This window comes from Strix uralensis, chromosome 6 (genome assembly GCF_047716275.1).
Source record: "Strix uralensis isolate ZFMK-TIS-50842 chromosome 6, bStrUra1, whole genome shotgun sequence".
NCBI classification, from domain to species: domain Eukaryota; kingdom Metazoa; phylum Chordata; class Aves; order Strigiformes; family Strigidae; genus Strix; species Strix uralensis.
In genome coordinates, this window is record NC_133977.1 from 8,128,916 (window position 1) to 8,273,094 (window position 144,179).

Sequence of the window (144,179 nt, forward strand, 5' to 3'; positions counted from 1 at the left end):
GCTACATTACAATCAAAATCTTAATTAAAATCAAGACATTTGAACATATCAGATTATAAATAATACAGAATAAAACTCTTCAGTCTTGCATTCGACCTAACCTCTTTATGAACAAACTTATTCGTTATGGTACTAAATTATCAATTTAAAAACAGTTCCATGGTTATAACATAAAATGCGTAATTAGGAAAAATATAGATGTACTGTCTTACTTCCTTAGGACAATTTTATTCCAGTCCTTTTTTCCTCTGGACAGAGGAAGCTATTGTAACTGAGCACACAACAGCTCTTTCATAATAGAAAAAGTTACCAGCACGCACAGAAGTTGCATCAAGAACAGGGGCTCTATACAATGTCCAGAGCCTGTTGAGAAACACATAGCTTTTATATGCTATGGATTAAAGAGCACAACCATCTGGTCAGCTTTCAGGCTAAATGAGCCAATGCTATCCTGCACGCCAATTTGCACCATTGATAAAAAAGGCCTATTATACATCTGTCTCAGTAATGGCTGATGTTACGGTTTTAGCAACACTCTCCTGTTTTATTATTATTTCAAGTTTTATACTTTAACAATACACTTATTTCTATGGGTACAACTGGCATTGCTACATACTATATAAATGCTTTTCTTGCTTTATTATGTAAAATCAAGATTTAAAGGATAATGGCACTAAACTGGCACTTTTTACATTGTTTTTAATTCCTTCTTCCGACTTTTTACAAGATTCACTATTGCAGAAGCCAAAAGGTGAAGGATTAAAAGAAGTCTTCACATAAAAGCTCTAAGGATTGATATTTAATGAACTGTGAGATGTAAATCAATGCACAACAGCACAGTTTAAGCTTAAAATACTAGGATAACATTTATATTAAAAATAATTCACCTACAGATAATACAGTCTAGTGTTTATTGTATGTTATGGAAGGTACACTTGAATTTCAAAAATTTAAAACATATAAAAAGTGGTTAAGGGCTAACATTTTATCAACATGTGATAAATGTGTAAGAATGTTTATTATACAGCAGGGTACAATGGTAGTGTTAATGCCAACAGGGCACCACAGAAGTTAGTTTAAAAAAAATTTCCACTATGCTTTATACAAACAACACCACTTGCTGTTGTTTAGAGTATCAGGAGAGGATCTCCGTCTGAAGGATAAGCAGTCCTATAACATTTTTAATGTTAGATAGTGTCATAGTACGTAGATTCGTGAATGTTTCAAAATAAAACTAGAAATGCTGTAATTACTTCACAGAAATGCACATCCAATATTTGTTTTCAATAAGAACAATAGGTACAAGATTATAACTCTCCCTATATGAAATAATTTACACACAGATGAAAGCTACACTATCTAAAATAATCACTAAATACATTTTTCTTCTGGGAAATAAACAAGCAATTTTTGTTTTGCATGATCAATATCAAAAAACATATAGCAGAAGTAGTATTTTTTAAACATAACTGATGCTCTAAAGTAACAAAAAAAAAAAAAGAAATGAGAAAAAATAGTTTCCATGAATGTGCAACCTAAAATCAACCAAGCTTATATTGTAGTACAACCATATTAAGAAACCACTGATCAGAAATACAACTTTATGGAAAAAGTTTATAATCCACAAAACTGTTCATCAGGCCATAAAGTAAAATAGCTCCACAGTTTACAGATAAAACTGAGGCCACATAGATGCGTGCTATGTCTTATCTCCAGTAAGTAGATAGTTAGGCAGAGGATGTAACACTTTGTTTGTAGACAGCATGGTATGCATTTCTCAGCAAGACGTAAGGGAAACAAGACTCCAAGAGATCCATTGTCAGGAATGGAGACTCCTGCACAATCTGAAAAATACCAGGAACACAAGGTTTTTGCAGAACACTTTCTACTCCCTGCTGCTGATAATCTATTTCATGGAAATACTGCTGGTTTGCACCCACAACACCACTCACACACTTCACAGCAAAAAGAAATAACACAAAGTTTAAATGCTTGGGAGAAACACATTGCTGTAAACACATCACTTCTCAAAGCTAGTCATTTAGTTTTCATATATATATATATTCATATAGTACTCCTGCCACTTCCAAAAGATACAGAACACTGAAAGGAAAACCTCTGAGCAGAGATTTCCTCTCCACACTCTGAACAGTGCTTCTTTAATGTGAAATTTCATTTTATTATTTTATGTACTAAATGATCAATGAAAATGATCTGAACAATGTGATACAATGTTCTAGGAAACAAAGGACAATGGTAAAAATGCGTGTGCGTGTGTTGGGGAAATGAAAAAGATTAATTTCCGACATTAGAATGCCAGGAAGAATGACATAAAAAATTATTGCCACTGGTTGATGAGCTGTTACAACACACGAGGTGACAGCCAAACCCCCCTTGTTGAACGACGCAATGTGGAGCCTATTCCTTAAGTCAGTAACACATAAAATAAACAAAAGCTTACCATGTCTAGTAGTAGGTAAACAGATTCTCTGTTCCTTGTAGTAGTTTTGTCCGTCTCCTGGCCAATCTTCAGTAGACTAGACGATGCAAGCTACATAAAAATGAGTATTTCAAATCAATAAATAACGCACTGATTAACTTTTGCTATTTTGCTATCCAGGCACACACACACAACCTCTCTGAAGAAATCAATGCCCTAGCCAACAGACACTGCAGTGTACTAATAACTACAAAGGAAAGTAAGCAATGCTGAACACACGGACCATCACCAGGCTTTAGTCTCAATGAGCCATTTTTGTTTATTTCTAGCAGTGTTTAATAAGCCATTATGTGCTATTTTAATAAGAAAAGTGAACTAATTTATTGCAGAGAACTTTTGGTTGTAATCAGTAGTTGACCATTATAAAGCTTACTGAAATTAATGACAGAACTTCCATGGGATCAAGACTTCACTTTCTCTGTCCCTCCCAAAATGCATATAAACTTGCTGCACTTTGGTCAGTTTTAAAGTGATTGGAGTTTTCATTGTTTGAAGTTATACCCATTTTGCAATAGAAGGACAAATAAGTTTTACTTCTTAAACTATGTTTTTAATTGAAGAAATCTCATCCTAAATGTAAATGAATAATATTTTATCAGACCATAAGCAACCCTACAATACTAGTTTTAAGAGATATCCTAGAAACTTGTAACACATACTTAAGTATTTACAAGCTCAGGATGACAGAATACAGTAAAATACTGAATTTGCAGATGCATTGATAACCCACGTTTTCATGCTTTACAGAAATTTGAAAAACAACTCTTTTCAGCTTTTTGATATACAATCATTTATGCCCTCGCACCAAGCAATGGCAATGTGCCTAAACCACATGTTTACCAGAAATGGATTTTAACTTAAAATGCTAACTTTAAAATCTAAACTAATTTAAAACTTTAAATCAAGATTCCTCTTGAACAAATTCTGTCATTAATCAATTTGTAATATAGAGTGAACGTGCATACTTCAAAATAACCGTAGCACATACTTATCAGTGTTAAATAACCTAGTAAGTTTTTTCTGTATTTAATTAACTCTGACAGGAAAGCAGATCATCTCCAGCAGTACATTTTCTTCTTAAGAGAAATGTTATTCTTTCAGACTAACATTAAATGATACATAAAAGGTGTTAGAAAAGAAAGATTATCAAAATATCTGAACCGTCAAGTCAGTCCGTGCAGTAAAAGCAGTGGTATGAAACCAGTTCGTAAACACTGAAAAAATGCAAACCTCATACCAGAAGTGGTTTTTATCACATGAAACTATACTGGTTTCCTTCACTTGTCAAATGTATGCAACTTGACACAACCATTTCTCTTTCATCTTTTACAGCCAGCAGTTGCATTAGACAAGGTCAATGGCCAAAGGTTTTTTTTGTTTTACAAAATGAAATGAACTTCCAGAAATGGAAGATCCTTTTAAGAAGGGGGGATGGGAAAGAAAAATTGTTTCTGTGGACTTGTAGTTACAGAAAGTTATCATTATCCCACCTCTATAAGTTTAGATGCTAATAGGCACCTAAAATAAGGGGGGGAGAAGAGGTATTTTTTCATATTTCAAGGCCAAACAGCAAAAATCAAGAATCACTCAAGATCAGTGGTAATTTTTAAAAATGAAAGTGAAGCTGCCGTTTTAGCCTTTAGTTTCCCTTCAAGTATCAGCTAATTAAGAGACACTTTAAAAATTCTACTTCTACTCGAGCAGCACACCAAAATGTATTTAAAATGCATCACCACCACCTAAGGGCTTTCAATTTTTTTCTAAGAATCACTAAGGGTTTCAGAAGCTTTGATCTTCAACCTACTCTGAAGCATAAAAATTCCTCTCCTCAAATATCCGTGTAACATACTGCTATCAGACAGTTACTGCTTAAGAAGGGCAGGCATGTCAAAAGGTACAACTCAAAAGCCACTCTGGAGTTACCTTCTTTGAAAAAGTAAAATAAACTAGAGTCCAACACATCATGGGAAAAGGTCTGCTAGACAGAATCTTGATTTTATATGCATTGTACATTTCTTTTTCCAGTCATAGGCCACACAACGTAAGAGATGGTATGTGCTAACATGCTAACGATTATACTGGAAAAAAAATTATGACACTTGTATTGATTTGCTACTGTTACTTTTCAACATCACATATAGCTGACTATTGCTAAAGGACTACTACTAAATTTAATCTACATATAGACTTGTATTAACAATATGCTTTTCTCTCTTGTGCCCCAAAATCAGATTTTTCTGAAATCAATTGCGTTGCATCCCAAATTAATATTACATTTTCCACCTGAATCTGAAAATACTTCCTGAAGCTAATAGGTATTTTTCCTGTTAAGATGCGAATTTTAACCTATTGCTAGACTTCAAAAAATAACTTACCCACACCTGATTTTCTCCTTATCAAAATCAACACAGTATTATACAATAACTTTAGTTTCTCTGCAATCTATCACTACAGGAAAATAAGTGACATTACAAGCATTATAAAGCAATATTGCTACTGGAATAAATGTTGGTTAATCAATACTCATTCATACGAATCTAAATCTTTATAGTATGCCCTTGTGGTTAAGATTACAGTGACAATCAGCCATGAGTAAAGGTAACACTTGCAATGACAAACACATTGTTAGTTTAATGACAGCACTGTGCAAGCTAGACTGTGTATAAAAATGGACTGAGGGGCATTAGGGGGTTAAAGTCCCCCTCTTTTTAGAGGAGCTAGCTTTAGAAATGAAGTTATACATACGGCCAAAAATTCTTTAAGACGGTCTTCAATGCTTCCCTTGTGGATGGTAAATAAAGCTGCAGCAATCTGGTTGATAGCTTTTGCCAAGCAATGAATGTTGTTGCAATGCCCTAAACAAAAATGTATGTAAGTTACCTCAGCATCCTGTTTGAAGATGACAGTAATTTTTGGAAAATATCACCAAAGAGTTGTCACAACGAAAGATTAACTTTTAGCAGCATCTCACACAAGAGCAAAGTACCGCTGCTTTGAACTTGGTATCAGGAAAGTACAAATCTCCCTTCTGGATGCTGTAATGGTCACAACAAGCTGATGAAAATCCCCGTGGCTTTTAAAAACAAGGAAAAATAATATACTGGAAGTTTATTTGCCTTCTACATAACTTGAGAGTATTACCACTAGACTAGCCTAAAAAGACACGTGCAAGCAGGATTTTTTCAAGCTAACTGGCTATTTTTCGCCCCTCTGTGTAAATGAACAAGTTGTCATTCCCAGACAGCACTGACTCAAGACAGCTACAGGAACTCAAGAACAAACCGACTGTCAAATTGCTAATTGCTGTACATAACAGCATGCCTAAAATCCACCCAGGCTTCAGAGGCCTGGAAGGTGATTAAATGACACCAATTTTCAAAGACAGTGGAAGAACTGCTCCTCAGTAAGCCTGATATCTCTAGGCAAATTAAGTCAAATCAGAACTTTAAAACGAAATTAATAGACACCTTGGCAAATATCTTGGGAAAGTGCCAGCATATGAAAAGGAGGAGGTGTTTGAAGGAGTTAAGAAACATACAAGCACGCAAACACTACTGATTCTTAACAATTCGTTTTGGCCGTTGCCAAGCACTGAGCTCATTTTTTCATTCAGTCATTTAATAACTCCAAGATGATGCCTGAATAGCAAAGTCAGCTAGACCCCATCTCTCCACATGAGAAAAATTAATTTACCCCCACACACACTTTATTACTTACGTAAAATTAATTTTATCTATCATTTTATTGCACAATTTACTAAATGTCATAATATCTATCTGCAGCTCTTTACTCCTCTAATATCAATAACTAACTTCACATGACACAAAAATTTTCTCACCTCATTCTTCACCCTCCTTCTGTGTGGTCTATGAATATGCTGACTAGTAGGTCCCAGCAAAGATCCCTGTGGATCTCCACCAGCAGGCTCCCCCTGAGTGGATACTCCTACCCAGCCTCCTATTTTTTAATGAAATATTGCTGCATGAATATGCTAGTCTGAAAAAAGAACAGATCACCGCTTTCCTTGAACATCAGTCAAGAACATCTGTTCTGCTTAATTCTGCTGACTGAAGTTTATATTTGTTTTTGAGGTGGCTTGATATTTTTGAAGTGACTTCATTTTTATGTCTCAAAGACTGTAGAAAAAGCATAAGCAAGGGAATTCAGCTGATGAATTGTTGTCTTCCAACCTGTGACAGGTTTCAAGTATTTAGAAAAGGCTATGTCTCTTGCAGACTAGTGTTCTATTCTAGCCTCTAGATGACAAATTAGTCCTCTAGCCCGATATTTGACTAGCAGTTCAGATTTTGTACTGGGAACAAAAGTAGAGGTCTGCTAGAGCCTGAGCCTTTATCTGGAGCTAGTGGAAGAAACAGGCTAGATCTGGAAGTAGGCAGAGAGAATGCAGACATTGCTAAAGCTGTCCAAGAACTGTCTGTATTTGGGAGGTATGTCCTGCCAGATTAGCAAGCTGAAACTCCTTCAAATCTGTAACTTGTTGATGGATAAATTCAGGATTTGTCCAGGGAATTTACTTCACAAAAAGCAGCATTTATTAAGTTCTCATTCTGGAAATAGCATCTATATTAAGTGTCTAAAGCCAGATGTTCTACAATAAGGGCAGAACACAGGAAAAAGTAATTACGCAAGGAAGGTAGGACTGACAAGGTCTATTCTGTTTGTTCAGTTATTTTTGTAGAATGAACATATTTTATATACTCCTTTTGCCAGACTCTTTTCCTCTCAATAAAAAAGAGCCCACTCAGTAAAGAATTACATAATACAGAGGCCACATCTCATAAAATCAGTAGCAACTCCTAATATGGGCTTATTTGAGTTCTAGATGTAACTTCTCTCCAGTCACAGTTTTATGAGATCTTATTAACTATACTTACTTTAAGAACCCACTTTGAATCAGGCTTTGTCTGACTTCATATTAAGTTACTGAATGTAAATAAAATCACAGAAATTGGAATATTTAAGCTACATAATATAAAACAGGCAGAAGATAGAATTATCTGTTGTTTCAACCTGCTAAGACCCTGAGGACTGAGTTCTTGGAAGAGAGGGGAGTTTGAGGAAGGCAAACCTGCATGAGCTCTAACCTGCTGGAGAACCTCTAGCTAGCCTGACTCACACTCTTAGAAATAAATTTACAGAGGGGTGAATGTGAAAATATAAACACTGTTAAAAAATTTTAGTAATATGCCCCTGGCAAGTAGTCCAAGTTTTGAGACTCTACAGTAGGTAAGATGCTTTCAAAGGAGAAACTGGTAGCAGAAAGTGCTTCCAGAAGGTTTCTTTTACAAAACTATAAACAAGTAATATTTAAGAGATGTGCTCTTAAACACACATAAGCAAGTTCATTTGGACTGAGTTAACAGTACCAACATAATTGTCCTTTAACAAGCAATTTTCTACCCATGCCCTTCACCTATCACATTTGATATTCCCGGCTCTTGCCTACATTCTGAGATTTTCATTCAGCCATCAGGACTTTAAAAAAGCTTGCAAAAAGCCACAGAAACACTATCAATGGAGATAACAGGAAACAACTCTGCAGGTTACAGATTGTTCTCCCTATCCATCAGAAAAAGTTGTTAACTTGGAAATTCGTAACTTTTCAAATTAATGTTCAAGTTCTACTCATGACGTCACAGATTTATCCAACTTTTTCACAACTGGCAAAAGGCTACACTATCTGTTTAAAATTAAACTAGAGTTAACAAATCCTTCATCTCTCAAAACTGAAGGAAATGTTAATTAACACGGTTTAAAACAACCATCTCTGGTCTCTCAAAAAACGTGATCTGCATACTACAGTGACACAGAAGGCTTTCAGAATTTTTGGTCTTTTCCTAGTACTTGAAATTTTGAGAAGTCAGTTTAGACATTCTTTGTGAGTTAAATTTTGACCAGATTAAAAATAATGCAACTTTAAGAGAAAAAAAACAGAAAACACACGCTGTACCCAGTAAAAGAATGCAGAATAAACATAGTCTTTTATGCGAGTCATGCTGCACATCACAAAGGAAATAGCTTGAACAGCTGAAAGGTGACTTTTGTGTGTGTTGGAACAGTTTGGTCAGTTGTTTGTTTTTTTTTTTCAACTTAATTTTGTCTGAAAGAGAACTATTTTTTTGTGGATTACATGCAAAGAATTTCCTTGAGGCAAAGATTTTTTTTTTTTTTTGAATAAGTTGAACTACTGCGTAGGATATAATTCTGTTCACAGCTTACACCTTTCAGATTCTGTTTTCAAAATTTTACGCTTAGTAATATGAACAGCATGTTAAATATAGGAAAGACACCTTGTATGAGTGGCCCAAAGCCAATGTAAAATTACTAAAATAGCTATATTATTATATAATAAGTCTCACACTAATTAATGTAGAATATATGCTCTAGCAATTCCACATATTAGGACGAGATTGCCCCCTACAGTATCTGGACTGTTCTTAAAAATCTCAAGTAGAAGACTCATTTTTCATAGAAAGTTATCTTAAACAAGAGTTAAAGAAATGCTTTCAGAAGAACTTTCCTGGATTACAGCTGTTTTTAAAATTTTGTTCACTTACAAAATGTAAATAAATATTTAAAGCGAAAGTATTCAAGAAACTACCAGGACTATTATGAAGAAAGCATTCACAGCAAATATTCAGCTGACTCCACATTACCTTCAATAGCGGGACTGTACTGAGACATCACATTACTAGCCAAAGTCGGCAAGGAGACTGCCACGAAGACCATGAGAAGGCAAGCAATTTTATATTCTTCTTCTGGACTAATGTTTTCTAAAAACAAAACCAAAGCTCTTTAATTAAAGAAGTCATCTTCAAATACTTCATTTCAACTGCAGGTAGTTTAGAATATAAAATGTTTGACCAAACTGAAATTTAAACCCAGCAACAACAAACTCAATGTCTTTATTACGAAAGGAGGAATATGTCAGTCTTGCCAAAAGACACAGGGTGGAGCTTCAAAATGTCCAGTTTGTTATCTACAAGAATGAAGGCAAGTCACTGCTACCCTATCACTTCTAACCATTTAGTTACTAAGACTTTAATATGCTGAGCAGAACAGTATTTCTACATGCTGGTGTAAATCCAGTTATTGCTCTGAGGTGAGGAGAGCTTCTCCTGCTCTCTCCCTTTGGTAAAGGAGCACGTGATGTGCACTCACCGCAATTCACACTAAAACCCCGTGTTTCTGAACACAGCACATCACCACACATTAGCATAAGAGTAGTTTAAAAGAAGTCAGCAGTTGGTGAAATACAGTACTTACATCTGTACAAACTGAATTACTACAAACAAAATACTTCAAACTGCAAAGGTAAGAATCAAAATACAAGATCCTAACCAATCATGAAAGAGACAGAAATTTCCTGTCTTGTTCAGCCAGCTTAAACATTTCACAGGTGCACCACAATGAAAATAATCCATTTAAAATGCCACTTCAGATACTACCCATCTTCTAAAGATATACCTACATGTATTATACGTATAATGTGTATAAGACAAATGCACTTTTTTTTTCTGCTTGATACTTAAGTTTGAATATTAAAATGCCCCCTGGAATTAGCTGTCATTTCCCCTCCCAAAATAACTATTATTAAAGCAAGAAAAAACAACTTAGCATTTAAAATATTCACAATCCGATTATAACATTAACTCTCCATTACACACAGGGGAAAAAAGCAATAAAGTGCTCAGTAAGGAAGATAGGGAAAAAAGTTGAAGACTGTCAAAAAGCACTTAAGAGTCTTAATTCATGCCTTCAAACCCGCCAGAGTAAACAGAACTGAGAAGCTTAAGACGGTGGTTCTTTAAAACAAGAGGAAGCACTATACATGTCAGAACATTAAGATGCTTATTTTACAGTGTTTCCCCTTGTAAGCTCCGTGTTAACACTTGTATAACACACCAGTATCACAGTGTTCTGAAATTCCTGAAGTGCATTCAGCTGGCATTTCAGCTCCTAATGCCTGCTTACAAGACACAGATTTGTTACAGATCTGCACCACAGAACTGATCATGCCTGTAATTGTTCACAATCGAGTCCTATTTTCATTGTCCTGGAATTACAGCAGTTTTCACCATTAGCTATTAAACTCTTTCAACATCTACTCGGTATTCTTTTCTAGGTCAACAAGTTCATTCATATGTGGTGGAAAAGATTCTCAAGATAACACATTAGTAGGCAGCAGGCACTAATAATTCATGTTCTTACGCCATTTACAGAGTTCATCGAAGGAATACAAAGGACACAAGATATAAAAGTCTCTTCCTAGCACTTTAAACACTTCCATGCATAGCTGCATTCATTTTTTTGCCCCCCCCCCCCCCCCCTTTTTATTTTAAACACTTACATTTTCTAAGTTGTAACTTCCTACCTGATTTTTGGGAAGACAGTGCTACGACCAAGGCAGGATCAATCTCACAAGGCAATCCAGCAGCTGATGACAGTTCATATACATTCATGGCCACCTGAGGACCAAAAGAAAGATAATGACAAAAAAGACAACATTGATTGCTTTTTGTGTAAACATGATAAAGCACAGTTTTGCTGTCATGTTTAAAATGTTCACATCGGAGTTTGAGCACGAAGGAATTCCAGAGACTTGGCTAAAACAAGATAAAGAGACTCTAGGTTTTTGTTGGTTTCTAACCTACATTGAACAGCTGGTCAGTACTTTGTGTGCTAGATTATAATTACTTTTTGTCAGGTCAAACAAAGCTTGTATATTTTTCTACATTACCTCCAAAGCAAACATCCTGACTTCCAATCAGTTCTTTCTACATCTTTCCTCACTGTTCAAAAGAAATTAACAGATTTTTCTCTACCAAATCTAAAAGTATCAGCTAACAAACATCTGCAAATATAGCATTTTAGACAAAAGCCAAGTTACCATCTAGTGAAACACGAGAGTAAAGCAGAATCTTACAACATTCAAATTTGATACAGATTCAATGTCCAGTGATTCCAAGTGCCAAGAATTAGACTCTAAGTGGCCCTAACACTTGGAGGAACTAAGAGCATCTTGAAATGTATTCCATTTTCCAGCCTGTCCCAGGCTGTATCTTTTATTGCCATCACCAAACCTTCACCACAGTTCTTTTCTTTTTCCCTAGTTTACATTTTGGACAAAGTATCTGAAGCTGTAGTTCAGATAAATCTCTGCAAAAGCAAGTTTATACCAAATGCAAAGGACTCTGGGAAACTCTAGCAACATGTTGCATTGCCATTAGTATTTGAGAAGTTTTACACTTTGCCCATAAATTCTCACATATAGTTGGTCAGCTACACATAGGGGATATTGTGCAGACTACCCTCATTGATGTGCTCCAGCCTGGCTACCCCAGGGCAAGTTCTGATATGAAAAGCATACGATGTTTGCACAGTACTATGCTGTCAGCAGGACATACAATATTAGCTTGAATACAGTCCTGCATTAAAAGAATTACAGAGTATCTGGATGGGAGCTGGTTCACAACAAACTGGCTAAGGAGCAACAGTGGAACAAATGCAAGCCTGTTTCTAAAAGCCTGTATAGACATCCTAACAATTAATATAAAAAAATAACCAAATAAAAGGAGAACAAAGGGGACACCTTATAGCAGCCTTCCAGCACGTAAAGGGAGTCCACAGGAAAGGTGGGGAGGAACTCTATCAGGGAGTGTAGGGATAGGATGAGGGGTAACAGTTTTAAACTGAAAGAGGGCAGATTTGGATTAAATATAAGGAAGAAATTCTTCAGTGTGAGGGTGGTGAGGCACTGGCACAGGTTGCCCAGAGGAGCTGTGGCTGCCCCCTCCCTGGCAGGGTTCAAGGCCAGGTTGGACGGGGCTTTGAGCAACCTGGTCTAGTGGAAGGTGTCCCTGCCCGTGGCAGGGGGGTGGGAACTAGATGATCTTTAAGGTCCCTTTCAACCAAAACCATTCTATGATTCTATAAATCCTCATTTTGCCAGTCACCCCATATCATAAGTTTTAGGGGTACTAAAATAAAAATAACATTGCATAACAACTATTTATTTAATCAACAGCTTTAAAGTTATTTATGCTTTGCTTGGTAAATTCAGTACAAAGGAAATTACTATGTTATTATATCCTAAAATATGCCCAATTGGGCAAATATCCCAATCCATCGTACAAAGCCTTGTAAAGAACTGTCTGTTGGCATGCCTTCATTTAAAAAAAAAAAAAAAGGCTGCCTTATTGTCCTAAAAGAAGCCTTTGTTGCTTAAAATTGCACTGCTGTATGTGACAAGGCCAGGAGAAAGCTCAGACAATGAGCTGCTGATTATCCACAGGACTTAATTGTTAGCAGGCTCACAGCACAGTTCTAGCCCTTCCAACAAGTTGTTTTCAAGACAAAGCTCTGGCAGAGTTACAGGGTAGCACATCAGAGCTCCCAGCATTCCCAGTAGGCACTATAGGGAAGACTACACAGGTTTGGCTCATCCATGCACAGTCCTCCAACATTATATAGGCAAGCTACGTACTCTCAAACAAGCCTACATAGCATCACGCCACACCACCAGATGCGACATCTATGGTTGGTATCATGACAACACCAGCATGGTGGATGGTACAACAGCTTTCAGAATTTATTTCAGACACTTTGAACTAGAAAAAAACCACACACAAATTCGGTATATTTAAGAATCACAGTAGAACTAGAGCAGACCCAAAGAAGGCCAACAGCCAAATATTACATGAAGCAGAGGCAACTATCACAGAATCACAGAATCATCTAGGCTGGAAGAAGCCTTGAAGATCATCTAGTCCAACCGTTAACCTAGCACTGACAGTTCCCAACTACACCATATCCCTCAGCGCTATGTTGACCCTACTCTTAAACACCTCCAGCAATGGGGACTCCACCACCTCCCTGGGCAGCCCATTCCAACGCCCAACAACCCGTTCTGGAAAGAAATGCTTCCTAATATCCAGTCTAAATGTTCCCTGGTGCAACTTGAGGCCATTACCTCTTGTCCTATCGCTTGTTACTTGGTTAAAGAGACTCATCCCCAGCTCTCTGCAGCCTCCTTTCAGGTAGTTGTAGAGGGCGATGAGGTCTCCCCTCAGCCTCCTCTTCTCCAGACTAAACCCCCCCAGTTTCCTCAGCCACTCGTCATAAGACCTGTGCTCCAGACCCTGCACCAGCTTCGTTGCCCTTCAGTACTAGGTGGTACTATGTGGCATGAGCCACAGAACTATACTCAGCATGGTTTTATTTAGCAGTAGACAGCTTTTTTTGCCATCCAATTATACGAGTGACTACAAATTACTCCAGTGACTTCCAGAAGAGAAGGTCAAAAATCAGACTTGTAGCTATTACATGCACAGAGATCCAACCATGTAAGCAGCGTCCTTGAAACATTTAGTTTTACCAGTTACACTGTTCACACTATGAAGCAGCTCAGTATTCTTCCCTTTATCACTTAGTCATATTTTAACACTTGAAAAATCTTGCTCTTAATTCTTTCCATGAGAGTTCTCAAATATGATTACAGGCAGATAGAGACTGGTGCTTATCCTATCAGTTGGTTGTCTTTTTTTTCCGGAACATTAGGAGGCTGCAGATACACAACTACTTAGCTCTTTGGAAAAAAGGGTGTTCTTTTTTCTGGATTTTTCACACTAAGCACGAGAGTCTTTCCCCTTACGTATTTTCAGTAAGCTCCAAAAATTACTCCATCACCCCTTGGGCAAAACATTACCTTCATGTCAGTCTCTCTTGGAATGTGATCTTTAAAGTCCTCGATGGAACTTACAAGGAAAGGAATGTGGTAGGATAAGACCTAAGAGACACAAACACATACAAAATAAGAAAAATATACTTCCGATGTTAATGATCAATTAGACACTACCATTATTTTAACAATCTTATTTTTTTAAATTAAGTTTTTATTTTATGCATATAAATTTGTTTGTAGATTTAAGACATTAAAGCCTAATAATGCAAAATCAAGCTGTTTGCTAACAAAGTGAAATGAAAACTTTTAAAATGTACTAAACACAGGAAACATTGAGGCATGCTCAAAAACCTTTATGTTTTAATGTAACATTTCTCTGAGCAGTACTCAAGAAGTAGATTCCTCCACCCCCAACTTGCAATTCAAAGTTCAGTTATGACTGAGTATTGCCATTTTACCCACATGCCAACCTTTTAAGAGTCAACATTCCTAGTGAAGCGTCAAATACCCTACTGTTCCATTAAATTAAATACAATGAGAATTATTCAGAACATATTCAGTTGTTTCTTACATCTCTAAGTGCTTCCTGTGCCAACGACCGAAAAGACAAGATAACACCAATAATCGTCATTCTCTTCAAAACACTGTCAACAGCTGAAGAGAAACGAGAACAACAGTGAACAAGAACCTGTTGATGCTTGCAAGCTCAACTCTTCAAAAAAGAGAAGAAAACATTTAACGAAATACAGAAAAAACACAAGGGACCAAAACAGTGGCATTCCTTAAAAGAGCCCAAATAAACAGTGCTTAAGCAGGTTTTTATAGCTGAGTTGACAATGGGATTTTCAGAAGACTATCCTGTTAACCACTTCATGGAATGAACCCCCGTTACACACAGCTGACAATACTGGACGCTAACACTACTTCTGCGTTTTCTTGAGGCCAAAAATGTCTCTTTATAATAATTATTTTTAAAAAATAATTATGTTAATTACACGTAAAGATCCGCCCAAGGACTGCAATAATTAACACGGCAATGGAATCAAATCAGAAACATTTGTCAAAAAAGCCTGTGATTTGTAATCTGCAGCTATGCACTCAGTTTGCAGATTACTGCTGTTATAGCTATGTTATCATCCCTGAAAAGATGCTCGAAGCTCATCACTACTATAGTTCCTGTGCACTAATTAACACTAAAATCTCATTTTGTCTGTACATGAGAATACTGGAAAATTTTGAAAAGATGCATCAGTTTATCTGAGCCCACATGCATTTTGCTGCTTCTGTATACTTAATACAGAGAAATTAATTTTTCTCATTTTCTTTAAAAAGACAAAGCTAAAAAACAATTCTGTATCTTTAGTAGGACCTTGTTAGTTACCCACATGATAATCTTTTAAAGAGCGCTGCCATCTGGTCTGGCTTGTCGAAACTGGTCCTCATTTGTGTTAGAACCTCAACATTCTCCACCACAAGTTTCTAAAAAGAAGCAAAGATTCAGGTCACCTATAGATTTCAGTATGTTAACAGGATAAATGCATGGTTTAGGATATTTCAGTCTGGCAGAAAGGCAACTAAACTCATGGAATACAGATGTACCACTGTGTTCTTAATGGGACAACAATACCAGTATCATTGTCAAGCACTACTCTACAACAAAAGCAGGCTCTGAATCAAAAAGCAGAGGATTAGATACCCCTTGGAACACAATTTTTATAGTCAACAATGAGTACAACTTCTTAAAACAAGGGAATGAAACTCAGTAAAACCAGACAATAGCTCCTTGTGCTAGTCAGCTTTTTATAAGAAAAGTATACGTGTATCAATAAAAATGCAGATTCACAAAGTAATCCATTCTTTTGGGTTGCTCCTTTCACTAGTTATGCTGCAAGGATTAGAAATTTAATGTTAGTAAATGGAACGAAGGGTCTAAGAGTCAGATTATTAAATCTTGGTGCAGTTTCCCTGAAATTTTCTTCCATTGTAATATAAAATAAAAACACAGACATTAATTCAAGTCCTGAAACAGTTAAACTCAAGTGCAATATTTTTCATTTCAGTTCGACCAAAAGAAAATGTGTGTCTGTTTCTAACGCGTAACAGCTCTCATACATGCAGTTTGTAGCATTAGGGTAAACATAATAACTTTCCTGAAATCATTCTTCAAATATGTATCCGATTTAAGTTTAAATTACAGAGATTGCATAATCACATCCATAAAATGTCATATCCAAAAAGGGTTTCTTGCTAGCTGAGAAACTTATGTTGTGCCAGGCAGTATTTTTAAACTCTCTTCAAGCAAGAAACAGGTACTTTATTCTTACAAAAAATATTTTTGCAGTTTGAGTGCTAAGTACCCTATTTCAGAAATGTAAAATATGATTATTTCTCTTTAGGTAGAGAACAACCAGCGGCTAAGAAAATTTAGATATCTTGTGTGCTTCTGAACATTAAATGAAGAAAGTGTTTCCTTTCTTTTAAAGATGACTTAATTTAGGGCTTTTTATACACTAAACAATATCGAGATAGAAAAGAAATGAAAGATGGAGGAAGAAAACAATATATTCTGTATTGGGGGCGGTCTTCCAAAGTTGGTTATTAATAGTTTATTTTTCAAGTGGATGCATTCCAATCCATCTTAATTACCAGGCAGCACAACCGAAATGAGCAATGAGGAGGGAGCAGGAAAAACTACTATTCAAACATGTAGGCCACTATAAGCCTGGAACATTATTTAAGATATATAATATAAATTCTAAGAAGAGACATACCTGCAGGAACCTACTGCTAAGGATTCAAGAACATTTGACCTTTGATAGTTCTGCTAACTGCTTTAATAGTTTTATTTTACTTCTCTTCAACCCATGCTGAAAACAGGGCATAACACAGCAACTGGCAAGCAGGGAAATTAAATTTCAGAGTAATTATTCCTGTGACCACAGGAGGAGAAGAAAAACAGCACAACTGAAACTATTTTGCTGCTATGAAATAAACAGCGGTCTGTATTTACTCCCACCTCCTGGACAAGTAGTCTGTACAAAGCAGATCTGTCCAACAGCTTAGACCTCTCAGATTCAATTAGTCTGTGTCATGGTCATGCTATTTCCATAAGCTCAAGTCTACCCATAATCTATCCAGTTCTCCCACTTTCGTTCTTATCTTCAGTGAGAAGGAAGGAAAGAAAAACTATACAAGAAGTAGCAAACTAATCACCTTCAAGAATGTGTGCACGTGTGCACACGCAGACACACAAGATGTACTTCTATGCTGAAAGCCAAAGCAAGACTGGTTTGCACTGAAATGAAGATGGGCATTTTAAACCAAACGATGTATCAGAACTTGGCAGATGTGTGACATTTTAATTTAAATCCTTCAAAGCTCTCCAGAATGCAAGATTGAAGGCAATAGCCCACGCACATTGTTATTGAGTCAAGCTTTCAGCTTTACAAAAAATAACCAGCATATTAGTTTAAGATTTAAAAGGAACAGGCTGGAATACAGTTCAAATAGTTACTTAAATGAGGCAAACTTCCCCTCCTTGCCGCAGTCTTAAACTTCAGATGTAATCCCAACACCTGGTCCCACTGCGGGAAGCAAAGCAAGCGTGTTGAACCCCACTCTTAATAAATTCCCCATTCTATCCTCTTGTTGCTTCCTTTCCCCAAACACAGATGTTTCTCAGTGCTCTCCTGCTAAGCCAACTGCATCCCAGCCAAAGAGATGAACATTTTATTACTTTATTTTTTTCCTCCAAATATGTGGTCATGTGCATGTGGATCTCCATCATGATCTGCTTATCCTTAGTATTAGAAAACAACAAATCTCAGTGACAATTTAAAGTTGCTTTGAAAAAAAAAATACACAGAGATACAGTATCAATTATGCTGATTTTGAGGAAGTCTGACAACTCCCCAGGAAGTGGACAAATACACAGCAGCAACCAACCAACATCTGCCCAATGGCTTCACATTTTACTTGGAATGTGACAAATGTCCCTTTGTCCATAGCCAGGAGTTACAGAATTTAACCTTAAAATCACACCATTCTCACCTGGAAAGTCTCATCCCAAAACTCAAAAATTGGAATGGGCATAAGGAATCTGGCTGGTCAGTCAGATCAGGGTTGCTGCATGCTCTTGCAGCAGCTTGGAAAGCATGAGCAAGCCCTCTCCTTAAGCTGTGACATTGAATGTATTTTTACACTGGATTTAGTAATTTTTTAAAAAACTAGGGTTTTTTATGCATATGAATTTGTAGATTTAAAGCCTAATAAATGTGAAATCAAGCTGTTTGCAAAGTGAAATGAAAACTTCAAATCTTTTAGGGCATCATATATCCTAGCAACAAAGCAGCACTGAAATTCACAATGTTTACAGAGAGAACAAGATCTCTGAAACTGCAACATAGGATATATTGCTTTTAAAGGCCTGGTATGCTAATAATAATAAATTGTTGTTGGAAAAAGAATGAGAAGTTCTTAGATCTCTTAAGTATTAATGTGCGTTTTTAAAAACATAACATGCATGAATAGTTACAAAACACTCCTTATTGTAATTAGTGGTTAAATAAATTGAAAATGATGACATGTAATAACTTGTAATTAAATTTGGAAATGCCACTAAAAGACTATGTCATTGAAAAGCAAATATGTGCCAATTAGTGAAATTTTAATAGTATGACTATCCTGGGAAAGTAATACATGTTATTTAATATATTAAAACCTCTTTCCCCAAAGAATTATTTACACAGGCACCCAGTGCAACTAGCTTCCCTGATATGCCCATATTTCCAATTTTTTTCACCACACCAACTTTATTGTTTGTTTGTGTTGCTGTAGGTATCAGGTTTATTTATCAGAATACAGACATTTATAATAAATCGGTACTATTCAGCCAGAGGGAAAGATATGTCTAAAAATGAGGGAAACTAAGAAAGAAGACAGACCTGAAGTCTCCCATCCGTGTAAACTGAACAATAGATGCTAACACACACAGTAAAGAAAGCAAGTCCTTATAGAAGACTAAGATACATTTGAGATTTTCATGGTAAGTTTTGAGAGTCAACGGACTTGGGTAAGCCCTTTGCAAGCACCTGGAGATCTCAAAAAACATTTCTCTTCTCATTGATGATAAAAATGACTTGACTTGACTCCTATCTTAGGGTATCTAACATAGAAATCAACAAAGCCTACATAAAGTCCTGCCCGTTCAGCTGCTGAAGAATGTGGGATACACACGTACCACATGTGCAAAAGTACTACAAAGTAATATTCACAGCTTTATCAGTTTGTTTGATGCAGTTGTTTCAAAAGATGGCATGCAGAAGCACAGCTATTAAATCCTAAAGGAAGCTTAAACAGAATGCTACCCGCCTTCCCACCCACCAGTTTCCCAAGGTTACCTTAAGCTCAGCAACCTGTGAAGAAATGTGCCACATCAGACTTTCACTTAGGAACTTCATGCCATATGGTCCCAGAAGTTCAGAAAGGGCTCTCATTTCTGAGGAATAAAACAAACTGTTCTACTTCAAACATTCCTTCTTCAGTTATTTGATGCCCATCACGTCTAGCGCAATGGTGTTTTATTTGCAAAAATATTTTATCACAAAGTAGAATTTTAGATATAAGAACTTGTGTCATAATAGAACTGAAGTGGCAGTCACCAACATATCACACAGCTATCTCTGTAGCTTAAATGCATCAATGCTACTTTGACCAAAAAATAGGAAAAGTGAGCTCTCTCAAGACAGAGACAGCACAATAAAAACTACTTACAACACTACTGAAGGTTAACAAATGCTGGCTGTAATAGAACACTCTAAGAGTTGCTGTTTTTCCAACTGCTCAAGCAATAACTATCCCTCACAAACATCCAGTAGGAACATCAAAGTTTACCTGATATGTCAGAGTATTCCTCAGCATTAAATGTCAATTCATTTTCTGTAGGCAAATTCACAAATGCCTTCATGGCTGGAAAATAGGCTATGTGACCATTGCTGACTTGCCGTAGCAAGGTTTCCAAATACCTTATCAGAAAGAGAAAAGGTTTTAGATGAAAAGACACATGTTCATAGATACTCTACGCAAATGAAACATGCTTGTGTGACAAGGGACAGCAAAGCCTATAGACTAAAGTTTTACTTTCATGGTTCAACTGATACCTGTATCTTACTCTACATATTCCCCCCCATAAAAAGTGAATTTCACAATAAGCAAACCTTAAAGTGATTTTAACAGGTACTGGAAGAAGTAAACTTGTGAAGTTGGGAACTTAAGAAAGTTTCAAAACAACTCCACTTCTTCAATTCCAGATTTTTAATTAAATAAAAAAATTGCAAAAAACTTGCAACAAGCGTTCATATAATTACTTACCAATTTGTGTACAGGCTGGTAATGGTTGGCTCACCGTGGCTATCTAAATGCTGGGTTTGCTGAAGCAGAACATTGTTAAATACTCGTGTAATGTCAATCTGTACATAATTTTCTATTGACTGGAGTACTGTCATATAGGCTCTTACGCTGGTTAACAGCTCTGAAGGCTTTGCAATCTCTTGTGTTGCTTGATTATACATAGTCATTCCAACAATTGACCTTTTAGAAACAAAAATAAATAGAAACAAATAAATTGCATTTATTACTAAAATTAAACAGACACAAAGATGCAGCTATAAAAATTGTTTTATATTCAAAGCTTTTACCTGACTGCTTCTCCAATCTGCAAGTATAAAACTAATCAATGCTCATACTACAACCAGCACTTTTAAAAAATAGTTCTAGATGCCAAAGACAACTGTATTCATGGTTCCAGCAAAAATTTCATGAGGCTAAAAATAGTCACCAAGCATTTTTAAAATAAAGATTCCCCAACCCAAATATAAGGGCAATCCACAATGTAGAAAACTTACATTACAACTACTTTGATAAATAAATTAACCTTAAAGTCTTAAAACACAAAACTTCTGGGAAATGCAAGAGCAATGATGTATTAAAGTGTTCAAAGCATATTCACTAAGGCAAAAATTCTTTGACCAAAGTTGCTGCCATAGTTTTAGTATGAAATATCTGTTAAGAAATCATATAGCTATAATTCTGAATTGAAAATATTCAAAGCCAAACTCCTATCTTGTGTTGCTTTGTGTAAGTATTTAAAGGCACATCTGATTACCTTGTGATATTAGCTATGCCTACTGTATGAGTGCATAAATTTTGTAAGACACAGGCCACACCGTTTAATCTCTCTTCTTTCTGCCTCAGCTCATGCAGTATTAAAAAAAACTCAACATTATCTTGAAAGATCTCATCTTGGTTGCAATACATAGGTTTCCTAGAACATACTTTTTTTAAAAAAAAATTGGATTTTAACTGTTTTAAATGACTTTTCAAGTTATTGAAAAAAAAGCTGCTGAAAGCAATTATCGTGCAAGCAGATAAAAGGAAATATTTTTATATCATTTGGTAGGTAAGCTTCAGTTGTATTTATATACACAATTTTAAAAATTTGAGTATATGTTAAGTAAATAAATAAGAATCTTATCAATGAAAAAGAAATCTTCGTTTAGCTGACACAGTGATTTCTATCTTTAATCAAAAAGTCAACAAACTGCAGGACATACTTTGATTTGTTCAAATTCTCACTATAAATAAAACCAGGTTTCTAATAATAGATGTCCTATACATCAGGCTAGCTTTCAAGCTAGATCATAACCACACAAAGAACTGTATACTCCCTTTTAACATAAACGGACACGGACTTTACTCAGTATCTCACTTAAACCAGGCCCTCAAGCAAACTGTCAGGGGGTCCTTAAAGCCAACAAAGTTTTCTTAGTAAATGAATACTTGTAGTATTCAGATTTTCAGAGCTAAGCTTTTGAGTGGTATGTATTTTTCAAAGGCAGAACAGCAACAAAATGAAACAAAAAAGAAATAGGTAGATAACTACCTTCATCAGAGGTGAACGGGATAAATTATTCTGGAGGAAAACATCAGCTTAAGTAACATTTTTGTTGTTGCTTGGAAATGTGTAAATAAGTCTATTTTCACAAGTTTACTTCTGAGGCAGTCTCTTTTTTGCTTTAAAATCAACTCAAAATTGGTATTATTACAAGATTAAGTGGCATAATAATAGTCCAGTCATACATGAAACCAAGCAGGTTAAAACAGTACACAAAAAACTCCTAACGCCGAAACACTAACACTTTATTTAAAGTGGAAGAAATGCCACTTAAGTATCTGAAAAATAATTATAAATTCAACATTTATGCTGTTTGTCTAACAAGTCTCATTTCTTTCATGAGGCAAGAACAAGAAAAGCAGTCTCTGAAAGTCATCTGCCTGTGGCTTCAGCCCCAATCCACAAGCCAAACCCCCCAAAATTAAAAAAATAAGCACAAGTGACCAACACTGGTCTAAGTTCATAAATCTGAAGATAACAGCTGACTCCTTATAAAGTCATGAAGTTATCTTCACTTTTATGCCATCCTGTCTTACTCAAAAGATGGAGCGCTCTAGTGACCTAATATTATGTCTTGATGATTAAAACTTTATTAGAAGTCTTTATACTCTGCTTGAACTATATAACTAGTAAACCCTGTCATGAAATACAACTAGGATAGCTGGCTGTTTTACTATGAAGTCCTCTCCAGAAGCTGCCATTTGCCTGTTTCTGTAAATAATGACAGAAAGATCAAGGTAAGAATAGACAGTAATACCAAGTGGCAACACTTCTTAAGAAAAAAAAAAAAGGTAATTAAAGTATCTTCTCAGTTGCCTTTGTCAGGTTTTGAGTTCTGATTTTTAGATTTCCTTTCAGCAAGCCAGTAAACTCAAACACTTGAAACTTGCAACACTATGCAAAAGAATGGTGGGAAGACAGTCTTTATCAATGCCTAAAAATAGGTGTCACCAACTCCCACAAAATACAGAGAACTAGGAATGCAGGATCAGGCTGTTAAAAGGCGATATGCATTTCAATATGTTTTCTTCTAAAACAGGAACTAACAATTGTGTATGCCTGCACATATAACTTAATTTTCATTTTAGTCAGAATTTGACTCGTGAGTTTCGTGATCCACCTTTAAAAACTGGTTTTATGTAGTAAGTATACAATACTTTCAACATCAAATCAGTAAAGACTTATCTATATATCAATAATTCTAATATTACATTTCTTTCTTACTTGGTAAAGCGGATTTCCAGGTGAGATGTTAAATATTCTCTTGGGGTAAACGTGTGTTCCCAGACCACCATGTTTGGTACGTAGTTGATTGAGAAGCAGAGCTCAGAAAGTGCAGTGTGCAGTTTGTCCAGGCTTTAAGAACAGGCAACAAGAAATAAAAAAAAAATATTTAGCGTAACATGTATTATCATGGAAAGCACACATTGGATGGGAGAACGCCTCAAGAGCAGGTACCGCTCTAACTCTTCCTTTCATTACCCTTTTCTGCTTTGAGACACTTTTCTAGCTTATTTTAAAAACAGTATTTTGGGTAAGAACACATCCTACAACTGCATACTGATCTGCATCACACACAGTGATGAGAAATAGAAATATATTTTTATGTATATGCATATTTTTTCCCCTAGAAAAGAACAGTCTGTTCAGGTGTTTTTTCCTAACTGAACTAAGCAACACAAGTAATGTTTGCTACTAGCCCGTACTAAAAACCTAAAAAATTGAGAGAGTGAATCTTAAGCTACAAGCAAGTTCTTTTCCCTCAACTTCTCTAATCTTTGCAGGTCTCTGATGTTTGGTGGTTGCAGGCGTAGCAAAACCACTTCCCTTTCAGCAGTGTGTTTTCAGGCACTCCCAGCCACAACACTAAACATGTATTGTTTCCTTTTCTTAACTTCCTTCCTCCTCATACTTTTATCACTCTACCATCTTGTCCTCTGATTATCTTCTACCTTTTCCTTCCCTATCATCTCTTACACCCCAAACTGTATTTATTAATCTTTCCTCTTATCTCTTTCAGGTGGGTTTTTTGGTTTTGTTATTGATTTGCTGGTGTTTTCAATTCTTCTATAGCCACTAACAAGGAAACCTTCCCCAGTTGGTACAGGCACTGGAGCCTCAACTCCATCCCAGCAGCTGAAGGCAGCAAACAGCCTTTTGGCAGCAAGAACTTCCAGTCCAGCCTGTACTTTACCTAGTTAATAAAGCAAGGCAGAATCGAAGATGCCATCCACTCCATGGACTCCCACTTCCACAACCATTAATATGACTATATAGGAAACCTAGCTACAGCACAGGGATCCTTTCTGCTCAGGGAAGGAAACAGCTGAGGGGATAAATTCAAGGAGATACACATTCTGTTGCTCTGCATAACCGAATTCAGTCTCTGTAACAGAAGCATCATATGCTCACAAACTACAAAGTTGTTGTATTTACAGTCAATTAAACTTACTCAAATAAACTAAGCAAGAAGCATTCAATATGTAGATCACATATGTTTTGACTTGGGATTCAAGGTGAAAGGAACAGAAGAGGTGGCTTACTTTGTCACAACCAATCTGTTTTTCCTCATGCTTTCTACTCCTGGTTTCTCTCTTTCAGGTTCTCCTTTCTTCCCAGTCTGTTTTTTTGACTTTTTGTTCACTGCTTGACTGATGGTTTTGGCACAATGCTTTGGCAGCAACTAGTAAACAAAAAGAAATAGTCCCTCCAAATGAAAATCCAACTTGGTAGCAGCCATGATACAAAATAAGCTTATGGTCCAGGTGGAGACTTCATCACACAAGTAACACATTCCGCCTTTGACAACTAACTACACAATTCTAACATTAAAGTCTTCCTCAAACCACCTGCCATTTTATAAACAGAAAACTTCCCAAAAGAGAGAAAAAAGTGAACGGGAAATAGAACCATAAAAATTCAGAAAGTTGAACAGAGAAAAATCTCTAAGGAGAATTAAAATAGACACAACCACACTCACCTGATCACTCAGCGTACATTGTTCTGTGCAAATATCTGTGATAAGATTTCGAGCTTGCTTAGCCATTTCATCCAAGAACATGTTACACAAGGAAAGACTACGATCTCCAATATGATGTCGCTGTTAAAGAAGAAAAAAAAGGAAGTGTGATTTTCAGTTTCCCTTTAGTCCTACAATATTCACACAAGACACACTGTACTGCAGATAACAGTTCACTAGATTATGTAACTAGAGTATGAGAAATAATAAATTAATTAGTCCTCAAATAATCTCAGCTCCTAGATTTATTTTTTTTTTTTGAAAGCAACTTCAATCATGAAATCTTGAAAGTCATTGACATGGCACACTATCATTAAAAATATTTTGCTTATTATATTTTGTAAAACATTTTCTGTAAAAGGGGGCAAAATAGATTTTAAAAGTAGATTTTCATGTTTAATTTTGGACCGAATCTACTTTAATGTGTCCAATACTCAAGGTTTCTGTCAATCTCCTCTGCATTAATTTGTACCAGTACTAAATCCAGGAGAAAGAGAGCATGCAACTCAAGCTATAGGGAAAGCACAGTGTCCTTCATACCACTGAAAACGTCAATAATGAAGCCCTCCTGCATTAATTTCTGAATTCAGTTCCTTTGTCACTGGATCTGCACAAGCATAGCCTCTGTCTCACTGAAATCCTTCTTTCACCACTAATGTTTACTTACTAACAGCCACACTACCACACATTCTACACAGTACAATGAAGATTATTTTTCCAAAATGATAATAGTTACCATGTCACACAATTCAGATATTGAATTTAAAGTTCTGCTGGCTGTGGCAAAATGTGCTTGCTGCAGCTGAATTCACAGTAACTAGCATACAGTGGACTTTGGCTACTGATTCCTTACTGTTACTATAATGGTTCTGAAAGACATCTCTTGTCCTGGAGGGAAGCTTTTCTGGAAACTTTTTAGTGGTTGTCTAGTATAAATAGAGTCTGCAGCTGTTTAAAGCTAAGTATACAGGGAAAATAATGATAGAGACATATATTGAGATGAAGTTTAGCAGAAGAGGATTTAATGTTTAAATAAGAAAAACCCACATCGTGCATAGTACAATAGATTTTATTCATCCAACTGGTTCAGACGAACACTGTTAAGAATGAAAACACACTTTCATGAGCACTACACAAAACTGGCCAAGTTAACCCCCACAGTAATTCCAAAGTGAATGGACATACAGGAAATGTACTAAAGGATCTATTTCATTACAACAAAAATAGAAGGAATTTCCTCAGAATCAAACTACTGCCCTTCACAAAGCGTCCACTTCTTTAAGCAACACTCTGCATTTTTTCATTTCTAATTCTAACCAAAAAGGGATTGCATTACCCAGTTCTTAACAAAACAAATGCTTGCATTATACTGTATATCACTTAGGATTATTTTTTTTAATCATATTGAGGAAACACTATTTATAACAAGTCATACAGAACTCCCAACTCCCTATTTCCTTTTTCTAACTATGAGTTTATAAACCATTTGAAAGAAAAACTGTTGCTTGTAAGTTTTATTAGGCATATGGGATTTATTAGCATCTAAGCCTGAATGATCCCAGAAGAGTAATCTAACCTTTGTACCTTATTTGAATCTCTAAAGCAAAGATAACAATGCTTACTCACTTCAGAAAAAGATTTTGAGATCTATGGGTGAAGAATCACATACGGAGGTTATCTACCTGTTTTATGTCCCTTTTTACCACTCTCCTCCCTTGAATCTTATACTGCCATAACGAACACCTTCTTGCACTGTTCAGCTCTAATCCTCTCTACTTTAAACAAGAGATGAAAATAACGAAGACAATATATTTTAAAATTACCTCTTCTGGGCATAGTTCATGGGTACAGCTCATAAAATGAGTACAAAGCAGTGGGAATGCAATTGAGTATCTTGATTGAGAGGGAAGCTCCAAACACTGCTGAAACATCTTCTCAAAAGCACGACTATAAAAACTGATAAGAAAGAGACATTAAATGGATTATATACATAGTTTTGCCGCAAATGAAGTTTACTTCACACAAATCAAACATGCTATTAATGTCATATTTTTAGTTATAACTTATACCAAAAACTACACCACGCTTTCAAAGAAGTTTGTGTTCTGCATTCACTTCTTCAGCATTTTATTTGCATCTCTCTGTTACCATATTTTTCATTCTGACGTTTGCCACATAGGCATCACAAAAACTTGCACCTTTTACAAAAATGTATTAAGGAAGAATCTGCAAATGACCCCAGATCAATTATGTGACTGCTTGAAGAATCTCTCTGACAGATCTTCAGAAATACCTTTATCAAACTAATTCCAATGGAAACCAGAAATTCTAATTCATTCTCCCCCTGGCCTATCTTCTTATGAAGTTTACTATTTAAAAATTACACTTACAAGGACAAACAAAAAGCTTCTACAGTCAGGTTAGTAACATACCAAAATATAGAAAGATCTGAGGTTTCAACCAACATCTCCACCAAAGAATCTACCATTTTTGTGTGGAAAATGATTGTGTTCATCATTTTTCCTAGCTCTCTATGGTCTGCAAGACTAAGTGAAGCTTTAGAAACACTGGTGTAGGCCTGGAAAGACACAAGAAAAAAATTTATGTTACATTCACAGCTGCTTTTTTGCAAATTCCATTGCTATTGCCCAGTACAAATGTTAAATACTGATTATGCTATGCACAGGACACCTGTGTACTTAAAGACCATGGATAGACTACTTTATCTTTCCACTATAGCTTAAGAAAAGCAAACTGCCTTTTGATCAAGTCTCCAAAAGTCATTTGAATACACCACTAATTCACAGATAAACTGTAGAAAAAAAAAAATGTATTGACAAAACAAATGTGCATTTGTGAGTCTCCACTTCAACAATCGAGTTCTGCAAAGCAAGAAAAAGAATGTGTATTTTGAAAATACAAAAATAATGTGCCTGACTAATCTTGAGACAATTGATTTACAGTCTAAACAGTACTCCCTCCTTTATTAATTGAAATGAAGATACCGCTATCGCAGTGCACAGGAGTGATCTCTCCGAGCATTATTTTCTCACTGCACAGTCTCTACCTTCCCTTGGCTGGGCGGCTGAATCACACTCCAATGCAGTGCACAGCTGCCAAACTGCTCATCCTCAACACATTCTATTTCCGAACTGTTATAAACACCCCAAAGAATGATTTGGAAAAAGTATGCAATGCAAAGTTACATCAAAATGTAGCAAATTATCTGCTTACGTATTTGTTTAAGAGTAGGTTATTCTCAGATAGCCTGTCATCCACTTGCAGTGTGAGAATAATCTAGAAGAGCAGTAATTTATGAAACATTTTGGTTTTAAGTTAGTAAAGTGTCACACATATTTACAAAGTCTTACCTGCAATCTAAACCAATCTAATCTCATTCCTCTGAAGTCAAATACCTCTCCATCCTCAACTGTATCAGGGAAAAACACAGAACATAAAACCTTTAGGAAAACAACTACAAATTCAGATATACTATATAATAGACCTTCTACAAAACCCCAAAGTACTCAAGAATTACTTGGGTACTGAACCTCATGTTTTTTACGTAAGAATTTCAATCCAGCACGGCTACGCTAATGGGAATTAAAATAACTAAACGAAAACATGTGTCATATGCTTTCTAAATTAAAAGGTAGTAGGATTACTTCCCAATAGCAACCTTCAAAAGCTCGATCTGTATAGAACTGCCCTGGAAAAGGGACACACAACAAGAAGCAGATACCATAATGAAAGAGAAACAAGGCAGCAAGTTCAGTTTATGCAACTTATCTGCTTCTACTGCTGGCATGAAACAAAAAGCGATAAAGCTTTCCAGAGGAATCTGCCATTCTGTTACTGTCTTCCCAAGTTCAGTTAAACTTACCTTGTTTCACACTTAGTGAAGTCATTGTGTTTACAAAAGAAGACATGATGATTGATTCATCCTCTGGGCATACTGAAAGATTCTAAAATAAACATTGCTGCTATTATTATTTCGAACTTGGTTTATGAAACATTGTCAATACCCATGCCCAATTTATCAGCTATACTCTGAAATGAACAAAAATTTACACAAGGTAACTTAATCAATGGAGTATTTCAAATGGAGTTATAACAGCTTTCACTTTTTAATTCATTGGTTGATGACAAATACCTAGAAAAGCTTGCTTCCAAACCAACGTCTGCTCAAAGCAGAAAAATCTGTCAGTAAACGTGCCCATGCATTTTCAGGCTGCAGACATTTACAAAATGGACACCAAATATTTTCCTGTTATATAGCAGACACCAAACATTTTCTGACCTCTAGAAGCACCTGATCTGTCTGCAAATAAAATGTGGCCATGGCAGGATATAACAGAGACCACATCAGCATCTCTTTGCTTCCCACAAACCCTCTCTCAACAGTTTTTAACTAACATTGACTTCAATGATTGATACCACCTGAAAGATGGGCTATCAAGTTTTCAAATTTTTAAAAATGCAACACTTCATGAAAAAGCAGTTTCAATAACTGATAAGATCGTATTTCTATTAAATAATACAATACAGAAGTTTCTCATAATTCCAGTTATGACTAACATTTTAACGTAAAGGCTGAAAAAATCCAAATTATCACTCAATCATTTGTCTAGTCTTGTGCTTGACACCTGTTATTAATGACAACTAAAATTCAAGACAATTCTTCTCCTCATTTCAGTTTGATCCTAAGGATTACCCTATTTAAATACAGAACACTTGTGCCACTTGTACAACATTTAGAAGTAATCTCCTAAATCCAGGAAATAATTTTCCAGGAATTGATGACAAGTATCAAAAATATTTAATTCTGTCACTCTAAAAAAAAAAGCTGTTAACAAATAAGTATATAGAGTTATAAGCAAAAAAGCCCCAAATACAGCTATTTTGGTATTGAAAGTAAACCCAAGGATTCAGCTACATTTAGTAATTTAAACAGTGATACAAACTGGTATTCAAACTGCTTAAATAGTTCTTTTAAATAAACAGTAGAATATGTAAGTTGCACCTTCTGGTAACTGATGTAATGCTTGAAGTGTGAAATTAATTTTTGAACACAAGAAAACTTACAGTACAAACTTGTCAAGTTTGAGTAGCTGACCTAGTCACAAAATTTGGGCTCCATCTAGTGGTCTCTAGGGAATAAAACCACAACAGTTCAGCAAGGCTCTAATTTCTCTGTCAGGCTAAATAAGGAAGTTTCCACAACGCTCCTTCAGTGGCAGTACCTGTTTCATTGTCTCTAAACATAACATTGCTTAGTAACATTTAAGTATTAATATAGCAACCAAAAGTACAACTCTAAATCTCAAAATTAAACAGTAAGTTAATTTGCCTTATACTGTAATGTTCATCAAAATCTACAAACCAGGATACATTTCATAAAGCCATTTTGGACAAAAAGCCCTTTTTAAAGTTTGCATTTGAGAATCCAAAACTAGAGTTTTGCCATACCTGAACAAGCTCATTTAAGACCACTGCATCAAAGCCAGAGAGATACTGTACGTAGTATCTCTGCATCACCGGCCCGTATTTTCGCACATGTGCTCTGAGCTCCTCCATGTAGAATATTAGCTCGGCTATGTGTCTAGGCAAGAAGACAAGGAAAAGCTTACAAATACAAAACACTCAAAATATTAAAACCAATTTTTATCAGTGGAATGCTTCTCAAGGGAATTTCCCCCCACACCTTGCTTTTAAAACTACTATTAACAGGTAATTTCTCTATGAAAATATCTGTTCACATTGTAAAATGAGTTCACATAGGTAATTTTCTCTGCAAGGTAAAACCCACTCAACAGGAGGTAAGTTAGCAGGATACCATCGCAGTAATCCTCAAAGGTTTGTACAACTATTCGCTTATTTTTTTTTAACAAGAAGCCCTTCTATAATGTTAAAGTTGAAAAAACGTTTTTTCTCAAAAACTGGTTAAATCTGAAAGATATTATTGTAGTAACTGCTTTTCTCTATTTTTTTTAAACCATGAGGACTATTAAATACTTCAACAAGTTGTTTCAGAGAGACTCTGGGACCTTCACCCTCCCTAGCACCTAAATCCAGTGAAGAAAATCCAGTATTACCCTACTCCACCTCTAGAAATGACCTTGCGATTATCACTTGTTTAAACTCTCGCAGTCAATACACAGACTTTCAGTTCAATCTTGTGTTCAACAATCTTGAGAATGACTCAAAGACAACTAGTGGCCTTCGGCCTACCCACACTCATAGGATCCCATAATCTCATTTCTACTTTCTGTCTATGACACTAATGCTGTATTACATAAATAAATCTTACCCGACTTAAAAGACAGTTTTGCTACAATACATGAGACATTCAACAAATCAAGCTTCCCAGCACCACTGATTTGCTCAATACAAAATCAGTAACACTGAAGACACATGATAAAGCTTTATTTTTGCTTATTCAAAGGGAAAGGCTTAAATCTTTTATAAAATATTTTTATTTTATAAATAAATTTTCTGCAGAAAATTAATTTTCACTGATGTGCTTCAGTTTCTAATACAATACTTCTAGTTTTCTGTTTTGATGGGAAGCTTAATATTCCCAAGTAAATATTTTCTGAACGGTCTCAACTCTTCCCTACAGCCATCCTTTTCTGAGATTCCTTTGCCTTCAAATGCATTTTGCTTGTGAAACTCTCATAAATATTTAATGTATCACACTAAAAATTAACATACTTATCTATGAAATCATCTGCACTCTTCTTTGGCATATTATCTGCATGACGAAGAAGCCAAATAATTTCATCACGAGCAAAGGATAATGCCATAAATACAAAAAGTGCCTGAAAAAGAAAAATTGTTCACAAGCTTATACATACATAAAACAGTTGGACAGCCTGTGCACACTAAGAGGCAACTAGTCTCTAAAACCAAAGAATCTTAAAACCTAAGTAGGTTTTCTCTCAAAGTATGGGGTTTTTCTCTCCCCGAATAAGCCTAATGTGATACTATTTCTGAGAAACCCACTGTAAGATCGCATAAATGCAAACTAAGAACCATAATTACCTTGGGACCCAACAGGCCTGGCTGATCAGATAGGACAGTAGCCAGTTCTTTCAGTGCAGAACGTAAAAACTTGCGTCTCTCTCTATGCATTGAACCGCTGCATCAAAAGAAACCGAGACATCATCCACTGTGCCAACCACAGAACATTTGGTTTTTCCAAACATTTAAGCCCAAGCATAGGCAGCTGATATCATACCACCTTCAAAAGTTCAGTATTTCGAAGGATGTAGTTCAACTAAAATTAGCATCCCCACCACCATACATTCCTGAAGTATGGTTAAATTTAAACCCGAAGTTCTCTGCCCCTGCTCTGTGATGAGCATTTGACTCCAGTAAATGTTTCTATTTAATTGGCATTCACATTAAGTAATTAGACAAAAAGAAACTGCAGAATAAACTAAATGCTTCCATCCTGATAATCTGAAAAATAATCTAAAACTTGGGAAGTTACATCGATAATGGCATTAAGCAAAACCAGATTTAAAAAACTGATCAGTACATGAACTCATTTGAAAATGGACAACTAATTCAGCATTCAACAAATCCTGTTCAAACATTCTTTATAACTTTGCCAAGAAAACCAACATTAAAATCTGTCAGGAAAGCTCTGTAAGACACTTACGCATGTGAAACAGCAGCTTCTTTGCACTCTCTGATGTCATTAATACGCTTGTTGTAGCTGCAAGCAAAAAACAATCCAATACAGTAATAAGCATCAGCAGCACAATTTAGGAAGAGCTGAGTGGGACCTGAGAGGAGCTGCAATGCCATAGCAAGCAGGATACAGCAAAAACATCACACAAGACTTACTTCCCTGACCAGAGCTAAATGCCAAAACTGGATACCCAAACCAAAAATACTCTCTATTGAAGTGCTCCTGGTGTTCACTGGCAGAGGTCTCAACTTTGTTTCTGAGTTTTCGTAAGATATATTGCACAAACAGTGGCAGACAGATGCAATTTATCAAGCAAACTCTACATTCATGACATCATTTCACTAGATTAACATTTGTGGGCGAAATCATTAATTTTCACTTTTGCCATTTTAGATACTGATTCACCTGACTTTTTCAGAACTGAGATAAAAAAAGTACGATGGTTATGAAATCAGGCTCCTGAAAGTTATGCATTAATGAAACAGTCAAGATACTAAGCAAAAATGTTTGTGTACTGACTATCCTTAAGCAGAACTCACATGAAGTAGAAGTAACATTTTCAAAGAAATTATACGTTTTTAACACAGGTTCTGAAAGAAGAAAAAGAGAACTAAAACTTACCCTCGTATGTTCACAAATAAGTCTTCTGCAGCTTTGTGGATATGGAATACTTCATCTCGAAACAGGGCCAAGCAAGAGCTGCTTTGAAGTGCAAGTTTCCAAAGGTTCAAAGCTGTAGCATCACTATTTAGGATTCCATGGCACAAAATAAATCCAACTTCAAAAGTTCACATTGATGTATGTCACAAACCAGATGCACAAAGACAGTAAGAGAACAGTGAGATTATTACACATTTTCTCTTAAATAGTTCAAACAGTTCATTAATAAACTGTTTAATGAATAACTGTTTTACATACAAAAAATACCTCACACTGTCCTAGTGGAGGTATTTTTGTACTGTTTTTGTAACATGTAACTTAATGTTGATACTACTTGGCTATTTTCATCAGAATTACTAAAGCCCTCAACTTTTAGTCAGTCTGGAATAAACTGATAACAAACTCCATTCCAGCAGCATATGCTGAATTCTAACTTCACTGCATGTAAAAGCAGGACACATACAAATAAGATTTAATCAAGTTCTCTAGAATCTAATTTGAATACAACAGCTTTTGTACAGTACAGAAAGGCAAGTAGTCTTTTAAATGTTAACTCATTTTTTTAATACAACCATGAGCTGTTTCAGAATATTTTACTCACAAATGATCCATTTTTCCATTGCATCCAGAGAGAGGTATTCACATGGCATCTGTTGAAAAAACAGTAATCTGTGGCAAACTGATTGTATAAAAGACATTACACTTAATGAGAAGTACTTTTCAGAAAAAAGGGACAAATAAAGCCTTAAATGCTGATGAATCATGGAAGACTGCTGCTGATTACTAACAGGGCAATGGTTCATCCCTTCAGAAACTGGGGGTTTGAACATTAAATGAGCTTCCATACTGTCCAACACCTTGAACAAAACAGTGAACAAATTGTGACAGATTTCAGCAAACATCGTATTTAAGAATACTTAAGAACAAAAGGTTTTTGATGTATACCAATCACAACCTGACAGCTTGAATTTTTTCACAAAGATGACCATTCATCACAACTGAGGCAGCAAATGCAAACAGTAAAAATTTTAAAGGAAGTATCAGTTCTGATTTTCAGTCTGTTGGCCCACATACATCTGAGACAGTAAACAGGATTCCTTCCTTCTACACTGCAGAAGTTAACATTGCTTCCCTTCATCTTTTGATTATCAAATACTGAAAATGAAGGCATGCGCTAATGCAACAGAAGCTTTAATTAATGCGAGAAAACTTTTCCCCCATACTAAAGCATTCATGCTTCCCAACCAGACTATTTACTTCTCTGATTAAAAGCCACATAAAGGTAATCAAACAGAAAATAAAACACCCCCACATTATTTTATGGAAAACCTTGCTTAACTTTATCATATAATGCAAACTAAAAGGCCATACTGTGTCAGACTGTGCAGGATTAAGCATTGTACTGGGGGCACTGATGAGGCTCAGTAGTTGTGCATTTCTCCACTGGTCAGCTGAAAGATTTCTTCGAGGATAGACCATCTGGAGTGAAATCAGAGCATCTGAAAGGGACTAAAAAAGGAGTCCAATTATTAGTTTGAAGATGTCCTAAAGGCTCAGTCTTGGGTAAATAGTCAAGTTCTTCACCCCATTTTGTGAACTGTGTACTGACACTGCCATACTCCAAGCACAAGACAACTAAGTACTATTTTGTCAGTCGTGCTGTTTTCTCAGCATTACTACTAACAGTAATGAAAACATTTTACTGAACTAGTTCTGAGATTAAAAACTCACTGCATCTTGTTTATATCACATATAAGACTATTCCAGGATAAGGGAAGGATGAAGAGAAGCACAAGGACTTGATTTTATTTATTTTTTTTTTAGAGTTATAAAATTCTGAGTTCAGAATTAGAGGACATAAAAAGAAAAATCAACAGGGGACAACAAATCTGTCATGTACAACTGAAAGTTGTTCATTATTTATTCGAGCAACCCAATTAGTGTTATTCCCTTCTCTGTCATTTCATTTAGTATGTCCTTCCCTCTTCGCTAGCAAATTATAATTATTGTGAGTAGATACTGTTTACAGGAGCATCTTGATAGCAGAATAAGCTTATCTGAGTAAGTGTGGTCCTAAGACTTTTCCCTGTCTTTTGGATCAATACTGATGCTTGTATGAGTCCTCAGGGAGCCAGGTCTAAGTATTATAGCAGCAGAGAAGGTCACTCAGGGGAAAAAAAAAAAAAGTCATCTGCTGAAGGTAATTTAAAGGACTAAACAACTGTCAGGTTTACTGCAAAGCAGTGACATGATGAAAGGACAACTGAAGTGTGCAGTTCCATGAAAGTGCAGCCTATGTATGTGTTTCTATAGCATGGTGCCTGAAGGGACCCCTGACCCCAATTTATACCTCCAGCACAGAATAAGTAGAAGAGCAAAAATTGGACTGAAAAATGGCTTTACAAAGTATTTCAAGGGAAAGGATTGGTCCACTATTAAATACAAGAGCATAAACAAAGATAATACTGAAAAGTGAAGCATCTTTGCTAAAATGTGCACAAGAAAAGATCAATTGCAAATTAGATCCTTAGCTAAATAAGTCTTAATAGAAAGGAATTGTGAAGAGGAAAGTATAACAAAAATAAGATTACAGATTATTTAGACAAATGAGAAGTATTCAAAACTATTTCACTTCAGAGCACTTAGAGAACTAGCTGGAAAGCTCTCTGAATTTCTAGAGACTATCTTAAAAAGTTTAAGGAAATGAAGAAAAATCTCAAGAGGACTAGAGAAGGAAAACACGACCAGTACCTAGACTTCAAAACAGGAAAAACAACGCCAAACCTTAAAAACTTTAAACAATAACTTAGTATTTAACTTAAACTCCTGCCAAAGATTCCAAAATAAGTTGTTAAGCAATCAATTTGTAAGCACCTCGAAAGTAATGCCTTTATAAATAACAGTCTGTCAGTATTAATCAGACAAATGTAGTTTCCTTTGACAGAATAGCAAGCCTAGTGGACAAATGTGAAGTGATAAACAGGATATACATTGACTTTGGCGAGGCTTCTGTCACTTTTCCAAGGTATTCTCATATGAAAATACAGCCTAGATAAATTATCACAGGACTGCAGCATGACCAGCTGTATAAGAGTGCAAACTTAAAACCATTTGTACAGAAAAGGCTAAAGGAATTGGGTTCATTTAACTCTGTGAAGTCAGCTGAGCAGGGTAGACAGTGTCAGCTTTTGAGTGTAAAAGCTATTGTTAAAGAGGCAGTGGTGATCTCCAGGATCCCCAGTTTAAGGACAATCCAAAGCAAAACCCCTCAGGTTACAAAATAGAAAACCACATTCATCTAGGATAGTAAACTAGCAAAAACCTGGTTTCACAGAAACATTAGGCATCTCTTTAATTTTACTCTACAAACCAAAACAGATCACAGATGTAGCTATTCTCAGGTGATCCACAACTTAATCACCTTCTAATCCTTAGTGAATAAAATGGAACCTTACCAACGGATCTTAGCATTCCTGTATTTCTACAGGATCTGTTATTTAACAGAATATCAATCCCCACCCCCAGACATCAAGTAAAATCTCCTGTAAAATTTATTCCTAATGGCCTTTGACAAAAGAAACTCTTGCATATTTACTTTATCTCTGCTTCTCTCAATTAAGGTTACTGTGTGCCTGTGAAAAGTAGTTACATACTTTACTGTGAGGTACAAATTCCTCCATCATTTTCTTTAAAGGATTTTCATAATCCACAATCATCTGGCCAAGGCGTGGATATTCTCTGTCACTAAAAGCAACAACAAATAATTCACTCAGGTGTAGCTGTTACTATTATTATTATACATATTTCTTATGCAACAGATTTTTACCTTGCTCCATGTGTCATTTCATGGGCATAATTATACAATCCAATGATAGCCTTCCTTTCTTCAATTCGAGACAGCAATATCATTAGAGTTGTGTAGGTTATGATCAAATCTAGGTAGTTCTTTGTTAAATCAAAGTTTACAGTCTAGAGATAAAAAAAAGTAAATTATCATTCCAAAACACTTAGAAACAAGCATAAAACTTTTTCCTTACCTTTCCACCATTTTTCAGCATTTTTTAAAATACAATGGACTGTCTTGAACAAAGTTTTTGTTCTGGTTGCATACAGACTTTGTAAAAATCTTAATTTATTCACTCAAATCCCCAGAACTGTTTGAATTCATGAAAGCAAGCATGCAAATAAATCTTTCCAGGCTTAAGGGTCACAGGTTAGCTGACAGATAGGAAAACTTTCCTTGGATGTTACTAAGCAGGCAGCAAGTGCCTTGCCTATGAATTACATTTTAATAAGACTCTGTAATATAAAAAGCTAGCACATACCCACTGGCCTGGTAACATCATTCCATAGGATATATACCTGCTTCTCTTTCATACTGTGAACTTAAGTCAGGCAAATTCAGAATGACAACAAAAACTAGCAAGGTGACATTATGAACATTAAGAAAGCAAGCTGAAAGCAAGATGAAAAGGTGTTTGAAGTTTTGTTTTGGGGTTTTTCAGTGTTTGGTTGTGGTGGTTTTGGGTTTAGTTGTGCGGACTTGTTTTTTAAAACGTAACGCCTTTAGCTACTTTAGTACTTGTTTTAGCCAACACCAGAAGTGACCTCCTCATATAGCTTAGGTGGACACCAGTAACACTGCTGTCTTGGGAGTCTCACATGGTTTAAGCATACAGATGACAGTAAACCCTAAGAACTTGCAGATGCAATAAAGCAAAAATTACAGAAAGATTTGTATGTCTGGTAACAGACAGTGCTGTTACAACTGTCCATAAGTAGCCTGTTTAAAATGGTCTATCTCCTTGATTACAAGCTATAAGTGAGAGATCTGAGGATTACAGTGTCTTTATTTCTCTTGCATTTATAACTAGAGATGCCATGTCTCTTGGGCTAACATAAACAAGTCCTTCTAATTCTCCACACAGGACTGATTAGAATAATTTTTAAGTGGCATTTGAAATCTTAAATCAAGAAACTTACAATATCAAAGAAGACTTGGCAAACATCAATAGTGTTCAGCAGCTCACAAACATGGTCCTTGAAAAACAAAGGATTAACTTTAGTTTAAAAAGATCTAAGTAAATCACTTTACTATGCTTAGCGATTGAGACTGGGTTTTTTTTAAGAAGAGCTACAAGTTCAGCTATTTCATTATATAGTGTTATTTCATAAATAGAAAACCAGAAACCTAATGTGACAGAACTGACGTATTTGTAATTCCTTACCTTAAATTCCATAACATCAACAAACGTGAAGTAGTATAGTGCCAGGTTCTTCAGAATCTCCGATTTTTCTTTCTGGAGCTGAGCAAGCTGTTGCTAAAAGAGAAACATAAGCATGCACACTGTTCTTAGAAGATACTGAGAAGACTCCTGAAAAATAATACCTGTGAAGCACAGAGTAACCACCAGGCTATGCAAAGAAGCCTTAACACGATTTTTCTAAGACTGAGGTTCTGTGTGTCTCAAATACACACAGTTCTCAGAAGAGATCATTTTAACAGCTGCCAACTATACTTTGAAGATAAAAGTCAAATTAGTACACATTAGTACCAACGTCATATTGTTTAGCTCTGCTAGAGATGAAAATGGGTAGTTAGGAAAACAGTGTTATCATATGTATAATTAGCAAAAGCAAAACAGTACAGTAGCACAAATCAGTAAGACAAAAAAAAAATGACGTTACTTGAAGTGGAAGAAAAGAAGGTGGCAGGTTACAAACTTTACTACAGAAAAACATTATGCTTGTAAATTCTGAACTTACCAAAAAGAATATCCAGGCAAAGCCACGTTAAGCATGCAAAATAAAATGTAGATACAAACATAAAATACAGTAACGGTTCTTTGACCAGTTCCATATAAACACAATAATACATTCAAACAAAAGCAACAAAATAAAGAAACAGAAAAGAAGCAAAACACTAGCATTAGACACTGGTGGATAAAATGGAAGAGGCAAATGTGAATACAAAGGCATAAAATATTCACATGGATTTTTTTAACAGACAATGAAATATAATTTCATTTCCATATTTTTCAAAGTTTTCTGGAGGAACCAGACCGATCACTTAATTACAAGTAAGAACACAAAAAAAGCAGCTGTTACTGAACAGCCTTTCTGTTTATCTGTGTATTAGTCTCACAGCTCTGCAAGAATCCAATTATTTAACTTGCAATATCCAGCTATGAATTAAGTCTCCTTCCTGATACATTAATTGAATTAAAGCAGTCATAACATTCAATATGAAAAAGTACCCTCCAAAAAGCTGCAAGGTTTTAAATTAAAGACTGATCAAGTTAAACAGGATTTTCTTCTCAGCAAGAGCAATCTATTATAAGAAAGATTAAACAAATTGTTTCAAATTGGTTAAGCTTATTTTCATGAGAGGTTAGAACTTAATACACTTCTTCATCTCCCTCTCTTTATAAAGCTGTGCTCTGTGTTCTCAGTTTTATGAGAAGCACTAAAATTCCTCTAAATTAAAAAAATAAGACTGCCTGGACCACTACTGCATATCATATATAATTTTTGCTTCTTTCGTCTGAATTTTTAGAGGCAATTATGATTTTTAGAAGCCTTGAGCCATAAGACTTCCATTATAGCCAAGGAAGACAGGCATATATAGAGATATGAGCAAACTGGAATGGCTGTATTATAAAATACTCCTGCCTACTCTTAAATCAGTGCAAAAGATTTAACTTTGAAGGCCTGGGTTTGAATGACTGCCCTATATAATACTCAAGATTCTTTCACACAGTCATCAGCTTGGACTTAAGTGAAAAATGGGTGCAACTACATGTGTTTATTTTATAACTTCTGACAATCTCATGCACTAGGAAATAAGTTACTTCCATTTAAACTGGTGCTGTATAAAAATCTGCCTTCAAACATAAATCCTATGAATTGCATTTTGATCCTTGTATGAATTTGCTACTACCTTGCCCAGCACGCAACTTTAACTGCCTTGTGCTGGGAGGACGAAGCATCCAGCACCATCACGCGCAGAGCTTGGAGCTCCTGCAGGTCTGCACAGCTCCAGAATACCTTTGGGCCAAGCTGCAACTATCCTTGGGACCTCCCCAGAGGAAAGAGCACTTTGTGTTTTCAGGGCTGCTTTGACAGTCAACCGTTCTTACACAATGAACATTCATCACTTAAGATGCTTGGTTTTAATGTTCATCCTGACTCTGTTGTTTAAACTATTTCTTACCAGTTGTTTTTAAAACACCAAGCAGAAATAGGGTTTGTTTCTGTGCAACTAACACAAGCGTGAATTGGATGAATTTGAAGAGCTGTTTCGTGATTTTTCAAGAACGGACCACATTCTATTGTTCAGAAATAAGAATAACTAATGCAGAAAGACTACAAAACCAAAACTTGCATTACAGCTGCACATATGCCTTAACAACTTTTCCCTACTGCAATCCTAACTCACTCCAAACAAGGTACAATGCTAAGGGAGACTATCAAGATTATAGGTTGTTGTACACGACATGTGTTTGGTGTAACAAATAGCAACTGAGCATCCACTTCTGGGGATGTGACAATTTCAAAGCCACAATGCATTTGTGTGACAACACACAAAGCGGAGAGATATGGCAAAAAGGGAGAGGGTGCTGGGAACTGTGCTTGTAAAAGAAATAATCTTTTTTCAGAAATTCTATGAAGCCGTACATTGAATAAGAGAGTATAGGCAGGTATTCATTACACTCAACCAAGAACTAAGGAATCACTGCTGTGCACTGTTAACTAGTTACCTGTACTCCCAGAAGTATTTATACTTAAATGATGCCAAACTGTTGTACAGAGCTAAGGTGATCATTTTTTGAGCTCGAGTGTTGAAGGTGTCAGCAAACTTTTATTTAAAATATTAATATCAAAGTAAAACAAAATCTCAACTGAAATCGCTGTTAAATCAGTCTGGTGCAAACAGTTCAATTCGTACAGCACAGTCTGATCAGTGATGTTTGAAGTACAGCTTACAGCATGTAGGGTCTTGGATGTTTATTTGCATTTTTATCACTCAGGAATGTGGGTGTAGCTCTTTCCATACCCACTGCAACAAAACTTTCCATTACCAATTTCCTAACAGCTGTTTAGAAATAACTGGTGCTATATCATTTTGTATTTGGTTTGAGGCTTTTTTCCTTAGCCTGCAACTCCATTTATCAGCAAACATTTCTGTTTCCAATATTCAACAAAAGATTTAAAATAGGATAAGCTGAAGAAATAACTCTTAAAACATTACTAGCATAAAAAGATTATTGTCACTACAGCTAACCATGCCTTGTTGATTGTTTAAACATGTGTTTTATTTATTCTTAAAGAATTTGAAGTACAAATTATACTAACAAGGACAACAGTATTTTTGTTGAACAAGACGAATTAAGATATATGAAAAGCTGTAGAAATTTTAACATAATATAGCCAGATCAAAAAAAATGAAATAACTTATCTGAAATAATTTATTTTGTCTATTAACAAAATACTGTATCGGCAATCATATATGAATTATTATTTATAAATTGGGATTTTAAATACCAGAAAGTGAAGCTGACACTTTGTCAAGTATGTTACCTATAAGAGAAGGAACTGATCTTTACCAAGTTGCCTTGCGCCTTTCTGTCTTCGTATTAAACCCCCAAAAATCTTTACACAACTGATGATGTACACAGAGAAAGTACATGAAAAGTGCATTAAAAGAAGCAAAAAACAAATCCGAAAGCGTAAGACATCCTCACTTAAAGCTTAAATGAGCACAATGGCTGAGAGACAAGAGAGTGATGACACAGATAGTGACACATTAACAATGTGAATAAATACAAATTTAATATGAAGACACAGGAAAAATACGAGACAACTAGCAAAGGTTGTTCAGAGAGTTTTATGTGTGGAAAACCAGAGGATAACTGTAGTTCTGTAACTATTTTACCACATTCATTTCACTGGTAGCAGTAGTATGTGAATAAATATCTTATTTCATCATCCAGGAATAGACAGTAGGTAGGGGAATTTTCTCCTGATATGAGTGTGGTATTTTTTCTGCAAGTATGATCATCAAGCACTTGTATTTGCTTTCTACAAACCAGCACCATAGATATTACAATATCCTCAAAGAAAACACCCTCAATTTCATCTTTCTAGCTGGAATACAGGCCCCAGAAAAGTTGTATTACCCAATCCTGACACTTCAAATTCAGGAGATAGGGGTAAATAATCACTGTCAGTATTCTTACTGTCATTTATTATGCTCAGTATGCTTGCCACGTGTAGAGTCTTTAGATGAAGATTTTAAAAATTCAACTCATTTGAACAAATTTCTGCATCTACAAAATTCATAGCAGAATGGTGGGGACAGCGAGAGAATGATCAATCAAATGAATAAAATTAGTTTTAAATTCTGTAAACTAACTGTAGAATGATGGATGTATCCTCAGTTTTCTTATTTCCAATTAAAAGAAGCCTCTGAAGTGACATGCTGCATATAAAAAGATGTAATAGAATATTTAATATGTTTACTAACTAATGTATTTCTATTGCAAGATCTATTTTTGGTTTGTTTTCAAGTTACTAGCACTCTTTTGAAATAGCCACCCATGACCCTCCACGACTGTAACTGTCCCTGGGGTTGACCACATTATGAATAATGGCAGAGCAGTGAGGCTTCTCTTTAAAAACTTATCTACCTGTCAGTCATAAGGAACAGTTTTCCTAGTCTCTTATTTTCTTTTACATAAATTCATGCAGTAATTCCTACATTGGGTTCATTACATATTATCGTATCATACAAGCTTTGGGCCACAGGTCTTGACATCTCTGAGGCAACCACTTACAGAATAAAAGTCTCGTCTGTGCTATTCTGTACATAAAAATATTTTGGACATATGTCTCTAACTGCCCTCATATTTACATTTAAGTCATGAAATTATGAAAGAACTATTCATTTAAAATGCATGAAAACTAATTTTGGAATGCTATCTCAGTAAAACTGCCTAACTAAAGTACTGCTTAGGTATTAATGACATTTTTTTGTTTCTTTGGTTTTTAATGGCCAAACTCTTAAGCTGTCAATCATCAAATTAAAAGAGAGTTTTAATAGATGAAGCAAACAGGTTCAAGTATTATACACATGCACTCCTCTGCAGGTATTGCATACACTATTAAGCAACAAGAGCGAGCACATGACTGGTTTACCTTGGCAAGTGACTCATGGACTGATGTGACTTACAGCAGTGTACTACAATGATTTATTACAAATAATGATAAAAATTAAATTGTATTTGGATGCTACTCCATCTCAAATTCATGCACAATCAAGGGTTAAGCCATGAATATAAATGTCACTTCTGACTGCTTACAATTTTGAAAAAATGTAAATTACATTATGACAGTTCTGTTTGGTGAAACATTTTAGAGATTTCAGGATTTCACATTACCTTTTGTAATTGCTGTGAAAAAATGCTCACTTGCAAGTGACTGTTAGGCTGAAAAATTTTACATACTATTTGATTATATTATAGCATAAGTAATTTTAAGCTGTGAGGTCAGTCTTATGCAGGCAACAACTGAAGACATCAGACATGCTACTGAGTACAAAATCAGAACAGTAGGTACGGTTGTATCAGAGCAAGGCATTAGTGGAGCAATTTTAATTCTGAATGATTTTTTAGTAACAATGTAGATAAGAATTTTATTATTTGCAGATATTTTGCAGAAATAAACTATCATTAGTATACCCTATTCTCAAGCATAAGAAATCCCAACTGCTCATACAAAGCTGAACAGAAACTAGTTACTCATCAGGCTGACTTTACTCATGCAGTGGGAACTCCCATAAACTGAACTACTGCCTCAGCAAGTTCTAGAAAATCAGTCTCATTTGTGGTCCTTTCAGCACTCTAAGTTCCTTGAGCAGTAGCAGAGTTGAACAGGCAGCTGTGCAAGAAAAGTACGCATCCTCTCACTTGGAAAGGATTTTAGTCTTCATGTCCAGGAGGCCAGTTAGCTTTATGGTGGAATATGGGGAGCTGAGTTTTTATTGCTTAAGAAATCAATAAGTTACTTGAAAAACCAAATCTCCTGTACAAGAGATACAGCATTCCAGAAAGCTGGAAAATAATATTAAAGTTTATGGAATTTGGGAATTTAAGTTACTCTTAAGAAACCAGCTGCCATACGTGTTAATTACCATATAATTTCCTCAAAAATAAATGACTGTTTCTTAGTGAAAAAGGATTACCAACACATAAGGCAGCATGGCTGTCTCCCCAAAGTTATTTTTCCTCAGAAGCAAATTCCTACATTATCTTCACTAGCACTGTGAAAATTACAATATTAAAAGGTTCATTAGAAACAGACAAACAAATTACATTTTCCTTTAGGCACTGTACCCCTTGCAGGGGCTGAAAGAAGTACTTTGAAAAGCAAATAATTATTTGTATTTAGTTAAGTACTTTGAAAAAGACTAATAATTGGAAGCACCTATGATAAATTAAAAATCAAGATTGGTTATAAAGTGCATATTTCTATAACTTTATTATAGAAGCAAGCATTTAATAAAAGCATGCATTAATGTCTCCTAATAAGCTCTGGCCAAGGAGGTCCAGCCACTATCTGCCCACACCACCTCTCCCACATCCAGCTAACTTGCTATGCAACCAGCTCACTATGAAGTGAAACTCTGAAAGGCACAGTAGGCAGACCAAACATACATACTGGGATCTAAAAGGAAAAAGCCAACACAGCTATGAAGAAAAACTAAATAAAATGTAACAAATTAAATAAAATGAAAAGTGAACAAATTTATATCTATAGGTCCTAACCCAGGCAGGCTGGAAATGCTCACACTGCTCGTACTCTACTCTCATATGAACTTATTTCCAGTCCCCGCTGACACAATACAGCAGAAGATTATTACAGTTAAAACAGGTAAATAAATGCTCAAAATACTATCTCCCAAGAAATTGAATGTGTAGTCAATACAAAACACCATGGAATTGATATGAACAATACTGGGAAGACAGCTACTGAAAGATGAAGATTAGCAGTATCTGGAAAACACGGACCTCTCTCCCACTAACCATACACTTACAAACTTCCGAGTGATGTTTCGCTGGTCTGCTCACCACTAAGCAATGACTAAGCCTCAACTCCTCCAGGAGACATTTAAAAATATAGGAAGTTTTTCTACAGGGAAATTGTTGAGGAGCAATCTGAGTAAAAGAAAAACATATGTTCAAGAAGGAAGGCAGATATTCTCACTACTTCCCATATGTGGTGTTTTGGAAAGCAGAAAGAAGGCTAGCTCCATCACACACAGAGCTTTACCTATCAGGCAGCAGATTTTTCAGATCCTACCCACAATCTACACAAAACCTACGTATTTTCTTCCTGCATGTCCAGTTCCCCATCATGAAGTATTTTATACTAGTTTTACAATGGCATTAAATGTCAGTATTGACTGAGAAGAGAGTAATTTTTAGGTCCCGATACATTTTTCTGAAGTTCAGTATGTTCTCTTTTGATTTCTCTGGCGAGAGCCTTGCCGGTACACCTTATAAGAGGATGAGGTCTAAAAGACCTTAGGAAAAATCAGGCTGCTTCTGCATCCCTTACTTTGGAACTTTTCTTCTGAAGCTAGGCAAGGAAATTCAGTAAAAATTAATGTTATCCTGAGTCAATCCTAGCATAATCAGATCACAGACCTGACCAAGAATGACAATGCTATAAAGCTTCTGGGAAGGCTTCTCCAGCTTAGAAGCCTTTTTCAAAACAAAGCTCTAGTCAATTTAAAGTAAATATAAATACTAACATTTCCCAAACATGGAAAATAGGTACTTTTTATCATTATATAGTTTCTTTTTCAAATAGGACTAAAATGTTTGTTTCTCACTTTGTCAGTACTTCAATTTTTTTTGTTTACATACATTCCCCGCTTTGCAGGTATTTCATACATTATTAAGCAATACAACACTTCTGGCCAACATCATTCACAATTGATTTAAGAGCCGAGTCTTCAAACTGCACATTTTCAAGGTTATATGGTTCACGATGGTATTGGAGAAGAAAGGGCAAGTGTGGGAGATCACAGGGACTGCCCTCAGACAACAGGAGAGAGTGAGTTGTGAACTGATGAGGTCCAGAGTTATTTATCATCGATCCTTTGGAAGATGAACTACTCCATTTTATTTTTCAGCCTGGTCAGCAAGGATTCATCAAGCACTTAATTGTTTGAACTGCTCATAAACTTTCACTCTTGGTACAATATTGAAAATCAGCAATTGTCAGACATGGCTCTAGTCTGACTCAGCGTATCAAACACTGAACCAGGAACAAAACCAGGAGCTGTATTTTTTGTGAATAAAGATGTAAAAGCTATCGACAGCAAACCTAACAGAGTCACTTATTTCAAAAGAATAAAAATGGAGGCTTTTCAAGATCATCTGATTACAGGAGACACTGCTCATACTCTCCAATAAAATGTGTTGTTCACCTGAGACACAAAACTGTAAATGATGGTACCTGAGAAAAAACAAATTAACAGCTAAAAATAGATCAAAAAAAAAAATTCAAACAAGCAGACAAAGCAGGCACTACCTATTCTCTAAGTGAATGCAAGCTTGCTTGGCAACATCATCTACTGACGTGTCAATAGGTACTAACTGTACAGATGCACAGTGCTAAGCAATGGCAGGTGTTGCAGTTGAACATACAAAATCCAAAACCCCTCCACGAAAGGCTGTCCTGGAATATTCACTGCAAGGAAGAAGCACGGGTTATGATTTCTCAACTATTTCCCCTGCAATGTGTCCCTGTTCCAACAAGCTTCTTGCCCTTTCAAATCTCTGATCACCCATTTCCCTACTGAAGGAACTTACTGGTGTGCCCTCCTAATATATGGCGAGCTGGCTGTTGGCCAGCAGGAGGAGGGAGACAAAGAAAGAACAAGGAGCAGAACATCCTCCTGACCAGGAGCTAGACACTTATGCCTTTTTGAAGTTAAGGTTTACAAACAAAAACTTACATCAAACTAGAACTTTCTCTGCACATGGCTTTTGCCTCATTAGTTACCTTTTATGGGTAAAATTTTCTTTTGGGAGATACAACACCACAGGAAAACATCTGTAAAACTAAGACAAGCAAACTGCTGCCAGCTCTGACCTCAGGGAGGGAAACCCCAGCTGTCTATTGCTATAACTTACAATCCCTACTTTAAACTGTGCTCATACATAAGGAGGGTAGGCTTTTGATAACTGTGCTTAATAAACACAGGTCTGGCTAGCACATGGTAAATAAACACAAGGCAGTGACAAAACATTATGAGCACGTCCTAGTTTAGAAACTGTGATTGTCAAAATATATCAAGTTAGCTTTGATCTCTTTCCATAAACTTCACAGCACCAAATCCTTAAATATCTATCATTAGTTAAGTTTCAAATTCAGTCAACTACGGGAAGACATACAGAGCATACATGCAAGCGCATTAAACAAAATCTATGTACGTAATCTTTTAATAGTAGATCTGTCACTGAAGTTTAGCAAATATAGAAGCATTTACCAAACACGGTTTAAAGGGTTTACTATTTTTACATATATTTAATAAAGAATTTGCCATATTTGTTACTAACACAATCAATACAAAGATAAGCAGTATTCAACAGTACAAAACATTTACAAGTTTTAAAGTGAGAAAGTACATTGTTACTGAAATTATTTCCTCCATAAGGGAAAGTTTTCCACATTTTTTTTTTTTCATTGGCATTATGGGAGACATTACATAGAAATTCTAGACAGCACTGTAAAAGAAACTAATTATTCCCACTGCTATTACCACTACCATTCTGCAGAAACCTGAATGCTTAAAGCAAGCCTAAACCTCTGAAGCACACATGCAAGTAGTTGCATGCAGGGAACATGCAAACCCAACACCTACCTCCACCTTTAGAAAGGAATATAAGCAGGTAAAACAAAAATCTTTCCCTTGACTTTCAAACTGAAACAGAGACACAAGTGTACATCACCTGCCAAAACACCTACCTGTAATCCAATAATCGTAATTATCTCTAAAAGGCCACAAAGTCAAATTTAGCAATACTGGATCACTCAGGAGAAAAATAATTTCCTACTGCAACTGAACTCACTATATCTGAAGAGGAAACATTTATATTTCCATATTTTTGTACTTCATAAGGTTTCTCATTACATACTAAAGCATTCTTTATTCCCACAGTGACTGACCCCATAGGCAAGGGCACCTGTAAGGTACAAGCACCTATAAAGTACAAACGTATTTTCCCACTTTGCAGTCATGTGCCTTTTACTGATCTGCTGGTCGGGTCTCAAAACAAATCAAGTTATGCAACTTCCATTTTCTGCAATCAGTCTGGTAACAAAAAATTTCTCCTATCAAAGGCATGACTTTTTCGAGAATTACCTCCCATTGACAATTCTTGGAAACAGAACAGAAGAGAGTAGGCAAAGAGAAAACCAGAAAGTGTCTACCCTAAGAAGACGAAGCCAGAAACAAAAGTATAATATTCTCTGTTTGGAGACAGTTCTTTTTAAAGTATCCTGTCAGACATATGAATCAACAACTATATTCCAACTGCAACTGTCAGCATCAGATGCTTTATAAGAACACATAAAACCTCACAGATTTGAGCAACAAGTGCTGAAGGGTATTGAGAAAAATACTTATAGAGCCATTTCATTACTTACATTGTTGTTGCGTGTTTCTACTGCTGGAAATTTCCTGACTATGAATTTGACAGCAGATTCCAGGTTTTTGTCAATAAGATAGGATGGTTTGGCTTTGGGGTCACCGCATGCCTATAAAAAAATACAATAAATAATGAAGTAAAAACACAATCATCCATCTAAAGCTAAGTGATAGTTGCAAATCTGAAGACAAACTAGGAGGATTCTTTTTTTGTTTGTTTTGGTTTTAGTGAGCAGGTGATAAAATGAAAGGCAAAGTGCAGGGACTGTCACAGCTGAAATATGCAATGGGAAACAGTACAGAGATGCTCTTCTACTGGAAAAGATGCATGGAAGTATCAAAGCAGTTAGTGCAGAACAGCAGTGAGGAAAAAAACTCAATCCTAAAAGAAGGAGAAAAAAAAAGTTTCCTTTTAATGCTATTCCTGGTTTGAGGTAGTGTTGTATTCATCTGGAGTTAATAAACTGTTAGAAAACTCAATCATGTCATCATCTGTGGAGGACAGTGCTGGGCATATTAAATCATTAAACTACGCTTTGTGAAACAAAACTAAAAGCCCCACCACCAATCTGCATTTAATTTTTCTTCAAATTGTTAACTGCAAGACAATTTTCCATCCCACAATAAAGCCACCAGTACTTGCCTAAAGTATCCTATTTCCTTAGATTAAGAACTCAAGTTTTGCTCATTTTCTTTACTCCTACAGTAGCATAGGCTGCGCTTTAAAAGCGGCAATCAAGAAATTTCATTAAATTTTGATGTGAACAGAAGTTGCAACTAAGCGTTAGGTCTCTTAAATAACTTACACAGACATATCAGAACAGCTTCTGTGGACAAACGACTGCCGAAGCACCTACTTTTGCCAGCTACAGTGCATGCTGGCAGACACACTACTACTTCTCAACTACTCTGAGTAGCGAGCCATGCTATGCCATTTAGTTTGGAGAAACATACTAAAAGCGGCATTACTTACATGACATAGTTTGTGCTCAAATTGTATTTTCTCTCAAGTGTTCGTTTAGTTTTATAGTCCTCATAGGGATTTGCAAAGCAGTTTCGCGTCTCATGCAAAACTAAATTACATGCTAAGCGTTTGTACGCAACATAGTGAACTCGAATGACAGCTCATTTAAAAACTTTTCCACATTGATTTCTATGACCGAGTTGTGGACTGTAGAGACAGAAGTCATGGAGTATGAGACCGATTCTGAAAGCGGGCAAGCGGGCAAAGGGAAGGTGAAAAGCTTTGCAAACCTTCCAAACTTGTCCTTGCTGGGAAAGCAGTGTAATAAAAAGAGAGAAAAATTACATATAAACAAATTACTCTTAAATTCTAAAATATGTTACATTTAAGTGAACTAATACACTATTACCTACATCCAAGAGAACATTACGACCACCTGTTACTCTAGGCAGCATACCTTCTACTAGATGGTGAATATTCTAGTAACTCACAAACAACTTTACATGTACTTACTAGATATTACTATTGTGCAAAGTGCTGCATATATCATGAGACATGTAACTTCTAATAGTATTTCCAAACTAAGTTCAGGTAGGGAGAGAAAAAAGGAGTTAACAAACATCACATGCAACTACAGGGGAAAAAAGGAGAGAAACTCAGTGAAGTTTTACATACCTGAAAAAGAAACGGTAGCCAAGAAAAAAAACAAAAGAGTCATTATTGTAAGTTTCTAAAACTCCTACCAGCAGTACATGACCATCATGACGTATGCTAACATACTACTCTAATACCAAAAGTCTCACATTTGCTATTTTTTCCACAAAAATACTAGATTATTAAAATATAACTATAATACTACAAGAGAAATTTATAACGAAAATAAATTCAGCAACATCCACAGTATCAGTTCGATATTAAAGTTGCTTTGATATTCTTACAGCAGCAAACAACATGTGCCACAGAAGATCTATTCTGTACACATTTTAAAGTCTTTACACAATTTCAGAGGTCATCATTGTACTGTAAATACGTGTCAAAAGATTAAACAATGCACGCTTCAAATTTACCAAGTTTTAATTAACTATATGTCATGGGTTTGTCAGAATCTGTGTCAGATTATTTAAATTTGCTGTCCTTGCCACACATTATACAACTTTCACTACTAAAAGAAGGATTACAAACTAAGAAAACAGCTTAATAGACAACATATATTTGTGGCCCGTTAAATTCCAATGTGGTTGCTGTTATACAGGAGACAAGAAACCTGCCACGGTTGACTTCCTAAATTTGTCATCTGAATTCCAACACTACTTCCACATACACTCCTGAGTTTTTCTAGCAACAGATGTTTTTCCTCCTATAAATCAGTTCTCTGAAATGTTTGCTAAAAATTATGTTCTACTCAAGCCCTTACACATAGATCATTCACATGGAAACAGACATCTGAAAACAGTAACATGCACATCCTCACTCAGCTTCAGGAACTCTGTTCCCAGAGATGACAAATATTAACCCTCAGTCTAACTGGCTTTGCTTCTTCCCATTGTTTGCTAACATCACACTTAAAGCAACTGTAATTCTTCCTACTAATAAACTACACGAGATTGATCCATAGATAAGAAAGAAATTTGCTGCAAGATATAAAAGGTTAAAGGTATCCTTCATATATTTATTTTAAAATTCCAGCTTCTAAAAAGCTGTACAAGCCTACCTACGCGGACTGAATAGAAAGAGGACAACAGACACCACCGAACGAGTGGGTCAATGCCTTTTCCTTCTCTCTCTCTCATTCCCCAGCAGCTCAGCTCCTTTAAGAACTGCTATTATTTGATTACTAGCTGTTGTTGCATCAATACAGTTTTCAGCCATCCTGTTACCTGCATTCAGCATCACATGTAAAACAGTCTACATAGGCTAAATCTCTCCTAAAACTGCGAGCAGACCTATGAAGCTCAAGCTCACTACAGTTTACTCTAGAGAGCATAAAAGAATGAGAATACAAACCCCAATCCTAGCACTTCTGCACAAGTGTGAAAGTGTCATAAGGCACATAACCACAATTTCGCATTGTAGAAAGAACAAAGACATTGAGGGCAATGGTCTTAGAATATAGATTAAAAAGGTAGCTTTTGCTTTTGATAGCTGTGTTAGTCAATACAAAATCCTTTGTCAGCACTGTAACAGCCAGGAACATCGTGGTACAACAAAGATCACTTCGCCATATACAGTGCTCTAGCACTCAGAATTTTGAGAATTAGCCAAATGCAGTAGCCCTTTCTCAATCAGCCCCAGTCATCACTTTTTCCCCTAAGTGAGCTACAATAACCTTTCTTCATTTCTTATCTTTTTTTAAAAAACCCCAAACCACAGAAAGGCTACATTTTTTGAGCATTAAAAAGAAATTCAAGAATTAAAAATGTTCTTGCTAGTGCAGCATTCATGGAATACAGCTCTGAAGCTATGGGATTCCAGCTGCTTCAGCCCGAAATATTATACTGGAAGAATCTCCCAGCAGTCATCTCTAAATTCCTTTGTACATTACTAAACAGCTGTCAAGCAGCTATGCTGAAAAAAGATGATGCCAACCTACCGTTAGAGACTAATCTAAGCAATTAAAAAATAAATAAATAAAAAGGACTCGAGCACTGGATTTCTATCAAGTTACACAGCATTCCTTTCCACAGCACTTCAGAATGGCACCCTATGATAAGCTCTCAACTAAGTGAAGATATTTTCCTGATTTGATTCTGTTCATCCAACTCTTACCAAGAACAATATGATTTCTATAGCTAGGAGATTCATTCTTCAGAATACTCATTTGCTAACACATGCACAGGTCATCAAACTTCAGAGAGATCAGACTACACGTACTGTTTAGAGATGCTTCACTATGCCACACATTTTGAATTAAAGCAGTATCTTCCTACCTACCCTAATAATCTAGATAACTAGATTATTATTAAACAAAATTCAGACTCTATTCTTCGATGCCATTAGGTTCTCCTATACTGTTTTCACTTGAAAATGAAGAATGCTGTAGAGCTTCACTTTCTAGGTTGTACTCATTCAGAAGCAGCCAACAAGAAAACATTCAACAACAAAAACACGCGTAAGGTCTACATTTAAGATAAGTAGCCTCTAAAGAACACAGAATCCAGTACGACTGCCTTTGGCCCAGAATACATCAACATTAAGAGATACAGCAAAAAGACCTTTTGCCCCAATACAGTTACAGCTATCATGGCAAAAATCAAAGCCTAACATTTTACTTCCTACTTAGAGGGCAGAGGATGTTGAAGGAGAACAAAACCCCATCTATCAACAGAATTACTACATATATCCAGCTGATGTGACATGAACGAAGGGAAGTTTATGTTCAGGTACAATCATTGTCAAAAGTCAGCGCCACGGCACAGTATACAGGGTGCAAATTTGCATTTAGAACACCTGAACTTCACTCTTGCCTTTTACATAAACCTCTCACATGTCCTTGAGTAAGAACATTGGGAAATATTACCTGACTTGCATGGTATAGGATAATTTAAAAAAAAGCCTAAATATGCTACTGTATTATCGAAATACCTTTTATATCCTTTTTGTTGCTAAACCCAACCTATTCCAAAATATTAGCAGAGCTGTTTCCCAATAAAAGAGAAACAGTGCCACTTGAATCAATGTTCCTATTTTCATCCCCCAAACCTCCTACATCAGTAGATGATCATAAAACAAAGTTGTATTTTGCAGCAATTTAACATTTTATTACTTCAAGAGATCTTGATTTACTGTAACGGCAGACTTGAGATAAAACACTGCTGAGCACAGTTCCACTGGACTGTGACAACATACTGAAATAATCTTAGTCAACAAATCACCTCACCTTTAAGTTTCATTTACAAATGAATCTGCACTAAAAAACTCTGTGAATTTAACCAGCAAATTGATGGAATTTCAACAACAGCAAAACATATGCCATCCCCTGAGTTAGTAACTTTTATTAGTAAACGGAAATACACTAAGATTTCTTGTATTAAAAAAATGGGAAAAGCTCCTGTACATACCATTTACAGTTTACTACAGCACATTCTCCTGACATGCAAGAAAGGCATTCACAGTAAAACTAGTCTTCCTTTATAATAGCTGCTACCATTGAAGACTTCACCCTAAAATCTATCTATAAGTTTGAACGCCTGGTTTGCAGCTATGCATCCTATACATTATCCTAAATAATATGTGGCAAAGAAACAGGTTCATCATTAACTCCAGATTTCTGTAGGATAAAACATATTATTTATTCTTTGTTTCTGTCATGTGTTTAAAACGATGAGATTACCAAGCGACAGTCTCTAATTTTGAAAAAGCAGAACTACTGGGAGAGGTGAATACTCATTAAAGAGCTGCTTTGAATGGTGAATACATAAGGAAACAGTTCACACTACGTTTGCCTTAAGATCTCTGATCAAGCCTACCACAACTGCTTTGCTGTATTTCAGGTTTTGTGGAAGCCTAAGTTCGTTACTAAGCAGGCTGGTCCCAGCTAAGCTTTGGGAATGAAGCCTTGCCCATCAACAGCTGTGCAAGCAGGTGAAAGAATCAGTTGGTCACACATGCGCAAATTATTAGAGTTTAATACATTTGATGACTAAAATTTAACTGTCCTACACCAGTATCACTTGGGTAATCTTGTACTGAGTAAATTACATTACTGATGTTTCCAGTTACATAAATGATACTTGTACAAAAGGTATGCCTGTATTTTGATATATAAACTACGCTAACAGACTCAACCAGAACTGTATTGTTCCCATGATCCAACCAGGATCTGGCATCAGAAGAAAGTCTCCAATTAAGTAACTTCTGGACAGTCTCTATAGGCTTTGGACACATCCAGAACATGGCTCAAAATTATTATAAATTTAGCAGCTATTGCACTTACCATGCACTAAAGTTCAGAAGTTTGAAAGATAATGCACTTTCATATTAATTCAAAATTACAATTAAAAGTGTTAAAAGTCAGTCCAATGTTTCCTAAAGCTAAGACAGATGTCTTCTCCACCATTATGCGTTATTTGGTGTGTCTTGAACACCAAAGTATATACTTTATTTTAAATCCTAGTGTATCTCTACCCAGAGATCCAACCCATTTAAAATGTAAACTCACTCAAAATCCAAAGAAATGGATGTCGAGAAACTGCCTACCCTAGTTTCCTGTTCTAAAGCAGGATCAACTGCATGTTGCTCCTGGGAGATGCCTGCCAAGTCTTTACTTACAGGTTTCTGACAGGCTACATTCAAAAACCTTCTCAGTCTTTTGCAATATTTAATGATCTTTTTCATTAGAAGGTTCTAAGATCTAAATGGAACATTTCTTGCTACAATTTAATCCATCATTTCTTGATCTGTGGCCACACTGAATTGCACAAACTGTTCCCCTTCTCTCTACAGCAGTCCTATGTACTTAAAAACATGTATCACTTCTTCATTTACTTCAAAACAATCTTCCCATTTTCTTAATGGGTGAAATTTTCTGCACCACTGGTCTTTATTATTCTGGTCTGGACCTTCTCCATTTTGTCCACATCTTTCCTGAAAACTATGTCAAATCAGGCACATTTCAGATGAGTCTCAAAGCATGCCATATAGAACAAAAAGATTACTTTGTCTTCAGACTATCTTGCTCACCTACTTATAAAACCATGTCATCTCTGATTTTTTGCAGCAAAGCTTAGTTGTCTCATGTTTGTCCCGGCATGTCCCTAACCTTTCCTGGCTATTTTCTGCAGAGTTGCTATCTCATTACTTTTCTTTCTGTACTTTAAATTTCACTAAGCACAAAATAGCTTACAACCATACTTGCTCGGCGACCCCCAAGTTTGTCAGACCATACCTACAATTTGTTAAGCTCAAACTGACTTCCAATTAGGTTCTTCATTGTTTCTGTCGCTTTTTCCAGTTTCCAACCTGCAAATTTATTAAGCACACCGTAGTCATCCTCTAGCTCGTTAATGCAGAGAGTGACTGGAACCAGAGGTAAGACACACCCCAACGAGACCCTGCTGAACTGCAGTCAGACAATGAGATCTTCATAACCGTTCCCTAATATGGTTATGCCTCTGCTTTCATCATCACAATTTCATCCAGACTGCATTTCCTTAGACTGTTCACAAGAACAATCAGATGAGGTCATGTCAACAGCCTTTCTAAGGTCAACGTGTAAAATATCTACTAAGTCGTCCATGCTAGAGTGACCTGTCACCTTGCCGATGAAAGAAATACTCTTGGTTTGACACTATCTGTACAGTAATAAATTCACGTTGTCCTCTTGTCTTTGTAGCACTTAAGTAAGCACTTGGTTCTATTAATCAAATATGGGGCAGGTGAAACACAAAGAAACATGAAGTTTCACTGCCACAAAACTTTCCCTAAATGTAATTTATAAAGTAACATCTTAATAAAAGAAAGCAAGGCAATGGGAATGCCCTGTCCTTTCTGAATCTAAAGTGGGAACTGTTAAGCCTTTATAGCTGTATCTCCTTTGCACATGATCTTAAAAATCTCTTGCAACTAAAACTGGATTTGGTTTTGTGTCAACACATGGCAGGGCAAACACACACTAATTGGGGGGGGGCAGGTAATTCGTATTTGTAAACAAAGAAACGATGCAAGATAATTCTGGGGGTCTACACTTGATGCAAAAGGGTACATCCACCTGGCTTTCTGTATATTTTAGAAGGTATCATGGGATATTTTTATGTTGTATTAGAAAGCTGCATTGTTTCTTTACAAAATTAGCTGCTTTTCTGAGTTAAAAAAAATAATGTGACATGGTATCACCAGTTTGTGTTTACTTCCGAGCAAAGGAATTTTACTCTTTTTTTTTTCTTCCCCTCTTTTAATATTGCCAGTACTGACTGCGAGTTTGTTTGGGGCTTCCTCTCCTTATCAGCGGGACGATGTTCTGAGCCATTCCTCCAAGATCACAGACACAAACAGAAGGACGTATACCGTCATCTGTCAAGCTCTAGAAGCAATACTGCCCCACCCTAAGACACTTCCTGATGACCTGAAGACATTATCTGTTCTTTCCAATACCAACCTTACACTTCAGAACTAGATTATTCGTGAGCTTTCCGCTCAGCTCAAAGCTCTGTGTTCCAGCACAGAGCTCAGTGTCAAAAGGGTGATCTAATCCTAAACTCTTCCCAACTTAGAGCTCTGCAGATTGGAAACTTCTCTGTGTTCTGCCAGTCACCTAAACCTCTCCTACTTTTTCCTGAAGAACCACTCTGGTGCCTGAGCAAAACAGTACACTTTATCAACTGGTTCTATGAATCAGTCGACTGGCTTTTACAACTGCCCCCTGCAATGTTTAGAATTTGTCAAGTCCTCTCCAGTCTAGTTTTGAAGCTTTGGGAATCTTTTTCTTCACCCCAATCTCACAAGCAGCGTAAAAGGCTGGTGAAGTAAGATTTGACCTCTAGTCAGCCTTGGCTGATGTGGTCAACTTGTCATCATTTTACCACAGGAGATTTGATGCAGTCCTCTTTCCCTCACAGCATACGCCTTCTCTTGTTCTTTTGGAAAGAGTATGTACTTTAACTGCTGCAGAAGAGAAAATAAATAGGGAAAACAAAAAGTACCAACTCTTTAAAAGGGCTAAAAAGTAACAACCTCAATACAGGTAAAAATCCAATATTCTCACTACTGTATCTTTAAAGAACTAACCGGCAATTAATCACCCGCTCGATGATTTTAAATCTGGCTTCATACTAAGCCAGGTGGTGTTCACAATAGGATTGGGACCACATTTTTAGTTTGGAACAGTAAAGACAAAAGTCAGCTAAAGCCCCTGCAAATATTTATTCTGCTCCTTATCTATAACTTCAGTTTGGTTATGCAGTTCATATCTAAGAATTGGTTTAAGATTCTCATTTTTCAGATACTACGTAATTAGTGATGCTAAAGTCAAAAGATTTTGTTTTGTTAATGACATTTTAAGAAAAAATTTTGCACACAAACATAAAACCTGTACCATGAAGAACAACAGAACACTGCTAGCAAAGCAATTAAGGCTAAATAACAGACTCATCACATTTGAACAACATATAGTCTAAATAATTCAAAACCTTAACTTTATCCCTAGCAGTTCTGTTGACAGTAGCACTGCTTTGACATTCATCAAAATCACACTCTCTTGATTTGCTCTGGCTAAATCTATACTTTGGGTATTTTAAGATTAAATCTCTTACTGCAAATAATTCCCGGAATCCAAGGGCTTTATAAACAAACAAGAGACAGGCCCACAGAAAACAAGATTATTTCTCTGCCACCACTCTTGAACAATACACTTATTTGACAGTACTGGCAGCATTACACTAAGCTTACCAACACAGCCTTGGTCTGCTCTGAACAGTAACCACAAAATCCAAGCTTTACCTGAGCCAGGATGGCATGAAAAAACCCCTACTGTCTTTGATTTATAGAGGTTTAGTTGTAGGCCAGTAATGACAAAAGAGTTAAATGGAAAACAACAATACAATTGCTAGCCTGGAGAATTGAGGATAAATTCTTAAAAAGTAGGAGGAACAAACCAGGAGAGAAACCACAGTGGCGAGATTTCCAAGTTCAGGACTAATACTGGTCCCAGTACAAATGACAGCTGAAAGCAGCGAGCAAAGAGTAATCCTTCAAAATAACAGCAGCAAGAAGAAAACCACCTCCAACAGATCAAATGTGAATTTTTGTCTCATCATCCACTATTAGCTTAGTAACTCCACTTTTCATATTTTCCATGTCGCTCTCAGAGGCAAAACCCCATACATTCAGATACTCTATCTTAAAAACAAATTTTAAGCTTTTTCAGAAGACAACAGCAGCACAGAAGGTCAGTAAACAATTAACACCTATAAGCACAATGACATCAAAACTGAAATTTATATACAGGAAGATGAAGTATAAATACCAAGTTTCTAACTGCTTTTAACAACTTCTGTAATTCCTTGGGAAGTAAAATTTTCCTGCTTTGTTTCTAACAGTTGAGAAATTTCTTAATCCTTTAAAATCCCTACTCCCTAGACAGCATCTAGAGCAATCTGTAAGGCAGCTACGAATACTTCAGCTCTCACTTCCTCTTATTAAAAAAAGTCTTAACCATTTCCTTTAACCGCAATACCACATATTGTGTGCTTATCTCTAGTAATTGCAGTTTCGATACCATCTTCAATGGAGGAAGCTATGAGAATCTGAAACAGCAGTTTTAGAATCGACTGCTTTCAGAGAGGCAGAAAGCATTAAAAAGAAAAAGAAATAAAGAAAAACAGTGTTCCAAGCAGTCAGCTATGCTGCAGCTGGGCTGAAGAGAGATCACAATAAAATACAGTAATCAATCCCGAGACTTCTGGGGCTAACCATCAGAGCTAGCCAGCTACCACTGTCAAGCAGTACTGACCACAGCTGAAGAAAACAACTATTTGAATCACAAATAGCTATATGAATACACAGAGCTGTGTCTGGGAGATCTCCAGATTTGCAAAACTATACGTCACACAATAATCAAGCTGTCTGGTCATGCCTCCTCTCTCTCTCTGTACGCAAGACCTACAAAATTTTGGTCTCAGTTCATGGCATTTGCAGGAAGAACTGCTGTCACCTCCAGTGCTGATGCTCCCCTGCTGAGAACCTATCCACTTGCATCACTTCACTAACAGGAGTAACGGCAGAAGCTACCACCATATGGGCAAACGTGCTCAGGACTCTGCCATCAAAACGTGCCAGCAGAAACGTGTCTGTAGGCACTGTACCGCTTCGCATGAGTAAGCGTCCCCACATCACAACCCTGGTAATGAAAACAGAGTCCGCGCTCACAGCGGTTAAGACATAGCTGTATGTCAAGACAAGGTTTTTTTCCTGTCTTGTTTCCTGCCTTCTCCCCCCAAAGCATGGCTATCTATGCTCAGGTGAAATTCCCCTAGCCTGTTTTTCCCCTGGTATATTCCTCTCAAAGCTTAACAACCACACACACAAATGACTTCTGCATTTTGACGCTTTTCCCCGTAAGCAGGGAATTTCTGTTTTGTGTCAAAAGTGTGATGATATTGTTACAATCATTAAGCTGAAGCAATTTTCCAACGTACAAAACTGCAAGCTGAAAGGAACCTCACTTCTGTTTCGGAAAGATAAGAATTTGCAATAATGTAATTAGAACGCTTGCTTTATGTTTGTGAAGATTTGCAGAAACACTCAAGTGCACATCAACTACTGATGCTGCTTTGGATCAACACAGACTTCTGAATACTTCAATCATTTGTTGTTTTTTTTCCTAGAAAGAAGACCTTAACTAAAATCAGCATTGCACGTGGTTAGCCAAGTAGCCCTTACTACTTCTAGAGTACAGGTCTCCCACATGAGCAAAACAACTTTATAAAACACATTGTTTAGCTCAGATTGTTAGGCAGGATCACTCCTGACAGAAACCTGGGTTCAGAAGTTTAAGGCGATCAAGTAAGCATCTAAATTCTCAAACTGCCTCTGCTACTGCTGCAGCGCAGGCCACCTGAACCCTCCATGGGAACAGCACAGAAATTTTAACATGATAAACCTGCAAAGACATGCTTGTTTCTTGAACGTGATAACTAACATTTTCTTTGAAATAAGAAAAACCTCTCAGAAATAACTATGTTCAAGGCAAAGCAATACAATCGTAACTAATATTCATTACTGGAAGTGGACTGAGCAGCTGTACCCGTTCAGATGACGTATGGCACGTTAGGAAAATGAAGCTTATAAGGATACATGAAGCACCCGGGGCAGGGGATGGCCACGAACTAGGTTCTTCCATATAGGAAAGCACAACGATTTCCTCCCGAAGAGAAATTAACTCCGCACGGAGGCGTAACCCATCCTCTCAGTCAACACCGAGACCTGCAGCTTCCTGCACCGCCGAAGCACCTCACCTATGCAAACACCGATTTATCTCGTTTCGGGAGGACGGGGAGCAGTTCCACCACCCACGACAGCTTCAAACATCTGCTCCATCTCACGCCGGGAGCTGCTAAGCAACGGCGCGCCTCGAACTTATTGAAATTAAACTTACTAATTTTACCCCAAACCCTTCCCTTCGGTAGCGGCAGGTTTCGCAACTCGGCGTGGGAAAGCCCGGGCTGAGCGGCCCACTCCCGGCTCCCGTGACTCACGCGCGGCGGGGCGGGAGCGGCTCCGGGCGGCACCGGCTGCCGCGGGAGCCGCGCCGGGCCTAGGCCCCGCGGCGAGGGGCGCCGGGCCTGCGGGCGCCGCGCAGCACCGGGCCTCCCTCCCTCTTGCCAGGGAGCGAGGCGACGGCCGCCCGGGAAGTCCCAGCCCCCCCGCCGCCGCCACCGCCCCCGGGCCCGCAGGCCGCGCAGCGGCGGGCCGGGCCGGAGCGCCTGAGCGCAGCGGCGCGGCTCCCGCCGCCTCCCCGCCCTGCTCTCCCGGGCCCCGCAGCTAGGCCGCAGCGCGGCCGGGTGAGCCGCAAGCCGCGCGCCGGAGCGCCGGGCCGGCCGGGGCCCGGTCGGGCAGCGGCGGGGATCGCGCCAGGGCGGTTTCCCGCCCCCCCCCGCCTCCCCGCCGGGGCCCCCGCACCTTCTTGATGTTGTAGAGCCGGGTGAGCATGCCGACGCCCCGGTCGTTGAGGATGGTGAGTTTCTCCGCCAGCTTCTGCTGGCTCGGCTGCAGCACCGACCGCGACATCCTGCCCCGCTGCGCTCCGCGCCCCCGGCCCGGGCCCCGCCGCTCGCAGCCCCGCCGTGGCGCGGCCGCCGGCCCGGCGCTGCTGCCGCCGCCGCCTCCCCCCCGGCCGCCGCCGCCGCCGCCGCCGCCGGCCTCGCTCGCTGCTGCCTCCGCGGGGCGTGGCCACGGCGGCGCGGCGCGCGTCACGTGGGCCGGCTCTGGGGCGCCCCCTGCGGGCGGGCGGCGGCGCGGGCGGGCTCGGGCCGAGCCCCCGCTCCCCAGGGCGGGGCGGGGGTCCGGTGTGAGGGCGGCAATCAGCCGCAGGGGTGCGAACGCTAGGTTCGCTTACAGGTGGCGGTGGGGCTTGGGGGCTGGTTTCTTTTGCTGCTGTTCTTAACAGCAGACCCCCGAGGCTGTATATTGGGTAGAATCCCAGGGTGTGCTTCCAAACCATCAAGAACATTCCTTTTTCGCCAAGGTTTATAACAAAACCCGATTTTTTTGCTTGATGGACTGAAATCAAGACCTGAAGCTCAGCCAAGCATTGCCCGGCGTACACGGACACAGTTACCTAACTTTCTGAGGGCGCTTCTGTGGGCCCCCAGGAGCCCGCCTGCGATGGGATCTGGGAGGCCGACGGGGGGACCCCGGGACCCCACGCAGCGGGGCCGTGAGGGACCCAGCGACCCCCTGCCGCTCACGAGGCTCTCCCCAGCCCCCTCAGCTCTCGACCCACGTACAGCAAGCTCAGAGAAATACCAGTTCGCCAATTAGATGAGTCACATCACTGCTATTTTCTTATCTTGAAGCCCCGGGAACTAAAAGCGTGTATTTTTAAGGAATAGTGAGATTTCCAAGTCGTGAATGTCAACGAGAGGCTTCCACGAGAGCTCTCCCTTAGCGCAACCTCTTACTGAGCCGTGGCACTGCTGAGTGGCCAGCACGACCACCTGGGACGCAGGGCTCCCCGGTCTAGTTAAAGGGAGATCAGGAATTAACCTTCTAATCTCAGGGTTTTTATAATGGCAACACCATCTGTGCCTTTCTTTGCATATTAATACTTCGGTTTAATTTTCAGTTGGCATTTTCACATTAGAAATCAGAATCAGACAATCTTGGTCTTTTAGCGGTTTTAAACTAATAGATTCTAGAAAGCATATAAATGAACATGAGAAGCCTAAACGTAATTAAATTGTTACTGACCTCCTTCTTTACTTTAGCAGTTACAAGATAATTTATGATTCAGAATCAAACCGGAAAGCAAGAACTTGGAGTTCCAATCTTAAGTCTGCTACTGACTCATTCTTTGGCCTTTATCAGATTATTTTCTGCCTCAGTTTTGTGTCCAAGAGTGGGGAAGACCTAGCAACAATGTTGTAATGATTAATTAGTCTAGACCCGACCTTTCACTTCTGGAGTCTATGAAAACCATCAGAAACATTCAAATTGCTATTTAAATTTTTGAAGCATAAAATGCTATGCAATTTCAAAATATTTAATGAATAATATCTGTAGTAATATTTTTACAGAAGGCATCTTCCTTCTGGTATTATTTTTTTTAAATAACAAATATAATATTTCTAGTTGCAACAAAGATGTTTCCCATGATGTTTCCCTGAGAGCAATTTTTTTTGCTTCTTACCTATAGCTAAAACAACAGCAGCCACTTTTTAATTCCATATTCAATTATTTTTCAGCCATATTGAGACTTCTGGAAGTTTCCAACATTAATAATCACAGAATTTGTAATTTATATATGGCCAAGCAAGTAGCATGATATCAACATTGTGACAGTCCATTGGGAGTTTTTTAGCATCATATTGAATCATCTATCATGTAATATCCCAGCCTTTCTTCCTCTGGAATTAGTAGGAAAACTATGGATTACAATGGAGTCAAAGTCACTTTGTTTTGATAAAGTTTGCGCTTACAGAGCTCACTGGAGAACTTTCAAGCTCTCTGTAACTACTAAAGTAGTTTTCAACATGAAAGCAATCACAGTCGCTCTCCACGCTGCACAGATAACAGGTTGAGGCACAGAAGGGAAAAATGACTGACTCTCTCCTTTGTAGTAGTGGCAGAACAGCCTGTTTTTAAACTCCCACACTATTCATGTGGCTGTTTACAAGATCCTATTATACGGAGCACCTCTGGTTGCTATAATTTTTTTTAATGCAAATGGTGCTGAGTTAGCTGCATTTCCTGAAAACATACTGAATATTGGAATAGGGAAAGGATCAATATCAGTAAACAAGAATTTCTGATAAAAGGAATTTTTAACACCATACAGCCATACAGACCTAATACTAAATAGATTATTGGAATTATTACTGTAACTACTGGGTTAGTCCCAGACTTTTAACAATACTCTTCTAACATGCAAGCAGATACATTAAAATGAAAAATAATCTCCTCTTTAAGTAGAGCCCGACAAAGTAGACCAGATATTTTCAAGTACAGCATGTCCCTTACCACCCTCCACAAAATGAGGGTTTTTCAGCAAAGGTATCAGCAAGGTGCCAAGACCTGATTAGGAAAAGAAGGTGTACCATATCACAACTCAGAGAGAGACATGAAAGGCGAGTTCAAAACTCAGTGACAGAAGATGTCACTGCCCACGCAGACACAAGATGCCGCTGATCACATAATTGGCAGCATCTTGCTAATCAGAGTGTCAGGGTCGGTGTCAAGCTTGGAACTATAAAGCATGCATTTTTTTCTCTTGCTTTTAAACACTTACTGCTTATTAGAAGTATTGAGGGAAGATATGGTATAGACGAAAAGTTAGGTTTCATAGAAAGCACATCCAAAAAACTTGGAAAACTTTGCTGTATGTGAGTGGAGATATCACAAAACCAGAAAGTATAGTCACTGAGATCAAACTTGGTTAATGTGAATGCATGTACTTAAGCAGTCAACAGCTTTGTCATCGCTTTTAATGGCGGCAGGGTAAAGCCCATGTTGTCATACTACTTTTGCTGCAACTTTATGTAGAAACTGCAGGAATATCTATAGGTTTTCAGCAGGAAGATTTATTGCATATTAGATTATAAAAATGTCTGCATTGTACAATCTGGGTTCACCAGTCTAGCAGCAAGCGTAACAATAAAGTGGAAATACAAGCTTTGTCAGTAACAGCATAGCTCTTACAGGTGTGGCAAAATTAAATGAAGGGAAGAATAAGGCTAACAATTATTTTTAAAACACACAACTACTATTTACTTAATGATTTATTAATTATTAACATTTAAACAGCTTTCTATATTTATTCCAAAAGTATGAGTTTAGGGCAAGTTTCAAACAGCTCTTCAGATTTGGCTTGAGCTCAGATCTGGTCCTTTTAAAGTCAATTTTCTGTTCAGTTCGGGGTTTAATTCACTATGGGGCTTTCAGACAGTAATGAAAATGTTGTTTGAGAAGCTTCAAAAGAATAATCACGGAGTAGCTCCATATATACCAACTCCACCCGGTGGCCAGTGGAGCATATGAATGGTGTGTATGCTTTTCTAGCATTGCTACTTTAAACCATGTAATGGACAATTTACTATTGCAGAGTAGACTGTATTGCCACCTAAGTCTTTGCTACACTTCTAACTTACATTTCTGTGGAAGTATTTCTATATATGTATTTCCTTTCCTGTCTGCATTATTTTTCTTGCTTTAACTTCCTCTGACTTGGGGACTACTGAAAACTCCATGACTAGGAGTTTCAGTGAAATGGCTGCCATCAGGAGCTGCACTCTCCACGAGTCATCTAGCACGGTCCATTGCATGACTTCTGCACATATGACCAACAGAAGCCAAGAAACAATTTTTTCAGACTTGCTTTGTTCAATATTTCCTGTCCAATTCAAAACACAAAGCCAAACTTTTATTTGAACTGACCAGGATTTTTCAGTCATCATCATCATAATCCAAATTACTTGGGTCATGCCATAGTATTTATTTGCTGGTAATACATAAATATTTATTACATTGTTAAACTTGCATGTAAAGGCACACAAGCTGAAAACTTTACCATACAAAGGGTATACCATTGTTTAGATCACCTATAAAAATAGTAAATAGAATTGAACAAACACAGTTGACTTTATCAGACACACTTCTAATCTCATCTGAAGGAGCAACAGGTTCAAAGGACACATATTCCTCACTGAATCAAACTGACAGATTAATTATATTTTAATCTATAATTTTCTTGACGAATCCAAACCTTTTTCATTATTTAATCTGTCATAAAGCCAACATGTCTGCAATTTCCCATGTTCTCTTTTTTCCCTCTCTTTAAAGGTATTTGGGCATTATTTTAATCTATTCTCTCACTAACATGCACGCTCATACGTGTTCCAGCTCCCTGTTCAATTTTGTGTGTGTCTCTAAGTCCTTCTAGCCAAGGTGGTATATGACGTACAGCTGTTACTCAGAGATAGTAGGCCTTTGAACTAAAAAGAAAAGAACATAAACATTGGATAGGGAGGACATAAAAGAGGTGTGCAAAGCCAGTTTGAAACAGATAATGAATACTATAGCAGCTCTTCTCTCATGCACTGCAGAAACCTGCCAGTTTGAGAATGCACAAGCTTTTCTGCTCATACCGGAGGGACAAGCATGACGAGCCTGCTCCAGAACTTCTAGTCCCACATTATGCGAACGAGCCTTCATCAGTAGAGAAGCAGGCTGTTATCATTTGAGAGCTAGCTTTCTCAGCGCGCCCCAGGTCCATGACTAACCAGTAATGCTTAACTGGCAAACCAAATGTCAGCCTGGTGGCTATGGATTGCGTGTGAGTTATGAGCATGGCTAAACAGAGTGAGCTTGGAAAGTACTGGTGGGCTAAGATTTGGCTTGTTTCAGCCTAAATACTGATTACTTTTAGAACAGAGGTGGAATCAAGATGGTAGGTTAGATCCAATTGTATAGTTTCAGAGTTAGGATTACAGTTAACTCCTGCAGAAACCATTGAGCAAAGGGATTAAAGAGTTTTCTCGCTGGCTATCAAACAAACCTTAGGAGGGCTGTCAGAATGAGTCAGCCAACTAAATTAAGGTCTTGAACTGATATGGGTGTAGACCTTAAATTAGGTTTCTTGGCAGGGGTTACATCACCAGCTTTAAAAACATCCTGGTAAATACTGAAATCAGAAAGGGCACTGAATTAGGAGTCCACCTAGATTAGAAAGGGCATTTTATTTGCAGTTTCCTTACAGGCAGAAGAGTCAAGAAGTACCAACAGTGATCCCTGAGATGTCTGTGAGGCCACTAAATAGAGACAGAATGCCTAATGGGCTTGCAAATCTTTATCATAAAGATGAGTTAGCCTATGCTAACTGCCCACTGACCAGAATAAATCACAAGTGATCAGTTTGCAAAGAATGATCTCTGCCCTCTTTGAAACTGGGATATGGTCAGAAAGTTGTGTGTCAGTGTGCTGGAATACAGATGCTAGCTAGTCAAACAGGACCTATCAAAGTGGTCCTGCACACAGAGAAACTGTGGGGCTTCTGTTGGCCCCACATTTTTCAGTATCTTCATCTCTACAGAGCCTTCTTTGGCAGGCACATACAAGCTCATGTGCTCTGACCTACTTTCTTTAGCCTCTGTTACGCCTCTCCTTCTGTCCTAGATAAATGGGGTAGCACCAGGGACTAATGTGTGGCTACAGTTCTAAATGTACAAAAATAACCTATTAGAGGTTTCTCTGTCTCCTCCCTTCCTCTCCCTTTCTCTCATGAGAATCCAGAGGAATAGCACGTACCTCTTTAAATACAATAGCCTTTACGGTCCATTCAGCAAAGACTACGAAAGAAGCCCTCTGCCTTAAACTTACCATACATTTAGGGAAGAGAAATTTTATTCAAGGAACACCCAAAGAATAAAGGGTTTTCCCCCACTGTTTCTAGGAATCACATCTACCAGTCAGTGGGGATTTCGAATACTGATTGTAGTAAAAATTAAGCTAAAATGTTCCCTTTAAAAGCATGTTTACATATGACAGAACAGTCCAGCTGTAGATTTTTATAGATAAAATGCGTGGAGAAAGATGACACAAGCATCACCCAAACTGTCACACCCATGAGCTGTGATCAAACTGGGAAACAAATTTTTAAAAACTACTACAGTTATCTTCCACATTTCCATCTGTAATGTTTTCTCCATTTGACAAAGAAATATGAATCATTTGAGGGTATAAAAAACCACAACAGTTGTTTCACACAGCACAGAAATATACAACTTAAAACAGAAATGGAAACAATACTGTGATAGATATGACAAAAGTCTGTCGCTGGTATGCAGTGTGAATCCCTATGTGTGGAGAAGGGTAGCAGGACAGGATAAGGCTGTGAACACTGAGGAGTGCTCAAACTTCAAATAATCGTAGCTCAGAACTCAAGTTCAGTGGTTACTAAGATTGCCACAATAAAAATGGTATGTGGTCATCACTTCAAATTTACATTACTTAAAAAAGCAGATGGGATAATTCTGCATCTTAACATTTGCATTCAAATAGCCTAGTTCGTTCAGCTCTTCTTTGACATAAGATACAGAAAATTTTGCTTATGGGGAAATCAGGTGTGGTAATTTTACTGCAGGGAGAAGTACTTTGAAAGCACTTATTTCCTAATGATTTGTTCTCTAGGGAAACAGTGCATGATTGCCTTCACTGAAGTAGATGACTAGATATCAAAGAATTTGCTTATATAGATTAGTTGAACAACTAATATTTTGTGTATTTTAATTTTTTTTTCAATTTATGTCATACTTTTAAGAGTCATAAAGCAGAATGTGAAATAATACAAACATAATTTTAAGGATGCCTAAAAGTGATAAAATCATTAATTATAAGATCTATACCAATTATTCCTAGTGGATCTCCTTAGATAGATTAGTTCTACTACATTTAGGGCTTTTCACACACATTTCTTTGGTGATAAAATTTTCAGGTTTTTTGTTGTAATGTTTGAGTTTTTTAATTATTTTTTTTAAAGGATGTTCCTCTAGATACCTTTTAACATGTTTGATTGGTTTATATGTATAAGTCATTACATATATATCTTCCAGGGTTGGGTTCTGGTTTTGTTTTACCTGCAATATTTTGAGATGTTGATAGTGAAACTGTTAATAATCTAGCACATGCTACTCACAAAAAATAATTATCTCTCATTCAGGAAAATCTTTTCCCTTCATAGATAGTGCTCATGTCAGAAATAGTCTCTCATTCAACTTGCTGAATTATGTTTCTGTAACAAGGGATGCCATTAACAAAGCAGCATCAGAGATTTCATCTGCTTGAATTAATGAAGCTCATTGTTTAGGGTTGGACAGAAAACAGCTATTCCATCTTCTGAAAAATTGTGAAGTTTTAAAATTAAGGTGAAGCCAAGAACTCTTAGTGCTGCTCACAAAAAGTCATTGACTGGCACTCTAAATACTAAACAGTCTTTCACATTCAAGGACAGTGTTATTCAGAAAGCTTTTGGTGATTTTGAAAGTGTGGTTAAAGCACATAGGGGAAAAAGGAAGAAAGGGAGATGCTGGTTATGACTTGTTTTGACAAGATAGTCCCAAAGGTAAGAAATCTTCCTGATTAAGATGTTATCAAAGTAGTAAATTAATTACATCAAGTGCATTCATTTTGACATCCAAATTTGTAATTTTCTACCATTAGTCTAAGTCTAAATGAATTACATGTTTTTTCTAAAGTAAATCAGAAAACATTATCATTGCTACATCATCTTGAATTCATTTATGGTCTACATGTCAAAATTAATTCCACAAAAATAATCAAATAATCGATTATTTTAATAAGCAAACAGAATGGAAGCTTTTGGCTACTTTAAAGTAATGATTAAATAAGATAAAGCTAGGAGTAACTCTTGAGTTGAAGCAGAATGATTCTGTACTTTCTCTTTACTGAAATACTCAAAGAGAAGACATAGTTAAAAACCCCTGACCTTTCAGTCTGTCTGCTTATTGAAGAATAAAAGAAAAATAGTGAACGCTAACAGACAGTTTAGATCAATCTGGGTCATTCTTTGACTCTGCAGTATACCAAAACTGATCATTTTTTTTCTTAGTGTGTGTGTGCGTATGCACTTATCAAGGATGACACCTCTTTTTCTAGAAATCTCTTTCCTTTAAGTTATCAGTTTTCTCCTTGTTTTTGAAGCCCTGGGTTTCAAATACTTTCAACTATCCCCCAAATATTGATAGATGCATCTATCTCAGTCCTCACAGCAAAAATAAATCCCAGTAGTATTGCTTTCTTTGCTGACACGTGCAATACCACATTCCAAATTTATCCCATCAACAGTATTGACTAGTAAGGCTTGACTCTGTCATCTGCAATTTGTATCCTCTTACAGTTCACAGATATAGCCTCTGGGGTCAGGGATTTTGTGTAATTAAAATATGAAGTGATTTTATGGAATCTTTAAGCTTTATAATTCTAAGCTTACTGATTTTTTATTATTCACTTGACCAGGAAGAAAATAAAAACATAAGAACTTGGTCAGCCCATCCAGCTCAGTATCCTGTCCTTATCCCGGGGCCAAAGAATGGAGCCCTAAGGACGAGCGTGAGAACAGACAAGCACGTACTGCTGCTTCTGCAGAATATACTCCCAGGCTCCAGCAGCTTGTGGCTCTGGGACTTTGTGCCTTGCATTTAATATGTGTTGATCCACTTCTCTTCTATGAATGCACCCATCACCTTCTGAACCCATGCAAACGTTTAGGATTCTGTAGCAAAGGCTCACTTAGCTTAACTGTGTTCTGTAGGACAGGACAGGAATTTGATGAAGTAACATAGGCTAGCAGCTGCCTGAGTGTATTTGTATTTTTAAAGGGAAAGGAAAATTACATCTCTCCTTGCTAGTGGGATGGAAGTTATTAGGAAACTCTGGGCTGGCTGGATCAAGATATAGATGTACAATGAGCTAGGGTACAGAGAGCTTCATTTTCCTTCCCTGCCTGCAGGGAACTTCTTCCCACACACAAGCATGCAAGTGCAATGCAACATTAGCAATATGCTAAGGCAAGAAAAGGGCATGCAGAGGAACCATATTCTCCAGCAGGTTTTTTTTTTTTCAGGAAGTGAGATGCTATGCTTATGGATGTTCCACTTTACCTTAACCCCTACTTACAGAAGGCATCTCTTCATGGTAAACAGTAAGAATAGGTCCTACTTCCATGTCTGACTAAGCTAACCTAAAAAATAATCCTCCTACTGCATTGGGTTTATGATCCTGACTAGAAGCTATAATGGTTTCCTTCCTGAACTCTGTGAAGCTAGAAAAACCTGCTATGCATCCTGGTACAAATCGTAACATAAATATTTTATTATGCCTGTGGAAGCTACACACAAGCAAAAGTTACACATAAGGTGCTACGAGAACTCTGAAATAAATTTTGATTTTACCTTCTTTAATTTTAACTTTCCAAGCTGTAGGCTTGGTCTTTGCTGCGAGAGAAACTTTTGGGGACTTTTGTTCTAAAGTAGCTCTCATGTCTTTGAATGACCGCTGAAATAAACCTGTAGAGAAACAGGAAGGTTGGGAGATGGATTAATTGCCTTTATGCAGAAGTAGGCTGCTAGAAGCTGAAGTGCAGAATGGAAATTGCTCTTTTGAGTGTTCTGATAAAAAATTGTGAGTAGCTATAATGGTCAGCATTGAAAAATCATAAGTTTACCATTTACTTCACCCCAGCCCCCTAAAATGAGGAAAGAAAACCATGCTTTGGGTTTCAAAGGACTTGAAAATATTACATCAGCTCACCTATGTTAAGAAAATTTCTCTTGAAAAGCTCTGATTTCCTCTTCTCTTTTCCAAGGTCCTGATCCTTACAGGCTCCTTTCGGGCCTTACTGCAAAGTTAACTTCTTCTAAGTTGGTTTTCCTGAAGTGAAGGTATTCTTAAAAAGAAATAACACACAAATAGTGTAGAACAACTGCCTTGGTGACTGATGGTCTGTGCTAAGTGTATAATTAACCATCATCCCTTTGCAGAGCAGCTAGCCTGAATGGAAGGTGTTTTGTACACGTATATTTTTGTTAAAATGGGTCACATTTTTGTAGTCTCTTAACAGACTGTTCCTTTCCGTGATTAACTTTGCCTGTATCTCTACTACTGAGCTGACATACCCAGTTTTACACCAAGGTTCATGAACATTTCATATCTATCATCTATCTATCTGTCTATCTATCTATCTATCTATCTATCTGTCGCCTATCTATGGCCTATCTATTGCCTATCATCTGTCTATCATCTATCTATCATCTATCTGTCTATCTATCTATCATCTATCTATATCATCTATCTAACAGCTATCTAACATCTAACATCTATCTATCTATCTATCTATCTATCTATCTATCTATCGCCTATCTATCATTTATCTATCATCTATCTATCTATCATCTATCTATCTATCTATCTATCTTTGCTCACACAGGACTGCACTGAAGCAAGTCAAAGTGCTGCTGGAGAAGAGAAACCTGAGCACAAATGGGAGTGGAATCAGATCCTACTTAGGCAACACAGACGTAAGTTGGGCCAGATCTTCCTCACACCAACAAGTACCCAGGGATACTCCCTATGGCTATTAAACATTTCAGCTTTTCATTCTACACTGTTCTTCAGTGCTCATTATTCAGCATAATCTGTGACACACCATAATATACATCTTTAGATCAGTGAATCAGCCTGCTCATTTGCATGGATTGCTCACAAAGTGTGGTGAGAGCAGAGAGAAATGCCCTGATAAGTGTTTGTAGGGCCATGCCTTTGGTTATGGGCATGGCTTTGCTTCTGGGGAAATTTCCCTGCAGCGATACGAGCAGATTTGCCAGTGGAAACACCACTGGTTCAGGCTACCTTTATAAGAACCAGCAAACAATGCTGCTTGAAATAAATAAATGAAATCAAGAGAAGCTGCCTACCCTTCAGGCCAGGGACAGAAGGCAGTGTTTGGAGGAGGTCTGCAGACTTACCAATGTTATTAGGAGCAACTGCTGGGCCTCTGATGGTTCACTGTCTTGTGCAGCGTGGACTGGGCTTTCACATGCACATTGTCAGAGTCAGATCACCAGCTCAGTCTCCCAGGCTACAGACCCAAAGACTTGAGAAACTAGCTCTATTTCCAGGCTGGACCAAGATGCATCCTCTGCTCTCACCTGAAAAAGCACAACATAGGTAAAGTTGGTCAAGAATGATGTAGCATACATTAGAAGCATAGCTTTAATGGATGTTTTGATTTGCATGTTAAAGGGGTAGAGGAAGAGAGGGCATGTAAATGTGTGCTTAGGGTATATACTATCCCTTACAATGGGAAACCCTCTGCAGCAGTAAATCAGCACCACAATTATGTAGAGCCAAAGCACAACAAAATTTCCAGACGACTCCCACCGCCTCCGGTCTTACCCTGTTCCCTCTCACAAGTAACTGCACATTGTTTAGCCAATAAGGTCTAGGGCTTCTAAGGTGTTACAGACTGCCAGAGCCAGAGATCCAGAAACAAACTAACACCTTACACTGAAGCTTGGCTCACTAACCACCAGGTCACAGTAAGTGCAACTGCAGCAATACGCATAGAAATGCCCTGTCAACTTTTTGTTCTGATGCCTTCCTGTACACAGCCTTCAGCATGGTCCTGCTTCCCATCACTTTCCTCATTTGGTCCGACTACTACGGCAACACTTTTAAAATGCCGTATACTTAACAATCTGCCCCTGCCTTCACCCCTTCTTCCTGCCATCCTGGAAGAAAAAACCCCTACAATAACTGGCAAACTTACAGTTTCTTAGGCCTATATGGCTCACCTCAGTGATGTAGTGACCTCAGTACACAAAACTGAGAAACCTTGTGGACTTCTCACTCTTCACCATATTCTGTTCCAGAAGAGGCTTTGCTACAAAATCATTCTTCCCCATAAAATGACATTTCAAGATTTTGTCTACACTGTTTAAAGTCATATGTTTCACTTCCCAGGCAGGATCTCACTTAAGATAGATTTTCCAGGCATGTTACCAGGTACCAGGTAGTACCTGCATCCTCATTCAGGATATAGGACAAAGGTACACAACCAGTCTGTCTCCATTAACCCCACTCTCACTTTGCTGGGACTCTAGTTTTCTTTCAGAATATTCTTTTAATGCCTGCTAGATGTAGACAAGTCCAAAGGATGGAAAAATAAATGGATGAGAACAAATCAGTGGTTGTGTCTCAGCCAAAACCTCTCTGCATGAGGGAGATGGCATGAAGCACAAACATGTGCCAAAGCAAATACCTTGGAAGGGAAATGTGATTTTTCCCTCTAGTATGTCATGCTCCAGCCATCCTCCCATGTACCACCTTGCCCTGTCGCTTATGCTGTGAATGATCCTGAGCTTGTGCCTCCAAACTGCTCACTTCTTCAGAAACAGGAAAGACAGCAGGAGGAGGCATCATGGCTCGACAAGAGACATCAGGCAAGGGCCCCCACGCTGTGTGGGGCACACCATGCTGCAGTGTCTGAGGCTGGCAAGTCATGGCTAGGAGTGATTATATGTGATTTGGCACAAATGGTGGTGAAATAGTTACTATGTCAGGGGGCTACTCCCGCTCAAGTCAGTATGGAGAAGAGCTGCCTGCCCCAAGGGGTCCGAGTAGCACAGAGGGATCTGGTGAGAGTCTAACATATATAGTGCAATTTAAGCTTTTAGGCTATTCTTTGCATTTGTTCCAAATACAAGTACAGTACCCAGAAATAGCACAATGCACTTCAGGAAAGGCTTATTAGAACTTTATACAATAGCATTATTATTTCCTTCTCCCTATTTTAAATACCTCCTGATGCATTCTATGGTCACGCTTGCCTTTCTCATCACCACACTATATTCATGATTCACAGTCATCCTGTGACCAACTGGGTACACAGTTATTTTCAACTTCTCAGTTGTTTTCAACTAATGAATGTACAGTCTGCAGCAGAGGCTTGTATTATTAGTTAGATATTAGCTGATTTTGATTTTTGCCCCATTTCTCTTACTCCTCAAAGTCATCTGGTTATTTCAGTTTGAAATGTAATTAGTTTACTAATTAGGGTTTGATTCTCCGCTTCAGTTAAATTACTACCATGAGCAATCAACTCTCAATTTTTGGTACATTTTACAGTCAAGTTCAGCCCTCTAACATATGCATTCTTCAGAGCGCAAGGCTGGTTTCTCAAAGTCAGCTATCTAGAATGTTTGGGTATCGTTTCTCTGATAGAAGCTAGTTTGCACTGATAACTACGGGCAGTATCTAGACCAAAATGAATACTGGAATACAACAGAGGGATGATGTACTGTCATATGAGCTTTCTGAGTATGTACAAGCTGCTTTCTGTAATAAGTAGTATCTAAGTCACATATTTCTTAGTTTATACCCACTAGAACAGGTTCTACTGAATTTCTTGACAGACAAAACAGAAGAACCATGAACTTAAAAATGACTTTAAGCTACTGCATTTGCATGGTAGGTAGCTTATTCAAAACCTGAAGATCCAGCAATACCATAAATGCATTCAACCAATGAAGTGGAGACAGCATCCAGCTCCTGACATATCTTTTGAGAAGACAGCAAAGCACGCAAGAGGAAGTGTTCATCTGTGAACTGAGATCCCAATTTAAAACTCTAATCTCACAATGATCTTCTATCTTGTAATGGAAAGTATGAACAACTTGACAACAGCATGTAAATGCCTGCATCACAAAAAATAGCATCTATGAATAGTCAGGATAGAGCTAATGCTTATGATATGGACACACTAATGAAATAATAATATACTAATTCTGCATGTAAACATCTGCAGAATATTTGGATTTCAGAGAGATAACAGTAGTACAGATTTTATGTCCAGTAGTGACCCCTGGTGTTTAATGTAGTTATAACAATGATAAACTTTCCTAGCAGCAAATGACTCAATTATACTTTGGAGTCAGTTGCCTTTCTGCGACCACACATATTGCAGGCTCTTCTCAGAGGTTAAGAAGCAACACGTAGTTGTATTATTAAGTTTAATTGTAAGTATCTTACAGATCTGTCACAGCTTATTCTTGCAAAGGCTTACACAGCATGCCCCATACTTGTATGGGGCAGAAGTTGGTTACAAAGCACGTCCTACAGCCTTGCTACTCTAATGGCAGGCTTCTGGGTCTGGACTGCAGGCAAATTTTGTTCAGTTTTTTGGCGCGTGAGACTCTCCTGCATTCCTGCAGGATACCCTACTGTTCTTGGTCTTCCACAGGGGCAAGCCAATGCAGCTTGAAAAACAGCCATGAAATACTATGCAATTGCTGGCTTAACCCACAGACCTAAAGCTCTCCATTGCTTTCTTCTGATCAATTGCATCAAAGTTATTGATTAGACCTTAACAAAAATGAATCAATCAACTTCTACATCATTATTGTTTGAAGTTAACTGCAATGAGCCCCAGTCCACTTCCAGAGAGGCTACTGAATACACACGTACCATGCAGAATGTTACAAAACCTCCCGCTTCTATTTAAAATTTAATTTTTGTTGGACAATGCAATTGCTAAGAATTATGTTTTGTCCTAGAGCCTCCTGTTTGGCACCTTTGTTACCTTGATCTCTGATCCAGCCCAGATCTCCGTCCTGCTCCTCTCCCTGCCCTAAGCATCTTCCTTGATTTTACCTCTTGGTTTAGACTTTTGCTTTTCCAGACAGTGTGTGGGGTACTCTGCCTTCTTCAGATGAACCTGATTTTATGTCTAATTCCTGTCAGAAGATTGCCTCTGGCATTCCTATAAATAACTTATGCTCTTGCAGTTCCTAACACCATTCTCTGCTTCTTGAATTGACAAGGCATTTGTAGGCCTCTTTACACGGAGCTAATTTGCCTTGCTAAGTACTGCATTCTAGGGAACTATCAGAAGGACATTTTTCAGTCATCATATTCCGCCAGCATAGGTTTGAGGAATATTGTAACATCGGGGGGGAGTACTGTAGTAATACATCCTTATTCTACAAACCAGCATAGAGGATTGTTAAAAAACTGTATTTCTAGCACAATTTAACAGTATAACCATTTAACTTCAAAAATTTCACATACATATGTACTAGCTGTATACTACAAATAGTACTCCATAGAGAATACATGAAAACACGGGCATTAAGTGGTTTGGGAATAAGGGAAAACCAGCCTCACCTTGCCTCACTCTTCCTCCTATATTGCCTCTTTAGTAAAAAGAAGCAGCTGGGTTTGCTTCGCCTTTGGTCACTAGCTCGGTGACTCTGGGGAGGGCGGGGGGGGGGGGGGAAGTATTTAATTCTAGTACTTTCAATTTACAGTAGTTTCCCACAAAGCAAGTGCCAATTACAGTCCGACAGGCATTGCTGCACAATTTGTTTTTTGGAACAGCAGCACTTATTTTAAAAATGGGCATTTTCAACTGGAAGGCTGCTTTAATTACACTTGCTGCATTCTTTCACTGGCCGACCAAAACCTCACAAGTAACAAAAATTTAATTAAGAAGGCAAAGTTTTAGGTGAACCCAAAGCTTTCTCCCAGGCTTGTAAGAACTAAGGAAAAAGCGCTGACAAATCTGTGCCTGATGCCACCCAAAGCCCTCACTCGCAGCTCTCTTAGGGCGACCTGAGCGCCTCGCAGGGAGCTACTTCCCACACCTGCCGTTCCGAGGGCCCGACGCAGCGGACGGAGAAAGGCCACGGCGCCCCCCGTTTCCCGCAGCGAAACCAGGCGGCACAACCACCTCCACACCCCCCGCGTCCGCCACCGCGCCGCTGAGCGCAGCCTCTGCCGCCCGCCCCGCGCCTGCGCGCCGAGGCACCGCCCCCGAGGGACGGGCACCCAGTGGGGCCAATCGCGGACGGGGCGGGGCGGGCCGGGCGGGGGAGGCGGGTCCGGGCGGCGGGAGGCGGGCCGGGTGGCGGGAGGCGGGGCCTGGAGGCGGGAGGCGGGCGGTGGGAGGCGGGGCCGGGCGGCGGGGCGGGCGGCGGAAGGCGGGGCCGGGCGGCGGGGCGGGCGGCGGAAGGCGGGGCCGGGCGGCGGGAGGCGGGCCGGGCGGCCCGGCCGTCAGTCGCGGGGCGAGCGGCGCGGCCCGCGCCATGCACTCCCTCACCCAGGAGATCCGCAGCTTCTCCAGAGCCAACCTGCGGAAGCAGCGCACCCGCGTGACGACGCTGACGGGCAGGAGGATCATCGAGACGTGGCGCGGCGCCTGCCTGCAGGTGGAGGAGGAGGCGGAGGCGGCGCCCGGCGGCGGCTACGTGCGGGACCTCAGCGCCGACCTCCAGGTCGGCGTCGTGAAGCCCTGGCTGCTGCTGGGTGAGTGGGGCCGGGCGGCGGCGGCTGCGCTCCTTCTCCCGCCTCGCCGGGGCCCGGGCGGGGGGCGGCAGGCGCCCCGCGAAAGGCCGCGGTTCACCCGGCCGGGCAAGCGCTTGGTGGGGTGGCGGGCCCGGGAGCTCCCCGGTGGGGCGGAGGGCGCGGGGCTGCCTGCCGGGAGGGGGTTTAGTCCGGCAACCGGCTCGCTTTCTCTTCAGGGTCGCAGGATGCTGCTCACGACCTGGAGACGATGAAAAAGTATAAGGTAACGTTACACGGAAATGCACCTCGCATAGTGCTTGCTAGCGGATTTCTTAAGTTAAAAAGTCTAAAATATTCTCAAATAACTTTAAGAGAAATTGCGGTGTATTTGCACTTTTAAGAGGCTGCTCCATTTGCAGATGGGTGGATGCCTGTGAGCTTCTCAAGAAGCAGAAATACTTTGCTGCAGGGTGGATGATTGTTTAGAGCCGTTTTTCTGGAACGGATTCCCGCATTGCCATATGTGGTTCAGTTTCAGACGCTCAGCAACATCAGGCCCCCTTGCCTCATGGGGATTGATGAAACAAAAAAGAACCCAAAGCAGCAGCTCTAAGTCTGTCCCGAACTTTGGTCTTTTTACTCTTCTCTGTTACAGTAATGGGGTGATAAGGCCTTCGGACAGTGGTGCTTCTGCAGGACAGGGAGTGCACAGTCTGGCATCTGGTGCCATCTAAATGTCACTTCACTGTAAGTTAAAATAACCCACAACCTGGCCGTAGCCTGAACAGAGCAAAGATGGCAGGAGGCCAGAGGTGGTCTCGCCTGCCTGGTGCAGGTATAGTTTACTCTGAAATCCTTCTGCTCCAGCAAATGGTGCTGACAACTCAGTAGAAGAAACATTAAGCTGATGGGTTAGGGCAGGCTTGAAATTTGGGGGATAGTTGGGTGGTGTGTGCTCTCATTCCTATTGCTTTCTGTTTTACTTTCCATCTATGTACTGACAATTCTCTTTTTTGTTGAAAATCCTTACTTTAGCCTGTGTTTGGTTGAGCACAGATCTTTTCATTTCCTCTTAAAAAAACAAGAAGAAAACTGATTTTTATCACAATATATTTTAACACGGCAGTAAAACTTTGCTTGGAGAAAAGCACACCATAGACAGCATATGTATATAAAACTGAACAATGCAGTTGTGTAAGTTACAATTTGTGTATGCCTAAAGAATAACCCACTTTTGCTACTGCTCATTTTGCTTGCTGTCTTCAGAACATACCTTTTTTCTTTTCCCTTTTTTTTTTTGGACTTAGGTTACTCATGTTCTAAACGTGGCATATGGAGTCCAAAATGCCTTCCTCGATGACTTTATATACAAGACCATTTCTATTTTGGACCTCCCAGAAACTGATATTATCTCCTATTTCCCAGAATGTTTTGAATTTATTGAGAAAGCCAAGATCCAGGTACAGTATATCAATAATTAATGCTACGGGTTATCCTGTTTAGCTTATTTACTACCCTATTTAAAATCTGAAGCAGCATCTTTTGTCAAAAGAAAGTATGGTACCAAATGAATAGTTTTGCCATTGTCTTTTTGAATTTTAAATAGAGAATCCAACCAATTTCTAAGCATTCCTAGAGATGTGACACTGCTATCAATCCAGATTCCCTCCAGTATTGCTTTTTTAGAATAACTGTCTTTGGATGTTTTAGAGAAATGCTTCTTTAATACCGTTGGAACAGTGGTTGACTTCACATAAAGAAATCCCATTGTAACACCAAGTAACTACATCTGACAGAGGGAAACTTTTTTACTTTCTATAATTTATCCATCAGGAATGTTGTTTCGGATTAGAAAAAAGCCTAACAGGGCTTTTACAGATCTGTGTGGTTTGTCAGCAGCTGTCCACCATCCTGGTGTTTTTCCTTGATCATCCATTGAGGGTGCAACACTTTGAGCTATGAATCCACATACAATTATGTAACAAGGCTGTCAGAGAATGTGTTAGTAGTCTTGGAGCCAACCAGTGATTTAACTGCTAACAAAATCCTGAAGACGACATGACATAGGAAATAGGGTGATGGGACTCCTTCCGGGGTTGCTTGGCAGACTAGTCTGTAACCGAGACCATCCCTGACTCATATTTGTTAAATTCAAGCTTACTGTGTAATTCATGACAACGTTGCTTTGGTATCAAAACTACGACTTGACAACCAAACCTTATTGCACATTATTCCACCATATCTACCGTATTCATTATTTACATAGATTGGGATAAAAGAAGATAATCTTGCCCCAGCTTTCTTTGTGCCGTGCAATGTTCTTTCCTTCTCTCATTTATCATTTACGAGCTATGTGATCCGCATTGTCACTTAATGACCTTATCAAGGTTTCTAGTTACGGTTTCCACTTCGTTTCTAGATGAGACTTGCCATTCATAACTGCATAGTGTTGCTTTCTGCCTTTGGTGTTTATGTGCCAGTTACTATTTTGTAAGATAAGGTGTTTTCCTGAAAACTTTTACGGCATATTAATAGTTTTCCAATGGGAGAGTTGGGTGAAAGAGCAAGTAATTGGTGGAATAGATGTTCTCCAGGGTCAGTTCACGAAGCATGTGATAGTAGTATGCAGAGAGAGATCTCTGGATGGTTTGAATCACTTCATTTACTTTGTCAAAATAGTGCTAAAAGAGCTTATGACAAATTGTATCATGAAGTGCTTTTCTGTTTAAGTAATCACAAAGAGATACTACTGCTTCATCTCCTAACATGGGGGAGGGAGAGATGCTCATTGGTGATATATTATTACTAGAACGTGGTTAACTTAGTGAAGGAGTATGAGAGCACTTGAATTTGAGAATGCACGTAAAGCCTGCACTTTTCAGTAAGTTACTGCCAGCTGGTACTTGTAACAGGACTGACTTTTCTAAAACTGTAACTGCTCAAGTCTGTAGACACCATGGTACAAATTCTGATACTGATCAGAGCTCAGCTTTTCTTCTAGGCTCCAAACTGGCAGGCAGATTTTCCATGACATGTTAGGTGACCCATGTCAGATCGTAGTGCTATGAATGAGGGATATTATTTTATCTTTCTGTTTAATATCTAATTATAAAACCTCTAAATTCTTGTCTTTCCAGGGATGAAATCTTAGCTCATTCATGAAAATCTCTCCTTATTGCTCCCTCTGTCCCTCCTAAAGAAAAAGCCCTGGCACTACTGCAAAGTAAAGTGGATCCCTAAGGAACTACATTAACCTATGGCTCTTCACCAAAAGCTTTATGCTTCTTTTTAATTTCTTTCCTTGGTGAGGCTTTTTGCCCACTGTGTATAAGCACTGAATAATCACCTTTTGTCTTGGTGGAAAGTGATTTTGCTTCCCTGTATATAAAAATCTTAGAAAAACAACTTGGTCTTGAATCTTAAGAGGTTCTTGCAAGGCCGTGGACCATTTCTGGGTAGGTGAAGGTTAGGCTATCAGGATCAGAGCAAGGAGTTCTTGGTAAATAGAGATTAATTTCATATTTGCAATCTGTTTCTCACTTTTATTCTGTATTCATATCTAACACAAAATTAGTTAAGAATTACATGCTAAATTCATCTTTGTATAAAGAAACATTTATCTGTATAAAGATAAATGTTCTCAGTATTGAATTTGGTTTAATGTTATTGACCATGTTCGGTAATTTTCAGGTCCATTCTAGGGATATCACTATATAATTTTTGGCAATGTACAACAGAACAGTCATTAAAAAAAAAAAAAATTGTGAAAAAGGAAAATAAAGCATGGCCTGTGCAAAGAAAAAAAAAAAAAAGGATTACTTCCCATGCTGGTTTTTTTACCCTCAGTGCCACTGTTAGATGTTGATCTCAATTATGGTGTGTTATATCTAAAATAACTCCAATTAAATCAGTAAAAACTACTCCAGATCTACAGTGGATAAGCTTCAGCAACTGCTTCATTAACAGTGGCATAAATTTAATTTTTAATGTCATAATTTTAATGTCATTATTATAAAGGAGATAGTGGATTTACGGGTCACCACTGGCACTTCCTCAGGTAGTTGAAATACATGTACAAGTCTGCTTTGCACTCTGCTGTAGTCTGTGTGGTCAGGAAGCGTGCTCCTGTGAATGTGAGAAAGGGAATGAAGATGGCAATTTCCACCAGACAAAGGGGTAGTGATTTCTCTCAAAAAAGGGTGGTATTGTGATTCATGGTGCTGGGATGCAGGAGCTTAGATTCAGTTCCTAGCTCTGCCATAATCTTGTTGTGTTACCTTGAGCAAGTCGTTCTTCTAGTCTCAGCTTGGCATTTCTTCAACAAGGATAATGCTCAATTTCATACCTCTTTGTCTTATTATTTAAACTGGAAGATTTTGGGAGAGGGAACCATTTTCTGCTCCGTGCATTTATTAATATACCAGGTAATTGCAACTCCCAAGTCTGTAACGTAAGTCATAAAGTTCCTGGAGCAGAACCCTATTGGTTAAAAGGTCTTTTTTTTTTTTTACTGTGGGTAAAATGGCCATTGAGTAACCTGTGCCTGTTAAGGGCAGACAGAGCAGGCTGTTTATATCTAGAATGTATTTGTTTAGCTCAAATACCTGAGCACACTGTGTTGTGTTTCAGTATCTTTATTCAGAATATGGAGATGCTAAGGTCTTTTTTTGTGAAAGTGGCGTTTGGCAGTTTGGACTGAGCCTTTTCCAGGTCATAGTCTGACGTACAAACATGACAACAGCACAAAACCCCGGTGTTGCAAACATCGCCTAAGCCACACTAGATTGTCTAGTTGTCTTTGTGCTAACTCATGTCGTTACTTTGTAACAAAACTTGCAGTGTATTTTCAAAGAGTCATTCAGGTGTCTCAGAGGTTGTGTGGGAAATGTTTAAGTAGGATAAAAATATTAATTTTATAGGTAATTCAGGATAAGCCTGAATTTAACCACCAGGAGAAACATTTGTGAATTTATGGGAGGTTTAGTAGTGTTCCGTTTGCACCTTAGTCCCCCATTAAGGGACCTTTGTTGTACCAGCTGAACCAGCCGCTACAGTTGTACCACTGGTGTGATGGGGAGGTAGAGATTTGTTGCAAGTCACACGATATCTTTTCTGATTTTTCTGTTCCTATGCATGATCCTGCTTACCCATAATCTTCACTGAAGAACTCCAGAGTGCGACTGAAACTACAAGATGTTCTAAAATCTGCCTCTGTGCCTAGCTGTTTGCTGCCTTGCTATGTTTTTAACCTGGTAACAAGATACAGTCAAGTTCCTTTCCATATTGCAAATAAAATGTATTTTAAAATTGGCACCCAATTAGATCAGGCATCTTAGTATCTCAGAGGCAGTGATTTGGTTTTTACATGAGGGGGCTGCTGCACGGTCGTGGGGAAAGGGACAGAGGAATGTTTTTTAGTTCTAAGGTATGAATTAGGTAGAAGTATTTGATAAAGTGGCTTTGGTTAGAAAAATATTTAATATGGGGTTTATATATCAGTGTTTGGAGTTACTTACATGTATAAATATCTGCTTTGAGCTCAGCAGGGAGCTTTTAATAAGTCTTGATAGATTTTTATATAAAGCTTCTGAGACTTGTTGCTATCTACTTAATGAATATCCCAACTTATGTCTCATTTGTTTCTTGAAGGATGGTGTGGTACTGGTCCACTGTAATGCAGGAGTCTCCCGTGCAGCCGCAGTAGTCATTGGTTTTCTAATGAATTCAGAAAGACTGAGTTTTGCTAGAGCCTTTTCCTTGGTGAAAAATGCAAGGCCTGTGGCTTGTCCAAATCCTGGCTTCATGGAGCAGCTTCACAAGTACCAAGAAGAGAATATAAAGGCAAATGGAAGCATAAATGATCACGACTGATCAAAAGGGAGAAGTGAAACATCGTGTTTCAAGTATACAGTAACAGATGTTGGATGTACTCTGTAATTTTGCAGTCTCCTTTCACATGTGCATTTTAAAGTATTCACTTTTTTTTTCTTTTTCTTATTTCTTCTTGACCCCTCCCTCTTTTTTTGGCACATAATCTAAAGACCAAATGGGATTTCACTGCCTTCGGAGATGATTTTGCCCAAGAAGAAGCTCTTCCTAGAGTACTAAGAAAAAGATAAAGTTCAGTTTTCCTTGTAGTGTTAGAAAAAAAACATAGTGATGTTTTTTTATTGAACCATCAGAAAAGGCAGGCAACAGAGAAAGGAAACAACTAAGTTGCCTGCCCTGTTTAATAGTAAACCAAATCTGTGCGTTCTAGTTGGTTGTAAAATCTAGCTAATGAAATGTTCATATAATAAAGTACCTTGATACTGGATTTGAAATGTACGTTGCAACTAGAGAGGATTTTACTGAATTTTGTGGGCTAGCCAGCCATTAAATGTATTTGGAAATTAAAACAGATGGTCTTTTGAGGCTGTTCAGAATGTGTCAGGGTGCTTTAATGCTTCATGTCTTTGTACTGTTTCTCATCAGGTAGTGATATGAAATGCACTAACGTGTGATGTTTCCTAAGTGCTGGAACCAGGCTATTGGGGTTTTTTTAATTAGATGATTTTGGTGGAAATACGAAAAATGTTTATAACGACCTGTCTGTGACTTGTTGCTCCTGCCTTTTCTGTGCATTGGGGCATCGTTTGCTGTCCCCTCACCCAACTCCACATCATGTATAAAGAACAGACATCAAAGGACAGGTAACTTTGACACTCCTGCCTGATTTCAGGCTGGAATTCCCATCTGAGAATGGCATGTTTAAAAAAACCACCAATTGTAAAAGATTTTAATAGTATTTTTGTGGCCTTCATGCCCGTTCTAAAGGGTTTGCTATATTAATATCCAATAAAATGAAAAGAACACTGTGTTTGGATAAATTCTGCGCTGAAGTGATTTGAAGGGTTTGGTGTGAAGAACTGATAGATACTCTCTCCCAGTACTGCCAGTTCGAGATGTAGCACGTCATTCCGTACGAACTACCCTGAGCCTTGTTCTCAGCATTAATGACTCGTGCCGGCACACGGTTTAGGTCACCCCCCGCATCTGAGGGCAATTCTGTGGTCATCGTTTCCCCATTTCCATTTCGGCTGCGGATGGCTGGGTGTGCTGTCAGCCTTGGAAGCGGCTTTTTCCCTGGTGAGTGAGATTTCCCGCCTCATCTCAGCGGCAGGTTTAGGAGCGCTGAGCCCACAGAAATAATCCAGGACAAGCATTTGTAGCGATAACCGCGGTTCTTTTAAATCCCGCGTGTAACGATCGCGGCGGGGGCCGCCGGTGTTCGTTACCCGGAGGCCGCCGGTGTTCGTTACCGTGGCGGCCGTTGTTAGTTACCGGGGCGGCCGGTGTTCGTTAGCCGGGGCCGGCGTGTTCGTTACCGGGGCCGCCGTTGTTAGTTAGCCGGGGGCCGCCGGTGTTCGTTACCCAGGGCCGCCGGTGTTAGTTAGCCGGGGGAGGCCGGTGTTCGTTACCCGCGGCCGCCGTGAAGCGCCGAGCCGATGGAGAGCCGTGCAGCCGCCGCGGCGGTGGGCGGTGCGGGGGAAGGGCCGAGCCGCGCGGGGCCGTCGCAGCCGGCGGGGGCGGCTCACACGAGAGCGGGGCGGAAGTGACGGCGGGAGGAAGTGGCCGTCCCGTTCGAAAGCGCCCGGCGGAGCTGCCCGCGGCTTCTCCCGCCGCCCGCGCCGACATGGCCGCCTTCGCCGTGGAGCCGCCGGCCGCAGGTGAGCCGGGCCGTGGGGCCGCTCCCGCCGCCTTCCCCGGGCCGGGCCCCCCTCGGCTCTACCGGCCGCCGCCCCCCTCGCCCCGCGCGCGGCGAGGCGCCGGCGAGGTCGCTGCTGCGCGGCTCTTGTCGCCGGCGCTGCCCGCGCTCCGCCGGGCCGGTGAGGGGCCCGCGGCCGGGGCTGGCTCCCCGCTCCGTGCGGGGGGACGCGCTGGGGGGGTGGGTGCTGGGAGGCCGCGGCAGGATGAGCGCCTTCCCCTGGGGGAAAGCAGGGGAAAGGGGGCCGTGGGCTTACGCCCAGCAGCCGGTGCTCCGTCGGGTGCGGAGCCGTAGCGGAAGCTCCCCGAAACTCCGGGAGGGCTCCGGGGTGCGGTGAGGCCGGCTGTGGCGGCAAGGCGGCGGGGGAGCCGCGGTGTGGCAGGCGGGAGCCCGCGGGGCTCTGCCCGAGCGTGTTGGAAGCGGCCGGCGGGGGAGAGTCCAGCCTTGGCCTGGTGGCTTTGCCAGAGGAAACACCTTTAGAGCAACCCCCAGACCGTAATTGCCCTCAAAGCCAGAAATGCGGCCGTGACCAAAGTAGTCTCTTGTGACTGCGAAGTATGAGCGTGGCCGTTCTTGTCGCTGCAAAACCCACAAGACTGTGGGGAACTTTGCTTCCTCGGAAAACAAGCGACTAGAACCGCCTTAGGCACAGGCTGTATGCTGTTGTTTCCCTGGTCGAGCCGCTCTCCAAGCAATGGAAAAGCCGAGACCATTTGGCTTCTTCCGTGGTTTTCAGTTTTGATTTCATTCTCACAGGAGCCGAGCCGATGACTCTGGGCTCCCCGACATCTCCAAAACCGGGAGCTAGTGCTCAATTTCTTCCTGGGTTCCTGATGGGAGATCTACCTGCTCCAGTGACTCCCCAACCTCGTGCTTTAAGCGGCCCTTCAGTTGCTGTAATGGAAATGAGGTCTCCGCTACTTCCAGGTCAGAATTGGTTAAATGCTGACAAATTGTTGTACCGGGTCTGGCTGAGCCAGAATTGGTTTTCCCCTGTAGCAGCCCTCATGGTGCTGTGTTTTATGCTGGGAGCTGGCAGGGTGTTGATAGCACACTGGTGTTGTGGCTACTGCTGAGTAGTGCTTACGCAGCACCAAGGCTCTTTCTGACATTTCCCCCCACCACAGTGGGACGGGGTGGGCAAGATCTTGGGAGGGGACACAACCAGGACAGCTGACCCCAACTGACCAAAGGGATATTCCAGACCATATGACGTCTGCTCAGTATAAAGCTGGGAGAAAGGAGGAAGGGGGTGGGGTCACCCTTGGTCCTCCGAGGCAACCACTACGCGTATCGGAGCCCTGCTTCCTGAGAAGGCCCGACATCGCCTGTTCATGGGAAGTAGAGAATAAATCTGTTTTCTTTTTTTTGCTTCCGTGCGCGGACCTTTGCTTCGCTTTGCTTATATTAAAACTGCTGTTGTTTTACCCACAAGGGTTGTTTTGTTTTCCTATCTTATTTTCTTTCCCTTCTTTGCCCTATTGAGAAAAAAAGGGGAAAGGGGGGGAAGTGATAGAGCGACTTGGTGGGTACCTGGCATTTAGCCAAGGTCAAACCACCACATTTGTCCTGCAAGTAAAAATGGGGTTTGTCTTACTGTTCTACGTGGCTGTTGCAGACTTGAATTCTTACAGTTTTATAACTTGCTGTAAATGAACTCAATTCATTGAAAAAATGGTGGACTCGAGTGTATTCAGTGGAGTTTGGCTAAATATTTCAAAGTAAACTTAAGTTTAATGAATGTTTTAAACACGGCAGTTTTGGTACCAGCAAAGGTTGCTTTTACAGGGAAGGTAATATGAACCTCTGCTAGTATAAAATCAATTTTTACAGCTCTTTACGAGTCAGTTGCACATACAGCCATCGGTGTTGTCTCTTTGTTTCAAACAGAGATGTCTGCTGGCAAGCGAAATGCAGCTTGTGCAAGCTGCTGATTTCTTTGCCATGAGTCCTAAAAGGTCACGTACGGATGGTCAGGCTTCTAAAAACTGGATGGAGGAAAACCTGAAAAATACTTCTTAGTTAGTATCTAGTGGTTGTGTTTACAGTCTCGATGCCTGCTGTAATTGGGCTGGAGTAGTGACTTTTCCTAGCTGTAGATGCTCATTTCTATCCACCCACCTAACTGATGTGACTAGAGAAAGTCCTTCCCCACGTTTCTAAGGTGGTGGTTTTCTATGTCTGCTTTCTTCTCTGAGAAGTATGAGTAGTTAACAGCTTCACTGATTTATTTCATGTCATGGGTGATCTTGGTATGTATATTAAATCAGTTGGCATAATCTAAATATCTGGTGGTGTTAGTGTGCTGGTCGTTTTGAAGGGGAAAGGGAGGATTAAAGAACTGCAAGATAATTTTGCATTTTCTTTTCTTTCCATTTCAAGCAGAATTGGCCTCAGTGATCCTTATGGGTCCCTTCCAACTTGAGATATTCTGTGATTGGTGGTCCGTTGGTTTCCTGCTTCTTGCTCTTGTCAGTCCCCCCCCCCGTGTCGTCGTCCCCCCCCCCCCCCCCCCCCCCCCAGAAGCCTCTTAGGAGAGTATTTATGAAATTGAAAGGAGTCATGTGAATTTCACCTAACTGGTTTGGAAAGGGTTTATTACAGCCTCAGAGTATCAAATCTAGAAAAGGGGGAGCACCAGTAAGATACTAACACAGGCCTCCCAAAGTGAATGATGAAGTATTAAACCGAAAAGCTTGATGGGAGAGTGCTTTATATAATACCCTCTAACGGTTCTTGGATGTGTTAAACAGTTCAGAGAGAAGCCTCGAAGCTCAGAATTTAGGATGGAAAAGTCCTTTGGAAAAGCTTAATTTCCAACTGTTTTGCAAGTGAAAACTGTTAAGTCAAGCTCCTACTTTTGTTTTTTTCCTGGGGTGAAGCCAACAAAGTGTTGAAGGTCTTTCAGTCAGTTTAATTCTCTGTTATATTGGCAGTCCCGAAGTTTACAGAATGGGAGAGCAGGTGGCTTAAGTTCATCCTGTCTAAATGCAAGCTAGTCCCTGCTTTCAAGAGCTTCTGTTTTTACTGCATATGAAATTCCATGGGAAGGAAGGGAATTGGGACAGTGGGCATGTGACAGCATGTGCAATGTCTGTGTGCATTTTGGTATGGTTCTTTAGCATGTAGAATGTCTCCGGTCTTAAAACCCTTGCTTTTGCATCTCTGCTACAGGGGAGTTAGTCTCTGAAACAATTAAAATACGCTACAAACCTGCCTTAAAATGGGAAGGTGTAGCTATGTTCTTCATCAAAAGAACTAGTGTGTGTAAGAGGTGAATATATGGGGTTAATAAGAGGCCTGAAGGTTTTAGGTGATGCTTGTGTAAGGAGGCAGTTTCTGACACGTAGGTGACGTTCTTGTGTAGAACATTGAAACCTGAAGAGTTTGGTAGGCCAGATGGTTTTGCAAACCTCCAGTGAAACAATTTAAACAGTCTGTCCCGGCTGAATTTATGCTGGTGTTTCAAGAACAAGTAGCAGTGAAGTAAAACTAGAAGTTTCTCACGCTCTTCATTTGTTCCCTTTAATTGCAGGAGGATCTCCCCCACAACCAGTAGTCCCTACACCTAAAGATAAAAGCGGTGCTCCACCAGTTAGAAGCCTGTACGATGAATTATCTAGTCCCGGACTTGGATCAACACCTCTGACCTCAAGAAGACCAGTAAGTGGCTTAGGCGCTGGCCTGTTCTTAGCAGAAGATGGGAGGTAGCTTACTGCTTCAGTGAATTCTTTAACTCTGTTGTATACACTGCTGTAGCAAAATGACTGGCGAGTCTTCAGATCCTGCTGTTGCTTAGCCTGGGTGTTTGGTGTGCCTGTTCCTGCGTAGCCTAACTGGGAGCTGCAGTCATGGAGTTATCTCCTCCTGTTGCTGCTTTCTGATGCTGTAGAGAATGAAGAATGCAGATGATGCCTCTACTCTGCTTTGTAGGTGACAAACGCAGACTCGTTGCAGCTTTTCACCTTCTTGTAAATTTACTGGGCTGCTGATTGCCCGAAGGGTCCACATAGGAGTTATCTTTTCTTCTAGTTGGCCATAGAGGCACTTACTGAAATAGAAGGAATTTTGTGCTGAGCCCAGTAATCAAAATTTGGGCAGGGAGGTGGGGTTAATTTTGAAAGAGAAAGAGTACCATTTCCAGAAGGGCATTCGAATAATAAGCTCCGCTACTCACCTCAGCTGAGCAGTCAAGCATTAGTAGGTTCTTTTTCAGTGAACATGAGTCTTTTGATGCAAGAAGGCCTTTCACTGAATGAGCAGTCTGTTGCCTTCTGAAGGGTTTATTCTGAAAGTTCAGGTTCTCTGTGAAAGACAGAATCCAATACTGTCTTAAAGGACTGGATATTTAAAAATAAACAGAGCAGCTATCAGAACGCATGTTGCAAGGTATATAGGTGCTCCAGTTTGATCTTGTATCTAAGAAATGCTATGATGCAGGCTAAAAATACACTAAGATTGTTTTGGATGTCGAAATCCTCCTATGGTAAAAAGAAAATATGTACTAGCAGCTAAAACTCAAAGTATACTTTAGTGCAATTGCACCAAGTAGTTGAGAGGGAAAGTGAGCCTAGTGGTGAGGAATACAAGTGGGGGTTATGCTCCTGTGATGTCTAAGCCCTTTAGACGGTGTAAATCAGGTGCTGGTAACTTACGATACTGGCATCCTTTCCATCAGGATGCACGTGAATTTGTGAATTACTATCTATCTACAGCAATGGTGCGATGCCCATTTTGAAAAAGTTGAACTCAAAGGTTTCTGGGTGTCGATACCTAAAGCTACTTGGTTTCAGAAAGCATTTGTGATTGGTGTTAGGTAATGGATTTTTCAGTTCCTGTTACCTAAAGCTCACCCTAAGCCTAAATGAGTTCTATTCTTGTATACTAGTAGCTCTTTCTTGTTAGATGATAAAATATTGTAGACAGACCCTGAATCCTGTTGCTTGTGGTGCTTCCCTTCTGTAGCTTGATCTACAGTCCCATGCTGTCTCTGATACTTGCATTTAAGCCTCTGATCGGGAAAGTTAACTGCATTCTCTTCTGAGGCATAGTAACCAGCTGGGCATTCCGGAATGTAGTAGTTGGGGCCTCCTGGATGTCCAAGCTATGGCTAGGCTGTGTGCTAGAATGTAAAAACATTGTCAAATAACTTCTAGTAATCCGGTGTGATTAAATATACACGTAAATGTCTGTTCTTACTCTTAAAACTTAGGAGTACCTGAAGGCAACCAGTTAATATTCTTGCCTGACGCTTAAGTTACCTGGAAATGATCTCTTCTGATCTGAGAAGTGCACCTGTAAGAATGATTTGTTACTTTCTGTGTTTTAACGCAGGCCAGCTTTTCGCTAACACAGAGCCCGTTGGCTGGAGCGATGCCATCAACTCCTGGAACAGGTAGCTGTCCTGTCAAAATATATATGTATTTATTATACATAGATATGCTTTCTTACTGCTTTCCTAGATACGCAAAAAGCACTGTTCAAGCTACGTCAACTCCTGCTAATTTGTGGAGGAGTTGCGTCTTTATTTACTAGCCTTTCCAAAGGTACGTGGATGTGAATAGGAGATACTTTCTACTCTGAGACTGAGTGAATATCAATCGGCTTCACTTATTCGTTATTGAAAATTTGTTGTTGAACTGAGCACGGAAATTGTACTTGAGGGAAGCAGCTGAGATTGATGGGTCGCCTTCCATCTTCATAAGGTTTCCTATCTTGTGCATGAACATGTGGTTTCCTGCTAAGCTTAATTCTGCTGTCTTGTTCCTATTTGGTTTCTGTATTAAGATGTTGGTGTTTAGAGGCCAAGGAGATAGCTAGGTTGCTACTCATAAAACTTAATAGCATGCTTGCAGATGTGAAGTTGGGGTTGACTTACTCTTTGTGTCTGCAAATAAATCTCCATCAAACTCTTCCACGTACAAGTGAAATGCTTGATACTGAATTTGTTCTTTTACTGTAGGCTCTTAAGCTTATCTGTCGTGCAAAAGTAATCTGTTACACAATGCTGTTTCAATTAAACAGCCTCGAGTATGTTCAGTCCTGCAAGTATTGGGCAGCCTAGGAAGACTACTCTCTCTCCTGCTCAGCTAGACCCTTTTTATACTCAGGGTGATTCCCTGACTTCAGATGATCAACTTGATGACACCTGGGTAACTGTATTTGGGTAAGTTGGTTTTCAAAGTATTGGAAAAGCCATGGGTGAAGTCTTTGCAACGTATGGAAAGCAGTACTTGGACATTGCTGTTGTGTGGCAGTCCTAGGTCCTGCAGGAAGTACAGCTGTGGTCAAAGCCAGCAAATGCATATATTTTAGTGAAGCACCTTAACTTAAGCTACGTGTTAATTTTTTTGGGTTTCAATTCTACCATTGAGGTGTGTGGTGAAGTAAAAATGCCTGGAAGATAATATTCCTCAAGTCACTGCTTCTAAAATGGCATTAACACGCTGGTCTCTTGGATGTTTAGAAACCCTTCATAGGGTTGTATTTTAGCACCAGAATCCTTAAACTACTCCTTATACTTTTCTGAGGTTGTTTTTCTGTCTTTCAGGTTTCCTCAAGCATCAGCTTCATACATTCTTCTACAGTTTGCTCAGTATGGAAATATATTAAAGCATGTGGTATGTCTTAGTTTGAGACTTATTCCTGAAAACATCCTGTCTCATTCTTTAAAAGGCTGAATTTCACAGTTTTCCCTTAATCTCATACAGATGTCCAACACGGGAAACTGGATGCATATTCGATACCAGTCTAAGCTTCAAGCCCGGAAAGCCTTAAGCAAAGATGGAAGAATTTTTGGTGAATCTCTGATGATTGGTGTCAAGCCGTGTATAGATAAAGTAAGTTAACAGCTGCTTTTACTTAAATATAAGGCACTCTGCTTTTGGGCTTCCTCTATTTCCCCTGACCCCTTTAACTTTTTTTCTTTTTGAATTGCAAAGCAGTGGTAGTGCAGTTAAAACACCTTACACGAGATTTTCTTGAGTATTTGACAAAATTTCCTGCTGAGAAGGATCATTATGGGAAACCTCTGTGCTCCTTGAAAGTTCCAATGCACGGAATTACATTGCTGTACAAGATGTGAAATGAATCCGTAACATAAAAGTCAGTTGGGATAAAAGAGTTTCCCAGACTGGAACTTGTGGCATTTAGGGGCTGAAATAGATGTGTGGTGGCAGTTTAAGACTGTTACTGCTCCCAATTGTCCCTTTTTTTTCTGTGACTATTTATCTGCTTCTGGCTTTTCAGTTTGTCTTAGTACACCAGACCGAAAATGTGTTACCAAGACAGTCCCAATCCTGTTCTCCCACCTGCCCCCACAAAAACATGTTCCCTTCTTGTAAGCAGTGGCTGGGGTAGACGTGGCTGTATGTCAGTCTAATTTTGTCACGAGCTATTAGTTTCTGGGCATTGACTATGCCCTGACTGTTAATTCTTGCAGCACTTTGCGTTGGGTACTGCACATCAGCTTAAGCAAGTGACAGTCATTCTTCTGTAGTTCACAGATTGTTTTCTTGGTCTCCTCTAAGGATAAGCGATGCTAAGGGGTAATGCAAGCTTTCAAATGTAAACCATTCTGAGAAGGCAGCCCTAGAAATTGAGCTGTGGCAACTGAGCCACGGACTCTCCATTGAAGTGCAGATGGAAAATCCTTTATTATTAAAATGATACATACTTACGCTCTCGCTATGCTCTCACTACCCTTAGCTCTTACTTCATAATTAGCAAATCAGCAGCTAGACGGTCATCAACAGTCTTATCCCACCAACAGTTCCATAATCACTCCGAGCTGACTTATCTTTCTTCCAAGGCCTGTGTCTCCTCCAAACCTTGCTGCTTGTCCAGGCCTGCACAGAGTAGAGCTGGCGCTTCTCCAAGCCAGTGCAGGACAGAGCTCCTGCCTGACTCGCCGAGCAGAGCTCTCCACCTACCCTGAGCTCCCCAAACTGAGCTCTCTGGCTGAGCTGAGCTGACCAGCTGATGTCAATTTGGCTCTTAAGTATTGAATCTCCCACAGCTCTGCAGGGCTGACACGCCCACATTGAGCTTGCAAATTACTTTAGTTTTTATCAGTTTGAAATGTTTCTTATTCTGATTAAAATTCAGAAAGAAATTTACATCCGTGCCCTTTCCTCTGTGGGTTTCTGATGGTGGGGCTTCCAGTTTCTTCTTAGCTTATTTACTGTTTTGGTGTCCAGTTAGTATCAATGACTGAATTGCCTATAAGCTGAAACTCTAGAAGTAATGTTCGCAGATGGTGGTTCTCAACCTGTGGTCCGCGGACCCCTGGGGGGGCCGCGATGTCGTCACAGGGGGTCTGTGAAGGCTTAAAGCAGGGGTGGGGAACGTCCAGCCCGGAAACATTTGGTCTGGCCCGCGGCAAGCGCTGCGCCTCCGTTTCCCACAGCCCCCTCCCTCAATGCTCCTCTCATACTCAAGCCCCCACCCCACACCTGCCCTGACACATCAGTGCTGGTAGGGGTGGTGGGACCCACTTTTTTAACTAGGTGGGTTCTTAACCCAGTGGCCCTCTTTAGGGCCCCACCGGGGCTGAAGTCTGTTCCTCCAAGTGGTGGCCCTGGAGCCGTAAACAAAAATATATGGTGACTGAACACAGACCAACAAGGGGGGAGGTGAAAAGAATTGTAAAAGCTTTTCATCAAATTTTAATGTAAAAATTGGCATCAAGTTTGGAATTAGCACATTAAAATACCATGAAATGAGCCATTTGAGAAGGGTGGTGATGGTATTATTTCAAATCCATACGGAATCATTGCAATAAAGATATTGTAATAGGAGTGCGTGCATTAACAGATTACCTTATTTCCCCTTCTCTCCAAATTTGAAGACCCTTCGTGAGAAAATTGAACTAAATATTTGATGCAGTCTAGTGCTTTAAATCTTGAATTAAGTCTTGGTGGTCCGCAGCCACAAAAGGTATTTAAAGGGGGTCTGTGGTGAAGGAAAGGTTGAGAACCCCAATCTAAGACACTGAATTGTCAGGTGTCTGATCTTTGTTGCTTTTGAGTTCTCTGTGTCTTTTGTGGGTAGTGTCCACTTCCAAATATCACTAGACAAACCCATAATCATTAACCTGTGTTTTTGGAGGCAAGAGAGATTTGTGGAGACCAATCCCTTGAGGGCTTGGCATTAGGCTGTGAAACTCCTCCTTGCAACTGAAAACTGGATGTGATGGATTTGACACCAGTACTCAGGCTTCTGATTGTCAAGTGGCAGTTAGTTCTGTGGGTTCCCCTTGAGCTGAGCAGAGTCAGCTGCCACCCACACCGGACAGCAATCCTGTCCTGTGTTTTGGATAGCTGTTCCCTGCCAGATGTCCTTTGTAATTTCTGCTGCCTTCAGGCTGGTTGAATGCTGTGCTCCACTGAGTCTAAATGAAGCAAATTGGATCTTCCCAGGCTGGTTGTCATTTCCCATCTTGTTTTCTCTGGGTTCCTGTGGAACTCGTGTTTCCTGTCAAGTCACTTGCTGCCTCTTCCATTCTACATGCGTTTCTTTCTAAACATAAGCTTGCAAAATGGAGCATTCTGACTCCTTTTCTAGCATTTGCTAAGGGGACCGAGTGAAATTCCTTGGCAAGTTGAATCTGAGCAAAAAGCTGCAAGTTGGTAAAGGCTTGGAGACTGTCCTCTATGGATCAGGTGAAATATTTTGGAAGCATTTAGAAAGATGATGTTATGCTACTTAGTTCAACTGGGCCTGAGAATTTACCGCCCGGAGTTTGCCGCAAGGCTTACAATTGGGTTTCTCTACGCTGTTTCAAACTTGGCTGACGTTCGGTACATCCAGTGAAGAGGTTACAGGCTTCCACTACTCTGCAATGGCATAACCCGCCATGTAAATGGTTGCAGTGAGGAAAAGGCTTGGTGGTGGTGTGTGCTTGTGTGCTCTGTACTGACAGGCCCTTTACCTGTGGTCTTTGCTTACTTGGAGATGTGAACATATTTTATCAAATAGATCTAGATAATAATGCTAGATAATGCTGGATAATAAAGGTTGAAGTACTGCTTTTTTAGTATTTATTTACATTGTATTAACCCTCTTTTTAAGAGTGTGATGGAAAACTTTGAAAGAAGCTCTACGCCCTCAACGTCTTCAGTTTTCACTCCACCTACAAAATCTGTCAGCACACCAGTACAACCTGCAAATAATAGTGCAAGAATTTCTACAATGAGACCTCTTGCAACAGCGTATAAAGCTTCCAGTAGTGACTATCAGGTATTTTAAGGGGAACAGCAGCATGTGTTTCTTTGTGCTACCTCCCTGTAGTGTTCTGAGGCTGTACACATGTTAACGTCAATGTGACCTTAGCCAGCCTTTATCTTCTGTCATTTCTTTAAAGATGCGGTTCAAGTACAAACTCAGTCTGTTCAGTCTCTAAAATAATAATAATAATAATAATAAATTAATGACCTGTCACTTTTCCAGAGGTTAAGAGCTTGATTTGAAAAGCTTGCAAACATATTTTGTCAAAAGATAGTAGCGCTTAAGAAAATAAACAGCCTGGTTAGTACAAAAAGAATCAACTCTACGTTGACTGATTCTCTTTATTTTCTCTCTTCCTCTTTCCCCCCGCCTTCTAGGTGGTTTCTGACAGACAAACTCCGCGGAAAGATGAAAGCATTGTGTCTAAAGCAATGGAATATGTGTTCGGCTGGTAATATACGATAGGAAGTAGCACACTAAGTTGGTCAGGGTTTGAAATATGCTGCTGGCATCTGTGGTTAGTTGTATAACTACTGGTGGCAGTATTTTAACTTACATCTTGCCTGTTATGCCTTCGGTTAATTCAGCAAACATGTAGCTTGCACTTTAAATGATGGCAGTGTACACACAGTTTTAAAAACTAAGTGTAAAGAGAAGTGCTTTTTCCCATTTGTGCTCCGATCGCATGATTGTATTAAAAATATGAGCACTGACTTTTCCTCTGTAATTACTTTCTGTGAATTACTTCCCAGTAAGTTGGAAATGTTTAAAATGTCAGCTTTATTTACTGATGCCTTTTAATTTTATAGGTTTTTCTCTTTTCTGAAAAGATGATGGGCCTCTTGCAGGAAGAACACTGGCTCCCAGGCACAGGGACTGCTCTTAGTATATGTATTTTTTATTAGGATTCATTTATTATTCTTTATTAATTTTTATTAGGATTTGTTGCTGTTTTATAATTCTCTGGTGTCATGTTCTAAATGTCGTAGCAATCTTTTAATTCTTCATTTTATTAATAAAGCTAAATAAAGTTAAGTTTTTCTTAGGTTGTTTTTTAAACTTGTATGAGTTTCGTTAGGAAAAACTATGTGCAGTACTCTTAACTGTGAAGCATGATTGTGGTGGTGCAATTCTTTGCCCTCCCCTCCCCTCCCCTCCCCTCCCCTCCCCTCCCCTCCCCTCCCCTCCCCTCCCCTCCCCTCCCCTCCCCATTGGGCTGCTTGGTGCTAGGTGTGATTCCACCCACATCCACCCGGGCTATACACCAGTCTGTTAGGAGCCTGGCTCCTGCCCCTCGGGATTGCTCGGAAACGGTTATAACAGCCCATCATCTCCCAAGGGCCTGGGATGGGGTCAAATGGGAACAATAACAGAGCTGCGCATTCATCAAGTTCTTGTGCAACTGCTGGAAGGCACCAGAATACTTCGTTGTTCGAGCTGGGTGTGAGCAAAAGGTATCTGACAAAAGTCCATTATCTTGGACCCTGTAAATTGCGACCACAGGGGAGACCCTTTGAGCTCTCCTGGATCGCAGCGGCCTGTGACCAGCATCTCCCCTGAGCTGGGACGCCTCTCGGGTACCAAAACCCTTCAGGTGTCGTCTGCTGCCTGAGCTGAGGGAAGGCCAGGGCGAAGTCCACCCGCTCGAGTCTCAGTGATCGCCCGTTGAGGAATGCCAAGGCATTGGGAGTATTTAAACTCAAGAGGAGGGAAATCTTTCTTTGAGCTAGCTTCTCTTTCACCAGCTCTTTCTCTGCTCACTGGTGTGTGGGTACATACCTCATTCTACTGGATCCGAATGCTTTTATCTCTGTGTGTTTGTACGTTTTGTGTTCATTCTACTGGATCCAAACACTGTTGTTCCTGTGTGTGTGTTTGTACGTTTTGTGTTTGTGTCTGCGCATGTGCATATGTATAAATTAAGACACCATGAAGTGAGTGTGAATCTTGTCATCCTAGAATCTGTAAATAAGTTGCTATTTTTATAATATCTTCTAAATTATTTTGTAAATGATCGATTGCTGTTATTTATTAATAAATCTGAAATTCCTGTCAAACCATTACCGTGTTAATACTTTCATCTGTGACAATGACGCTGCCTAATGTTTATTAAAGTGCTATCAGTAGAGCAAATTCTGCTGACTTTTACTGAAGTAGTACCAGCCAGTGTTAAAACTAGCTAATGTTTAAGTGTTGTCTCCGTGGGTATTTTACAGCAGTGTGCACTTAACGTGTAACAGACTGTAGCACTGTATGCTATAAAATGTCGAGCTGGAATAGCTGAATAGAAAAATGCAATGCGTCGGTGACCAGAGCTGCTTTCATTTCAAACCTCTTCTAAGAAATTTTCTCTAAGGTATTGGATGAATGATGAGAATTTTTTTAAAAAAAATTTGGACTTCACCCCTTGAAGTTTTCTTTTGGAGGTAAGCCTCTCAAGTAGTTGTGTGCGTCATGTAGGTTCATGGTCTTTGAGATAAAGGTCTCTCATCTGGGAAGAGAGCAAATTTTTCTTCAATACTTGGGAAACTACCTGCAACTATTGCTCTTTTGATTTTGTGGCTGTGTTAGTGTGGGTCAACATTAGCATTTTAGTTTGGGTCAATAGTGCGTTGGTCAGGTGAATGTCCAGTCATACCCATTTCCATGCTTGGCTTCACGCTGCAGTGTGGTCTCAAAGTTCTTCGGCTGCACTCCTCTGATGAAATTAGATTGAAAGACTAGTCCAGGAGCATGCCTAATGTCCCTCAGATGGTAACGGGCATCCGGTTTACAGGATTAAGCTAGAGATAGTCCTGAGTAAAATCCCCAAAGCTCTTAGTGAGAAGTCAGTTTTCTACCTCAGGGCACTTTGTGCTTCACTGTCTGCTTTAGAAGTAACCCCCACGCAGGCAGATGCAGAGATTTTGGAGATGCGTTTTAGCGTATTTGCCGGGTGATGCTTTTGGAATATTGGTTGCTGCTCATCCACTTGGTTTTGCTCAAAGGGAGCTGCTCCAAACTAACTAATATCTGAGCTTGTTTTCTCAGAATGGTCTGGCTTGGGGAAACAATTGTCATGCAGATGACTTCAGAAAGAAAAGAGGTAGTTCAGCTAAATTCTTGTTTTGCTAGTTGCTTTGCAAAGTATACCTCTGGTGCGCTTCGGTCTTGGAACGCTGTATATAGGATTTCGTTTAGTGATGAGTAAGATTGAACTCTGATCAAGGAAGTCTGAACCTAAATACATAAGGAAGGGTTTGGAGCCAAAGTCAGTAGTTTGGCTGACCTATTTTACCATTAAGTACCATATTTAAAACTGTATGAAGTTGTGGGGTTTTGGTGTGGTGGGTTTTTTGTTTTTTGTTTTTTTTTTCCTCTCAGTTGTTTCCCTTAGTCTCTTGTTTCTGATGGCTTTAAGAATGGTTTTACTAATAGGTCACTGCAGCTTCCTGTAGAGTAAAAGCACTTGGGAGTAGCTGATGTTGTTACTTTGCTCTGGAGGTAGTAAATAGGAGGAGAGGAAATTTAGAACATAGAAATCTGTGTGCTTCTGGACAGGTTGTCATTAAGAAATTATCTTCATACGGCTTCTGCTGGTAAAGACTGCTGGTAAGACTTAATATGTTGTCTTAGTGTCGAGCACTAGTTGAACCCTGGTATCAATGATTTGGGCTTACAAAGTATGAGAACATTGCAGTTCCACACTGCACAAACCACTGCACAGCTTTGTTGCAATGTGTTCCTGGTAATATCGTTATTAATTCTGCGAGTGTACAGGGGCCACGTGTGAAAGGGCGGGGGATATTGAGAAGTACACGGGTGAAGAATCTTTGAAAGGTCTGCAAGTAAACCTTTTTAAGGCTAGCTGCTGTTGTTAGGTAGCATTGCATTTAAAAGTCCAGTTCTTCCCTTTTAACTATGCACCTGCTGCTTTGCAGTAAGGAAGGATTCTCTTCTAGCTGTAGCTAGATGTGATTTACATTAAAACCAAAGTTATGGACTTCAGCTGGTGATGTGTAACATGCAAAACTCAGTTCTGGTTTCAGTTGCATGGGGTTTCTTGTAAGACTGTGGACTTTACTGAATTTTGTGGGCTAGCCAGCCATTAAATGTATTTGGAAATTAAAACAGATGGTCTTTTGAGGCTGTTCAGAATGTGTCAGGGTGCTTTAATGCTTCATGTCTTTGTACTGTTTCTCATCAGGTAGTGATATGAAATGCACTAACGTGTGATGTTTCCTAAGTGCTGGAACCAGGCTATTGGGGTTTTTTTAATTAGATGATTTTGGTGGAAATACGAAAAATGTTTATAACGACCTGTCTGTGACTTGTTGCTCCTGCCTTTTCTGTGCATTGGGGCATCGTTTGCTGTCCCCTCACCCAACTCCACATCATGTATAAAGAACAGACATCAAAGGACAGGTAACTTTGACACTCCTGCCCGATTTCAGGCTGGAATTCCCATCTTAGAATGGCATGTTTAAAAAAACCACCAATTGTAAAAGATTTTAATAGTATTTTTGTGGCCTTCATGCCCGTTCTAAAGGGTTTGCTATATTAATATCCAATAAAATGAAAAGAACACTGTGTTTGGATAAATTCTGCGCTGAAGTGATTTGAAGGGTTTGGTGTGAAGAACTGATAGATACTCTCTCCCAGTACTGCCAGTTCGAGATGTAGCACGTCATTCCGTACGAACTACCCTGAGCCTTGTTCTCAGCATTAATGACTCGTGCCGGCACACGGTTTAGGTCACCCCCCGCATCTGAGGGCAATTCTGTGGTCATCGTTTCCCCATTTCCATTTCGGCTGCGGATGGCTGGGTGTGCTGTCAGCCTTGGAAGCGGCTTTTTCCCTGGTGAGTGAGATTTCCCGCCTCATCTCAGCGGCAGGTTTAGGAGCGCTGAGCCCACAGAAATAATCCAGGACAAGCATTTGTAGCGATAACCGCGGTTCTTTTAAATCCCGCGTGTAACGATCGCGGCGGGGGCCGCCGGTGTTCGTTACCGTGGCGGCCGTTGTTAGTTACCGGGGCGGCCGGTGTTCGTTAGCCGGGGCCGGCGTGTTCGTTACCGGGGCCGCCGTTGTTAGTTAGCCGGGGGCCGCCGGTGTTCGTTACCCAGGGCCGCCGGTGTTAGTTAGCCGGGGGAGGCCGGTGTTCGTTACCCGCGGCCGCCGTGAAGCGCCGAGCCGATGGAGAGCCGTGCAGCCGCCGCGGCGGTGGGCGGTGCGGGGGAAGGGCCGAGCCGCGCGGGGCCGTGGCAGCCGGCGGGGGCGGCTCACACGAGAGCGGGGCGGAAGTGACGGCGGGAGGAAGTGGCCGTCCCGTTCGAAAGCGCCCGGCGGAGCTGCCCGCGGCTTCTCCCGCCGCCCGCGCCGACATGGCCGCCTTCGCCGTGGAGCCGCCGGCCGCAGGTGAGCCGGGCCGTGGGGCCGCTCCCGCCGCCTTCCCCGGGCCGGGCCCCCCTCGGCTCTACCGGCCGCCGCCCCCCTCGCCCCGCGCGCGGCGAGGCGCCGGCGAGGTCGCTGCTGCGCGGCTCTTGTCGCCGGCGCTGCCCGCGCTCCGCCGGGCCGGTGAGGGGCCCGCGGCCGGGGCTGGCTCCCCGCTCCGTGCGGGGGGACGCGCTGGGGGGGTGGGTGCTGGGAGGCCGCGGCAGGATGAGCGCCTTCCCCTGGGGGAAAGCAGGGGAAAGGGGGCCGTGGGCTTACGCCCAGCAGCCGGTGCTCCGTCGGGTGCGGAGCCGTAGCGGAAGCTCCCCGAAACTCCGGGAGGGCTCCGGGGTGCGGTGAGGCCGGCTGTGGCGGCAAGGCGGCGGGGGAGCCGCGGTGTGGCAGGCGGGAGCCCGCGGGGCTCTGCCCGAGCGTGTTGGAAGCGGCCGGCGGGGGAGAGTCCAGCCTTGGCCTGGTGGCTTTGCCAGAGGAAACACCTTTAGAGCAACCCCCAGACCGTAATTGCCCTCAAAGCCAGAAATGCGGCCGTGACCAAAGTAGTCTCTTGTGACTGCGAAGTATGAGCGTGGCCGTTCTTGTCGCTGCAAAACCCACAAGACTGTGGGGAACTTTGCTTCCTCGGAAAACAAGCGACTAGAACCGCCTTAGGCACAGGCTGTATGCTGTTGTTTCCCTGGTCGAGCCGCTCTCCAAGCAATGGAAAAGCCGAGACCATTTGGCTTCTTCCGTGGTTTTCAGTTTTGATTTCATTCTCACAGGAGCCGAGCCGATGACTCTGGGCTCCCCGACATCTCCAAAACCGGGAGCTAGTGCTCAATTTCTTCCTGGGTTCCTGATGGGAGATCTACCTGCTCCAGTGACTCCCCAACCTCGTGCTTTAAGCGGCCCTTCAGTTGCTGTAATGGAAATGAGGTCTCCGCTACTTCCAGGTCAGAATTGGTTAAATGCTGACAAATTGTTGTACCGGGTCTGGCTGAGCCAGAATTGGTTTTCCCCTGTAGCAGCCCTCATGGTGCTGTGTTTTATGCTGGGAGCTGGCAGGGTGTTGATAGCACACTGGTGTTGTGGCTACTGCTGAGTAGTGCTTACGCAGCACCAAGGCTCTTTCTGACATTTCCCCCCACCACAGTGGGACGGGGTGGGCAAGATCTTGGGAGGGGACACAACCAGGACAGCTGACCCCAACTGACCAAAGGGATATTCCAGACCATATGACGTCTGCTCAGTATAAAGCTGGGAGAAAGGAGGAAGGGGGTGGGGTCACCCTTGGTCCTCCGAGGCAACCACTACGCGTATTGGAGCCCTGCTTCCTGAGAAGGCCCGACATCGCCTGTTAATGGGAAGTAGAGAATAAATCTGTTTTCTTTTTTTTGCTTCTGTGCGCGGACCTTTGCTTCGCTTTGCTTATATTAAAACTGCTGTTGTTTTACCCACAAGGGTTGTTTTGTTTTCCTATCTTATTTTCTTTCCCTTCTTTGCCCTATTGAGAAAAAAAGGGGAAAGGGGGGGAAGTGATAGAGCGACTTGGTGGGTACCTGGCATTTAGCCAAGGTCAAACCACCACAATTGTCCTGCAAGTAAAAATGGGGTTTGTCTTACTGTTCTACGTGGCTGTTGCAGACTTGAATTCTTACAGTTTTATAACTTGCTGTAAATGAACTCAATTCATTGAAAAAATGGTGGACTCGAGTGTATTCAGTGGAGTTTGGCTAAATATTTCAAAGTAAACTTAAGTTTAATGAATGTTTTAAACACGGCAGTTTTGGTACCAGCAAAGGTTGCTTTTACAGGGAAGGTAATATGAACCTCTGCTAGTATAAAATCAATTTTTACAGCTCTTTACGAGTCAGTTGCACATACAGCCATCGGTGTTGTCTCTTTGTTTCAAACAGAGATGTCTGCTGGCAAGCGAAATGCAGCTTGTGCAAGCTGCTGATTTCTTTGCCATGAGTCCTAAAAGGTCACGTACGGATGGTCAGGCTTCTAAAAACTGGATGGAGGAAAACCTGAAAAATACTTCTTAGTTAGTATCTAGTGGTTGTGTTTACAGTCTCGATGCCTGCTGTAATTGGGCTGGAGTAGTGACTTTTCCTAGCTGTAGATGCTCATTTCTATCCACCCACCTAACTGATGTGACTAGAGAAAGTCCTTCCCCACGTTTCTAAGGTGGTGGTTTTCTATGTCTGCTTTCTTCTCTGAGAAGTATGAGTAGTTAACAGCTTCACTGATTTATTTCATGTCATGGGTGATCTTGGTATGTATATTAAATCAGTTGGCATAATCTAAATATCTGGTGGTGTTAGTGTGCTGGTCGTTTTGAAGGGGAAAGGGAGGATTAAAGAACTGCAAGATAATTTTGCATTTTCTTTTCTTTCCATTTCAAGCAGAATTGGCCTCAGTGATCCTTATGGGTCCCTTCCAACTTGAGATATTCTGTGATTGGTGGTCCGTTGGTTTCCTGCTTCTTGCTCTTGTCAGTCCCCCCTGTGTCCGTCCCCCCCCCCCCGGAAGGCTCTTAGGAGAGTATTTATGAAATTGAAAGGAGTCATGTGAATTTCACCTAACTGGTTTGGAAAGGGTTTATTACAGCCTCAGAGTATCAAATCTAGAAAAGGGGGAGCACCAGTAAGATACTAACACAGGCCTCCCAAAGTGAATGATGAAGTATTAAACCGAAAAGCTTGATGGGAGAGTGCTTTATATAATACCCTCTAACGGTTCTTGGATGTGTTAAACAGTTCAGAGAGAAGCCTCGAAGCTCAGAATTTAGGATGGAAAAGTCCTTTGGAAAAGCTTAATTTCCAACTGTTTTGCAAGTGAAAACTGTTAAGTCAAGCTCCTACTTTTGTTTTTTTCCTGGGGTGAAGCCAACAAAGTGTTGAAGGTCTTTCAGTCAGTTTAATTCTCTGTTATATTGGCAGTCCCGAAGTTTACAGAATGGGAGAGCAGGTGGCTTAAGTTCATCCTGTCTAAATGCAAGCTAGTCCCTGCTTTCAAGAGCTTCTGTTTTTACTGCATATGAAATTCCATGGGAAGGAAGGGAATTGGGACAGTGGGCATGTGACAGCATGTGCAATGTCTGTGTGCATTTTGGTATGGTTCTTTAGCATGTAGAATGTCTCCGGTCTTAAAACCCTTGCTTTTGCATCTCTGCTACAGGGGAGTTAGTCTCTGAAACAATTAAAATACGCTACAAACCTGCCTTAAAATGGGAAGGTGTAGCTATGTTCTTCATCAAAAGAACTAGTGTGTGTAAGAGGTGAATATATGGGGTTAATAAGAGGCCTGAAGGTTTTAGGTGATGCTTGTGTAAGGAGGCAGTTTCTGACACGTAGGTGACGTTCTTGTGTAGAACATTGAAACCTGAAGAGTTTGGTAGGCCAGATGGTTTTGCAAACCTCCAGTGAAACAATTTAAACAGTCTGTCCCGGCTGAATTTATGCTGGTGTTTCAAGAACAAGTAGCAGTGAAGTAAAACTAGAAGTTTCTCACGCTCTTCATTTGTTCCCTTTAATTGCAGGAGGATCTCCCCCACAACCAGTAGTCCCTACACCTAAAGATAAAAGCGGTGCTCCACCAGTTAGAAGCCTGTACGATGAATTATCTAGTCCCGGACTTGGATCAACACCTCTGACCTCAAGAAGACCAGTAAGTGGCTTAGGCGCTGGCCTGTTCTTAGCAGAAGATGGGAGGTAGCTTACTGCTTCAGTGAATTCTTTAACTCTGTTGTATACACTGCTGTAGCAAAATGACTGGCGAGTCTTCAGATCCTGCTGTTGCTTAGCCTGGGTGTTTGGTGTGCCTGTTCCTGCGTAGCCTAACTGGGAGCTGCAGTCATGGAGTTATCTCCTCCTGTTGCTGCTTTCTGATGCTGTAGAGAATGAAGAATGCAGATGATGCCTCTACTCTGCTTTGTAGGTGACAAACGCAGACTCGTTGCAGCTTTTCACCTTCTTGTAAATTTACTGGGCTGCTGATTGCCCGAAGGGTCCACATAGGAGTTATCTTTTCTTCTAGTTGGCCATAGAGGCACTTACTGAAATAGAAGGAATTTTGTGCTGAGCCCAGTAATCAAAATTTGGGCAGGGAGGTGGGGTTAATTTTGAAAGAGAAAGAGTACCATTTCCAGAAGGGCATTCGAATAATAAGCTCCGCTACTCACCTCAGCTGAGCAGTCAAGCATTAGTAGGTTCTTTTTCAGTGAACATGAGTCTTTTGATGCAAGAAGGCCTTTCACTGAATGAGCAGTCTGTTGCCTTCTGAAGGGTTTATTCTGAAAGTTCAGGTTCTCTGTGAAAGACAGAATCCAATACTGTCTTAAAGGACTGGATATTTAAAAATAAACAGAGCAGCTATCAGAACGCATGTTGCAAGGTATATAGGTGCTCCAGTTTGATCTTGTATCTAAGAAATGCTATGATGCAGGCTAAAAATACACTAAGATTGTTTTGGATGTCGAAATCCTCCTATGGTAAAAAGAAAATATGTACTAGCAGCTAAAACTCAAAGTATACTTTAGTGCAATTGCACCAAGTAGTTGAGAGGGAAAGTGAGCCTAGTGGTGAGGAATACAAGTGGGGGTTATGCTCCTGTGATGTCTAAGCCCTTTAGACGGTGTAAATCAGGTGCTGGTAACTTACGATACTGGCATCCTTTCCATCAGGATGCACGTGAATTTGTGAATTACTATCTATCTACAGCAATGGTGCGATGCCCATTTTGAAAAAGTTGAACTCAAAGGTTTCTGGGTGTCGATACCTAAAGCTACTTGGTTTCAGAAAGCATTTGTGATTGGTGTTAGGTAATGGATTTTTCAGTTCCTGTTACCTAAAGCTCACCCTAAGCCTAAATGAGTTCTATTCTTGTATACTAGTAGCTCTTTCTTGTTAGATGATAAAATATTGTAGACAGACCCTGAATCCTGTTGCTTGTGGTGCTTCCCTTCTGTAGCTTGATCTACAGTCCCATGCTGTCTCTGATACTTGCATTTAAGCCTCTGATCGGGAAAGTTAACTGCATTCTCTTCTGAGGCATAGTAACCAGCTGGGCATTCCGGAATGTAGTAGTTGGGGCCTCCTGGATGTCCAAGCTATGGCTAGGCTGTGTGCTAGAATGTAAAAACATTGTCAAATAACTTCTAGTAATCCGGTGTGATTAAATATACACGTAAATGTCTGTTCTTACTCTTAAAACTTAGGAGTACCTGAAGGCAACCAGTTAATATTCTTGCCTGACGCTTAAGTTACCTGGAAATGATCTCTTCTGATCTGAGAAGTGCACCTGTAAGAATGATTTGTTACTTTCTGTGTTTTAACGCAGGCCAGCTTTTCGCTAACACAGAGCCCGTTGGCTGGAGCGATGCCATCAACTCCTGGAACAGGTAGCTGTCCTGTCAAAATATATATGTATTTATTATACATAGATATGCTTTCTTACTGCTTTCCTAGATACGCAAAAAGCACTGTTCAAGCTACGTCAACTCCTGCTAATTTGTGGAGGAGTTGCGTCTTTATTTACTAGCCTTTCCAAAGGTACGTGGATGTGAATAGGAGATACTTTCTACTCTGAGACTGAGTGAATATCAATCGGCTTCACTTATTCGTTATTGAAAATTTGTTGTTGAACTGAGCACGGAAATTGTACTTGAGGGAAGCAGCTGAGATTGATGGGTCGCCTTCCATCTTCATAAGGTTTCCTATCTTGTGCATGAACATGTGGTTTCCTGCTAAGCTTAATTCTGCTGTCTTGTTCCTATTTGGTTTCTGTATTAAGATGTTGGTGTTTAGAGGCCAAGGAGATAGCTAGGTTGCTACTCATAAAACTTAATAGCATGCTTGCAGATGTGAAGTTGGGGTTGACTTACTCTTTGTGTCTGCAAATAAATCTCCATCAAACTCTTCCACGTACAAGTGAAATGCTTGATACTGAATTTGTTCTTTTACTGTAGGCTCTTAAGCTTATCTGTCGTGCAAAAGTAATCTGTTACACAATGCTGTTTCAATTAAACAGCCTCGAGTATGTTCAGTCCTGCAAGTATTGGGCAGCCTAGGAAGACTACTCTCTCTCCTGCTCAGCTAGACCCTTTTTATACTCAGGGTGATTCCCTGACTTCAGATGATCAACTTGATGACACCTGGGTAACTGTATTTGGGTAAGTTGGTTTTCAAAGTATTGGAAAAGCCATGGGTGAAGTCTTTGCAACGTATGGAAAGCAGTACTTGGACATTGCTGTTGTGTGGCAGTCCTAGGTCCTGCAGGAAGTACAGCTGTGGTCAAAGCCAGCAAATGCATATATTTTAGTGAAGCACCTTAACTTAAGCTACGTGTTAATTTTTTTGGGTTTCAATTCTACCATTGAGGTGTGTGGTGAAGTAAAAATGCCTGGAAGATAATATTCCTCAAGTCACTGCTTCTAAAATGGCATTAACACGCTGGTCTCTTGGATGTTTAGAAACCCTTCATAGGGTTGTATTTTAGCACCAGAATCCTTAAACTACTCCTTATACTTTTCTGAGGTTGTTTTTCTGTCTTTCAGGTTTCCTCAAGCATCAGCTTCATACATTCTTCTACAGTTTGCTCAGTATGGAAATATATTAAAGCATGTGGTATGTCTTAGTTTGAGACTTATTCCTGAAAACATCCTGTCTCATTCTTTAAAAGGCTGAATTTCACAGTTTTCCCTTAATCTCATACAGATGTCCAACACGGGAAACTGGATGCATATTCGATACCAGTCTAAGCTTCAAGCCCGGAAAGCCTTAAGCAAAGATGGAAGAATTTTTGGTGAATCTCTGATGATTGGTGTCAAGCCGTGTATAGATAAAGTAAGTTAACAGCTGCTTTTACTTAAATATAAGGCACTCTGCTTTTGGGCTTCCTCTATTTCCCCTGACCCCTTTAACTTTTTTTCTTTTTGAATTGCAAAGCAGTGGTAGTGCAGTTAAAACACCTTACACGAGATTTTCTTGAGTATTTGACAAAATTTCCTGCTGAGAAGGATCATTATGGGAAACCTCTGTGCTCCTTGGAAGTTCCAATGCACGGAATTACATTGCTGTACAAGATGTGAAATGAATCCGTAACATAAAAGTCAGTTGGGATAAAAGAGTTTCCCAGACTGGAACTTGTGGCATTTAGGGGCTGAAATAGATGTGTGGTGGCAGTTTAAGACTGTTACTGCTCCCAATTGTCCCTTTTTTTTCTGTGACTATTTATCTGCTTCTGGCTTTTCAGTTTGTCTTAGTACACCAGACCGAAAATGTGTTACCAAGACAGTCCCAATCCTGTTCTCCCACCTGCCCCCACAAAAACATGTTCCCTTCTTGTAAGCAGTGGCTGGGGTAGACGTGGCTGTATGTCAGTCTAATTTTGTCACGAGCTATTAGTTTCTGGGCATTGACTATGCCCTGACTGTTAATTCTTGCAGCACTTTGCGTTGGGTACTGCACATCAGCTTAAGCAAGTGACAGTCATTCTTCTGTAGTTCACAGATTGTTTTCTTGGTCTCCTCTAAGGATAAGCGATGCTAAGGGGTAATGCAAGCTTTCAAATGTAAACCATTCTGAGAAGGCAGCCCTAGGAATTGAGCTGTGGCAACTGAGCCACGGACTCTCCATTGAAGTGCAGATGGAAAATCCTTTATTATTAAAATGATACATACTTACGCTCTCGCTATGCTCTCACTACCCTTAGCTCTTACTTCATAATTAGCAAATCAGCAGCTAGACGGTCATCAACAGTCTTATCCCACCAACAGTTCCATAATCACTCCGAGCTGACTTATCTTTCTTCCAAGGCCTGTGTCTCCTCCAAACCTTGCTGCTTGTCCAGGCCTGCACAGAGTAGAGCTGGCGCTTCTCCAAGCCAGTGCAGGACAGAGCTCCTGCCTGACTCGCCGAGCAGAGCTCTCCACCTACCCTGAGCTCCCCAAACTGAGCTCTCTGGCTGAGCTGAGCTGACCAGCTGATGTCAGTTTGGCTCTTAAGTATTGAATCTCCCACAGCTCTGCAGGGCTGACACGCCCACATTGAGCTTGCAAATTACTTTAGTTTTTATCAGTTTGAAATGTTTCTTATTCTGATTAAAATTCAGAAAGAAATTTACATCCGTGCCCTTTCCTCTGTGGGTTTCTGATGGTGGGGCTTCCAGTTTCTTCTTAGCTTATTTACTGTTTTGGTGTCCAGTTAGTATCAATGACTGAATTGCCTATAAGCTGAAACTCTAGAAGTAATGTTCGCAGATGGTGGTTCTCAACCTGTGGTCCGCGGACCCCTGGGGGGGCCGCGATGTCGTCACAGGGGGTCTGTGAAGGCTTAAAGCAGGGGTGGGGAACGTCCAGCCCGGAAACATTTGGTCTGGCCCGCGGCAAGCGCTGCGCCTCCGTTTCCCACAGCCCCCTCCCTCAATGCTCCTCTCATACTCAAGCCCCCACCCCACACCTGCCCTGACACATCAGTGCTGGTAGGGGTGGTGGGACCCACTTTTTTAACTAGGTGGGTTCTTAACCCAGTGGCCCTCTTTAGGGCCCCACCGGGGCTGAAGTCTGTTCCTCCAAGTGGTGGCCCTGGAGCCGTAAACAAAAATATATGGTGACTGAACACAGACCAACAAGGGGGGAGGTGAAAAGGATTGTAAAAGCTTTTCATCAAATTTTAATGTAAAAATTGGCATCAAGTTTGGAATTAGCACATTAAAATACCATGAAATGAGCCATTTGAGAAGGGTGGTGATGGTATTATTTCAAATCCATACGGAATCATTGCAATAAAGATATTGTAATAGGAGTGCGTGCATTAACAGATTACCTTATTTCCCCTTCTCTCCAAATTTGAAGACCCTTCGTGAGAAAATTGAACTAAATATTTGATGCAGTCTAGTGCTTTAAATCTTGAATTAAGTCTTGGTGGTCCGCAGCCACAAAAGGTATTTAAAGGGGGTCTGTGGTGAAGGAAAGGTTGAGAACCCCAATCTAAGACACTGAATTGTCAGGTGTCTGATCTTTGTTGCTTTTGAGTTCTCTATGTCTTTTGTGGGTAGTGTCCACTTCCAAATATCACTAGACAAACCCATAATCATTAACCTGTGTTTTTGGAGGCAAGAGAGATTTGTGGAGACCAATCCCTTGAGGGCTTGGCATTAGGCTGTGAAACTCCTCCTTGCAACTGAAAACTGGATGTGATGGATTTGACACCAGTACTCAGGCTTCTGATTGTCAAGTGGCAGTTAGTTCTGTGGGTTCCCCTTGAGCTGAGCAGAGTCAGCTGCCACCCACACCGGACAGCAATCCTGTCCTGTGTTTTGGATAGCTGTTCCCTGCCAGATGTCCTTTGTAATTTCTGCTGCCTTCAGGCTGGTTGAATGCTGTGCTCCACTGAGTCTAAATGAAGCAAATTGGATCTTCCCAGGCTGGTTGTCATTTCCCATCTTGTTTTCTCTGGGTTCCTGTGGAACTCGTGTTTCCTGTCAAGTCACTTGCTGCCTCTTCCATTCTACATGCGTTTCTTTCTAAACATAAGCTTGCAAAATGGAGCATTCTGACTCCTTTTCTAGCATTTGCTAAGGGGACCGAGTGAAATTCCTTGGCAAGTTGAATCTGAGCAAAAAGCTGCAAGTTGGTAAAGGCTTGGAGACTGTCCTCTATGGATCAGGTGAAATATTTTGGAAGCATTTAGAAAGATGATGTTATGCTACTTAGTTCAACTGGGCCTGAGAATTTACCGCCCGGAGTTTGCCGCAAGGCTTACAATTGGGTTTCTCTACGCTGTTTCAAACTTGGCTGACGTTCGGTACATCCAGTGAAGAGGTTACAGGCTTCCACTACTCTGCAATGGCATAACCCGCCATGTAAATGGTTGCAGTGAGGAAAAGGCTTGGTGGTGGTGTGTGCTTGTGTGCTCTGTACTGACAGGCCCTTTACCTGTGGTCTTTGCTTACTTGGAGATGTGAACATATTTTATCAAATAGATCTAGATAATAATGCTAGATAATGCTGGATAATAAAGGTTGAAGTACTGCTTTTTTAGTATTTATTTACATTGTATTAACCCTCTTCTTAAGAGTGTGATGGAAAACTTTGAAAGAAGCTCTACGCCCTCAACGTCTTCAGTTTTCACTCCACCTACAAAATCTGTCAGCACACCAGTACAACCTGCAAATAATAGTGCAAGAATTTCTACAATGAGACCTCTTGCAACAGCGTATAAAGCTTCCAGTAGTGACTATCAGGTATTTTAAGGGGAACAGCAGCATGTGTTTCTTTGTGCTACCTCCCTGTAGTGTTCTGAGGCTGTACACATGTTAACGTCAATGTGACCTTAGCCAGCCTTTATCTTCTGTCATTTCTTTAAAGATGCGGTTCAAGTACAAACTCAGTCTGTTCAGTCTCTAAAATAATAATAATAATAATAATAAATTAATGACCTGTCACTTTTCCAGAGGTTAAGAGCTTGATTTGAAAAGCTTGCAAACATATTTTGTCAAAAGATAGTAGCGCTTAAGAAAATAAACAGCCTGGTTAGTACAAAAAGAATCAACTCTACGTTGACTGATTCTCTTTATTTTCTCTCTTCCTCTTTCCCCCCGCCTTCTAGGTGGTTTCTGACAGACAAACTCCGCGGAAAGATGAAAGCATTGTGTCTAAAGCAATGGAATATGTGTTCGGCTGGTAATATACGATAGGAAGTAGCACACTAAGTTGGTCAGGGTTTGAAATATGCTGCTGGCATCTGTGGTTAGTTGTATAACTACTGGTGGCAGTATTTTAACTTACATCTTGCCTGTTATGCCTTCGGTTAATTCAGCAAACATGTAGCTTGCACTTTAAATGATGGCAGTGTACACACAGTTTTAAAAACTAAGTGTAAAGAGAAGTGCTTTTTCCCATTTGTGCTCCGATCGCATGATTGTATTAAAAATATGAGCACTGACTTTTCCTCTGTAATTACTTTCTGTGAATTACTTCCCAGTAAGTTGGAAATGTTTAAAATGTCAGCTTTATTTACTGATGCCTTTTAATTTTATAGGTTTTTCTCTTTTCTGAAAAGATGATGGGCCTCTTGCAGGAAGAACACTGGCTCCCAGGCACAGGGACTGCTCTTAGTATATGTATTTTTTATTAGGATTCATTTATTATTCTTTATTAATTTTTATTAGGATTTGTTGCTGTTTTATAATTCTCTGGTGTCATGTTCTAAATGTCGTAGCAATCTTTTAATTCTTCATTTTATTAATAAAGCTAAATAAAGTTAAGTTTTTCTTAGGTTGTTTTTTAAACTTGTATGAGTTTCGTTAGGAAAAACTATGTGCAGTACTCTTAACTGTGAAGCATGATTGTGGTGGTGCAATTCTTTGCCCTCCCCTCCCCTCCCCTCCCCTCCCCTCCCCTCCCCTCCCCTCCCCTCCCCTCCCCTCCCCTCCCCTCCCCTCCCCTCCCCATTGGGCTGCTTGGTGCTAGGTGTGATTCCACCCACATCCACCCGGGCTATACACCAGTCTGTTAGGAGCCTGGCTCCTGCCCCTCGGGATTGCTCGGAAACGGTTATAACAGCCCATCATCTCCCAAGGGCCTGGGATGGGGTCAAATGGGAACAATAACAGAGCTGCGCATTCATCAAGTTCTTGTGCAACTGCTGGAAGGCACCAGAATACTTTGTTGTTCGAGCTGGGTGTGAGCAAAAGGTATCTGACAAAAGTCCATTATCTTGGACCCTGTAAATTGCGACCACAGGGGAGACCCTTTGAGCTCTCCTGGATCGCAGCGGCCTGTGACCAGCATCTCCCCTGAGCTGGGACGCCTCTCGGGTACCAAAACCCTTCAGGTGTCGTCTGCTGCCTGAGCTGAGGGAAGGCCAGGGCGAAGTCCACCTGCTCGAGTCTCAGTGATCACCCGTTGAGGAATGCCAAGGCATTGGGAGTATTTAAACTCGAGAGGAGGGAAATCTTTCTTTGAGCTAGCTTCTCTTTCACCAGCTCTTTCTCTGCTCACTGGTGTGTGGGTACATACCTCATTCTACTGGATCCGAATGCTTTTATCTCTGTGTGTTTGTACGTTTTGTGTTCATTCTACTGGATCCAAACACTGTTGTTCCTGTGTGTGTGTTTGTACGTTTTGTGTTTGTGTCTGCGCATGTACATATGTATAAATTAAGACACCATGAAGTGAGTGTGAATCTTGTCATCCTAGAATCTGTAAATAAGTTGCTATTTTTATAATATCTTCTAAATTATTTTGTAAATGATCGATTGCTGTTATTTATTAATAAATCTGAAATTCCTGTCAAACCATTACCGTGTTAATACTTTCATCTGTGACAATGACGCTGCCTAATGTTTATTAAAGTGCTATCAGTAGAGCAAATTCTGCTGACTTTTACTGAAGTAGTACCAGCCAGTGTTAAAACTAGCTAATGTTTAAGTGTTGTCTCCGTGGGTATTTTACAGCAGTGTGCACTTAACGTGTAACAGACTGTAGCACTGTATGCTATAAAATGTCGAGCTGGAATAGCTGAATAGAAAAATGCAATGCGTCGGTGACCAGAGCTGCTTTCATTTCAAACCTCTTCTAAGAAATTTTCTCTAAGGTATTGGATGAATGATGAGAATTTTTTTAAAAAAAATTTGGACTTCACCCCTTGAAGTTTTCTTTTGGAGGTAAGCCTCTCAAGTAGTTGTGTGCGTCATGTAGGTTCATGGTCTTTGAGATAAAGGTCTCTCATCTGGGAAGAGAGCAAATTTTTCTTCAATACTTGGGAAACTACCTGCAACTATTGCTCTTTTGATTTTGTGGCTGTGTTAGTGTGGGTCAACATTAGCATTTTAGTTTGGGTCAATAGTGCGTTGGTCAGGTGAATGTCCAGTCATACCCATTTCCATGCTTGGCTTCACGCTGCAGTGTGGTCTCAAAGTTCTTCGGCTGCACTCCTCTGATGAAATTAGATTGAAAGACTAGTCCAGGAGCATGCCTAATGTCCCTCAGATGGTAACGGGCATCCGGTTTACAGGATTAAGCTAGAGATAGTCCTGAGTAAAATCCCCAAAGCTCTTAGTGAGAAGTCAGTTTTCTACCTCAGGGCACTTTGTGCTTCACTGTCTGCTTTAGAAGTAACCCCCACGCAGGCAGATGCAGAGATTTTGGAGATGCGTTTTAGCGTATTTGCCGGGTGATGCTTTTGGAATATTGGTTGCTGCTCATCCACTTGGTTTTGCTCAAAGGGAGCTGCTCCAAACTAACTAATATCTGAGCTTGTTTTCTCAGAATGGTCTGGCTTGGGGAAACAATTGTCATGCAGATGACTTCAGAAAGAAAAGAGGTAGTTCAGCTAAATTCTTGTTTTGCTAGTTGCTTTGCAAAGTATACCTCTGGTGCGCTTCGGTCTTGGAACGCTGTATATAGGATTTCGTTTAGTGATGAGTAAGATTGAACTCTGATCAAGGAAGTCTGAACCTAAATACATAAGGAAGGGTTTGGAGCCAAAGTCAGTAGTTTGGCTGACCTATTTTACCATTAAGTACCATATTTAAAACTGTATGAAGTTGTGGGGTTTTGGTGTGGTGGGTTTTTTGTTTTTTGTTTTTTTTTCCTCCCAGTTGTTTCCCTTAGTCTCTTGTTTCTGATGGCTTTAAGAATGGTTTTACTAATAGGTCACTGCAGCTTCCTGTAGAGTAAAAGCACTTGGGAGTAGCTGATGTTGTTACTTTGCTCTGGAGGTAGTAAATAGGAGGAGAGGAAATTTAGAACATAGAAATCTGTGTGCTTCTGGACAGGTTGTCATTAAGAAATTATCTTCATACGGCTTCTGCTGGTAAAGACTGCTGGTAAGACTTAATATGTTGTCTTAGTGTCGAGCACTAGTTGAACCCTGGTATCAATGATTTGGGCTTACAAAGTATGAGAACATTGCAGTTCCACACTGCACAAACCACTGCACAGCTTTGTTGCAATGTGTTCCTGATAATATCGTTATTAATTCTGCGAGTGTACAGGGGCCACGTGTGAAAGGGCGGGGGATATTGAGAAGTACACGGGTGAAGAATCTTTGAAAGGTCTGCAAGTAAACCTTTTTAAGGCTAGCTGCTGTTGTTAGGTAGCATTGCATTTAAAAGTCCAGTTCTTCCCTTTTAACTATGCACCTGCTGCTTTGCAGTAAGGAAGGATTCTCTTCTAGCTGTAGCTAGATGTGATTTACATTAAAACCAAAGTTATGGACTTCAGCTGGTGATGTGTAACATGCAAAACTCAGTTCTGGTTTCAGTTGCATGGGGTTTCTTGTAAGACTGTGGACTACATTTTTTTCATACAATTATGCCTTTAGTTTAAAATAAAACTCATGAATACTTATTTTCTGTTTTCTGTCTCCTACACAAGCATGTTACTTGGATCTAATTCACTTCTCTTTGTATACAGTTCTGCACAGTTTTAGATTGTAGAAGGACTTGTTGTATTGTTTCAGTGGTACTTTCACTACAATTTTAACAGTTATTTTTTTGGTTATGACTTTTATAACTTGGAGATAGTGTTTATTTTTGTCCTCCTTTTTCTCTTCCACCCCTCCTCAATTTAGCTTTCTAGTAACTTTCAAAGCGAGTGATGTTTATTTGGGTAATCCATGTACAGAAACAGAAAATGAATATCAAATGTTAGAGTACATCATGTCTGCCTCTTAATTGTAGGCATCTACCTCCACCATGTGGCAGTTCTTCAGAACTGTCATTAAAGATTTAATTTAGTGAGATATTTAACTCATATTGAATCGAATATGGTGTCTTAATTATACTTCAGTTAGAAAGTGCATAAACAGTACTGTGAGAAAATAGCAGTGCTCAAATGTCTCTTACTTGAAGTGTTTTCGTAATAAAAGGACAAAGATGAGTGTACTGAATATCTTAATTCAGTAGTAATTAAGACTTATAAATACTGCTTCAATGAAGTTGTTCTTAAACTTTGTTTAAAAGCTTACCAGTATTCACTCATCTCTATTTTGGGATGGATAAATTGGCCAAATGATAATTTAGCAGAATATACCACAATATCCATTTTGTATGAACATAATTTCCTTTTTTCTGATAGTCTGAGTACGTGTATAAAAATACAAGACTTGCATCAGTTTTCTTTAATTTGACTTTAGATGACTAGACAACAGAAGACTCTGGAAAAATGTACTGCTTAAATATGTTTAGAAATAGTGAGCTCTTCAGTTAAGTGAGGGAAAACAAAATTAACTGGCTTACAAGCAACTTGGAATCAGCAGTTGGTTTGCTGAATTTCAGACTGCAGGTGAGAAGGCTCTGGAATAACGTGTTCTAGATCTCTAGTAAAAACATCAGTCCTCGGCAACTTCATGGCTTTGTGGTAATGCCTTGTTTTAATTGTTTGGACAAGAGTAAAAGGTGTTCTGCAATAAGTGTCAAAGTACAAACAAAGGGTCAAACTTCTTTTAGTGGTTATAAATGGGAGTTTAGTTGGCGAAGCTACCTTTAAAAATGAATGTATAATTAATAACTTTGTAAAATGTTTTTGGCCTTCTCAAGGGATCCTTTGTCTTAAGTATGTTTTTCTGTGATGCATATAAACTGTGCTTCCATCAGCAAAGTCATATTTTCCACTTTTCTGCAAGTAAAGCTCGTGTTGGAAATCAAGACCACGTCTGAGAAGCTGTAAATTCTTATGTCCCATATAATGTCATCAAATATCTTGATTCTTCTTCAAGTTCTTAGGTTTTGTAAACAAACTCTTAGCTTAAAGAGTTTATTGCTGATGTAAGCAGATGCAGTTAGTGACCCCAAAAATCTGGTCTCTGGAGGGGAAGTGCTGTTTTTTGTTCATTATAGTGCTTTTGTGTGTGAAGCTGGAGACTCTCCTGATTGGAAACATCATGAAAGTAAAGAATTGCTCTCTGAATAGGCATTGTTTTATTTTGCTCAATTGTTTGTCGCACCAAATTTTGGTGTATTTTACTGCAGAAATCCATTTATGAACGTATCTTTCATTGTAGGGATTAGAGGCCTTTTCACTGATTTTTTTTGTTTTTTTTCCCTTTCTATTGTGTGTCAGCCACCTAATTAGCATCTTGTTTAGCTGCCTTTGGAGCCGTGTGCGTTCTTGTGAGAATCTGTCCCTTGTTGCAGAATTAAGTTTCAAAAACCGCTGTTTTCTTTTTCAAGGACCTTTCCAATCCCCTGGTGTTAAGAAGGTAACCTTGAATAGATGAAGCAAGGATAACCTGACAAATGGATGTCTGTGGAGATCTTGGAAATTGTGGTTCTGTAATGTGGGTTATCCAGATATTAATAATAGACTATTTGTTTTGAAACCTGCAGACAGTCCAAAATTGGTTATCAGATGAAGTGTTGCAGCTGAATATTTTAGTTGGAACCCAGACTGGAGGAGTTCTTTTGAGTGCTAATATGCTAACTGGTGGTTGTTTTTTTGTCAAAACTCCTGTTTCCTCTTGGCAACTAAACATATAGCTGGCTTGAAAGAACCATGGTTGCAACACTGGCTGTCATGACATAAAGCACTGTAAAATGAATTTATTAAGCTCTTTAGATATTTTAATATATTAATAACATACATTATTAATTAAACTAGTGTCAGTTTCCAGTATCCTGCTCAAAAATGCTCAGCAATCCAGACTACAACAGAAGTTAGGCCTTGCTTCCATAAAATCATAAAAATGTAATGAAACTTCCTCTTTATTTAAAAAAAAAAAAAAGTCTTTGCTGCAAAGTAACCAGCTTCTCTTGCCCAACATGCTTTCTCAGCTGGCAAGTACTTTGACTTACTGGGCTTTGTCACCGAGTGCCTTAGCTCTCTTTTTATAGTTTGCAAATTTGATTTGTTTACTGTGTAGAATTGCACTGGTGCTGACTTCAGTGAGATTGAGCAAAGGCCTGCAGTATTTTCCAAGCATGCAATATGATAGCTTGTAGTATCACATTTCAGTAGATGAAAGACAGTTAAAATTGCCCATCACAGGATACTGTAATGGGCTATTGATTTTTAGGTGCCACAGTTTCTTTGTAATTCAGTTGTGCTCGTGAACATATGAAAATGTTCGTTTGCAGATTGAAGGTCATAAAGTGAAAATTGCACAGAGGTCAACCTTATATACAGGCTAGAGAACAGTCTAATATTAATTACATGATTTTTTTCCAGATGACTGCTTTAACAGTGGAGCTTGCATATATATTGAATAATATAGATTTTGATCTCGCTAATGATAAATTAAAAAAGAAACACATTAATTGTTATTCCTATGCACTTATTTAGACTTAGTCTAAATTAGTCAGCTTTCCAGTTTCTAGTGTCTGTGGTGGCTCTTCAGAATGAGAAGTATCAAGCGGCTTTCACTCTGGGTAAATTGTTGGAATGGGATAGGATGAATGTATATCTTGACTTAAAGCCTGAAAGCATCTTTCTAAAAATTAATCTAATGTTCACAGGCACTTGCATAATTTAGAACTTAAAACATACTTTTAGTTATTTTGTTATGGAGACAACTAGCCTGGCAGATACACAGTGATTAACTGCAATATTTGTATTCTAATGGGGTAGGTGGTGGTAATGACTGTCTTTTCAGCTTTGAACATTTAGTCTGTGCTGAGCATCTTACTAGTTGAGTCTTGAAATGTTTTTTTCCAGCTCTATGTAGAGTTGCCACTGCAAAAGGTACTGAAAGATATGGAATCATAGAATACATTGAGTTGGAAGGGACCCATAAGGACTGTTGAGTCCAACTCCCGGCACTACAACTATGGCACTAGTATATGTTATTACTAGTTGTAGTACAGTGGTGGCAGCTGGCATTCTGTGCCCCAGGAGATGAAAACAAGTTTATTTGGATGAACTAAAGCTGTAATAGCATATCACAGTGTGATGCAGGAGCAGCTGCGTAGCTTCTTTAATTCTAGAAGACTTTTGTGGCATCTGACTCTAGATGGGCCTATAATGAACCTTGAGAAAAGTTATGTGTGTACATGACCTAATCAGGGTATCATCGATGCAATACATAATGTGACAATGGCCAGGTCAAGAATAATTATTCAAAAACAAGTAACAAAATTTGTAAGGCATGATGAATAGCATGAAAAAGTGATTGGGGAACTTTCCTAGTGTACAAACACTTATCACCAAACTACTGTTAAATGCAACGAGTATTGGAAGCTTGTGTTCTGATATCTTCTGCCACTTCAGGTGTGTTTGAAAAGTTTCAACCTCCGGCTTAACTTTGACACACAACTATAACAATGGTGTGCTTATCTCTGAACCTTAACACCTTGCATGAAAAAAACGAGGTTACATACATTTGTCACTTGCTTTCAGACCTATCACAGCATGGAGAGTAAGAAATGGTTTAGTAGCATTTTCTCAGTATTCCTCTGACCTTTTTTTTTTGGTGCAAATTAGTGTGATAAGAATTGCCACTTCTGTTTCTGGAAAAAACCTGCTATCTCTGCACTGTGTGAAGTGGAAGTGCATGAAATACGGTCGACATAGCAATGCTGTAAATGCTTGTAGTGAAAGAAATGCAGTGTTTTCTCCACCTGGCATGTTTTTGATTGGCATTCTGTGCCAGGTCTTTCTTTGCTGGATGAAGGGTTTCTTTTTAACAACTAGAAGTCGTTTTGTGGGTATCATTCTCTGACCATCTGGAATTGCTGACATTTGAGTCCCTGTAGGATGGACTGGGAATGATTACGCATGCAGTTTGTATGAAGTCTTCAGGCTGGAAAAAATTCTGATTTGATTCCACAATCTCTGTGTTAGACATCTTTCTGTCTCCTCTTTCAAAAGTTCTGCATTGTCTCATAGAATCACAGAATGGTTTAGGTTGGAAGGGACCTTAAAGATCATCTAGTTCCAACCCCCCTGCCATGGGCAGGGACACCTTCCACTAGCCCAGGTTGCTCAAAGCCCCGTCCAACCTGGCCTTGAACACTGCCAGGGAGGGGGCAGCCACAGCTGCTCTGGGCAACCTGTGCCAGTGCCTCACCACCCTCACAGGAAAGAACTTCTTCATATCTAATCTAAATTTACCCTTTTTCAGTTTAAAACCATTACCCCTCATCCTATCCCTACCCTCCCTGATGCAGAGTCCCTCCCCTTCTTTCCTGTAGCCCCTTTCAGTACTGGAAGGCTGCTATAAGGTCTCCCTGGAGCCTTCTCTTCTCCATCTGAACCCCCCCCAAACTGTCTCAGCCTGTTCTCACAGGGGAGGTGCTTCAGCCCCTGATCATCTTCGTGGCCTCCTCTGGACCTGCTCAAGCAGGTCCATGTCCTTCTTGTGTTGGGGGCCCCAGAGCTGGAGAAATCACTGCAAGTGAGAGTGGAGTAGAGGGGGAGAATCCCCTCCCTCGGTCTGCTGGCCACACTTCTCTTGATGCAGCCCAGGACACGGTTGGCTTTCTGGGCTGTGAGTGCACACTGCTGGCTCATAGGCAGTTTTCCATCCACCAATACCCTGAAGTCCTTCTCCTTGGGGCTGCTCTCAATCCACTCATCTCTCAGCCTGTATCTGTGCTTGGGATCGCCCTGACCCCCGTGCAGGACCTTGCACTTGGCCTTGTTGAACTCCATGAGGTTCACCTGGGCCCACCTCTCCAGCCTGTCCAGGTCCCTCTGGATGGCACATCCCTTCCCTCCAGTGTGTTGACCGCACCACACAGCTTGGGGTCGTTGGAGAACTTGCTGAGGGTGCCTCAATCCCGCTGTCCATGTCGCCCGCAAAGATGTTAAACAGCACCAGTCCCAACACCGACCCCTGAGGAACATCACTCATCACTGCTCTCCACTTGGACATCGAGCCATTGAATTGGGAGAGGTCAGTTATAGAACTGAAAGAAATGAGATAATGCTAGCTGTTGTTCACACACAAAACCACGATTTCTCTCCTAAAGAGAAAGAGATATACCAAAGCTCTACAAGCTTCCTTGCAGCAGTATTGTTGTACCAGTATTTTAGCCTACTGAAATCTGAGCTACCAGTGTAGATAACATCTGCCAGTCACTGGATTATCTTCAGGTCAAACCTTATTACTGAACATGAATGATGCTCCCCGTAAGATTATGTGGTTTTCCTCTAATGATACATGTATATATATAAAAATACTGTATTGTAAACTTCTACGGTAATTTATGGGTGTAATTTAAAAGAAATTTTTTCATAATGCAAGTAAGGCAGAAAAAACTGAAGATGTGGTGTAATGGTAGGAAGGAGTTCTTGAAGATATATTATTAAAAACGTGAGGAACACTACCACAGAAGTTATTCTTAAGTTTTGGGATTTGGGTGGTGGTTTTTTGTATTTATTGCCCAGTGTATATAGACTTTGAGTTTTGGGTTGGACTGATCATTGACCAGATCATTTACTGTTAACTGCATTTGAAATTCCAGCTACAGAGTATATTGTAATTGTTCTCTGAAGCCACTAAGAGCCAAAAAACCATTACTTCAACTGTAAATCTAATGATTTTTTTCTCAGTTCTTACAATAGTATATTTCATATTCTGTGATTTTAATCATAAGAATGTTTTCTCAAACTTTTGTCTCCTAAAGTCAGTGGGATTCTTAAAATTGCTATCTCCAGCTGTGTAATGACAAGACTTAAATAGTTGGTGAGTTTGACAGTGTGTTAAATGAATTGTGGGTATATTTTATTAATAACTTCATACAAACAAATGTACTAATGACATCAAAGAAAATTCAGTAGAAGCAGGGTAAAGTTCTGTGCAGCTCAAGCTATTGGAAGAAGGCCTCAAGTTTTCTACACTACCTCTTAAGTTGTCTTAACATTCACATGAAATGGGTTTTTTTGGGTTTAGTTTGGGGTTTTTTTGATGGTGTTTTTTTTTGTTTTTTGCAACAGCAGCCCAGCACTATTAGAGCTAATGTAGACTTTCTTTCTGTTCAGTAATACAAGGAGAATATAAAACTTGCCAAATTCAAGCAGTAACCTGATCTGGCATATTAGCCTAGAAAGGATCACATATATTGGGATTAAATATGAATGTTTTTGCTAGTTGCAAAACAGAAGATCTGTTATTAACCTGCATGCTATTATTGTTGAGTGGTTGATTATGATTCCCTCTCAATCACAATTTTCTACCTTGTCCTTTTTTTTTATCTAACAGTTTTCTTCCAAATTTATTGCATGCTCAAGTTCAAAAGAAACATTTTTGCTTTCTGTGGAATACAAAGAAATGTTCTACAGTGGAAAATGTAGCCCACCATTGCCACTGCCTTTATCTCCTTCTTAAAGGTACTTCAGTGGGCGTATGAAGCCTTTTTCTTTTGTGTTGCATGAGTGTTCAGAGATTCACTGATTACATCTGTTCTCATTATATCTCAGGTTGACCTTGGCACAGCAGAAAAAGCCTTCCTCAATATAAGCAGACACCAATCCCTTGGCAATTCATATGATAAACCAGTGAATTCTTTTCATACATTTTAAATGTCAAGATTCTAGGCAGGAAAAAAAGTCGCACGATCTTTAACATGCAGGGAGAAAAATTATGGGAATAGCAAATCATATAAAACACGATGGACTAGAAGCTTTAGGTTACCATAAAAGCATATGTTTCCAGAGTTTCACTATTATGTGGAAAGGATCTGGCTCTTGCAGGAGAATCTGTCTGGACCCCAGGGATCTCCCCTCTTATTTGCCAAAGATTGTCCTCAGCAGAAATACCCAGAATCTTCTGGTAACTTAAATGCCTCAAATCCTGCATGGATGTCTGGGGCCTTCTAGAACACAGAACTATTTGTTCTGGTGCCTGTGGTCTTGTACTGGTTTTAGACTCCCGTTCTTGTCATGGTGCCTTTTGTAAGCACTGTACAGACGCTTTGGAAGAAGTAGGTATTACCCTGCAGAACTTAAAATCTGGAAATGTGAGGTTGATGGAAATTGGGGTCTTCATTTTATAGATAAGGATAGCGATGAACTGAAAGATTAAATGACTGATTCCAGGTTTACATGGTAGATCTGGAGCAGCAGAACATCTGCAGACCAGAGTCTGGTTTAGCACTGTAATAGAAAGGTTTCTTCACTACCTGTTAATGTTGCTATGGAACTAGAAATTGGTTTTTTTTGAAGAGAACTCAGTGTTAGTAACTTCTGCTAGAAAACTGTGGTTAGTAGGTAGCTTCTAGAAAACTGTGGTTAAGTCTGTGTTGGTGCACCCTTTCTTTTGCTGCATAGACCTACAGAGATGGAAATGCCTGCTCCCCTCTTCTCCTCTGCTTTTTTGCTTGCTCTGTATTTCATAGAATCATAGAATACCAGGTTGGAAGGGACTTCAAGGATCATCTGGTTCAGACTTTCTTGGCAAAAGCACAGTCTAAACAAGATGGTCCACCTGTCTAGCTGAATCTTAAAAGTGTCCAGTGTTGGGGAAAAACAATTATTTGAGAACAGGAAGCTGTTTGTTGAGAGGGGTAGAAATAATACCCTCATGCTACGTTTTTATCTTGTCATCTTAAAATGCTATAGCACCTCTTACCGGCTAAAAACTGGGAGCTCTACACAAGTGTTGTCACTGCAATGCAGCTGTTTTTGTGGAATAATAACAAAGGAAAGACAGAAATAGCAAAGGAGGGCTGGTGCGTCACAGAGCAGTAGCAAATATGTACGTGAAGGTTAAGGCCTACTCTCATGCAAAAACAACAGAAATATCTCAATAAAAGAGAACTAAGAAATCTTGTGGTACACAAAGGAGAGGGGAAAAATACTCCCATATCTGAAGTATTAACTGCATAGTACAGCTATTGTAAGTGAGGGGGAGGTAAGCTTACTTTTCTCCCTCCCAACAGAGGCCTTGTCAGATTGAGATTTAAATGCCCAAGCTACCCAACAGAACTGATATATATCCCAGTATTTGCATAGAAGATTTATTAATTTTTTTGAAGCATGAGTTTGGTAGGAATGCTTTGGTGGATTGAGATTTCAGTGACAAATAGAGGTAATACATCAAACTTTCCATTTTTTTCCCCCCTCAGTTTTTAATAATCTGTATGAATTACTGTATATATTCTCTTCCCAAGGATAAAGAGTATAAGCTTAACATTAGCATCCTGGCAGCAGGAAAGAATGTATCTCCTGTATAGCCTGTACAAAAGCAAAGTGTGTATGTGTATCACAGGCTCTGCAGGCCTTGACCTCTGGAGAGGCCACGTGGGTTTGAAAGCTGGCAGAGCTGATTGCAAAAAGTAATGAGCTCATGACCTGGCGTTTACCAGCAGTGCAAGACACTGTCTCAGGTATTGATCCAAATGTGTCTAATTAGGATCTCAAAAGTGGCTGCTGCAGCTAAGGTTTTCGCTAGGTTTCACGTGGTCTCTCTAGTGGCAGCTTGGTTTCGAAAGATGCCCAGGATGAGAAAGAACTTTGTGAAATGTAAAAAGGGCACTAGGGCTTGAGTGACCAGTGCTGTTTGGGGTAGTCCTACCAACTGAGTGCCTACACTTGCACATTTTCCTCTTGGCATTTTCTGGTCAGACACATTAGTCTTGCTTCTACCCACTAGAAATGTGAGGGAGAAAAGGATGTTACTTTGTGTCTGGTAGTGACTTCAAAAAAAGTCTAATTTGCTGTCCTCTAAAATTGCTGTATTGACTTCAAGATTTAGGTCCTATTAATAGCGGTGATACTAGATCGATTTTTGGACTGCAGGTCCTATATCACTTAGAAGAGATAGAGAATCGAATCAAACTGAAACTCTCACATTGTGTTTAAAGAAAGAAAAACCCACATTGGAAACATTGGAAATAGATCGATATGGGAGTGATAATTATGATATCACTGTTGTGTTGAAACAAACTAACTTTTTACAAAATTGAGCTAAGTAATTAAACCGTGTGTACATCTAACCCCCTTTGGGGGGGTGTGATCGGCTTAGTCATGTCATTTAGATTTATATTGTCTTTCATTAGATGTTGGCAGTGTAAGCTCTTGCTTTGCTTCTGCATCACCATGAGGGCACACAGAACCTAGTCCTTCAATGGACTGAGTGTTTTCACAGGATCACTCCTTGGGTAAGGGTGTTACAGTAAATAAAAACAAATAAAAAACCCTAAAGCAGAGCAACAGATGGGTTATCTGATGTTCGTTTACAAATTCTGTGTCAAGCTGATTTACAAGAAAGGAACAGTCAGTTTGTTTTGGTGGTCTTATTTTATGATGATAGTCTAACTCTGTTTTTATATTAGCAAAGTCAAGAGAACTTTCACAGTGTTACTAGTGTTTGAAACACAAAATTTATTATGTTGTTTTAAAATGGGAAATCTGCTTTTGGCCCAAATCAGAAGTCAGGTATTTGATTAATTCCTAACTGGTTGTAATTTCCACTTGTAAATACTTACCTACCAGAGACCAGAGTCTTACTGGAGAAAAGTATAAAGTGGCCTTTGCCTAACTAGTCTGTCAGGTTGTCCCATGTCACGTAATGCAGTTGAAGAGCTCATTCCTTAACTGGCCATCTTCTAGTGCTGGAAAGAGAATCCTTCTATTCATGGAAATACAAGGTAAGTTTATCAAAACAAAGTATTAATTTATTACATTTTAAAATATTCTTATATTCAAGAAAATAGAAAACCTATAATTCAAAATATGATTTATGTTCTGCTATCTCATGTCTGGTTTAACCGATTTGCAAATACTGTATAAGGCTGGTTTTGTGGGGGTACCTTTGTCCAACCAGGGGTGACTTGGTCTCGTGCCACATTGTGTTAATGCAGTTCAGCTACGGAGCTGGCTTCAAAAGTTCCTGCTGTGCTGAAACTAGAAAGTTGTCCCAGCACTGGGTTTGCAGGGGAGCAAGGCACAGAGGCACCCAGTCCTGTGGGGGCAGTGAAGTAACTAGATTTGATTTATTCCAGTTGCCTACGACCTTATGTAATGGAAAAATAATCGTATAGGTAAGGTAAGTAATCTTTTAGGTCTTCTATAATATATAAAAATATATCTAATCCATATCTATCTATAGTACAAAATTGTCATTCATCCCCACACAGGTGTTTATGCCCTGCTTTATGTCTGAAGAAAACTTAAAGCAAAAGAACCAAAGCAAACGGAAGAGAAAAAGGTTAAGAAAAAAGAGGAGGAAGGTGGCACTGGGACCATTATGATTCACAAGGAGGGCTGTCATGGGGAGACAGTAAACTGACCACCAGCACTCTCAGTTATCTCCACTGAAAGTTTTCAATTATTAAAATGCAGTGTTGTCATGTCTTGCTATGTCATTTCATTGAGGGTTTTCGGTGAATATATTCTCGTATTAATAAATAAAATCTTTGGGGTATTTTATACCTTAATACTACTGAAATGAACTGTTGAGTAACTGCTCAACTATATCTTTATTTCTTGTTTAAACATATACTGTAGAACAGCCTGACAATAGTCCTGGATAATACTGTTTCTTGGCAATGATCAGTTCAGGTTTGTGTTCAGCCAGTCTGAGGATGAGGGTCCCAATTCAAGGAAGGAATATGTAAGTTCTTACAATATCCCCATTTAGAAAATTATTCTGGGGCATGTTCCATCTAGAAGACATGTTTAAATAGTGTTGACTTTGCAGGAAGCCTAGCCTAGAGCTTACCTTATACATCAGTGCCTTGCTGAATAGGGAAAAACCCAATGAATACTGGTAATATGTTAAACTGAAATAACTTTTTGATTAAAAAAATCTAAAAATATTTTTCATCATTTGTGCTTACTGTACTAGTAATACAATGCAACACTTGCATATGACTACATGCATTCATGTGCAAAATTGACTTGTAGTTTTAAGATGTGAAAATATGTTTGCGAAATAATGTACAAAAGTGGAGATTTGGTTGTGGTTAGTGGAAGATTAGCGAAAAGATAGTGGTTTATGCTGAAATTCAAGTAGTTTTTTTGTTTTGTTTTGTTTTGGTTTTTTTTTTTTGTTTGTTTTTTTATTTTATTTTTGCAATCTGAATGCAAGGTGAGAAAGACTGCTTAAGCAAAATTATGACAAGGCCTAACCAGTGTGGAACAGGGTATGTTCTCAAGGTAATACTTTAAAAAATCATCCAACAACAGTTTAAACTAAGCAAGGTTATAATGTAGAAGCAAACTCTATTCTATCATTAGCTTTTTATGGTTCATTAGTTTTAACATTTTGGAATTGGAATGCCACCTGGGTAAGAATGCATTGGATTATTTTCTGCAGTGCTGTCTATCTTGATATAGTGCTGACTCTGTTATTCTTCCATCTAATGTATTCAAGTTGGCATGAATGTGAAAGACATAATTCTCATTACATGTGCTAAGCCAGGCAGCGAGGGAAACAAGCTTGACTAAATGCTTGGATTTCAACCAATGGTGCAGCAAACTAATGTTGGTTCTGAAAATGAAAACTGTTACTGTATATTCATCAGCTGAAAACACTGTGAGCTTTAAGAATCAAAATTTTAAAAAAAGAAACTGAGGACACTCTTTGGCAAATTAATCCTCTTCAGTTTAAAAGCATCAGAGTGAAAATTCCTGTGAATAATAAAGGTACTTGTCACTAATAACAATTACTGATTTTATACTGAAGGACATATGGTGCGGCACTTTTATTTTGAGTTGATGCACTCCTTGGCAGCAGCAGAAAATAAAAATGGATAGAAATTTTCACTACCAGTAGCTGCTTCAAGAACTCTTGTAGGTCAGTTTTTCAGAATGTGCTTTAAACCTAAGAAAGTTGCATCAGCAGAGTTCCAGTTGTCCTTGAGAGCTTGATACCAACTTTGAACTCCTCGCTTTCACCGCAGTATGTAATTGTCCCACTGTGTTTGTGGGCTGGCAGTACTCTCATTTAGAGCACTGCCCTGCTCTTGGAAACAAGCTATTCCCTTTTACGCAGCTCAGATTCTTCTATAGCTTAAAAGCATTTTCAGCTTTTTTTTTTTTTTTTTCCAAATGCCTGCAGAGTGCATGGCTATTTATTAGCATGTTTGACAGCTTAAATGGCTCTTGTCAACAATTACCTATTTAGAAAAGTGGCAGTCTTCATTTGTGATGTTGTAACGAAAATGATCTTTAAACAAAAGTCTCGTGTTTCTTAAAATATGAAGTGTTATCTCTAAAATGTATTCTGTGAGGTTGAAAACAATTCAAAGTATAATTTGTGGTCTATAACAGATCAATATGGAATAAAATGTTAAGATTTTTTCAACTTATCTTTGGCAGATCAACTTTTTTTTTGTGCTTACCAGCAAAGTCAGAGCCCCGCATAAATCCTAGTCGTTATAACAAGTACTGTTTGACAAAAGTAGTCATGATATAGGGCAAAGGGGGTAGTATTATAAAAGGTAAAATGTGTCAAATGTAAAATGGAGAGAAAAATGGGTTTTCATTTCCAGCAGTTCCAGCAATATTTATTTCCTGGAGTATTGGCTTTGCTCAAGCCTTTACAGTGTTTTTTAAACAGACCAAGAAATTCTGCCACTACTGAAACTAAATCATTAATAAAACACTGACTCTGGTGTGATCAGGGTTTGACCCCTAGAATCCTTGTACACTGCTGACGCTGCTTTATGGGGAATTTGGCTCTGCAAACTCGAAAAGTAAAAATTTGCCATTGGTCTTGCTAAATAGCTTTGTGGATAACTACCGAAATCCAGGGTGGATTCAAGATCACAAAGTGTGCAGTAGGGTGGGGAGGAAGTGAAGGGATCTGTTATCAGAATATTTGATATGAATCTTTAGTTGGGAAATGTATAGAGAAAATCATGCTGTGTGACAACCATACTTCCACAGTCCTAAAGCATATAAAATAAGTAGCTATGACCCAAAGTAGGTTAACAGGCAGCCTTTTCATGAAGCCCATACATGTCTCCCTCTCTCTGTGACAGGAGCCACCTCTGTCACGTATGTGTGACTGCTAGGAGCTCAGTAGTATTTCCCAGATGTAAATAACTTTTTTGGAAAAGTTTAAGCATGAAAAAGGATTACTTGAACAAATTTTTATCCACCTACTTTAATGTAAGCCTGTCTGCTATGTGTAGGTGAAATCAGCCCTCAAACCTATTAAATTTTTCTCACACTCTTACCATTCTCTCACTAGACAATACAGCTTCAAGCTGTTTGTAGCTAATTCCAGAGCAGAGAAATACTTTGCTTACATGGAGAGAGAGCATGCATACTGCATACTTAATAGAGTATCTGTCTTTTTGAAGCAGATAGAGCAATTAAAATTATTTAATCATTATAATTTATGTGCATAATTACACACATAATATGTGTATAATTTATGTGTAGACAAGGGGGGAGAAAGTCCATTTACTGGGGAAGTAAGACTTAGAAAATTGAGAGGTAAGCTATGAGGATGTGAGAGATGACTGTAAATTTTAATTTCATGCTTTCCCTTTTCATATTAATTGTTGCTATTTTATGAGCCTATTTCTTGTGGAAGGGTTAGTCCTAACCCAAAACACTTTCATGAGTGGAAGTGTGATGGACTATGTAGGGAAAGAATTTGAAATGTTTTGTGTCTACGGTACATCTTACTGTATATTATATCTTCCTAGCACAATGGGGTTTACTTGATTTTCTTTCTCCTGGTTTATTTTTCAAAATTTGGTGATGTCATTCCTGGTTGCTATAATAGTAGTTTAAAGGTAACAGTTTGACAACCAAATACATAAATCCACGAGATCAGAAGGTCTTATCATGGCTCCATAAGGGTGTCCCTATCCTGGAAGCTTCTGGACACAGCTAGAAACACTGCTGATATAAAGGTTTCATGGAAGTTCATAAATTGTCCTGTAAGCCTTTATTAAACTGGAGGGAAAGGTGACCTACTTCATGAATAAAGAATGGACCACACTGAGCAGCCTGGAAACAGGTCAAAGAAAGCTATAGCTGTCATTTTTAACTATTTTAAAATACTGCCCTTCAGCATCTCTTTATGCTAGCATGTAGCCCGGAATTAGAGCAGTGTAACATAAACTTTTATCCTATACCATGCCTCTTTTTCTTTATTAGGTTTGGTTTCTTTTTTGGAAACAACTATTTCATTTTCCAGGGTCTTTCAAACAGTACAAAAATGTATTGTAGGTAAACTGAGAATCCATACATTATGGACAAAGTCTCTGATTTAGGAAAAAATTTAAGAGGTAAATGTCTTTAATTTCCAAACTTGTGTTTATGTGGAGATTATAGACTATGAAAAATGTTATTTATTGTGCTTCTTGGTTTTCAAGTAACTTTGTTTTAAATAGAGTAATTGTTTTTGTTGTAGTTGTTTTCTAAAGGACACTGTCATCCCAAAGTAGCTGCCTTAGGTTTAATAAATATGTATACAGACAACCAGACTGCAGACATATTTTAGCCTTTATCTATGGTAATAGTAAACAGTGAATATGTTGTGTGTTAAGACCTGAATTAGGCTTTTGTGCCACTGGAATTTTTTGGTTTAATGAAACATCAATTCACTCAGCATTTTTATTAACAGCTACTATTTTTCTTTATTTCTAACGAAGCAAAATCTTAGAGGGCTGCACTTTACTACCTTTTTTCCCTACTATTTTTGGGGTGTCATAGTGGTTTTGGAAACCAATTTACTTCACATTCCACTTCCTCTGCCAGCTTGACTAAAAATAGCTTATGTACAAAAATATTATAAATGCCCAGGTGAAAAGAAAATCATATTAAAGAACATGCAGATTACACTATAGAGTAATACAACTTGAGTGAGCAGAGGCTGCTGTCAGAGCTATAAGAACACCTGTATTTAGATGTTTATAGTTGCAGTTTTGGTACTTTTGGGGAAAAAAGAAGTGGATTCTGAGATGAATAAATACATTATTCTATCTCCTAGTTCAGGGTATCTCTGTTCCATTTTGAGATTTATTTGGTAGGGATGACCTTGCAGAAGTATTCACTCAGGTTGGAGTTTGTGACACTATTCTGTATGGCACTAGCAGTAGCAAATTGGAGATGTAGTTCCTAAGTTTCTTGCTGTTACAGGTGAAAGCAAACAAAAAATTATAGACATTGTAGGCTTGAAAAAGTTACAGAGCAATGCAGTTTGTTAGAGGAGTTACTCTGCTTTGGTAGAAAAGGATGAAAGAAACTGTATAAACCACAACATATCTATATGCTTTTACATGTGGCATGCTAAAGATAATAGTATAATATTATAAATATAGTATAGTATAAAGTATAATAGGAAAGTAGACCAGATGAAACTGGGGAATTTTCCTTTGTGCCACTCAAGACAGATCCATTGCGTTGGATGGAATTATGATAATTTATAATAAATAAGGCTTACCTTTGAGGTGCTTCTTGAAAATGTGACAAGCTTGTCAGCAAAGCTGTAGGGAGAATGGTGAACACTAGAAATATGAACTACAAATGGCTGGTTACAGCATCTCTGTAGGGGCCCAGTGAACAATATGGATTTATTTACAATGCAGGAAAGAAGTCCCTTAGCTTTTGCCCTGGGACTTTGCTTTAAGATCTGATTCTCTAAAATTCAGACTAACTTCTAAAAGTGCTAACAATACTTAGCTCCTGCATGAAGTCTGTGTCTAAATCACCTTTACAGAATTTTCAGAAATAACTTTTGCTATGAATGCTAAAATAATCAGCCTTCTCCCACCTTTTGTCTGAGAAGTAATTAAAGGTTTAGTTGGATTCTTATGAATGTTACTGATTATTGCACTGTGATTACTGTTTAGATGCTGTGTTTGCTGGTGATAGGATACTTGAACTTCAGAATTCTAGTGCTAGGGACCTTCGGGATGCTTTTCCTTGACCCTGTAGTGAAATAAGTGCTTTCTGTGTGGTGGAGCAAAGATATTGAGTGTTATCAAAGACTAGGCCGTGTGCTGCAGAACTCGCCTGTTCTTTATGTACAACGTGTTTGCCTGTTTTTCCAAACACTGTACCCTGAAGAGCTGTGAACACAAAATAATCAAGTTACAACAGAGTATCAGAGCTCAATGGCTGTAAGCACTCGCATGTTTGGGAAGACCAAAACCTTGCAGTGATAGATGCCAGGAATTATGAGGTACTAAACTGGTAGAAGTAACCAGTCATACCTGTGTGACTATTTCTTATAGCATAAAATTCTAATTTTGTTGCAATATGAGCAACAAAACTGAGCTTCTCAGTGTATCCATGGTAAAGTGCCTTTAGTCTTGGATCACTAGTAAAGAGCAGATGATATGGTACATATAGCCAGTTCAGTGTTGTGTCAGAGAATATCAAGGGTTAACAAGAAAAGCAAAGCTGTATAGATGTTTTTCACAATAAAGATGTAACTCACACTGCATAGTTTCTGTCCAGTTAATCTGGAGGAAAACAAACTTCAGCTACTGCAAACTTGGGATTTATTTGGAATGGTGGTAGATGCAATCCCATAGCCATTCTTTTCAAAGCTCATTTTCCCATTTCATGCATGCAAATGCACATCTAAATGCTTGCTCTGCAGAAGCATGGGTGCAGAAAACAGGCAGACAGATTTTAATTAAACTTTATTAAATTTTTAAATAGATGAGTACTATAAGGCATTCTTGTTGAAGTTTAACATCAAATAATCTCATGATTTTTCCAGGTTAGGAGTAACTAGTTTATAATAAGGCCAGGGAAAACAATCAGCTTTAAAATTGAGGTTATCTTCTCTATTGTTCTCTGTACTACCTACTGTTTGATGAAGATTAATCAATTCACCCCATGTTCTGTGCTGCAAATATAGAGGCTATGAAAGCCTCTTAATCTAAGTCTAAAATACTCTTGCTATTACTGAAATTGAATCTGTCGTGACCTGTCACCAAGTAGATGCACTAGGCTCATTCTTTTTCACTTTATAATCTGTAGCTTTCCCATTAGCTAAACTGGCCAAATGGTTTGCGGTGTTAATTTGCTTAGTAAGGACTCTGTAGTGTGCAAAGATTGAGTGAACTCCTTTCCACGCGTACTTTCCCACCAGTCTATGCAGGAACTGGGGAGGTGGGAGGGTACTGGGCATGGCAGTTTGTGAAGGAGATTAAGGCATCTTTCCTTCAGAATTTTTCACTGTAATAATCCACAGCAAAACCTGATGTTCTGATTTGAAGACTTTATTTTGCCATAAACTCACCCTGGAGAGGTGGAACCTTCCTCAGTTTTAAGCTTTGAGATGACAGAATTTCTTCTTCACAGTATAACTTAATCCCTAAATTCTAAGAACCATAAATTCAAAATCCAGCAGTTATAGCCTGCTTTTTTCTCCAGGCAAAATAGATAAATAAGAATTTGGGTGTTGTATGTTTCTTGGGCAGACTGAAGGTCTTTCAGTCTTTTTGATATAGATAGATAGATCGATCAATTGATCGATCGATCGATCAGGGATCTATACCAGTTTCATCTAAGAAAATTACTCTTCTCCATGACATGATGTAATGTGATTCATACTTGCTGTTCTATGGAAATGCTCTTCATTGCTGGATCTATAGGTTGCTGCTCTTCTGGGGATCCTTTGAACTAAGAGGCCGTGGATAAAATCTGTGTCGAGACTCTTATTTCCCGAAGAGCATTCAGGAGGAGTATGGTACTGCCAGCATCTGTGGCCACATTGTAAAACCAAGAGCTTGTTGGAGTCCTGAAGCGAGCGGCAGGGAACGAGCACTTGGTCTATAGCCTCAGGCCTCTGTCAAACTGGAGAGGAGAGCCCTGAAGCAGCACAGCATCCTGGCAAGAGTAATTTTTCCAACAAGAATTATGGAGTCTTAAAAACCCCCTTAAAAACCCTTTTGCCAGCTGGTTAAAATCAGTACAAAATGTACTGAGAAGGGGGCATGGTGGTGGAGGCAAAAAGGCATTTTGCAGTTTAGTTTCATTGTGGCTAGAAATACTTATCTGTGAAGGAAAGACTTGCCACCAGCTGTTTTGAGGTAGAGATGTCAGCTACAGAAAGACCTCAGGGAGAGGGCTGTTGATGGTGAAACAGTATTGATGGTGAAACATTTTGGTATTTATCGGAGGTTTCAGGTCTATCACTCTGCAACTGAAGAGCTCATGCTTCACCCCTTCCAAAGAGACTGTAATCAGTAGTAGCCCATTGAGCTAATTGTTTGCTTGTTTGAGTGTTTTGAAACAACAAAATGAAGAGAGAAATAGAAGGAGGCAGGCTGCCTTCTTAACAAAATCCCAGAAGTAACAGAGTCATTTTCTGTGTGTTGAAAAAGCCTGCAGCCCAAGTCTCTTTTGTCTGAAAGTGACATATTAGTCTCCCAGTTCCTTAGAAAAGAGGAAAATTACTGGCCAATGGGGCCATTTATTTTTGTTTCTCTGTGTTTAAGGAAAAAGAATCACAGTAGATATTGCCTGGATCAAAATGAGTAGTTCACTATAGATTTCCCCCCCCCCCCCCCCCCTCTTGATTCAGAGAACAAATACCCATGGTGATACAAATTCCAACTGATACCGTTCTGAATTTTGTTGCCCTTCCAGTTAAAAGCAAATATAAACTTTTGTAACTGCTAAGGAATTCGGTATATATAACTCCACGAAATAGGAGATTCATGGTTGAATTTCTCTCTTAGCTATTTCTTTATCACACAGGGATTCAGCTGCATACTGAAGAGCAGAAATTCACACATAGGTTATTTTTTGACCAAATTTCCTCCCTTCTACAAAGAAACCTGCAGGTAAAAGAAGTAGATACAATTCATGTTGGGTAATAGAGCAACAACTAAGGTATTAAACTCTAAATTTTTAGTAACTCTTGGAAAAATAAACAAAAAAAAGAGAAAAAAAAGATGCTGGCTGAGAAACGTGTTCTTCTCTCAGGAAGATTCTTATGATATAGATCCACTGAAGCTGAGAGGTAACCTCAACAGAGGATCTCTGAGGAGAACTTAATGGTTACTGACTCTTTACTCAGTAGCAATCCTGGTGACTAGATTGCGAATATGTATACATTCTGATTTTTGATTACGATTATTGTAATTTCTAAGCAGTCCTTTTCGACTTAAAAGCACCAAACAAATATTCATATTAGGATAATCACTCATTTTACTGCCTGCATATTTGATTTTGTGATAACTATCATTAAGATTTAAATTTTTTGTTTGTTATAGTAGGGGCTATAAGCTAAAACAGACCAAGAGATACACCATCCCTCCACCAATGGCAAAAATCAAAATGCATGAGAGGAACAGAAGGGATAGGGGAAAAAAAAAAAAAAGAGATGTAAAGAGGTGAATTAACCTGTCTCAGACAATATAGTGGTAAAGCTGGACTAATCCTTGAAATACAGTGTAAAGATTTAGGGCTCATGCTCACTGAATGAACAGCTGTAGCAGTTTGAGATGTTACTACCCTTCGGCAGAGTGTTTCCATCCCCACAGCAGACATGATCCAGCTCATAGTTCTGCGTTTCGATGTGAACTGCTGCCTCAAAGGCGAGCAGAAGCTCTGCCCTGTGAAAGGGGCTGCACCTCCTCTCTGCCCTGGCAGCACTGCAGCCTGCAGGGTGGGTAGCTGGAGCTGGGCCAACTTGACCCACAACAGCAACATTCACCACAGCTTGCCTTACTGAAGTCTGTCATTCAGCCACATTTTTCTCTCTCCCGAGTATATACTTAATTTTCCTGATGAGAATGTGCTGATGATACATGCTGTGTTTTACTTTTTATGGTAAACTGAAGCGGTACGTAATGACAAATGAAAAAGTGCAAGGTACATACAAGTATTTTACCTGTAGCATGCAGAGGTTGATCTGTTGCACTCAACTTAGATTTTAATTTTAAATGGTCATTTGGATCAGTCCTCATCAACAGCAGTTGTTCTTAAAGAAGTGGCAATTTGGAAGGGTTACGTTTTGTGTGCTGTTGTTTGTCTTCTAACATTGATGATTTAAGCAAGTAGGGTAGAAGACCACTGCAAGATGGAAGTGTCAGTGTGTGCCAGCTGTGAACACATCTTTGAGGCTCATCCTTCCTACTCTTGATGTGCATATCTGTCTGTATCAAAAATATTGCGATCTGGATAAGCTGTGAAATGCCACAAAAAAATGAAAAGCTTCATGCAAATATAATTCCCTCAGTAGCTTAACTTCCTTCTGCTTTGACTTACCAAGCTTCCTTGTAATTAGTGGAGAAATCCTCCACTCAGCATTGACATGAGGGCAGTGTGCAGGATTCATATTCATCTATTCAAAAACCTGTTCTGAAGTCTCTGGACTTGTTTCACAAACAGTGGAGCAAAGTGCCTTTTGCAGAATTATCGCTGCAAATAAGACAAGAATCAAACCTGCTATCTGGAGAATTAGATCTCAGAATAGGTTTTACTCTGAACTTGCACTCTAGTTTGCAAAATCTGGCCTAAACGTGGTTAAAAACCCTTACTAAGGGCTGTTATCCTCCTAGATATTTATGCAAAGCAGTCAGAGTGAACATATCTAAAGGCTGATTTAATTCTTACAGAAGTTGTGTCTGGTTTAGGATTTTAGGATGTTCCCAAAGTATTGCTTTATGATTTGTAAAAATATTGAAAAAAAACCCCAAAGACAGAATTTCCTACTACTTCTTTCCAGTCTTCTCCTTGAATGATTATACTGTCTAGCAAGTTCTGCAATATGCCTAAATGCAAGCCTATAATCTTTTAATGCATTTAACACAGAAAACAAAGTACTTTTCAGTGCAATCATATGCAGGTAAGTGCATATATTTTTTCTGCATTTTGTAAATCCTACTTTGTTGATGTAGCTGTAGCAAGTATATATATATATTTTAAATCAAGTTTAAACGACGAGTGGGCAGAGCACTGTACATATACAGAAATGTGCCATCTGTCAGTACCTTTTCTGCCCTGGAAGCACTCTCACTGACAGTGATGCATCCTTCTGTGTGGGGCACAGCAGGCTGCTCAGTCAGGTCTTTGGAGTGTGATGAGCACAGACTTGTTTTGCAGGAGCGCCAGTTTCCCAAAGTTCTGCACATGGCCAGGAGACTCATGGTGTATAAAGATGAAGGACAAAGCCCAGATACTTAAGGTAGGGCTGTGCTTGCCTGTAATTCTTTATCGGACTTTTCCTGGGGGATTACCCCTAACACTCAGACTCCTCTATGTGTGCATGAATGTACTATAGATATCATCAAATTCTGCCATGCTCATTGTATAATTTAAGGTGACCGGTGGGAGCAATAGCTTACAACATGTTCTCTCACTGCTGGAGACCAGGAGCACCAGATGCCTTTTCTGGAGCTCATTGTGCACAGGAGGGCAAGGCAAGCTCCTGCTTGTGAAAAATGACAGTGAAAACCAGATCTTGCTGTAGTGCCTTTGTGCTCTGACCTACCTTTTTGGCTGTGTAGAGGCAAAAAACCCTGTTTCTTTGATTACTATACATCTTATATTTGAGGAGCACAAAGGGTCTGTTTCCAGCTGCTGTCTCTTTTGGGCTTCCTGTTCTGTCTTCTCTCTCTCTGTGAAACTAGAGGAAGGGCAGTCTTCTGGAAATCAAAACAAACCAGATACTAAACTACTGATGAAGTCACAGTTGTTGCCTCTTCTCGACATCAGTGGTTCTGGTAGAAAAGAGACTTTCAACAAGTGATAGCCACTGTGGTGGTTGTGTTCCTTAAGATGATACAAAACGCTTGGGGAGGAAAACCCACCTCACTAAGGTACATTAAAAACGTGCTATGTGCAAACTATAGGCTGGATATTCTAAAGGGAACAAATGGTAAGCTTCAACAGAAAGGGTTTCTGGGGGAGGAATTACTTCCGGGCATTTTTTAGTATGTGTGTTTCCTGATCTAAACACGAAAGATTCAGACTATGTTAATCATTTTCTGAAATGATTCATAAATCCATCCCACGCTTCAGCAAAACTATAGAAAATGACACTTTCTTAAATCTGTAGGTTAATTTAAAATCCTGCCAGAGTTTCTGTTAAAGAAAGCAAAGCCTATCAGTTCACAAGACCTGTTTTTTCAGAAGGATGGAAGTTTATACTTTGGAGAGTGGAGGGGGCGTTGGATTCTGCTATTCTTTTTCTCCTTTTATCTCTCTTTTTTTTTTTTTTTTTTCTTGAACCAACAGCAAGATTTTGTCCTTGTCCTTCATGTTCGTAAGTCTCAGGAGAACGGCACATACCATTTCTGTGCTATTTTTATTTCTTCCTTCTGGTAATCTATTGGTACTTTCAGCCTAAATCAGGTCACCTTGAGGATTAAATAATGGCAGTATGGGAAGCCATTTCTGGAAGAAAGTCAATTGGTTTATTTCTTTTTTTCTGGTTGTTTTGTTGGATGAGAAAAGGGAAGTTTTTGTCCTCTGGAGAGGATTCTTGAGTATCTTTTTATCTTTGGTGTTCTTAGGCTATAATATAAAGGTCTGGGACACTGTTTTTCACACTAACAGAATAATTAATCTTAATTACATTGATTGTTTTACCACACTTTAGTGGGTAAGTGATTGGAAATGGCTTTATATCACAAGACAGAATAAGGTGTCTTACCCAAATGTCTTAAGTGTTGGCAAAAAGAATAGCTACTATTTGGTGCATGGAAAATGGCATTGCATCAGCTACATTGCTCTAGGGATAAGACCTCCCGTCTGCATTGTTCTTCAGCCTATTTGTGTGTAGAGATTCCCTCATGAAAACAGTAGATGATTTATTGTAATAGCATGTTTATGGCTCTGCTTCCCGTAGGTTAGAGACAAGGAAAGCATGACTGAAAGGGTTCAAACAATGGCTCTGGTTGTTGGCCATCTGTCAAGAGTGCAGTAATGCACACATGCCCCAGCAATGAAACAGGGTCCAAACCTACCGTTCCCTCATGGGGACTGAGCACTTGATACATCTACTTCTGCAACCACTTCAAGATTTTTCATTATTTCAATGGTCTTTGGATACCTTTGAGTATAATTTTTCCTTTGGAAGAATTCAGCTGATGAGCAACTTTTCTTCTGATACTAAGAAAACCGTTTCTGTGTTTAAAAACATATATATTTTGTATCTGTATCATACATATGTGTGTATATTATGTATATCTTAAAGTCCAATAGAGAATTACAGCTAAATGCAGCCCTATTGGTCCTGGTTTAACCCCAGCCAGCAACTAAGCCCCACCCAGCTGCTCGCTCACTCGCCCCTGGTGGGGTAGGGGAGAGAATCAGTAGGGTAAAAGTGAGAAAACTCCTGGGTTGAGACAAAGACAGATTAATAGGTAAAGCAAGAGCCGTGCACACAAGCAAAGCAAACCAAGGGATTCATTCACCCTTCCCACGGGCAGGCGGGTGCTCAGCCATCCCCAGGGCAGCCGGGCTCCGTCACGCGTAACGGTGACTTGGGAAGACAAACGCCGTCACTCCAAACGTCCCCCCCTTCCTCCTTCTTCCCCCAGCTGTATGTGCCGAGCATGACGCCACACGGTCTGGGATATCCCTGGGGTCGGTTGGGGTCAGCTGTCCCGGCTGTGTCCCCTCCTGACGTCCTGTGCACCCCCAGCCCCCTCGCTGGTGGGGTGGGGTGAGGAGCAGAAAAGGCCTCGGCTCTGTGTGAGCACTGCTCAGCAACAACTAAAATGTCCCTGTGTTATCAACACTGTTGCCAGCACAAATCCAAAACATACTCCCTTACTAGGTCCTATGGAAAAAAATCAACTCTATCCCAGCCAAAACCAGCACACTATGGTAACTAAATGAAATTCATCCTTCATCTTTAAACACCATGGCTCTCCTTTTCATGTGTTGTGACCTCTGGAAGCTGGCTCCCCTCCAGGTCTGTGCTGATTGCACTCCAAACACCTTACTGAGTGCACTGAGATTAGACAGATAGATATAAACATAGGAAGACTGGAAAGTCTGGAAATCCATGTGGAAATTGTGTGCAAACCCTTGGCAAGCAGCCAGAGCAAATGTGGGAGAAAATTAATATTTTTTTTCCAGATAGCTGGGCAGTGTTTGGTACTCAAGTCTCTCCTGGGCAGTTAGGGATGCACTTATGTGCGGTAGAGCTGTAATTCTGTATTTCCCCATTATCCTTAGCTCTAAATTTGTCTTCCAGCAACAGCGCTGCATGCTAAGAATCAAGTGGGGCTTTTTACACCCGTATCCATGATGATGTCTATTCTAATGAAATACATTGTGTACTTAATATTTTTGTTTTAGGGCATGAAGTCAGTACCAGAAGTGGGGAGCCCAGTTCCCCAGCCTCCCAGCTGAGTACCTACTTAATAAGTCCAAACTGGTGCTTTGTCAGCTCAGAGCAGCCAAAACTACTTTGTATTTTATTCTGTCTGGCTATGATTTCTACCTGGATCATATTAGTGTCTAAGCTGTACCTATGTATTCTGATACACACGTAAGGGATGTCAGGATAGAAGATGCTTGAAATGATAATCACTCATACTTCTATCCAGTTTATTTCCTAGAGGTCCTGCACTTACTGACTGCCGATTCATTGCTGTACAGTTTTGGTTGGATGTCTAAATCCCTTCTGAGTGCCCTCAGTCTTGTAAACTCTGGAAGCTGTTTTTTGCTTGCAACAGCAGTAGAGTCTTTCAGCCTCTGGAGACCTCTCCATATATGCAGCCAGTGTCAGGACTAAATTATGGGGAAGCCAACTGGGACCCATACCCAACAAATTCTCCACTGATTTAAAGCAGTTGGCAGAGAGGTCTTGTTTCTGCTTAGAGGTGTTTCTTAATAAGCTCCAGCAGATCTAGGAACAATTTGATTACTAGGGAATTCCTCTAGGGGCCACTTGAAAAATTATGGAAACTTGAATTTTCAGGATGATTTTCATGCCTGCCTTGTCTGTATGAGGCAGAGTGAGCTAGGATTTCTGTTTTTCCTGGATGCTTCTTGCTTTAACTTCTCTTTCTCTGCCTGTGAACCTGGTGCAACTGAAGGATGAGGGGAGGAGAGGGCAAAGACACTCAGCAGAAATCAGTCAATTACATTAAAAATACAGTAATGTTTTAAATCTGGTTTTACTGCTGAGACTGGAGGGAGGAAGTGTCAGTAGGGCATAAGAGCTATTGCAGAGTCCAGTTGTCCCTGGGTTTTGAATTCCCAAACAGATTTTTTTGAAGTAGTGTAGTATTTCATGTTTGGCTTCAGCCATTTTAATCTCTAACAAGGAGGAGAAATCCAGGGCAATGGTGTCAGCTGAATTGTAGGTGAATAAAATTACAGGCTGGGGCTGGAAGACATTATTTTCAGTGACATCTTCTAGAATAACCTGGCATTGCCAGGCAGGATGCTTTTCGCCCTGTTCAGAGTCCCTCTCACAAAGAGCAAAGGAAATGTAGCTTTTTTGGTACTACTGTCACTGAAAAATGGTGTAAGATATTACTTAGCACTGTTCAATCATTTATTTGACCATAGTATACTGAGCTATTGAGTTTTATACCTGTGGTTTTGATGGAAGTGTGGCTTCCCCATAGTCTAGAAGGAGAATAACAGGGTGCTTGAGCAGAAACGGACTCTGAGTCCCTGACCACTGGGTTAGGGACAAGAAGGACAAATTCAAGAAAGAAATGTTGCATGAAATTCCAGACATGCCAACCATTACTGCTTTATCTTGTAGCATCAATTGCTGTGATGTCTAAATTGTGTTACAGGGAAATTCAGTCTTTATGGTGTGGTCTTTGGGAGTTCTTAAGGAGGCTTTTCTGCTCCTCATCCTCATTAATTGTGTTAACTTTTAACACCAGCTTCTCAAAGGTCCAAATTTAAATGTAAAATCTGTGAATATAGTAATTACTTTTTTCATGTCTTTTCAGACTTGCTGACAAAGCATTCAGGGATAGAAAAGGCATAAAATGAGCAAGCAGGTGACAGGCACGTTGTTATGGAATTCAAAGTGAAATCATTGCTTCTGTCAGCTGAAAAGTTGTGTCTGAAATGAACTGCTAACCAAAATGTAACAGCCAGATAAATTGAAATGTAAAAGTATAATATTTCTTTTCCCCTTCTTCTCTGCTGTCCTTTTTAAAATAAGATGTTTGGGCATTTTGAATGGATTGATGTAGTGTATCACTCTGTCAGGACTTGGAGTTTCGAGCCATGTACTGTTTTTGTGGTTAAAACCAGCATCAAAACATGGACTAGAAATCAGCTGAATTTTTATGTGGCAAAACCAAAATAAACTCCATGAAAGCAGTGGGTTTACTACTGGAGTCAGGCTGTATAACCATACAGCCCATTTAGGATTCACATTGAGAATGCTGTGGGGATTCCAGTTATCTGCAGGGCTTGAGGATTAATTTTTTATTTTTTTAGGACCCTGGGTTTTTTTGACACAATCATACTAAAAGTTTATATATATTCTCCTAGACTTGGCAGTGAACTTGTAAAATCAATTTCTTAAACACCTAGATTTGAACAATTTCAGATTTTAAAACCTATGCCAAAATTGTTTATATCTGCCATCTACTAGATACACTGCCAGTTGGTAAGAGCTCCTGTAGAAACCTCTCAAAGAGATGGGAAAATGTTTACAGAGTGGGAAATATGCAATTTTTCTTTTTTTTTTTTAAAAAAAAAACCACGAAAGAAGCCTGCTGCAAGCCAGTCATCGTCTTTGCAGATGCATGGCTGAATATGGTTTGGAGAGCTTGCTCATCCTGCTTTTTACTGGGCTGCCTTATCAAAACAGAAAGTGCTGAGAAGCCTTACACTCGGTGTTGGTAAACTGCAGCTTCGCTTTTACCTTTTAGCAGAAATCCTGAAGCTCAGAATTATTTTACAGGCTTGCAATTACAGCATTTTGACACAGGGCTGCTGCCTGAGAGCAGGGTATGAAATAAGCAGCCTGTACCTGTGGACAGTGTTGTTTTTTCTAGAACTTGGTTTAAAAAGCGTCCGGCAGATGGTGCAATGGGCTTTTTTTTAAGCTAGAGAAGTGCTTAGATCTTGAGGTTTCCTTTGGGTTGAAATTAAATGAAGTAATTTTATATGCTCTGATCTGAAGCTAACATTTCAAAAAAATTGAATTTTAGAAATAAAAATATACAGGTTCTGTACTTTTTTTTCTGAAGAAATCAGTTGATTTTTATACACCTTCCTGTAATACTTCCCCTGTCCTTATAAACACTTATGAAAACAGAACCAAATTTTCAGGGAAGCCATGACTTTGCTTAATCCCTGTAAACGGAGAAGTGCAGTCTTTGTCACCCATGAGTATCACAGCATCTGAGGGTTTAGCACCTTTGACTCCTATAAGAAGCAAGAGTCGCTTAAAGCTGCGTCTATAGGAGGTAAGTCAGTTCCTAGTAGAGTATGTTTGCAGTTTAAAACCAGTTGGTAGTTTAAAACCAGCCAAACAGTAATTTCCTGATGTTAATAATCGGTGCCAGACAAGACATCTCTATATTTTCACTGAATAATGATTAATTACAATTAATTAGAAGACTGATTTTTGCACAGATAAAGTCTGCCTATTTGTTCTTGCTGCTGTCCTTCTCATACAAAATCAAAGGGTTAATTTGGTGTGGAAATTGCAGGCCAAAATGCTGTTGACCAACTTGCTCTAGAATACCCCAAGATACCACTTCTGGTTATGAGCGGAGTTGATTACATCCCTTTTACAACTCTTACTCAAAAAC

General features: G+C 39.7%; 4 protein-coding genes across 9 annotated transcripts; 3 read left to right on the forward strand and 1 right to left on the reverse strand.

The window, feature by feature from the left end:
* Window positions 1-784: 784 nt before the first annotated feature.
* NCKAP1 (NCK associated protein 1) lies at window positions 785-62,044 on the reverse strand. 4 transcript variants are annotated; one of them, XM_074872648.1, is made up of 32 exons: window positions 61,832-62,044; window positions 50,509-50,526; window positions 49,254-49,364; window positions 38,762-38,848; window positions 38,517-38,573; window positions 37,360-37,502; window positions 37,187-37,277; window positions 34,905-35,042; window positions 34,135-34,183; window positions 33,495-33,651; window positions 32,841-32,897; window positions 32,219-32,315; window positions 31,889-31,995; window positions 30,644-30,776; window positions 29,058-29,139; window positions 28,546-28,604; window positions 27,607-27,752; window positions 26,998-27,130; window positions 25,136-25,255; window positions 24,699-24,838; window positions 23,380-23,511; window positions 20,574-20,792; window positions 20,097-20,227; window positions 19,604-19,701; window positions 15,590-15,683; window positions 14,776-14,858; window positions 14,229-14,309; window positions 10,896-10,989; window positions 9,178-9,294; window positions 5,246-5,355; window positions 2,462-2,551; window positions 785-1,844 (listed from the first exon to the last, which is right to left on the reverse strand). In XM_074872648.1, exons 1-32 carry the CDS (start codon window positions 61,937-61,939, stop codon window positions 1,728-1,730), a joined length of 3,399 nt encoding a protein of 1,132 aa, XP_074728749.1. In that variant the 5' UTR covers window positions 61,940-62,044; the 3' UTR covers window positions 785-1,727. The 4 variants fall into 4 exon arrangements, with proteins under 4 accessions (XP_074728749.1, XP_074728748.1, XP_074728751.1 ...); XM_074872647.1 differs by having other exon boundaries at window positions 38,762-38,854; XM_074872650.1 differs by lacking the exon at window positions 50,509-50,526.
* Window positions 62,045-77,977: 15,933 nt separating this feature from the next.
* DUSP19 (dual specificity phosphatase 19) lies at window positions 77,978-85,075 on the forward strand. Its single transcript, XM_074872652.1, has 4 exons — window positions 77,978-78,244; window positions 78,460-78,506; window positions 79,531-79,683; window positions 83,873-85,075. Exons 1-4 carry the CDS (start codon window positions 78,025-78,027, stop codon window positions 84,092-84,094), a joined length of 642 nt encoding a protein of 213 aa, XP_074728753.1. The 5' UTR covers window positions 77,978-78,024; the 3' UTR covers window positions 84,095-85,075.
* Window positions 85,076-85,832: 757 nt separating this feature from the next.
* Window positions 85,833-97,232, forward strand: LOC141945102 (nucleoporin NUP35-like). Of its 2 annotated transcripts, XM_074872653.1 has the most exons (10): window positions 85,833-85,932; window positions 86,727-86,897; window positions 89,506-89,633; window positions 91,305-91,365; window positions 91,995-92,136; window positions 92,521-92,590; window positions 92,681-92,809; window positions 96,042-96,209; window positions 96,575-96,648; window positions 97,007-97,232. In XM_074872653.1, the coding sequence occupies exons 1-10, from the start codon at window positions 85,899-85,901 to the stop codon at window positions 97,029-97,031; spliced, it is 1,002 nt and encodes a 333-aa protein (XP_074728754.1). In that variant the 5' UTR covers window positions 85,833-85,898; the 3' UTR covers window positions 97,032-97,232. The 2 variants fall into 2 exon arrangements, with proteins under 2 accessions (XP_074728754.1, XP_074728755.1); XM_074872654.1 differs by having other exon boundaries at window positions 96,575-97,232.
* Window positions 97,233-101,494: 4,262 nt separating this feature from the next.
* Window positions 101,495-112,877, forward strand: LOC141945103 (nucleoporin NUP35-like). 2 transcript variants are annotated; one of them, XM_074872656.1, is made up of 10 exons: window positions 101,495-101,594; window positions 102,389-102,559; window positions 105,151-105,278; window positions 106,950-107,010; window positions 107,640-107,781; window positions 108,166-108,235; window positions 108,326-108,454; window positions 111,687-111,854; window positions 112,220-112,293; window positions 112,652-112,877. In XM_074872656.1, the coding sequence occupies exons 1-10, from the start codon at window positions 101,561-101,563 to the stop codon at window positions 112,674-112,676; spliced, it is 1,002 nt and encodes a 333-aa protein (XP_074728757.1). In that variant the 5' UTR covers window positions 101,495-101,560; the 3' UTR covers window positions 112,677-112,877. The 2 variants fall into 2 exon arrangements, with proteins under 2 accessions (XP_074728757.1, XP_074728758.1); XM_074872657.1 differs by having other exon boundaries at window positions 112,220-112,877.
* Window positions 112,878-144,179: the final 31,302 nt, after the last annotated feature.

Coding starts and splice junctions, on each gene's coding strand:
- NCKAP1 (XM_074872647.1), bottom strand. CDS start 61,939: ATGTCGCGGTCGGTGCTGCAGCCGAGCCAGCAGAAGCTGGCGGAGAAA. Junction 29,140..30,643: donor TCTTAAATGAGCTTGTTCAG/GTATGGCAAAAC, acceptor TGTTTATTTTAG/AATCTTTCAGTATGCCCAGA. Junction 19,702..20,096: donor GGAATACTCTGACATATCAG/GTAAACTTTGAT, acceptor TTTATTCCTCAG/AAATGAGAGCCCTTTCTGAA.
- DUSP19 (XM_074872652.1), top strand. CDS start 78,025: ATGCACTCCCTCACCCAGGAGATCCGCAGCTTCTCCAGAGCCAACCTG. Junction 78,245..78,459: donor GAAGCCCTGGCTGCTGCTGG/GTGAGTGGGGCC, acceptor CTTTCTCTTCAG/GGTCGCAGGATGCTGCTCAC. Junction 79,684..83,872: donor TTGAGAAAGCCAAGATCCAG/GTACAGTATATC, acceptor TGTTTCTTGAAG/GATGGTGTGGTACTGGTCCA.
- LOC141945102 (XM_074872653.1), top strand. CDS start 85,899: ATGGCCGCCTTCGCCGTGGAGCCGCCGGCCGCAG. Junction 92,137..92,520: donor ACCTGGGTAACTGTATTTGG/GTAAGTTGGTTT, acceptor TCTGTCTTTCAG/GTTTCCTCAAGCATCAGCTT. Junction 96,210..96,574: donor CTTCCAGTAGTGACTATCAG/GTATTTTAAGGG, acceptor CCCGCCTTCTAG/GTGGTTTCTGACAGACAAAC.
- LOC141945103 (XM_074872656.1), top strand. CDS start 101,561: ATGGCCGCCTTCGCCGTGGAGCCGCCGGCCGCAG. Junction 102,560..105,150: donor GAGGTCTCCGCTACTTCCAG/GTCAGAATTGGT, acceptor CTTTAATTGCAG/GAGGATCTCCCCCACAACCA. Junction 107,782..108,165: donor ACCTGGGTAACTGTATTTGG/GTAAGTTGGTTT, acceptor TCTGTCTTTCAG/GTTTCCTCAAGCATCAGCTT.